Raw genomic sequence first — 143507 nt, 5'->3', positions numbered from 1 at the left:
ATTTATTTTACGTTATTATCCCATATTATGTGATGCCCTGCTGTACCTTTCCTTTCCCCAAAAGGGTCCTGTAGTGTGACTTAACACCATTTATTGGCTTAACAAGGAAAGTTATTCCCTCGGGAAAAGCAATATTATCTTCTATCCTCTGAGTGATGGATAATACTGTGCAGTAAATTACACCCAAATATTAACCAAGAGAAACACAGGATTTGTCTGCAGATCGGCCCCATTCGGCTCCCGTCTAGTTGCCCGTTTCTCCTGCTGTAAAGACTCAAACCTTAATCAGTGGTTGATCTCCTCTTGGATTCAGGAGCCGTGTGTCTATCCAAGATGGGAATTTCCCTTTCCAATCATACTTGTATATGTATAGAAAGCATGTGATTTGGGGGAGTTGTTGGTAATGCGGAGCACGTCTTAAGTCTGTGGCCCAATTTAGGCACTTGTTGGACTATGTTTGGGTTGTCCACTTAAGCCCCGTCTAGGATGTCCAACAATATGCCTTTCATACGACGGGAACACGAGAGAAGGGTCAGCGAGAGACAGAGGGGTGAGGGGAAAAGGGGTTAAAGAGAGAGAGATAGAAATAAAGCATGTAGTAATTTAGTTTCCTATAAAGGCATCCAAATTGCAAACAAATTCACTACTCAATAAATAAGAACATTATTTTCAATGTCCCTTGTTGATGACATCACCACGAGGCAAATTAACTACCATCGAGGAGTATTGTTAATCTGCATATGGTGCCAGGTGGTGATGTCACAACTAAGGGACAGATCGATCACGCATAATTACATTCTACACATTCTATTAAGTGTTTCATGTAAGATTACTGCGACAGACGTTCCATAGATGATACAATGTGTCGGCACTAAATAAAATGTCACGGCATCAACTTCAAATACATTCGCTTTGAGTTAACTCTTTCAGAATCTGACCGGTCACTCAGTAAAAGGGTATTTATCACAGCGAACAAAAACCGGTATTAGCAAGATCAGCTTAAACCTGGTTCTTATTCTTCGGTTTCATAGCTTGGAATAAGCAAACGTGGGACATCGGCAGCCAGATGCTCGCTTGCTTTGTGATGAGGTAGACTCTCTGATCCAAGATAATTTCACACCAGAAGAGTACGATGCAATATGTTAGACGAAGCAGTGGGATTTTTAGCTGTCAGAGCAAACCTTGTCGTAGCAGACCACCTGCTTGCGTCCAGATGCTGCATGAGCTAAGATCGTGTGGCTACTTTCCTGCGCCACGTGGTCCTTTTTGCGACTTTTTTTTAACCACTAGCTCACCAAGTCCTTGCCCCTCTATCCATCATCCAAGCGATTATCGTTATTCATTTTTGGACTGTTTAGCCCATCTAGGTCACAAGAGGTGCTTCAAGAGGTCATCAAGAGTCCATTCTTTGAACTTTGAGTTGGAACTACAACCCTACGGTAGATTAGAGCGCTTCGCTAGAACGCCAGCTAATTTTGGTAAATCCTAAGTAAATTAGAATGTTTTCCTTTAGGTGGAACGTAGTTATATTTGCCTTGAAAAAAAAAAAAAGCAATAAACAATATTTTTAGGCTATAAGTAACACGAAAAATCCCCAAAAAACTTTAACCAAAATAAAGGGACTGACTTGATGCCGGAAGAAGCCGACATTCCAAGGCAAGAAGCCAGCGACTGAGATTAGACGGTCAATTGTTTAGATGTAAGAAATGTGAGAGGGTGGGAGATACGCGGAACAACCTTCCAACAGACATGGTAGAGGTAGTTGGTCCAGTAAGAGAAGTAAAGGTGCATGAGATATTGTAGGCTATCCTGAATATAAGACAATGCCAAGGACCAAACAAAGTTAGAGGCTCTAGATGAATGAACCAACTCGATGGCCAATATCTGCCGATCTAAGATTTGTCTTTCCACCATGAACCAATGAACTCTCTCCTAGATAGAGGGGAAAAAATAGCTTTCTCAGTTGAGTGCATTAACCACCAACTGCCACAGTGGCCACTCGCTCATCTTCAGCTGCCGGAGTACAGTCAACCATCATCAGCCGGAAACTTCCCAACGCACCATGATGGGCCATTTGCTATCCATTTCCTTAACTTTTTGGGGGGGGGCAAACATTACCAAGAATCAGAACTATTGCCCCAGGCCCACCATTTAAATGTGTTCTCATATAGAAGTGGCGCTTAGTACTGGGGATGAATATATATATATATATATATATATATATATATATTGTGACAGAAAGCAGGGGATGATAATGGAGGGAGTGTATATATCCCCTTATATTTTGCAGGGTGGTTACCCACAATAGGTTTTCTAGCCCCAGGGAGATGCACTGTTAATATTGGAATTATTAACGTCTGTTGCTGTTATTTGTGTGTTTTGGGTCCCTGGGGTGGAGCATTTGGAGAGTAGGGTGGGCCAGTGCTCCACTCCACAGTTTATGAGCAGCCGAAGACCAGCAGGTGGGAATCCAGTCCGGAGATTATCGGATACTCTCCTAGTACTCACCTGGTTCCACTAATTAATGGGAGAGGCAGTTAAGTAGCCTCCTGGTCTCAGGGCAAAAGAGAGATCATTTGGCTCCCTGAGAGAGAGCGGCCAAAAACACTGACTGCTGCAATTATTGCATATATTGTGTTATTTTGTTTTGTTGGAACGGATAAGCCGTCCAACTGCAGTTAGGTTGGAGTACCTTGTATTAGTTGGTGCTCACAAGAGCGAGGCTTTTTGTTTTGATTTATTTATTTTCTGTTATGCCTGTGACGAAAAATAAAAACAGGCCCAGCCTTTTATTTTACCCTCCTCGTGTCTGAGCCGTCTCTGCAGCCTTGAAGACTGTGTGTAAGTAAAGATTCCCGGACAGAGTACCAAAGTGAAGGGGTATTCTGTCACAATATATATATATATATATATATATAATTAAACTTTTTTGACACTTTCTTTAAAAAAAAATTGGTAATAGCAAAAAAATATATATATATATATTTTATATACATTATTAAAAACAGCTGGTACTGGTATCCATAGGGTTAACACCCGCATTTCCAAAGCCGGCTGCGCGTCTTTCTCCGTAACATCTGAGAATAACAAAACGCAAGTCGCGTACACTCTATCAGAATGTCAGGGAGTGGATTTGGTGGCCAAAAAAACAATGGGCTCCTAATGGATGTTGGACGTTACCCACTTTTCCTGCTGTTCACTTAAAAGCTTAACAGGGGAACCCGGCGCTTGTACCTATCTGCGGGATAAAAAAACTCATTTATTTTACTGTATGTTTTAATTTCAGGTTTATTTAAAATAAAAAAAATACTTAAAAATTACTATTTTTTTACATTTTTTTTATTCTTTTGATGATTAAAGTTGGTAATAATAATAATAATAATAATAATAATAATAAATCAATAAATAATGGACTTTTTGAAATTGGGGAACAAACAGCATGTATTATTGCATTTACTTCAAGTAATTTGGTCTGTTCCATAATCACAAAGAAACAGTCTTCTGGCTGCTAAATAACTGTCATCAAAAATGAGCCCCTTTCTGTGATTTTTGCCATTTTTGGCAAATACTGAATACAAGAACTCCAGCTTAGTAATAAATCATTTTTGTCAGGTTTGCTTTATAATGTGCTTTGCGAAAAAACAAAGTGTAACGTTTTAAGTCGACAATTCAGAACACAAACCCAAAAAAGAACAACGTTGTTTTTTTTGTTTTAATTGCCTATGGACAAAAGTAGTTGTTTTTTGTAAAGATTAAGGAAAAGAATAATATCTTTGTTATTAAGAAAATAAAACTTTTTGTTATTTACATTTTATTTTTAATAACGCCTTTTTTTCCCTTCCTATTTTCTCAAACTGTAGTTTTTTTTTAAAGAGTTTATGAAATGTAACCAACAACAAAAGGAAAAACATTTAATATTCTTAGAATACACAATCGTATCCCGCTGTTCCGATTAATGTGCGTGTCGAATAGAACATAACAGTAAATGTTTCCATGAGAAGACGTAGGCGCTAAGATGTTGTATGTTATAAAAGGTATTTAAATGGTTTTTTTTTGTGTTATTTTTTTAACATTTGTTAACAAATACCCAAGCTTTGTTTAACAAGTAAATTATTTTTTTAGGAGTGTTTTTTTGTTGGCCACAAATTGTTCATTTTGAGACAAGAGTTGAATGAGTTTTACATTTCATGAAAAACTATTTTTCAGCATGTTTTATAATATATATATATATTATTTTTTTTATTTTTATTATTATTATTTTTTTATTTTTACTTTTTAAAAAAAAATAAGGTTTAGTATAAAGTTTTGTATATCTGATAATGTTATTGTTTCTATTCACATCAGGGATGTCAGAGCGGATCTTACAGCTTTTAATGTCCAGTCTGATGCACAGGTCATGGGGTGGCCCCAAGGAACTTGCAATGGCCATAAGTACAAGCAAAGAGGGAAAAGTTCCAAAAGAGAAAAAAATAATAATTCCTAGCAGTCCAAACAAATCATCGTAAGAGCAGACGTGCAATAGCAAGAAAAAAAAAACAATCCTTAATTTGGAAATAATAAAATGTCAGGACCCGGGCGAGCAGGTCTGGTAGGAGTCCATGTGCAGGGGATACGGGGAACTCTGTCTGTACCCCTTTATGCATGGTGACAGAGTAGCAGGACTGGAAAGGCAGAGAGACGGGAGCTGAGGCAGGTACAGGCTCGGGAGCTGAGGCAGAGAGATGGGAGCTGAGGCAGGTACAGGCTCGGGAGCTGAGGCAGAAAGACGGGAGCTGAGGCAGGTACAGGCTCGGGAGCAGGCACAGGTACAGGTTCAGGCACAGGTACAGGTTCAGGCACAGGCACAGACGAGGCCCACTGGCAGGGCGGACGAGCACGGAGGCCCACTACGGGAAAGGAGACCCACTGGCAGGACGGACAGGAACGGAGGCCCACTGGCAGGGCGGACGGGAACGGAGGCCCACTACGGGAAATGAGACCCACTGGCAGGACGGACAGGAACGGAGGCCCACCGGCAGGGCGGACGGGAACGGAGGCCCACTGGCAGGAACAGGCACAGGGCATGGGTTCAGGCACAGGGCATGGGTTCAGGCACAGGGCACGGGTTCAGGCACAGGGCACGGGTTCAGGCACAGGGCACGGGTTCAGGCACAGGCCACGGGGCACGGGTTCAGGCACAGGCAAGGGTTCAGGCACAGGCTCAGGTACAAGAAGCGGCTCAGAGCAAAGCAGTCCTTCAACGTCAATGCCAAGGCCCTGACTGAAGGGCAGGGCAGGTCTTATAAAGGCAGGGCTTTACTCAGTCAATGAGGCGCAGCTGTACCTGATAATGAGCTCCAGGGCACTCCAGAGGGAGGAGGGTGGCCACTAGCGGTAGCAGATGGAACAACCACCTGTATAATATAGCCAGGGTTCAGGCAGCAGAGAGTGGATCCTGACATAAAATAATATAGAGTGGTTCTAATATAACGTCAACGAGGGTCGTAGAGTTAGAATCCTTGGAAAACAAAACGTTCCATTCTTTAATTCTTATGGATACGAGATACAATGTCTCAAAACCATCTTGGGAGAAACATATAAACAGTTGTTTCTCAGATGCATTCTGTATCTACTCTTAAAAGCTTGAGATCTATAGCTTGGTGCGGAACATCAATCCTACTGATCTGACATCTCTGTCTTAAGGAAAGGAAGGGAGAAAGTAGATGATATGAAATCAGCGGTTCAGGGGCGATGGAGCCACAGGGAGCGGTGTTAATGCAATAGCTCATGTGAAGTAATAGATAACAGTACCCCAGAGAAATTACATTTTTTATTCCCTATTTTTAGTTAGAAAAGCAATAAAAGAGCATTCTTATAGTTTTTTTAGAGTTTTTTTTTTTCAATAGAACCTATTTGATGTTTTGCCATCTTGATGTATTCACTTTCAGCAAGAACATCATTTAAGCTTCGACACCGTGGGACAGGAAGAAACACAATTCAAAATTAAAATGAACACCGGGTTATTGCACAGTCGTGGTTATTCTTTATATCTTAAAGAAGAACACATTGTATTTTTTTACCCTAGTTTTTAAAAATGGCGTCACTTTCTGTTCCAAAATGTACATAATACAATGTATCTGAGGGCTGTGCATTTGCCACTTGTATGTGTTTTATGTGTACTTTAACTCATCTTGTTTGAGATTTGAAGAGTTAGAAAATGACCTTGACGTAGGACACAAACATCGGCCAAAACAGATATGTGAAGTAGAGTTTGTGAAATAACAAGCAAAGCGTTGGATCATATGAGCATTGGTTCTATTCACCAACTGCAAATTAATGAACTTGAATAGGGCCCATTGTCAAAAAAAATATTTTGTACATTTACTTACTGTTGCAGGGGTTTAATAAGTGAAATGCGTGCGAGGACATGCAAGTTCAAAATGAAATCGTATACCCTCGCCTGGAACTTGCAAATGTAAAAGTTGCAGACACTCCCAAGCCCTCATAATCAGCTCACAGATTAGGGAATTTATGAGTTGTTTTGCAAGTGTTAGAATGCGAGGGCATGCAACTGAAGTCTGGTCAGTCAAGGCCTGGGACGACAGGTCCCTGGGGGCCACAGCTCCTCTGCCATAAAACAGGGCATAAGTCATACAGTTCCTTGCAGCTCAATGAGCAGGCTGGGAATTGTACCTTTATCTGGTGTTGCACATCCTTCTGAGGAGTGTTGTGATATGACATCATATTCTGGTGCCCAGCAGAGAAGATTGTGGCCGTGAAGACAGTTGGCGAGGGGTTGCTAGGACATGAAGCACAAGCATTAAGTCCAGAAACGGTGGAGGGAAGCACCAATTTTCTACAGAAAGAATATAAATGTCATCCCAGAAAAGGTTGTGATGTAAACCATGTGTATTGCTTTGCATTTTTTTAGTAATTAGATTTGTCTTGTCCCAACGTAACATAATTATTAAGTTTCAACAGTTGGATATGTTCCTAGTTTTATTGCAATGCGTCATCCCAATCCTGGCAACTTAATTAGAGTCTCCCTTTGCTTTCCCTCTTTCATTTGATTTCATGTTGGAAGGTGTGAATCTCTTTGCCGCTAATAGTTTATACCATATGCTTAGTCTGCGATGGTAGCAGCATGGAACTGCTCATATTTCAAAGTGATGTGTGGGTTTGGAATGGAAGCTGAGAGTTGGGTAGATACCGACAAAGCTGTCTCCTCTGGAAGAAAAAAAACTTCTCTTCTGCTGCCGTCCCTTAAGGAATGGCCTCAAAACATGGCAACGTTTTCAAAACCTAGCCATTTTCACTATTTCTTGTTATACGGATGTCCTACCATCGACTACAGGAATATTTCTACCGTTCCCAAATGTTACCATTTTATATGAGCTTTAGAAGACTGTCCGGAGAGCCCAAAACCTCACTATAGATGAGTTAAAACTTTCTTAACAATTGCTAACATTGTATCAAATTTTTTTGGGTCCACTTAACTGCTTTTTGGAATATTTTTGGTTGATGTTGCATCCTCCTTGTCTCCTTTAATTGTTAATTAATCTCGTTGTGTTGCCCGGGACATTGATTTACGTTCTCTCCTTTGTGTCTATGTAACCCACATTCCAAGAGCACATTTTGACTCATTTTGGCTATTCTATTTGGACTTTGATTGTTTTGCTGTCTGTTCTGACCCTTTGGCCAGATTTTTGAGAGAAGACCTAGGGGTCAGGGTACCTTCTCTCCCAGGTTATCCCTGATTATCTCCGACCACGCGTCCAACCTTAGACGTGTTACTGTTACACTCCACACCTTCAAAACGTAATCCCCTTGAGTCCTTCCTTACTCCTTAATGAACGGCCCATGACATCTCAGGATGCGATAGAGGAGACATCCCATTGGACAGCGATTACTTCTCATTTTTTTTTTGATCTTGGATGAAAAAAGGGAAAATACATTCGTTTTAAGAAAAAAAAAACTGCAGAAATTAACCAAAATACATTGAGTTTTTTATGGTCAGTGTAGCAGCTTTCCTAGAACATTTTTCCTAGCTGGGTGCTCTATTTGATAAACGCAGTGTATAATTATTCTTGACTACTGCTATTTTAGAACCCGCAGATCTTCCAATCTAAAGGATCGCTACATACAATGTTCAAAATGCTTTTTTTTAACCCCTTAAGGACAATGAGCGGTCCCTAAACCCATTGAAAACAATGCTTTTTGAGCCCGTACATGTACGGGCTTTGTCATTAAGGGGTTAAAACTAAAGAAACTCTTTATTTTCAGCACTGATACGCGTCCAGATGGCACCATTTAAAACTCAGTGACAGCTGTAAGGAAAATTCTGCGCTCAGCACGGGGTAAGATTTGAGCTGACCGCTCAGACGAAAACTAGACGAAAACTTTAATGCTCTAGTTTTTTTTATTTATTTATTTTTTTGTATGTGAAACTGTCTAAAGTACTTTTTAGATATTTTTGGATTTATTGTAAAAAAAAAATAAATTGAGATTACTTCGGACAGAGCAATCCATAAAATTTCAGCGCATTATAGATTTTAAACCAGATTAAAAATTATAATTAAAAACATTTAAAATGATGTATTCAAGTATTTATTAAAGAAATAAAAAAACTATTAAGTGTGCAAGATTCAATAAATAAAAAAAAAAATATTGGAGATATATATATATGTATAATTATATATATATATATAACTATACTATATATATAACTATACTATATATATATATATATATATATATATACAGTATCTCTCTCTCTCTCTCTCTCTCTATATATATATATATATATATATATATATATACAGTATATATATATATATATAGCTATATATATCTCTCTATATATAGATATATATCTAGAGCTATATATAGATAGATATATAGATATATTCATATATATATATCTATATCTATATCTATCTGTATAGCTATATTAGTGCAAAAGTAAAACTCTTGTTTTGCCTCCAACGGGGTCCCTAAAAAAATAGTCACATGCCAACCAGAAATCCAAATCTACGTACATTACAACCAAAAATATAGACAATATTTACTTTGGGATTTTTTTATTCAAGAGCAACATTGTTGACTATTCAACAGATATATTTGATGTTTAAGTATAAAAAGAGGCTTTTTCTTTCTTAATTTTAGGAAGTCAAATTAGCTTCTCCAAGCAAAAGCCTATTCCTTTTCTCCTCCTTGACAGCAAAGAATGTTTTGAAGAAAAGAAAAGTATGAATTGTTTATTAGGAAAATGTTTCCATTTTTACAGCTTTTTTTTTTTTTTAGTTCATCAGATTCCCCGTCACTAACGAGCTTCCTTATTTCCACCTACGCAGAACAATGGCCTTTGTTCAGCCATAACACACGTTTCGCATTGATTGCGGTGACAGGGGGGAGAGAGAGACGGGATAGAATCAAAGAGTGCATATGGTAGTAGCGTGAGTGTGTGTGTGTGTGTGTGTGTGTGTGACAGCACTGGTTTATTTAGAACGCTTTGGGTGAAAATGACAGCAAAAAGCTTCCTTGTGAAGATAAAGAAGAGATTGTCTCTTTGGATTTAGCTCTTTTCTGGTTTTATATACTCTAAACATGACACCTGAGTCCATATAATGAAAAACGTTTACTCTGCGGAGAGGGAACATTTCACCGAATTCTCATAAGGGCGGTCCGAGAAGCTGGAAACATAGTTTGGCGTCTGAAGAACATGGAATTTGGGCTGACAGTGAAGGATAGGGTTGCATGTCCGCGCATTTGGCGTAAAACGGGCCCTTTTGTTGTTTTAAGCCAGGTTGGCGTCAAAGTCTCATTAATCTTTTTGCGCAGGTACCAATTCATTCCTAGAGTTCGTAAAACGCTATATAATACAATAAATAATACTATGATGGACAAAAGTGAATTTTTACCCTTATATGGCTTTTTTTGTGATTATCCGAAGCTTCTGCGGAAATCCAAATGAAATTATATTAAAAAGATAATATTATGAATGTAGGGTGTTGTTATGGAAGAGTTAGACACGGCTTTTCAAGAAGACCCTCATCTGCCGACATTTGTGAGGATGTTTCGTTGGCTTTGTATTTAGTTACCCATACGAACAAACGAATTAAACTCAGAATAACTTTAGGAAATGTATTAATGTCAAGGGTGGAGGGTGTCTTCAAAATGAAATCTCTGAGCTCCCGGGAGTTCCATAAGTACAAGAACGACTCAAGGGGCCCAACTCATCGAGAAATTCATGGCACTCAAGTTATTAGGATAAGGCAGAATAATTAATAACGGGACATGGAGGGCAAATCAGAATTCACACAATGGTTTTGTTAGGGAATAATTAAAATTCCGACTCTTTTCCACACGCCCTCGACATGGCCCACCGTAATGGACGGCCAGTACGAGATGCTGGACTAGGAGATAATAGACCCTATTGTTGGTGGCGATAGCACCGGCAGCTGCTTGGCGCTGGCGGTGATGGGCAGAGGATCCGCTCTTAGTCTTCTTGTCAGGATGTACCAGACGACAAAAAGGTCACCGCGGATTCGGATTCCAGACAGCTGCCAGGTCAACGGTGAAAGGAAATAAAAGATACACCTTATCCCAAATGTGTGCTATGGCATAAGGTCAAAAAATATCAAAATAACAGAACAGAAGTGAATAGATTTTTGAAAATGTCTTCTATTATAAAAATGCTAATACATAAGTCATGGGGTGGGGGTGGGGGTGGGGAATAAAAATTTTGTCGATACAAATGAAGAACATAAGGTAGGATATGGAGTGATTATTATACATCCAGAAATCTAAATATGTTTTTTTGTTTTGGGATTTAAAACGGGGAAGGTGAGGATAATCTGGGAAAAGTATGTTTGGGGGGGGGTGGTGAGAAGCAGAGAGAGGTTATATGGATGGATATTTGACTGGCTTGAGTGTTTCGTAAAAAAGGTTAAGCTGAGTGCCGGTTTGAAACCCTTACCATCTAAGGACATTTTTTTGGGGATTAGTGGTGTCTGAGTGCAGTATGTCTTCAGCCCCCCCTAACCATAACTAAAACACATGCAAACTCCCCCCTCAGTCACTTTAACACCATACAATTACATATACATACACTCACTATCTCACACCCTACTCTCTCTCATGCTTTCATACAGATGCACGCTAACACTCATGCTCACACCTTACACTAACATAAACACACACTCGAACACCATCGCTAACACACAATCACAAAAACACACGCTAACACCATAAACTCTCACACACACTAATACATGCATACACCAACAATGCACGCTCACACACACACTAACACAATACGCCAACACACACTCTACCGTCATAAGGTAATAAACTCACTCTAAGACCACACACTTATACACACATTCTCACTCTCTCCTATCATCGCAGGTATTCGCACAGCTCTCCCTCCCCATGACAGGGCTGTCAGAGAAGACATATGTGTGTGTAGTTAACCTCTTAGTGTTGGAGTACAAAACTTCTGTATGTGTAGTTAACCTGTTCAATGCTGGAGTCTTCAAGTGTTGTCCATGTGCAGGTAACAGAAAGAAAACCACCGTCATGAAAGACAATATACCAGCAGGTAAAACGACATTTATTTCAAGCAACACCTTTTAAAGTCAGACAGGCAAAGCCCTACATGCTAGCTTTCTGCTATTAATGGGTTTATCCTTCCTTTTCTTATTATTGGTTTTTTTTTTTCCGTTTTATTGTATAGAAACTACAAGATCTCCTATCTCTTCTTATTTTCTGTGGCTGGCTTTATCTTCCCTGACGCTGGTTCTACATATCAGTCTGTTTATTTCGGGAAACCTTGATCACCCCTGGCACCCTTAAGATCTTTCGACCCCCCCCACCATCAGTTTTGCCCCCAACCGAGCAACAGAGAAAATGCTCGCCTCATTATAAAAAATATAAAAACAACCAAAAAAATCTATTTTAACCTTACTGTCCAAGCCAGGCCGGGGATATATGTGTCAAAACTTGAATATTATATTATCCAAAGAGCCTTTAGCCACCTTTTCTTAACCGAATAGCCATTTTCATTTTAGCGAACAGGTGGGTCATGAATCTCTCCGCTAATGGTATAGATTTCCTGCCTAAAATAGCTTTAGTATCTCGCAAGCCGGGGGAATTAAATATATTTTATGTGCTTACTGCGTTAAAATCCATGATTGCCCTTTATGAAAACTTTTTCAAGATACTAAAACTTTCGGATAAATCGCAACTGTGTGATCCGACAGAGTAACTGTATCTGCGAATATCTCCTTAAATCTACACTGAATGTCACCAGAAGTCTCCTCGTACCTACAGGATCTTTAATACATCCTATTTATTTTCATTTCTATGCTATGGCAACGCTTCGCGGCTTTTTGACAGGTTACTTCTCATTAACAGAAAAGGCATGCGGTGTTTTTCGTCTTCACGACGTGGCAAGCTTCTATCCCCACCGGGACGCAGACACGATCATCGCTCTACTGTTAGAGCACCCATGTCGAATAATAAATCATTGTCTGACGTTCAGTCCCTTTGTTTAAGGTTCAAAGCACCGTCACTTAGACAGAATGTGTCTCGGGATGGCGCGTGAAGATCTTCTGGACCACATAGACTTTTCCATATTCATATTCCCGAAAATTGAAGTCCAAAGACAATCTACAGAATGTGGAAGATTTAGGATATGAAGAGAATGTTAGGTGGATAAAGGAGGATAAGTCCAGGAATTTTTTTACAGCATGATCATCAAAAGGAAAAACCTTTTTTCTGTAAGAGCAGTAAAGATGTGGAATCCGCTGCTAATACATTGGTGCTATGGATGTGTTTTTTTTTGTGAAGATACAAATCTATGAAAAATTGTATCCATACATGTAACAATGTGGAGCACCTGGTGCAAAGGAAGAGAAATATGGCAATATAGGCGTTAAAAACCTTTCTATCTCTGTATCTATCTATCTCTCTTTCTTTATCTATCTATCACTCTATCTATCTATTATCTATCTATCTATCTATCTATCTATCTATCCATCTATCTATCTATCTATCTATCTATCTATCCATCTATCTATCTATCTATCTATCTATCTATCTATCTCTATCTATCTCTGTATCTATCTATCTATCTATCTATCTATCTCTATCTATCTATCTATCTATCTATCTATCTCTATCTATCTATCTATCTCTGTATCTATCTATCTATCTCTATCTATCTATCTATCTATCTATCTATCTATCTATCTATCTATCTATCTCTCTCTCTCTCTCTCTCTCTCTCTCTCTCTCTCTATCTATCTATCTATCTCTGTATCTATCTATCTATCTATCTATCTCTATCTCTGTATCTATCTATCTATCTATCTATCTATCTATCTATCTATCTATCTCTGTATCTATCTATCTATTTATCTATCTATCTATCTATCTATCTATCTATCTATCTATCTATCTATCTATCTCCGTATCTATCTATCTATCTATCTATCTATCTATCTATCTATCTCTGTATCTATCTATCTATCTATCTATCTATCTATCTATCTATCTATCTATCTATCTATCGGTATAATTATTTATGAGAGTAAAAATGCTCCCTGTGAAAAATCCATTTTTAAAGAATGGTCTATTTTCTCATTACCGGAATTACACATTTCTGATATGAAAGAATGATCAATCCAACTGAAAAATGCATCTAGGAGGAGATAAGAATTCATAGCTTTTCTTAAAGCATTAAAGAAACTAGCGATATATTTACAGTAAAACAAAAGTTTTCAAGAGTTGATTGCCGCAGACGCGCTAAGAGCATCCCGTGGCAGGGAATAATGAGCTTGATATTGTGATTAATAACAGCAGCCGCTCTGTTCTCTGAGTTACAGTATATCATTTAATTTGTAGCGTGCCATAAACTTCCAAAATTTGTTGGAGAAGATCAGAGAGCGCGGATGTGCCGCTAAAATATTAAAACATAATAAAAGTGATAAGGAAGGAGGTGAGTGAGAAACTTTTTTTGCATCAATTTGGAGTTTTCAAGTATAAAGTTCTTTTGATTTGTAGGGCCGTTTGTATATAAAAGAATAATTTTTGTCTGAAATTCTTAATCTGGGGTGGTTACCATGGAAACCAATATAAGGTTGTTCCTGGAAAGGAGATGGAGATAAATCCAACCATCTCTTGAAAGCTTCATGACGTATGATGGATCAGTTTCCAATAATCTTTACCGATACTTTTAGGGGTGCACACATACCCCAAGTTTTTGCTTTATATTACAGCATTCATCAATGATACCAAAGGGTAAAATGCGTCGGGTTTTGGGGACCATTGTCTTTGTCTCCAGGGCGGAGACTTTCAAGAGATCTCTTCCACATCACTTATACATTATACAGGGTCTGCTCAGCCCTTCCAGCAGGGGTCTGCCATGGATCATGCAGCAGGATGGGGGGGGGGTAAAATTTTCTGCAAACTCCTTCTCTGGTGAATAAAAAACTTTGTTTTTGTTTTTTTGTAGATACAGTATCTATTGACCCCATTTCCCTCTAGATTGTAAGCTTGCGAGCAGGGCTCTCTCCACCAAATGTATCGGTTTGTCTTAGTCTGTCAATTCTTGTCTTGTCATATCCCTTGAATTTATGTATTGTATTAAGCGCTGCGTAAACTGTTGGCGCTATATAAATAAAGGATAATAATAATAATAATAATAATAATATTGAGGCTTCATTGTTTTATTTCTAAGATTATGTTTAATATTCCATGTTGATTTTTTTGACCAACTGAGATTTTTATGTTCACTTGAATTCCATCCACCTTCAGGACGACTATCTTAGTTTTTATTCAGCTAAATTTACATGCCGTTGAGTATTCATAGAATTCCCTTTTTTTATGTCACCAGGGAGTGTGGGGTTAAAGCATGGGTTAAACTTGCAAAAGCTAATATTAATCAGGACCAGAGGCTTTTCTTCTGGAGGTCACCCTCTAGATGTCTAAAGGTCTTGGATGTCACCCCGAAGAACAAAAGGGAGAGGCCAAGAGGTCATTATTTTTACTCTATGTGTCTCTTTCAAGCACTTTCATTAATTCTGGGAATTTTCCTTAGCAGTCATTGAGTTGGAAGAATAAAAAGACCAACTATTTTCTGATATATATCCGACACATGTAGTGAGAGTCTGAGAGATATGTGTAAATGTAGATATAGTGTTAGGGTGAGTGTATGAGTGTATAATGTTGGAATGTGTAAGCATTCAGTGTAAGAGTGAGTGGGTGATTTTGTATGGTATTAAGGAAAAGAGAGAAAGAGGGAGCTGTGTGATCTGCACTGATGATGGGGGAAGGGTGAGAGACTATGTGTTTGTATATGTATATGTATGTGTAAGTGGATAATGCTAGAGTGTATGCGTGCGTATGGTGTTACCATGTGTGTTACTATCGTACGTGATGCTAGAGTGTTCATGTGTTAGTGTATGGTGTTGGCGTGAGTTTATGTGTTAATATAAAGTAGTAGTATAGCATTAGCATGGGTGTATTGTTACAGTGTGAATGCTTGAGACATATGGTGTTAGTGTGTGTGTTTGTTACTGTATGGTGTTAGAATGTTTTTGATGTGAGTGTGTGTGTGCGGTGTCAGTGCACCTGCTAGCATATAAGGGTGATCCTAAAGTTAGTAGTGCCTGGGAGTAGAGAGGGGTGGGTAGCAGAAAGAGAGAAATAGAGTGTGTGTGTATATATGTGTAAGTGTATAGTTTTAGGCTGAATATAGTTCTTAGAGTAAGTTTACTTGTGAATATGTATGTGTGTTTTAGTTATGGACGGGAGAAACACTGCACCCAGGCACCAGTAACCCTAGGGTAACTCCTGATTGCATAATAAAATAATATCCCCACTGTTTAATTGAAAACTATGGCATCTACTGTTCTCCAGAGATGGTCTGCTGGTCCACAACATAGACCCCTATACCTCCCCTTTTATCTTATTATTAATCTATCCCTGGTGTAACTATCTGCCAGTAGAAAGATTAAAATGCTCCACACGACTGTATCTGCAGCTAAGTCGCTCTATTTCAATTTATAGCAACATTTGGTGCAATAAATCAATATCAATTATAGCCCAGACAAGCTTTAATCACTCTGTTTCAAGACAAAGGGTAATTGTCTTTTCTTTATAAGATAAAGTGCCGATTTCTGAGCGTGAGTAGGAGGTACGAGGAAACCCTCAAAAGATTCAGCGAGACCAATTAAAGGTTTGTATCTTTTGTATCTGGGAAGCACTCAAATTTCTGGATACAATTAAAATTATTCAATTTAACCTTCTGTCCCAAAATATAAAGATAACTTTGGTTACCATAGTAAGTAATTTCATACTATTAGTAAGGTATGGTCCAGTTGGGTGCGACGAGCTAAACCACCCCCCGACGATACTAAACATTTGTAAAATTCTTTGTGAATTTAAGGCTCAGAATTATGTTTTCCGAGAAAATATTTTGCCTTCACAAGATTAGGAAACCCCCTATATGTAAGTATTTGGTATAAATGGTACATTAAATGGTTTTAATGGCTGCTAAAATTGGTTTAGGCGCCATTATCAGCTGTAAAATTTTGTCCTGTATGGAATAATGGAAAATATTAATTAATATAAAAATATTAATGGGAATCACTGACATTCTTATGACCCCCCCCCAAAAAAAAATACTCCAATACTTCTGTTAAAGAAGAAGCAAGATTAAGAAAACTGTTTTTTGCTGATTTCCACCAACATTAGTTCGTTTTTCTGAGTTTCTTAACATATTTTTTCAACAAAGAACTAACAACTGACATTTTTTTTCATGTAAAGTCCCCAAAAATCTAAAAACTAAAAAAGTATAATTGAATCATGACTACCAAAAAGTCATCTTAAAAAAGGAAGCTGCAGTTACTTTATAATAAAATATATAAATAATGCGTTTAACATATTATGTTGAATATTAATTTCTTTAACAAAAAACAAAAATATAAGTGCAAAAAATGCCTAAACATATTCACAGTGTAAATATTTTCATGTTGAAATAGTATTTTATGTGTTTGTAACTGTTTCCATTTCCTGCCAGCTCTGAACATTTATTTTAGTTTTTTTTTTTATGTTGGCGCCTCTTTAGGAGAGCATTTAGATTTTGGCAATCATTACGCAAATACCCTTGACCTTAATATATTTATCGTATTACAAAGTAATTTGGAAAATTCACATGTTGGCAGGACTTCTTAGTCCATTGTGACAATCACATTATATTGCAGAGTCTCAAATTAGGATGTGTTGACATCAAGTAATGGTTTTCTAAAAACAACCCTGATTTGTTCTTGTCACGAAAAATGACATCAGAAAGTTCTGATACGATGTAAGCGGCACCTAAAAGATTTGCATCTATAGATGGGTGAAAACATGAATAAGTACATAAATAAGTGAATGAATGAATTAATAAATGCATGAATAGATAAGAGAATGAATCAATACATACATAAATAAATAAGTCAATGACTAAATAAATAAATAAATTAATTAATTAATAAATCCATGAATGAATAAATGAATGAATGAATGATTAAATAAATAAGCAAGTACCAGTAAGTAAACCTTTCTACCTGTTGAAGCTTGAACTGAAAAAATGTGCCAGGTGTTTTTTTGGTTTTTTTTTATCTCATACGGATTTAAGGGATCTCAATACTTAAAAGTTGGAGAGTGAGAGGATGGGAGTGAAACAGTTAAATACCTAAAGTGGTTTAACAAAGGACAGGAGGGAAGTTTTTTCAAAGGAGAAGAAATGTTAGAACAAGGGGCCATAAACACTAGAGTGTCAGAGGCTGAGATGGCATGGAAGGAAGTTTTACTTTTTTACTGAGGGGGTGGTAGATAAGTGGAATAGCCTCCCAGCAGAAGTGGTAGAGGTTAACATGGTGAGAGAATTTAAACTTGCGTGGGATAGACATATGGCTCTTAAATCTGAGTCAAGACTGATTAAGGTTTGGATCTGTACAGCAGATTAGTCACTATTCATTTTTATTACACACCACTTTTGTTATTAAAATACGACCCAACAATAGAGGATCGTTTTACTAAGTCCCTTGCAATACTATGGCACCGCATTTATAACAGCTACCGTTTGACTTCTCCGTTACATAAACGTTTTGCAATTATCCACTAGAAAATAAGTCGAGAAGCTTTTGACCTGGAAAAATCTAGAACATAAAAATGAGATATTTAAAAATGAACATGTGCAGGTACTTTTTCCGACAGCACCCTCAGGTTGACGTATTATGCTAATAAAGAATGCTCCACTTTTATTTTTGTTTTATTTTTTTCCTTTCTCGAAGTTCGGAAAGCTTAAAGAACAAAGGACATGTTGCTAGGCAACAAAAAAAAAAGAATACTTTTTAAAAGAAGCTGCGATAATGTATAATTTCGTATGGATGCGCTTGTAACCGAAACGAAGGACTGATAGTCAGCAGAAAATTATTCCAAAAATATATTTTTTTTTTGTTCAGAGATTATGTACAACGGCGAGAACTCTGTGTAAAATTAAGACCATATCGAAAACATCAATCATTTTTGGAAGGCAAAACAGAACAACGAGCACGATGATTTGTTTATGAGCCAGAACATGTTTATTGAAGATTTACTGTTTTATGTATTTATTTTGCCTAGAATTTTTGCTGTGTTCTGAAAGATGAATAATAATGTATAAAGAATAAAAAAAAGAAAAGAAAAACATAATATTCATAAAGTATAAAAATCACCCAGCATAAATGTTAAATGCATGAAGGTATGAACAAGAATTTTGGTGCAAAATGGTTAATGTGGCGCAGTCGCCATAGCAACCAATGGACTGTCCCTGCTGCACTTTTATTGTTTCCAACCACAATCCCAGGTCAGGCTACAAGAGGCTCCTCCTCTTGTGGGTAGTGGTTTCATGAAGGGGTGGCGGTTACCAGAGGTATAGGTAGGGCCTGGGCGTGGCTACCTCCTTATTTGGATGGAAGTGGGTGGAGAGTGACCTGGGGATCCGGGAAAGCAGTCCTTGCCCCGGAGACTCCAGATCCAACCCAGAGAGCTCCCAGGTTCCATTACGGAACTCAGCAAAAAGTAAAGATTTTTTTGTAGTTTATGTTTTATTGTGGACTTCGACCCGAATCAGGGCCATCTACCTTAGCAGCCAACGTGTTTTAGTTGACCCCACATTGATCGATGAATATTTTAACCCATTCTTGTCATTGCGACTTACATGCTAGGAATCAGAGGGCAGCTTGTACAACCAACCTCCCTCCAAAAAAAAATCAAAAAAAAATCAAATGAAGCAAGTCGAGATTTTCTTGTTTGCTTATTATTTTTTCTTCAAAAAACCCCAAACTAACTAAACCCATCTCTCCACCGCTGTAACCCCCCCAGGGGAGCGCCAAGCGCGTCTGCGAGTTAAACTACATCCATTACCAGGAGCCAAATAAAACAGGAGCCTATATTTAGCACCGATAGAGTTTTCAAGGAAAGCCAAAGTTTTTTTTTGTTTTGTTTTTTTTGTACAAGGTTGGGAAATCAATTAGTTTGCACAAAGGGATTCCGTTCGGCAGACTCGGTGCTCCGCGCCGCGCGCTTCTGTATTTATTTCACGTAAGAGCAATTTATTTGTCGCCGGGTGCCGTAGTTCACACAACGAGTTACTAAGTGTTTGTTTTATTCATTATGCATCTGCCGGCTTGGGTCCCGATAAAAAAAAAAACTTTCCTACCAACCTTGAAATGAAATGATACCACTTGATATTTCTCGAGCCTTAGTAGTGCTGATCTTGAGAAATATTGCGTTGAAACAAATTGCGTATTTGGTTGCCGGAGGCTATTTATCGTCTAGGCTTGTAATGACACAATTAGTTGTTGCTACAGGATTATCTTTTTGTTGTTGTTTTACGTTGAGATAAATCAAAAATTTCATCAATGTTTGACCCCTCTAGCACTTTTTTAGTGATATTTAAGAATTGATTAACCTCTGGGACTAAGTTTTCTTAGGTCATTGGCAAAGCAAAGGAGGAATATGACATCCTTGACCTGAAAAAAGCGAAATTCTACCAAATGGGATTATATTGTCGTTAAAATTCTGTTTCTAAGCTTCTCTGAAACAGAGGATTGGCTGAAAACCTGAAAACTTCTAGACCACAGACTTTACATTCTTGTCAATGTGCCGAGCGCCGGGATTCATGGAACTCAGCATCAGTAGCCAGCTAGCAAGGTGGTGGACACCCCAAATTGTGTATGTATTGGCATCTTGCCGGCCCCTGGGCCCAAGGGACAGCTTATTTGGGCCCACCAGGAATGCCCTTTTTTGCCTGGCGTTAAGACATAGCTTCATGTCAACTAAATCAATTCAGCTCTTTGAGAGGAGTCAAGTTAACCAAGAACTCGAGGAAACTCAACCGACGTCCATGCATAAAGACGGTCACGACAGAGTCACGCGACTGACTTCCATAATCAACTCTACAATCGACTTAATGGGAGTCAACGGCGGTTCGACAGAGACCAAGAAGGAAACTCTCGACGTCCAACAGCCAATGGCTTCTTAAGAATGGACGAGTTGCCTTTTGAGCAGGTGGCCACACGTATGTTAGTTAGTATCCTTTGGCCTTAAAGAACCAGGTTCTATTTCCTGGTATTTTACGGTATCTATAGTTTGAGAGACATACGTCCGAGTCATTAGTCACAATTTACAACTTTTTGACCCAATCGAAACATTTGTACAAAAGCCATTAAATATTTTCATTCGTTCGTAAATACCTTATTATGTGTAGTATTTCAGAATAGGTCATAATTCAGACTTTTTAAAAAATAATTTAATCCATTTTTATCTGATGGAAAATGTAAAATGTACCATGACTGCATTATGTCAATTTATTAAAAATGTACATTTTTATTAAATATTTACTATTATTTTTTTGTAACCAATATTGAATATTCTGATATCTACTTAAACTTGATGGTACAGATAATTAATCCTACTTTACATTTTCTTCATTTCATAAATTGGGTTTGCTAATGTTCCTGCTTTCACATTGATGTCTCAATTAAAATTCTTCATTCTTTTTATACTAAATTACATCAAAAACAGTTCAGTGGAGATAAGACCTGGGCTCCCGCCCAGAAAACAGAAATATCATAAATATAAAGCTTTTTAGAGTATAAAATACATAGGCAAGAGAATTGGTAACTTTTTCAAAATGATCTTTTTTTTTCTAGATTCAATCATTAAATTTGCATATTTTTTTTTTACTACCTCATTTTAGTTAATAGCTTTTCTGACTGTCTCATCTCTCCATTTAGCTATCATCTTCCTCTGTATTATAAGAATTTTTTTAACTTTAAATCCTGAAAAATCAAGATTATAAAATGAAAAAAAAGAATTACATATGGCAGCAAAATGAGTTTTCCCCTAAAAGTTTTTTTTTTTTTTCAAAATATTCCTTCCCTTACAAAAAGAAAACTTTAAGTGTTCACATAACCCTTCATTAATGTTAATTTATAATTAATGAATTGGTTTCTATGGTCTTGTGGGGTCGGACTGTCAGTTCTATGGCCCAACGTTGACCCAGCTATAACCTCCATCTGCTTGTATCTCTTGCACCAATGTCTCCTTTTCTCCTTTTCTCCCTTTATCCTTTTAACCACGAATCCACTGATACTTATTCACACCTATTGTTGTGACCTGTGTTACCAGAACTTAACTGAGATACTATAACGGTACCACGGCTGAGGTTGGATCTTCGCCTTATGTTCCCCTTGGATTGGGTCTCCGGTTACATCACAGCCAAGACTTAGGTGCTTCTCTCTCGAGCAAACAGAACACAAGAACAGGACGAAGAGCCAGGACGGACAGCAAACCGTCAAAGGCCAAAGGAACAGAGACACCAAACAAGTGAGAAGCCCAACTCCAAGATCCACAGCACGGCCAAGGATGTTCAGTTGGTGGCCAAGTTAAAAAAGACCCAAAGGCAGAAAATGATGGCAGCAACCGTGGTGTTGTGAATCTCTGAGCAATACAATGACGCCATAAGAGGGACAACCATGCGCATACATATTCCCGTGACATGCAGCGCGTCTACCAGCTTGACATTAATGTTTTGTCCAGACGTTGGCTCCGCGAATAAAGTAATGAGTGGAGGCTGTTGGATAAAGAGTGCAATCATCAATTAAACATACAAGTACAAGACAAGGGGACCTCTGGTTCTTGACCTTCTGTGAAATGAGTAAAGGGCTGGCAACATTCATCGGCCGTCAGACTCTGTTTCGATGTAGAAGCCAGTGGCCCAAGAAATACAATACTAAGTTACTACTTACCTCTGATAATGATTCCATCCTAAACAAAGAAACACAGAACCTGCTAGAAGATCGTCCCCATTCGGCCCCCGTCTAGTCGCCCGTTTCTCCTGCTGTAAAGGCTCAAACCTTAATCAGTCGTTGGTCTCGTCTTACATTCTATACCTAATGGATTTAAGTGGATTAAGACTTAAACAACACATGTGCTAAAAACATGTATTATGGTAAAAAAAACCTCAGCTATTCCAGATACAAACTGATACATAAAGTCTAATATAACCTCGCTGTGTTACTGCATATTGTGGGGAAATAAGATAATGCAAATTGACATCTATATGAACGCAATGTTGTTTAAGTTCATAAACATATATATAGTTATTTCAAATATTGAGGATACATTCATGTTAAAGTAGATCCTGACAGCTTTTAGTCTCCCGACCCCTAGATATGATATAAAGGCACATTGCACCCGGTGCTGGGATTACCCTGAGCTTTTGACACTTTAATATGCTGTTTAGCATTACAGACAATTAGCCCTGATCTGGAACACGTCATTTCTTTCCCTCTCTCGGCTGTTGTTAATTAAGAATAATCCGGTCCCGTAAAATGCATCTTCTCTGGATCGTAAAATAAATTATCCCCAGGGATGTCTTGGCTTGAAATGTGATGAATATAAAAAGAATTGTATTCAACTTTTCTGAAACCTTTCTGTTCACTTTTTTTACTGTATACAACGCTGGGGGGTTATATTACTGTATACAGCGCTGGGGGTTATATTACTGTATACAACGCTGGGGGGTTATATTACTGTATACAGCGCTGGGGGTTATATTACTGTATACAGCGCTGGGGGGTTATATTACTGTATACAGTGCTGGGGGTTATATTACTGTATACAGTGCTGGGGGTGATATTACTGTATACAGCGCTGGGGGTTATATTACTGTATACAGCGCTGGGGGTTATATTACTGTATACAGCACTGGGGGGCTTATATTACTGTATACAGTGCTGGGGGGTTATATTACTGTATACAGCGCTGGGGGGTTATATTACTGTATACAGCGCTGGGGGGTTATATTACTGTATACAGCGCTGGGGGGTTATATTACTGTATACAGCGCTGGGGGTTATATTACTGTATACAGCACTGGGGGGTTATATTACTGTATACAGTGCTGGGGGTTATATTACTGTATATAGTGCTGGGGTTATATTACTGTATACAGCGCTGGGGGATATATTACTGTATACAGCGCTGGGGTTATATTACTGTATACAGCGCTGGGGGATATATTACTGTATACAGCGCTGGGGGTTATATTACTGTATACAGTGCTGTTGGTTATATTACTGTATACAGTGCTGGGGGGTTATATTACTGTATACAGTGCTGGGGGGTTATATTACTGTATACAGAGCTGGGGGTTATATTACTGTATACAGAGCTGGGGGTTATATTACTGTATACAGCGCTGGGGGGTTATATTACTGTATACAGAGCTGGGGGTTATATTACTGTATACAGCGCTGGGGGGTTATATTACTGTATACAGTGCTGGGGGGTTATATTACTGTATACAGCGCGGGGGGTTATATTACTGTATACAGCGCTGGGGGGGTTATATTACTGTATACAGCGCTGGGGGTTATATTACTGTATACAGCGCTGGGGGTTATATTACTGTATACAGCGCTGGGGGTTATATTACTGTATACAGCGCTGTTGGTTATTACTGTATACAGCACTGGGGGTTATATTACTGTATACAGCACTGGAGGGGTTATATTACTGTATACAGCACTGGAGGGGTTATTACTGTCGACAGCGCTTTACATTTCTTCTCCTTTAAAGTTTCTGTGGATAGAATGAGTGGCGTTGGCTGAACTCGTCTTTCTGTAGGATCCTCTGAGTAAAAGAAAACCAATTAATTTATAGTTTAATTTCAATAATTTTTCAGTATTAAATTAAAGTGTACTCTTGTTACATTTTTAATTATGCTTCTGTATTAGGCAAATCAATCTCTCATTACTCTTCTCTATTAAACAAATTAATCTGGTAGTAACTTATCCTGACAGTTATATAAATAAATGTTAATTACATTTAATTACATGTGAGACGGATGATATGATAATATTATCTTATTTTAGAGAACTCTTTTGCTGGAAATACAGTTAAAGAACCAGCAGACTGTCATCCCACATGCAGAGGGCCCGGGAAACATCATGTCGGGAACACATCTGCAAGGAAATGAATAGAATAAAATCTGCAACATTTTTGAGAAAAAAAACATGAATTTTCATTCATTTAATTCATTTTATTTTATTCATTTTTTTTTATTTGCCTTTTTCGGCAATTAATTTATTAATTTCAAATGCCCCGAGAATTAAATAGAACGATACATTTTTATTTATTCCAAAAATAAAGACAAAATGCTACAAAACTCCCTAAATGTACGGATGCGAAGACAATTTATTATTGTAAATAATAATAATAAATAATAATAAGATTTTTTTTTTTTTTTCTGTCTTTTTATTTAATCGAAAATAGACCTATACATTCAGCCATTGACAGTAATTGATAACGTAATATATTGTTATATACGGTCGTTCATAAACCTCACAAAGGAGGCGTTGAGCGGCGCACGTACAGCTCTTTATAAGGTATTTATTTAGCGAGAACCTAATTTTTACGGTGTCTGAACCAATGACTGCGCAGAGTCAGCCAATGAAATTAGTGACTCCAGAAACATTATTATATCTTTTTGATTAATGTCGGGTGCCACATGTAGGGATATCCCATTCATCAAATTCTACGCGTGGGGGTCTGTCAGTAGATCTAAGCGGCAAATTCGGCAAAGGTTAATTTTTAATATTTGAACCTTTTTTACTGGTAGGAATTTTCAAGACCAGCTGTTTTATTTTTTTCTACGTTGCGTTTAGTTATAAATGTTGGTGTTTGGAATTTAAATTATTATTATATTATTATTATTATATATATTACTTATATATATATATAATAATAAGGAATATAATAATAATAATATATATAATAATATTATTATATATATATATTATTATATATATATATATAAAATAATAATATATATTATTATTATATATTATAATAATATATATTTTTTATTATTAATATATATAATTATCATTATCATAAAAATTATGTCATGAAATACGCCTTTGTAGTCATGACCGTGGAACTAGGGAAATGTAAGTTTGCTTAACAAAAAAAAAACTAAATATTTTGTACCCCAAAGCAAGGTACAGAGGTTGTTGGTGCAGTTGACAAGGTCAGGGGAAATGGTGATGCAAGGAGAGAAGAAAATAACCTGTGGAGAGAGGAGGAAAAAGAGAGAAGAAATAGAGAGAAGAAGAGAAAAGCGACTGCAAGGGACACAAATACTGTACATAAAGAGCCGAAGCATTGAAAAGGAGAAAATGACAGAGATATGGGGCGATATCTATGAAATCTACCAATTTTTAGTAAAAAAGTTTCTGATACTTTTAATGATAACACACTTCTTTGTACTATATTCTCTTGGACCGGTGGCATATTAAGCCCGGGCAACGCCACCAGCCGTCCCTTTCAGATCAAGATCTTTCTTCTGAACGTCGGGCTGTGGAGCGATAGCCACCTATGTGATCTATGAATGCTGGTTGGACAGATCAATGATCTTTCTTTTAACTGGCCCATTGAGTGGTGGCACCACAGGGAGCCCAGTCGACCAATAGGGTGCCCCCTAGACCTGCTGCCCTAGTCAGCCTCGGACACAATACGCCACTGGGACCAATACCAATAATAATTATGGAATCTTTTCTATATATAAAAAGTAACACAATGGCCTTCTGTATATAGAAATCTTCACTTATCCATTTAGTCTTGGTGGCTACATTGGGAGGACTTCAAAAATATTCACTTCCTTCTAAAGCAAATGAAAAGGATAAAAACATTAAAATACATAAACACTGGCTATAACCTATTAACATATAGATGTGCATTTTGAAGCGAGGAAGGTGGGCTGCGTGTGTTTCCATATGCTTTTAACATGAAACAATAGGACAAGATAGATTGCGTTCTCTCGGTTTAATATAATCTGGGCTCCTTTATTGTTTTCTTGTGAGAAGACGCGTTTCTGTTATTAAAAACATGTCCTCGTACGACTCCTTGTGTTTGAAGCCGTTCCCCTCCCCCCCGTAGGAATACATCGGCTCAGGACTTATTCCAGCTTTCCGGGGTAGAGAAGAGCTTTTTTGTTGGAGTAATTGTCTCCATAGGAAAGCAGACAAAGAGACGGGATTATGGCGGCCTACTGGATTTGGAGATAGGAGACCGTTCTGTATAGACCGGCCGCCGAGGTCCTCCGGGGCTTATTTTTAAATCTTTCAATACCTTTGGCTGACCCCTGTTTGTAGACAGACCTCATTTCGACCAAATCATTTTTTTTCTTGCACGTTTTTGTTATACGTATTTCTTGTTGAATAAATGCAAGAGGATCATATGCCTCAAGCGAATGAGCACATTTGTTAAAAAATCTTCTGTCTATTAAATAAACTCATGTAACTGCATTTACAGAGGAAAAAAATAAAAAAATAAAAAAATATGTATATATATATATATATATATATATATATATATATATATACTTAACTTCCTCTTCTATGGATCTACATGGTTATTCCACCCCACTAAATTATCTCTACACTGATTGGTTCAGGCATTTTTTTATGGGGGTGGGAGAACTTCAGGCAAATACATTTATTAATTAATCAAAGGGATTTCAGTGTAATTTCCTTAATCTTGTTGGGTAGAGAAAGTACGTCTAGTTGCTTGGATTTTTTTCCCCATATTTCTTTTTGCCCTATGCCCTCATTGACCTATTGGTCTGTTTTCATCTTTGACCATCAAAAGCCCTACTAGTGTTACCATATTATGGCGTATTCACATCTGACATGTCATTAGGTGTCCTTCTTGGTCCCTAGGTGGCCTTCTTGGTCTATGCATTATTCAATATTGGATATATGAGGTCTTTGGTTAAAATCTTGGATGTGAAACTATATAGCCTTTCATCAAGAATTCCACCTTGGAGTAACGTCCACCATGACTGATGAGAACTATTGCCTTCTTCTTGACACAAAAGGCTCTGGTTCTCCCAAGTCTTAAAAAAACTTTTTTTAAGAGTGATGAGAGCCCTAGAGAGGTAGGACTTTTTATTGGTTCCTCTAAATTTGAACCCCTTTAAATATCACATACTTTAGAAGCAAATGGATAATAACAACTTAAAATGTTGTGTGGAGTAAATAGAGAGTAATACAAACGCAGAATCTGTTTTGACTAAATCACATTTCCACTCCAAAAGAGAAGCGTGTGTGTGTGTCGGAGAAGTGTTTTCTTTCATGCTTTGAACGCGCTTTGATGTTCATGATCGTTAGCGTTGCCTTTGAACATTTCTTTGACTCCCTGTGATGACGGAAATATCCTGTGTTAAGTTTTGTATCTGTTTCAACTCATCAACATTCCAAAAAAAGTATCAATAAATAAAAATGAGCCCTTTTTTGTTTGGCAGCCCTTTTATAAAGCGGCACTGAACCCGTTGGTTCCACCGAGCTTTGGGTTGTTTCACATTTGGTGGAACCAAAGGGTGACCCACAAGATAAAGGTTTTTTTTATAATGTCCACAAATTAATCCAAGATTAGTTGGAATTAATAATTTCGGAGAAAAATATACAATCCAAATTACCACCAATGTCCCCGGTTAAGCAGCGGGACAGTCTGTGGTCCTCAATGCAAGAACTGGAACGTCTAATAATTGATTTATCGAGATCCTCAGCCAGGTAGTCCACATATAAAACATGTTTATTGAATTATTCTATTATTGTTTTTTATAAACACTATTTAATTTAGATTGTAAACCCGCGAACCCAGCCCTCTTTAGCTAATGCATCGGTTCGTCTTCTGACAGTTCTAGGTTTGTCGGACCCTTTGAATGTAGGGACTGTAAGAGCTGCATGAATTGTTGGCGCTATATAAATAAAAGATAATAATAATAATATTATTAATAATAATAATAATAATAATAATGAGCCACTAAACTTTAGAATAGTAAGTTTTTTCAATATTTGTAGAAACACAATTTTAATGCCAAATCATACAAATCCAAAAGTGGATACAAATGTAATAGCTTTAACTAGTAACAAATGCTATGGAGCTTAAATAACACCAAATATTACGAATGGAATATGTAAATTTTGGTAAATTTTAAACTATTTTCTGCCCCTTTACTTCTCCGATGAGAAAAAAAAGTTACGGAATAGATTTTTTATAAAAAGTGGAATTTAGGATTTTCTGTAACTTCCAAACTCTATAAATACTAGTTAAATATAATTTAGTAACATTGTTAAAAGGTCTCAAGGCTTTGTTGTTTTAACGTCTATTCATTCGGTTTCAAGGCACAAAAGTTCTGCAGGGCGTGATAATCACGCCACACGCACACGTATGTCCGACCGCCAGCTGGGCACGTGGGAGTCAGAGATGATAAAATGGACAAATATAGTGCATTGTTTAGATTAAATGTCAATGACAAACTATATATATATATATATATATATACAGGATATACATTTCTTAGAATAACTAAATCTACACAATGAATGTTTAAAATTGTGGCTATTCACAGGCAAAATCTTTTAATCTGTATGGAGTTTCCTTTTCATCACTTCTTAACATGATTCCTACTAAACACACATACGGTACAGTAACATTATAATCTCCACCTGTGTACAAGCCCCATGATCTGCGGATCGAGTGAGAATTTTCTGTTTTTCATGGTCAGGCTTGCACTCAGGGCAGGTCCGCTCCAATTGGATGATTTCGGTCCACTTATAGACCAAGGGTTAACCTCCAGCACTGCCATTAGGTGATAATTAATGAGATGTTAATTAATGCAGCACCTGACTCGGTTAGTGTGAGGCAGTGTCGGCCGGCGGCCCACTGGGTATTTGACAGATTTGCCTTATGACCAGTCTGGACCTATGTGGGACTTGAAAATTCCGTAGTCTTATTAAAACATTACAGAATAAAGAGGCCAAAACTGGTGTAACACCCCAGGGCTATGCCCAAAGGTAAAGCCCACAAGTACTATATTTAGAATAAAATGAATTCAGGAGGTGCACACATAGGTTAATATGCAAAAAGCATGAAATTTATTTAAAAAATGGACAAAAACAAAAGTGCCAATTTCAGCGAGAACACCCTTGAGAGCACCTTCATGAAACGTTGGGTTGATCTCCACCGTACAGCGCTCCTGACACTGTTAGCACCTTTTCTGTCTGATTTATTTTCCATATTTCCACTAAATTCCCATACATTTCATACTTTTCGCATACTAAACTTTGTCCTGAATTATTCTTTTTTCCAAAATGTATAATTTTAACCCTGGTTGGGCTCTAGAGAGCTGGGAAGCCGTAGACGCGGAGCCAACGTACATCAAAACAGGTCATCAATAACTCTTTTATACACCTATTTCATTAAAAAGAATAGTGTTGAAGATCCTTGGAACATTCTTTCATAAAGTAGAAGTCTCGATGTCTTAATAAGCTTTAGTCAATTACTTCCAGAATTACAAGCCTCGCTTTGCGCTAATTACATTTTTTACAGAATACGGACTTTTCCGTGCATTCATTACAACAATTATTAGCTCGAGTAAGAAACCTGGAGTTCTGAGAACGAATATTGACTGGTTTTATTAAATCATTGCAACGATTGAAATTATTCAATAGACTTAGAATGCTGGGAACAGTTTGATGGGTGACATTGTATTCGTTCGCAACCTGTATAAGAAATTAATTACTTAATTCCATATCTCATGGCAGGAAAGCAGCCTAAATCCACGTTCGTGATTTAAAAGATTTAGCTTTGAAATGCCCTTAAATCCCCAAATTTCCTGGGTAGTTATATTTTTTTAACTCTCTCATTGTGATAATTATATTCTATGTTATTACCATAACATTCTAGAAACATTTGAAGGCATACGGCTCCTGAAGACAAAACCAACGACTGATTAAGGTTTGAGTCTTTACAGCAGGAAAAACAGGCGACTCGATGGGCCAAATGGGGCCGATCTGTGTTTCAGTGTTATTCATAGAAAGAATGTGTTCTGCTTGACAGAAATAGAATGTCTAATAAGCCGTCCATGGAATTCTCAGGCATGGAAACAGCTAATCTTTTGCTTTCGGCTATAACATAATAACCAGTCGATGTATCAGCTCAATACGTAAGTCTCCTGGGACTTCATGAGACATTGTCGCAGTGACCACCAGGACCATGAACGAAAGAATGATGTTCGACAACAAGGATTTCAATAAGTAACACTGTCAGGGCTGATTACAGTGATTGCTTTAAAACCCCCAGCGTCACTTTACTGAACGCCGGCCGTGGCCGTCTCTTGCAATACAGAAAAAGTCCCGGCGTACCGGCTGGTTTGTATTCAGCAGCTTCGCAGTCACTTTTAGATGTGCTGACATGGCAGACAAAGAAAACCCGAGTCTAATGAGGCCACAGAATTGAACGCAGGTCACAGGCAGACGTGGAAATTTCCTAAGGCTATATGAACATGTTCGGGCTGAAATGTATCAGCTTGAGTTGCCGAAAAAAGCAAAACACAAAGAAAAAAGGAATGAAGCGTTGTTATTTTCAACCACTGTGGAGGCTTCAAGGCTTATTTTTTTTTAACACGTTGCGATTCTGGGACATATTTCTAAATATGGTACAATTATCATATCTGGGAAGTCTCCGGATTTCTCCCGGAGTCTCCGGATGTCTCACAGCTTCTCCAGGTCTCTGATTCAGAGAATCTCATCTGAAATGTGTGTGCCCACATTCTATCACACTCTCGTTCTCATTCACCCTCTCTCTCTCACATTCCCTAAATGTTTCCCTACCTTTTTTTTTGACTACTTTTGCTTCAGCCACCCTCAATCTGCCACCCTCTATCTTCGTCCGCATCTGCGCAGACATAACCACCAAAATGGCCGCACATCCTCTCCCTCGATTGGAGGATCAGAGGATCAGGGAGTGGACGTCACCAAAAGCACTGTAATTTTGCCCTAACTTGAACTCAGGGCAATATGGCAGCACTTGTAGTGCAGTCGTCTCCCTGATCTTCCAATGTGAATGAGAATACGAAAAGTGAGTGAATGTGTGAGAGAGTGAGTGAATGTGTGAAAGAGTGAGTGAATGTGGGCATGTTTTTGGCCCATTTGCACATGTCTAAAAAACACTTAGATTCACCAGTAAGAATTTTAATTTGCAGTTTATTTACTGAGCAATAATAGTACAATTAATAAAAAAAATTAAACTCAAAATACAAAATGAAAGTTTCTGATTCATTTTGTCCTGAAAATGTTTCTTAAAATTCTTCTCACACGCCTCGCTCAGTCACAAGTGACACCGCATTGAAATTTGGATGATCCGTGTTGGCAGGGTCAACTTCACAAATCCAGTTACTGAAATGTTCTAGAAAGATAGTTTAAGACATATGAATGCCAAAGGGACCCCTTGAAGACCCCTTGAAATATAAGAGGTGCCCCATGTCTTTATTTTAGAGTGACATATGATTAAATTATGATTTTTATATTCTGTGAAGACAAAAAATAATCTGCAAAATAAATGCATAGTTCAAAATATTATATATTTATATGTATATATATATATATATATATTCTAATAATCTTAAATAATATTATTACATTGCAATAATAAATTAAATTAAACCAAAATTAAAATTACTAGAATGAGTTTATAAAATAGGTTTACTTTTTTAAATGATGAGTTCTCTCTCTGTTATCTGATCCCCCCAGACTCCTTATCATACTGCCTGTGGGGAACAAAAGAATGGCTCAGTCTTAATCACCCAGTCAGACTTTCTGACTAATGAAACTCTATGGAGGAACGGACTTCATTAGCAAAAATGCATAGGTAAATATGACATCATACTAACTGATATACTTTGTTCTGTTTTTTGACAACACCAAAATTGTCATCAAACTAATTTCTAGATCAGATTAAAAAAAACTTTAGCTCAGCAAAATGTGAAGTGGATTAATATTACAATTATATTACCTTCCGACGATTACAAATTATAGGTTCCCTCAAACGTCCCACGAAGACTCGATAGAATTTATGCGCAATGCGTGTCTTCCCGCGAGCCATTACGGAATTACCGCTTTGATACACAGAGAAGAAGCTTACCCCATCGAGTTATTGCGGGGTAATTACCGATTGCTACAAATAAGGTTGTTACAAATAATCCATATCCTTTCCATATCCCGCAATACATCACTGTTTATATGAAACAATCCAAGGGTTTCTCAGAATTCTAATACGGAACTCTCATTAGCTATACATTACCATATGCTTTAATTTTCTGTCTGTACAATAACGGGCTTGCTAAGCATTCTTTGTAGTAATCCCGAGCCTTTTGTACGCGCGCCCCGGAGCTCTTTGCTACGATGCTTACTTTGATAAATGAACTGGCATCAAAGCGTATTAGCTCGTGTACGCGGTGCTTTCTGTTCTCTTCCATTCTTCATTTACATTATGTTACCTGAAGTCCCGTTATCTCGTGATCATCTATCCCTCGTCCCTTAAATTTATTATCAGTCGCATCATTTTTAATTAATTTTGTTCTGGAATAAGCATTGGTGAAGTCTTTATTCTGTGGTCTTTGAAGCTTGGTGTAGACAATGGCCAGGTTTTCAGGGTAGGAGGATTAATCCGTGTATAAAGCAACATCCAAAGAGAGTTTATTGGGACAAAATGAGATGTCAACACCGACCAACATTACTGTATGCAGCGGGGGGTTATATTACTGTATACAGCGCTGGGGGTTATATTACTGTATACAGCGCTGGGGGTTATATTACTGTATACAGCGCTGGGGGTTATATTACTGTATACAGCGCTGGGGGTTATATTACTGTATACAGCGCTGGGGGTTATATTACTGTATACAGCGCTGGGGGTTATATTACTGTATACAGCGCTGGGGGTTATATTACTGTATACAGTGCTGGGGGTTATATTACTGTATACAGCGGGGGGGTTATATTACTGTATACAGTGCTGGGGGTTATATTACTGTATACAGCGGGGGGTTATATTACTGTATATAGCGCTGGGGGGTTATATTACAGTATACAGTGCTGGGGGTTATATTACTGTATACAGCGGGGGGTTATATTACTGTATACAGCGCTGGGGGTTATATTACTGTATACAGCGCTGGGGGGTTATATTACTGTATACAGCGCTGGGGGTTATATTACTGTATACAGCGGGGGGTTATATTACTGTATACAGCGCTGGGGGGTTATATTACTGTATACAGCGCTGGGGGTTATATTACTGTATACAGCGCTGGGGGTTATATTACTGTATACAGCGGGGGGTAATATTACTGTATACAGCGCTGGGGGTTATTTTACTGTATACAGCGCTGGGGGTTATATTACTGTATACAGCACTGGGGGTTATATTACTGTATACAGCGCTGGGGGGTTATATTACTGTATACAGCGCTGGGGGTTATATTACAGTATACAGCGCTGGGGGTTATATTACTGTATACCGCGCTGGGGGGTTATTACTGTATACAGCGCTGGGGGGTTATTACTGTATACAGCTCTGGGGGGTTATTACTGTATACAGCGCTGGGGGTTATATTACTGTATACCGCGCTGGGGGGTTATTACTGTATACAGCGCTGGGGGGTTATTACTGTATACAGCTCTGGGGGGTTATTACTGTATACAGCGCTGGGGGTTGTTACTAAGTTTAATGTTCTCTTTTGGAAGATTTATTTGTTATTTAGATCACTGTGATGTGTTACTGTCTTTTTACTCTTAAATAAACCCATTGCTACAGACCTGCAATATTTAAGACTATCTTCCGGAATGTTATGAATAATCGTTGTTATCGCCAACATCTTCTTAAGGAACTAAGAGGAACATTCTTATCTGTTAGAATGTTAGAATATTTCACTTTCTTTGTCCTGGAACTCTATCTCATCAGACGCTAAAATTCGTCTATATATATAGATCTTCTTTATTTGAAACTTTCTTTATTGTAACCATTTATCTGCATGCCACTGAACAAGACTTAACTTTACGTTAAGAACTAAAATATTACCCTATATCATTCCGAATATCTTATTAGTTTATGTTCAGCTTCATATAGAATGTCACATGTGACATCGTTGACCCCCTTAGAGGGAAAAGGTTAATATTCGCTGTTTCTCGTGTTCTAAATGTAATTCCTATAACTAGTGTGTGTATCGAGCCTGCGTGATATTTGCACATTGTTCTCCTTTTATTACTTTGAAGGAAATACGAATACTGAGCGCAGCGTCCACGTCCTTCATAGCCCCGGCTCGCCCCGTTCCCGGGGTTAGTTAGAAAATGTAATAGACGCGGGTGGTAAGAATTACCCTGGGAATGAGAAATAGGATCTTGTGTCCTAGTAACTGGGGCAAAATACGAAGAGGGAACACTTAGCTTCTTAACCCTCTGGATAATCGACTCTGAATCAATGTATATGATAGATATATGTCATCAATGTATATGATATACATCATACCTGGAATTACCAAGCGGTTTTATGATATTATATTATTATATCTATGCATTATACGGGGTCAGATCAGCCTTTCTTCCATTAGAGTCGGCCCTTTGTGAGTCAGGAGAGACATTATTCAACTTACTGCAAGTCATGGTGGGTGTTTAGTAAATAAACCCCTGTATACGGGGGGGGGGCACAAAGAAACACAAAATTTGTTGGCAGATCGGCCCTAGGGGCTTTTTCCTTATCCAAGCAGGAGTTGCCCTCAAACACAACAGACAATGATGAAACAATGTTACTTTTATTGCAGCGTAAGTTTCATGATTACACGTAGGCTGCTATAGAGTATTCAGTTGTCCTCCTCTTTAATATAAGTTTGTAAATTATTACATTCTAAGAATTGCTTGATATTTAGTTTTTTAACCCCTTAAGGACAATGGGTGGTCCCTAAACCCATTGAAAACAATGCACTTGGAGGCCAGACTTGTACGGGCTTTGTCATTAAGGGGTTAATCATGGAAAATGTAGGTTTTGATGTATGGCTGACCTTTCAAGGGAAAGTTATTTACCGAATCATACAATCTCGGCTTGAGGTCTTTGAAGGTCCATCAAAGACGAAATGATATAATGACCCCAATAAATAGAATGGGAATAAAATAACCCAGAACAACACATATTAAGTCTAGTGATATAAAATTAAATGATGGTCGTTGGATCCCCACAAAGAATGCGGGAACGCGATCGTCAACCCATTATACCGGCAAATGAGAAATGGAAAGATGCCCTGGAAAAAGGTTATTTCTTTAAGTTAAGTAGAAAATATAATCATATTGGAAAAGCGGAGGTCGTTAAAATGTCTCAGAATAAGACGTTTAAACAAGATTGTTCGGAGAACGAGGGGGGAAAAAAGGAGAAGGGATAATGAGAATATTGTAAGCAAAGAAGAAGGGAGAACTTCACAGGGAAAAAATTGAGTTTTTATTTATATTATTTTGTCAAAATATATTTTTATAATAAAGGTTTGAATTGTTTCTTATTGTTACATTATTCTGACTTTAATAATAATAATAATAATAACAACAACAATAATAATAATAACAATAATAATATTAATACTAATATTCATAATAACAACAATAATAACAATCATAATAATAATAACAATCATAATAATAATAATAATTATTGTTATTATTATTATTATTACAACTTTATGATTTATGGAATATTGCTTGGTATATCTCTGCAATGATTTCCACTTAGAGAATATCTTGTGGATATGATAGAAGTGTCTCTGTAGAGACTCAAGAGGTTGTATGGAGAGATAAGAGAAAAGAGATACACATAGTATAACACTGTATAAGGTATAAGATATAAGAACAGTTACACTTTGTTGAAAATGCCCTGAGAACCAGATCAAGTTCTATCAAGCTCAAATAATCAGGGTTTCCAGAACACAGGAACTCAATCGAGACACTTTCTCATCCAATGTATGGAGGGTCCTGGACATGTAGCAAAGTAAAAGAAATCATACAACTATCCACCCGGACCCTACGCGTTTCGCTCCACAGGGCCCTACAAGTGTGGACAAGATATTGTCATTCTTACTCAAGTACAGGGTTGATTTCTCAACACACTTTTGGACTACTTTAAAAAACTCACCAGCAGAACGCTCATCATAGGGTTATTATAAGTTCCTACCTACATTTAATAGGGTAATTACGGCTGGTCCTATACATTCCCCTATACGTTAAGTGTCACTTAAGTAACCCGTGTAACAATTTGAACACTAAGACAAAAGGTTGGAATACCAAGTCACAGCGGGTGTCAGCCAAAGGTTGTCCACGGGAACCTCACCTGACTATATTTGATGCATTACTATAGAAACCAACAGAATTCCAATTTTTATACTCTCCAGAGACTAATTACCTGTCAGTGCCGCGTAGCAAATGCAGCATAACTGTCACACAGCTGATACCTAGCAAGAAAAGTGATGCAAATGACCCATTTCACACGAAGACATGGGTTAACACCGCAGTCCTCTGCTATTATTTGAAGGATGGGACACAGCTGTCAGATTTAACCCTTACTTCTCACTTGACGTGCGTTAAAGGCACATCTTTTTAAGATCCCATGAGCTTGTTGCATGCAGGAATTCACTTTGGGTGGTTGTCACTGTAGTGTTGTTTCTGTAGAGTGGTAGATAAGTAGAACAGCCTCCCAGCAGAAGTGGTAGAGGCTAATACAGTGAGGGATTTTAAACACACATGGGATCGGTAATGGCTACCGAAGAGCCGCTTCACGAAATATTCAGATATACAGAAATAAATCTACCAAAAAAGCCCTAGATGCTCAATAGTGATTTTGGGACGTATGAAATTATTCAAAACTTTCAAACTGGGAAATAAGCTAATGATTTAGGAAGAAATGGCAAGGACGATCAGATTACAGTGGTGAATGTCTCTCATTAAAAGTGAAATCACCCGTGACAGACACAAGGGCCCTTGAGTAGTGACATATTATGTTAACAAAAGTATCCTAGAGCCCTACAGGCATTAAGGAGCTGTAATTAACCAAAGCAGTTTCTGCCACCCTTGGGGATTGACTAAGACAGCTGGACTGATACAATGTCCTTCCCTGAAGCACCCTAAGTAGTATTTACAGGAATCAAGAAAGCACAATGGTCACTGTAAGTGTCTGATGACAATTTTTGCTGGATATTCGGCAATCAGCCAAACACAGGAGCCTACTCGCAAAGCTTCGAGTGCATGTCCAACATACACATTCACTAACGCCAACTCCAAAGAAAATTACTCTGAAATTGTATACATTCGATTGCAGAAGACTCAGGTTGATGTGAGTAGATGTGTGTATATTAAAGGGACCTGTGGTTTTATTTATATTTATTTATACTGAATTATATATGTTGGAGTGATGTTTAGAAAATAAACTTTTAAACTGTGAGATTCAGGCGAGGGCATGTAAGCTTCTGACCCATATGGCATGCCCTCGCCTAAAGCTTCCAAAATGTAAAGTTGCATTTAAGAGATTATACAAGTTGTTTTACCAGTCTTAGTATCCAGGTTTATACGACCTCAATTGAGACTGGCCAGTCAACTCTTAACTGGACTGACCATGTGACTAAACTTAATAAAGAGCAAGGCTGGGTAATGACTTCACTCACCTGCCTCACCTGGGAAATGCTCAGCATGAAAACGGAGTGTGTGGCCACAGATTTCAAGACGTCGGCCGCACTCATGTCATCAGGTGGCCTTAAAGTGCCAGCGCCACCTCTTCATCGACAATCTAGCCCCAGGATATAAGTTAGACAAGCTACCGCTGTAACTTTACTGGCATCTCCAGCTGTAGAAATACCGCAGTTACAAATAAGGCCATTTTCTCTTTGACAGCTCTGTAAATCAAACACCTACCTGCTGAGATTCTGAGAGTCTTTTAATTTCAAAGACGCTCAGGATCTCTTTACGAATATTTTGTTGCCAATATAGAGATAAAATATGTTTGTTATTTCAAAGTGAAAAAAGATGTGACTATATTTTGTTGTCAGTGTGAAATAATTTGTCTTAAGTGAAACGTGTTACATAATACTATGGATTTATCCCTAAATTATATATGCCAAAATTGCTTTTTCAAAAACATTCTCAAAATGAATACATTGTGTCATTGCTTCATTCGAAAATTCTTAGTTCCCCCATAATTAAATCTTCCATGTTCTAATTCCACCAAGTTTTTATACATGGAAATAAAAATACACCTTGTTGTCATGGTTACAACATTTTTCCTAGCAAGTTATTAAAGTGTGCTATTCCAGAGAGAAACGATTTTCCGTGGGAAGTGATCTCCACCATGCTTGGACCCTAATTTTAGCTCATTAGGAAGCTTCATTTTCATCATAGTCGTAAGTAAGAGGAACTTGCCGGTATCTTGGCGAAGAGCCAACAATGTATGGACTCTCCTTGAGTTTTTTCCTCAACAAGGGTCTTAAAACTAACGGACCTCCTTGTCTCATAGGTATACTCTTAACCTTATATTTTTGCTAGAAAATGTTGGGAGCTACCATATAAAGATGTAAGCCGTTAAATGACCACAAAATGTGTGTGCGGCCAGTGATAGCGGTAACGGAATTTTGTGCTTAAAACTTTTCGTGTATCCTTGGAGACCAATGGATTCAATCAACATAATTTATCATTTGCGTGACTAAAGGTCTTGAACAACATATAAAAAGCTATATCTAATTCAGTTTCGTTCTGATTTCTGCTTATTTAATTTTGTGTACCTGTTACATTGAATCTGTGTATTTATATAAGTGTTGCCATGACAACCTGAGCACCGGTAGATGTCTATAAATATTTAGTTATACATCCGTTCGTTGGGTGAATTATATCATGATTTCTGGCAGTACTTATATGGATGAAGTAATATATATATATAATGTTTAGTACTTTTGTTCTATTATACCCATCCATGACATCATAACATTGCAAAATGATGTCACACATCTTAAAATAATACAACCTGTACCCAGATTCTAGATTAGAAGCTTCCAATACTCTTCTTTATCTTACAGTATATTATCTTCAACGCTTACAAAGTTAAGGTTCCATCAAAGATTCTAGGTCTAATATAATTCTCTCTTCGCAGGCAAAGTGGATTATGCGTCCGACCTCTGGCAGAGAAATTACATTTTACGTAACTCTGTATAATGCCGAGAAGTCCTGTAGATGCAGTCAAATTGCAGAACAAAGCTAACATCTTGTGCATTTTATAATAAATCACCCAAGCCAAAGCTGAAAATGAAGATATAGTGCGCGACAGGTACGTGTAGTCTGCCAACACCTTCCGGAGCCAAGAAGACGTCACTCTCCGGGCAACTTCAAAAAGTGGGATTCGTTCCTGTCCAAAAATGTTAAAAAGCCGCACTTTATAGAGATCTTCCAACAGAGCTGATGTTTAAATTGGTTAAAATAAAGAAAAAAAGAATATAAAAAAAATCTCTCAGAAAACCCTTTCTCAGAATTCTTAAGTAGGCCTGGATTTACAGCCATCTGGTAGAGCAGAGACATGGACCTCACGCCCTACGGTCATGCTTAGAAAGACAAGGGCGCTAGAGGGGGCGTAAGAGTGTTATTTCTTTATTAATTTTGTTTTAAAGAGTAATGAGGGGAAGTCTGTCTATATGTAGACATTCTATATATCCAAGACATGGACCAAAAACCATCAGGACAAGTTCTTTTTTCGGAATACAAATTTTACATCTGGGGCTTTCGATTCAGACAAAATTTGGAAGGCTTTTATTATTTAGATAATCAAAATTTGTCATCACTCTCATTCACTCTCTCACACTCTCTCCCTCACACTCTATTACTCTCACTCACTTCTGCAACCACCACTACCGCGTCTCCGCCTCGCCGTCTCCTTCTCTGCAGCTCCTCTTTTTTATTCTTCTCTGCTTCTTCTCCTTCCGGCTCCACTGTTTCCGAGTCTCCTCTGCATTATCTTGGACTCTTCCATGTACTTTCGCAAACAGGGCAGGGCCTCAGCACACACCCCTTTCCCCCGATTGGGCGAGATGGGGAGAGGCTGTCCCCGTGGTGTTCGCCGGATCGGTGGAGAATTTATTATTATTATTATTATACTTTACTTATAAAGCGCCGACAGATTCCGCAGCACTGTACAAAGAAGAATGATGCCCACGGGGGGGCCAGCATGGGCTATAGTGGGCCCTGACTGTTGTGCGGAGGAGGGGTAGGCTTTTCGGGGGTGGTGTTGGGGGAAGATTATATAAGTGGCTGCTTTCCCGGGCTCAGGAACCATTTTTTGTGGTTAGCTTACCTGGTTGCGAGCCCCACCCTCCCTCCCTTTTTGTTTTGTTTGAAGGTTTGTGTCGTTTGTCACAGTCTGTGGGGCGGCAGCTTGCCAGGTATCCAGGGGGTTAATGTGGTGGTAAGTGAATGGTTGGTAACATCTGTTGGGAGGTTCTTGGCTGTCAGTGCTGGAACGTCAGGTCAGGGTGGGGGCATCCGGGTCCCTTCCTTAAGTGGTATTTGGTTCTGGTACCCGGATTACTTGGCAAGCTTGGGTGTTTATTGTGTTTATTGTATATATTTACATGTTGGTGTTTTGAGTTGTTGTCCTTGTTAACGCACCTATGTTTATTGTTTCAGGTTTTGGCGTGACAATGACTCTAATAAATAAAATTGGCTGTGGCCTTTTCTTATCCATATTCTATGGCGTGGTGTCATTATTGGGGGGTTTTTAATGGGGAGTTAAGCCTAGCCCGGAAAATCGAAGCTACAACAGTCAATGGTTACATGAGAAGTTTACAAATTTTTGATAAAATCTCTCGCCATGCATGTACCTTGTTTTGGATCTGAATATGATGGGGGAAATGCATGCAATTTCAATCAAAATACACCTTGGGGATGCGCAGTAATAAAATAACAACATTAACAGGAGTTCCGAGGATCCTTGAGACCCCTGGGGCTTAGTGCCCCCCTGCGCCGTAGGGGCTTCAGAAGCCTGTATGGACCCCCCAAAACTTTTGCAGCCAAAAAGTTTAACTAGCCGGTCTTAAGGGAAATCCACCTGTGTTCATGAGGACACGGATTGTAAAAAATGACATGTTGAGATTGGCCCACGCGTTTTTTTATATTTCATCCAATAAATGGTGTATGGAGTATCTATAGAATTCTAAACATTTCTATATTTATTTTTCTACCTTTCCCATGCCAATTAAAAAAATGCATGAATTTTCATACATTTTAGGGCAGATACAGGTCAAAATCACAGTTTGATCTACATCATCAATAAAATGATATTAATTAAAAAAACATGTTTAATAATAATAAAATACCTGAACAAAAATACATAAATTAATATTAATAAATATATATATATATATACACTCCTAATTAAAGAATTTTCACTTCACATTGTTCAACAAAATTCAGTTTTTATTTTGTATCATTGAAAAAAAAAATATCCACACAAAAATAAGATGGCGTGTGGGAAAAGAAGACACATTCCCTGATGAATTACAGTTAATTGTGCTGATACCCAGAATCCCTTTGTTTCCTGCTATATATATTAACAATATTGTTTTTCTCAAACATCTAATCACAAAGCCCATTAAGCATCTATATCATATCGATCCTCATCAATCAATATTTCCCATTCCAATGCGTATTGCGTACTGATCGTATTATGTCATTTTTAAAAGAAAAAGTAAAAAATATTACTCTGAATTAAGCTGGATTTGTGTTATATTTTTAGAAAAAACATACATATTATTATTTTTTAATATATGTCTATATATGCATATGTATAACGGAATTCATCTCTATATAAGCCAAAGTATTTTAATAACAAAGCTGTACATGGTTAGTTAAATACAATATATTACAGATTTTTAAATTGTAAATTCTTATATCCCAAGCATTAATTATTTAGGAAAATAATCCAATAACGCACATTTGGAACAAATTATTATGGTGATTTAATAACCTTCAGGAATGGAAATGGACGACAAATAAAAAAGAAAATGTTCATTGATCGGCAGCCTTGATTTGTTTTCATGCGCGATTATTGATCATCGGTTTTAAACGGCTGCTATTAATTTAACAACTAATAGGAAAAAAATGAAAAACAAAAAAATATATTTTATGTTTCTGAGCAATCAATGATATCCGCTAACCAATGGAAATGATGGTACATTTTCAAAGGCAAAGCATCACCTGAGTTCTCATGTATATCACACCTTGAACAAAGGTGAGTTACGAGCCGTAGTCACCAGTGCTAAAGCAGTAATATTCTTATAAAGGAAACAAATTCGATTTATTATGGATCAAAATAATTGGTTTTGTTACAGTTTTTATGTGACAATTAAAGTGACAGTCTAGTGTTTCTGACACCCCACCTCCAACAAAGAATACATATTAAAGTACTTTGTGAATAACCCTAACCCTCTAATATGCAGAAAAAAGAAATAAAAATCAAGCACTCACCTGATACAGAAGAGGCTGCTCTGCAGCAGCTGCACTCCTTCTCCATGACCTGACATTTCTTGCCCCTCGTTGGCTGCTGCAGAGCAGCCAATCAGTAACAAGAAAATGCTCCAATTTAAAACATTGGAAGCACTTTCAACACATGGACACGGGGGTCTTCATAGACTCCCCCCTCTGTCCACAGTGTTCATGGTGGCTGAATTGCCCCCTTTAAGGGAAAAGAAAAGACTGAAGAAAAAAAAAGATACATGGTTTGGAGAGGATTAACCTGCTTTATCTGTCTTCAGTGTGCTTTGCCTGTCCTTATCCTTTAGGCAACTAAATACTTTTTATTTATTTTTTATTCTATACTATCCTTTTATGGTACAGAATCCCAAGGATCAAATGGCTGATTATATAGACTAATCGTGCTACAATGTTACACTGTCATTATCGCGCAATACTTAACACTGTCTTTCCTTATGTTCGGAAGCAAAACCCAGGTGGAATATTGATGCACATTATTAGGAAATGCACAGATAATGTAAAAAGAAATGCTTTGCATAGTACATTTCATCTGACATTTCCGCTTTGAAAAGACCGGCCGTTTTGAAGGATGATAAAAAGCTTAAGAAAAAGTTTATTTGGTGAAAAGGGAACCTATTTCATATTTAGTGCAAGAGGAGTAATACAATGCAGCAGACGGGGCAAGCAGAATTACACAGAGCATTTCAATTATTACATTCACTATATAATGTCATATCTGCATATTGCCTGTTAATGGGTTCTAAAAATATATAATATTTCATGATTTTCCATAGATATTCCCATGCCCTCTGATCTAATCTGATAGATAACCTCATGCCCTCTCCATAAACTCATAAAAAGCGTACAAAGTGCCTTGTGCAAGTCAGGTTTACAATAAAAACACCTCGGTGGGATTCAAATATTAAATGTCCCGGGGGCACAAAATGTATTGACATCCAGCTCTTCGTGGTCTAGAGAATCAAATAAAAATAGCTGGAATCCATTTAAAATTGAGTGGAGCATGCTGGGAAATGTGATCCATTGTTATGTCCACAAGGATCACCAACATCTGCTTATTTTTCTCTCTCTTTTAAGACATTAATCTTTACTTGATCCTTAGACATATGCCTGTCCTATTCACGTTTGAATCCCCTCACTGATTTAACCCCTTAAGGATAATGGGCGGTGCCAAAACCCATTGAAAACAATGCATTTAAGACTTACCACTTCTAATTATTTTGGCGATCTAAGGTTTATTCTCTATAATCTTCACATTTTTTAAAAAAATCTTAATTAAGATTAATACCCTGAGCTTTGAAAAAAATCTCCCATATAAAAATAAAAATATTTTCTTCATTATTAACTTGATGAGCTCATATCAAATAAATAGGTTTGTTTATATTGTTGTTATTTTTTACTGACAAATTAATGAAAAACTATTTTTTTATGCGGGTGGGGAAAAAAATTTAGCCTTCCCCAATTTCTCATAATTTTCCATGAAACATTTATAATTGATTTTCAGGGGAAAAAATTATTTCCATCCCAATTAGAGCTTTCTAGATTAAAAAAAAAATCCAAAAAAATCACCTGTGAAAATTGAATTTTCCTCCAGTTTTATTGAATATGTTTCCAAAAAAATTAGAAGTTCCTGCAGATGTGTTTTTCTAAATATTTTCATCCATCTCATATCTTACAAATTCAAAAACTTGTATCAAATCTGTATCAGTTATAAAATAGCGATACCTTAATACATTTTGCATTCTTTTTTGGCAGCAGGTAAATTGTAGATGTAGCCCCCTTGGCTTAAGATATATATTATGACTTTAGGAATTGAATATTTAATTCTAATAATGATAGAATGTGGCTTTCCAAATAAATGATTGGACAATGCTGAACCAATAGAACTCTCCAGCATCACCTACCCACCGATAGGTCGACTGATCGCGGTCTCTCCATGAAGCTGGGGCTCAAGAAAAGGACTACATTATTTCCCTAGAATCCGTGGAATAGTTAAATACATATTTATATATGGTTCCAAAACTATACTTATATATAAATAGATATTTGGCCAATATTTTTATAAACTATTCACAATCAAATACGTATATTATAATTTGTTATATTTTCTATCTGCAGTAAGAAAAAAAATAAATATAAAATATTTAATTTCATCAAAGCCATTTTGCCTAAAGTTAACAAAAATTGGTTTGGTATGGGTTATTTTCTAGCTTTTTGGATCCCGGTAGTCAAATAAAATGGCCAACATATGGACTGATGAGTTACCCTGGTTTAATACATAATTTAAATAATCTAATCTGTAAGATCTTACTTAAAATTCAGAATATTCCAAAATATATTCTTCTCTTTAATTTTAATACTTTATCTACTGACTTGTCTTTAAGTTCCAAAATCGGGAGATGTCTTCTCCTAGTCAAACGCTGTATATGTGAATTTGTATGTGTAATTATACATATGATGTGTTAATATTTGAAGAATAGTTTAAAAACTGTCCTTTTATAATTAAATTAATTCTGAGATGGGGTACACCTAAATATAATATGTTTTGTTACTTAATAACTGTAAACGTCAAGCCAAGCCCAGCAGTCAAGTGTTTATTTCCTACAGAGAAGTTTAAAGCTTTCGGGAACGTGGTTCCTTGGCTCAGTACCAAGAAAAGAAGAGCCCCATTGTCATAGGGCCTCTTTTCGCCTCCCTTGCGTATCTCGTTAAGTAGCATGATAGTTAACCCCATAGCTCAGTCATCAAGAAGACATGAAGTCTATACCAATGGAGGGATAGACCTCCCAATATTTAGGCACAATGGGTACAGATAAACCAAGCCCCAAAAGCCCAGGTCAGTCCACCATCAACTCAAGTTTTTCCCAATTGTTGTCCTTAAATCGCAGCTTTTGCCCACTTATTCCTAAAAGCAAAGTGGTGTGACCATAGCCTGCTCTACCCTGTATGTTATGCTTGATATCCCTGCTTGAATGCAGGTGACTCAATTAAGTGTATCTCTAAATAATGACAAGTCAAGACAAGGCCCGGTATTAGAGCCATTTGGGTCACACACCTAGTCACTACCTAGAATCTTCACGAAGCACTAATAAAGGGTTAAAATTTCATGAGTCTCAGGGTCGGCTCATCTAGATCATAATTTAGGTGTTTGAAAAGTACAATTACAATATAAATATAAAAGATTCAGATCTTATCGCCCCGCTCCCTAAATATTGAGTCGACGGAACAATGGATGATGGCGGGCGATACAACGCAGCTAGCCTGAGATCTATGTTTTTTTGTTTTTTTTTCTAGAAATATTGGCAGGCTGGACCTTGATAAGTAAATATAACGTTACCTTTATTATACAAATTATCCGTTCTGAATATTTTAAATGAAACAAAAGAATGCGTGCAGTCAACTGCATATTTTACAAGCAATATCTATATTTAAGGTTATCTCTTTGGCAGGCCAGAATCCAGCTGGACATGCAATATTTACACACCAAAATAGATAAAATTAGTCATATTTGTAAATGTATGTACAACTGCATATATGTACACATATGTGTGCCAAGATATTATATATGCCCCCGTAGGTCCTCTCTCCCCCTCGCGCGTAGGCTGTCTATTATACGTGAATCTCTTCTTTTTCAGAGTCTGGGGTGACGGGTCTGGAAACGCTAAAAATGTCCTGACAGGGTATCTGGAGGGGGTTGGGTGGAACTTGGGAAGGGGAAGGGGGTACTTTCTTTTCTGACAGTAGTTTTAGGATTTCTGCCACCTGCTGCTCTAGAGCAGACATCCGGCAGCTTAGCGACTTAATGTCGTCCTTTAACTCGTGTTTGACCTCCTGGAGAGTGGTCTGTAAGGCTTGCTCGGGAATGGGGTAAAAAGGGTGCCTTGCGTCGGCCTGAATGGGGCTGTGTTCAAGGGGGCTGCGCGTTTCCCCAGCTTTGTCCAAACGAAGGTCACTTTTTGTTATCCCGCTGTCACACGAGTCTGTTTTTCTCAAGGGGTTTTTAGAAACGCCACCTTCAGGGTCAACGCATTTTGGGTCGTCCGAAAGCAAACCCATTGATTCCGCCTTTGTAACATTGTTCCAGTCTTCCTTCTTCTCCTCGTTGACCTGCACGTTGTTCCTCAGCCTCAGCCAGCTCTTCCCATTACCGTTCTTGATACGCATGGGGCTGGTGACTTTGAGGCACGTTGGGTCGCTACTGCCATTTGGCTTGAGCTCCATAGAGTCCCGGTTGTTTTGCTTCAGAGATTCGCTGGTTCTAACGTAAGAAAGAGACGTCTGAATGGGTGTTATCTGAGACACGGTCACCACACTGGTGCCGGTAATGACTGCTCCGTTGTGCATGCAACGGTTCTCTACTTGGAGATGGTTCCTTTCCAGGTCACAGTGTGAAGACCCTTGGTTCCTCAGCTCCTTCTGTTGCTTAAATTTTTGAAAGAGCTTTCGTACAGGATGGTCCACCGGAATGCTGAGGGTCACTTCGTTCTTCTGACGCTGCCGTTCCTCCTCTTCTTTCTTCACATCACTGATTTTACGGAAGATAATCTAATTTAAAAAAAAGTATAAACATATGAGAAAAATATAATTATTTTAAGGTACGACATTACATTTTCCTATTTTTATTCATAAATTCAGTCCTCTGATGCACAATAATATTTTTGGAAGAAGCATTTGAAAAAATTTATAAGTTTCTGTTTTATTACAATTTTAAATTCCAGACAGCATAAGGTCTATGTAGCAAGACTGATGAAATCAATGCTAAAAAGTACATTTTACTGAATTTCGACAAATGTAGCATTCCTTATTTCAGAAATGACTACTTTCCACTAGATATCAGAATGTGTTTCTAATGTGCACAGTATCGGAATCTTGTGAATGATATAGATTAGAATCATTCTATCTGCTCATTAGCAGTAGCGTACCCTATCATTACATCATCAAATTATTTTATTACTTCTAATTAGCTTTCCAAATGACAAGCTTTTTTTTTTTCTTAACCTCTTAAGTGTCAGGAAAAAATCTAAATGTCACGGTCCCATTTTCGGCAAGGTGATTTGAAATAGGAGAAGTTAATGGGAAAAATATAGTGAACTTTCTTTACAGGAATGTGGATAGGTGGCAGCGCTTACAGTAACCGTTCTTCCAAAATGATGTGTCATTAAAGGAAGTGCAGTCTGCTCTTGAGAATCTGATCAATATCTATGTCTATGCGTCTAAGTTTAATATTCCTAACTCTTTCAGCAAGTACTGAGCTAGACATCAATGAAACCTTGGGTTGTGAATGCATCCTTTTTACATTGCATACCTCACAAGTTTGGACAGCCCCTTTCTGGCAGCCCAAAACTCAGATTCTTCCCTGATGTCACTCTTTCTCCCTCAGATGCTCATCTCTCCTCCTCTGTTCCCTTCTTTTTTCCCCTGTTCCCCTCTTTCCTCACCTGTTCTCCTCTTTCCTCCCCTGTTCCCCTCTTTCCTCCGCTTATGCCCCTCTTTCCTCACCTGCTCCCCTCTTTCTTCCACTGATGCCCATCTTTCCTCACCTGTTCTCCTCTTTCCTCCCCTGTTCCCCTCTTTCCTCTGCTTATGCCCCTCTTTCCTCACCTGCTCCCCTCTTTCCTCTGCTGATGCCCTTCTTTCCTCTGCTGATGCCCCTCTTTCCTCTGCTGATGCCCCTCTTTCCTCTGCTGATGCCGCTCTTTCCTCCCCTGTTCTCTTCTCTCCTCCCCTGACACCCCTCTTTTCTAGGAGGTCAGAATGTTTGCTGGGTATGGGGGTATCGCAGGGTTCTCCAGCCCTAAACACCCCAATAATGTGTATAAAGACAGTAGGACACAGCTTTATAAATTAAACGGGATAAGAAAAAACCCATTATCATTCTTCTCTGACCTAAAACAAGACTGCAGCAAAACACCATTCTGGGGTTTTTTCTCTTTTATTCTTAAAAACAAAATAAGTGGAGAAAAGTTACATTGTTACTAGGTCAACGAGCCCAGCGCGTTTCGCCAGCGGTAAACAATCGTTGCTATTTTTGCCAACAGCTTCCTGTTGAGATACATTAAAGTTTCGCGCCTCTTGGGGAATCAGCGAAATCCCAAAAGTGTCACGCTCCAGTTTGATGCAATCGCATCCGGTTTCAGGTTTGTCTTAGATTGTAGTTGTATTTGTTTCAAACCAATTGCGCTATGAGTTTTGCAAAGGTTAGCACTATGAAGGGTATAACAAACAAATGGTTAATTAATTATGTTTCATTGTGCGCAAAGTTCTCAGATGTAACCACAATAAATAGGACCATAACAATACACAACGCTGGCCGATATGTTGGCAGCCGAGAGACTCCTCAGGGAGGAAAGTACGAGATGTGTAGTGGGAATGTTTAGGGCCGTAGAACCCTGCGATACCCCCAAACCCAGCAAGCATTCTCAGCTCCTAGAAAAGAGGGGGTATCAGGGGAGGAAAGAGGGGGGGCATCAGGGATTTATGGAGCAGTCAGGTCCAGATGTAAATGCAACACTGGCTGGTAAAGGGTTAAAGCATTTAATATGTGTTTTGTTCTTACGTTTGGAAGAAAAAACCAAAAAAACAAACATTATTTTTTTTTTAACAATTATTTAGGCGAGAGGAGGACTGTAGAAGAGCTTGTTTGGGGTAATTAGCCAGAGAGCTAATATCTTCCTTTATGAGTTCCTCTGTATCAATGCATAATAGATAACCCGATAAATAATGCATCGTAACTGTATCTGGCGACAGCATAATTAATATGACTTCAGCTCAACGCAATAGCGCAGTTATGTACGCAATGATACAGTCATTGATTTTATTCAACTCCCTAAATTGCATCCATTTAATATTTATCACCCGCAGCTGAAAAAGCGTTCTCCTTTCTGCTCTTTCATCTGAAGCCCTCGATGTTGGGCGTAGCTTTGCGGGGTTCGTTTTCGGTTTCCTCTCGGAAGTGAAGACGGACAAGGAGATATTCTTGTGTCGGAGCGGCTTAGATAACAATGAGAAATGGTTTGCCAACAAATTCTAGAATTCTTTTATAAAGGCTTCTTTCCCAAACCCTTGTTGTCCAGGGTTGGGTTCTGGATAAAGCCCTCGACGGGTAGGATCTTACAAGATAAAATTAGAACTTCTTCGCTTTGTTCGATTGTAACAAGTTGCCGTAACATTGTTCTAGAATATATATGTGATTATGCATCGCTTGCTGTTGTTTTGTAGGTAATCTAAAAAATTGCTATTTTTAAATAAATACCAGAAAACACAACTCTGCGTATGGGAAAATACACATATTTAAAAAAAATTAAATAAAATTTATTTAACAAAATAAAAATAAACATAATTTGCTATTTTGATATTCTGACATCTTTCAAGTCTACAAATGCATAGAATTGTTTTTAAAAAAACACATATAAATAAAACACATGTATAAATAAGTTAAAAGGTCATTTATTTATTAAAATAGTGTATCGAGCTAACTTGCCCCTGTCATTTCTGGATGCACCTTGGTTTTCTGAATCCGGTCCGGCCCTGAATCCCACAAACCCATTATTATTATTTATTGTTTTATATAGCGCCATCATAATCCATAGCGCTGTACAACTCGTTTCAATACATCCACATTTTTAGATTAGAAAGCTCTTATTCAACCAACTTTTTTTAACTATACGTATAGGCCCCTTTTTAGCGAGTTTATGAAAGTGTATAAAAACGTAATAATAATAATAAATATAATAGTAATAATAATACTAATTATAATAATAAATATAATAATAATACTAATAATAATAATGTGGGTTTGTTAAATGAAACTGCATCTGTTTTCCATGAAATAAAACCAGTATATTTCAAATTTAAAATGTGAATAACAAGGGACTAAAACAGCTGGCGGACAATCTGTTAGCTTATGCTACAAAGTTTCTGTTGGAAGGGGACTGGCGATTTGTAATTTACGTTTATGAGAATTTCTACTAAAAAGCTAAAAAATTATGAAACGCAGCATAAGCCAAGAAGTTCATTTTGTAGCTTAATTTAAAAGGAATTTACGCAGCCATCTATGGAAAATGATGTTTTTTAAAAGGTGACAAATACTGAAACTCTGTTCATAAAATAACAGGAGGTAAAAGAGGAGGCAGGCAAGGAGGGAGAAATGGGGTAAGGGGGTTCCTGAGGCAGGGAGAGAGTGAGGGAGAAAGTATGGGGGAGAGGGGAGAGAGGAAGGCAAGGAGGGAGAGCGTGAGAGTATAGACGATAAGGGAGTTAGGGAAGCAGTATTCATGAATGTATGTATGTTTGAGAGTATGTGTAAGTATGTGTGTTAGATGAAGTGTGTTATGTGTAAATGTGTAAGTGTGTTATGATGTGTGTTAGAACGAGTGTTTGTTAGCGTTAGTGTCTATGTGTACGTGTGTGTTAGCATGAGTGTATTAGTATGTGTTAGAGTGTGTGTTAGTGTAAGTGTGCGTAGCATGAGTGTGTATGGGCCAGTGTGTATGTTAATTTAAGGAGGTTAAGGAGCTGCTGGGGCTTTACCTACCCCCTGACCAGAAGATGCCACCCCAACCCTGCAGAGGGGCAAATGCATCTGGATGATTCTGCAAAATGCCGCAATATTTTATAAACTGGAGCAAATAAATATAAAAGCTACTACACACCTATCGTACGGCACATTCAAGTTCATATGATGGATGTAGTGTCCCTTTAAGGTTTACATCACTTATCTAAGTGTTGTCTCCCTTTATGTAAGATTTAGACATCGGCAAAATATACTAATAGACAAATATAGTTCGGTAATCGTATATGAGTCCATTTCTTGTCCTGCTCACATTTAATTGGTCAAGAACATTATTTCATGTTTGTATGAAATAAACATCTGTGTATCCATGAGAAGCTTTTTTTCACCATCTTTAACACAGTAAATGAAAAGTTTAGCGCATCCACACATTATAGTTATTGGTAGCAAACAATATTTTGGGGTGATTTGCGTAGAATTATTAAATACCTAGAAATACTAAAACACAATTATCGGCAGTAGAGAATGTACTCATATTTCCCGCACCGCCATAATTCTAAAACACTCCATCTTCAGCGTCATAAAAAAAAACATCATTTTAAAGCACAGGGGAAAAAAAAAATCATTTTTATTTAGCAACTGAAAATTAACCCCTTAATGACAAAGCCCGTACATGTACGGGCTCAGAATGCATTGTTTTCAATGGGTTTAGGGACCGCCCATGGTCCTTAAGGGGTTAATTAAACACACTTTCTGCTGCCCATTCCCCCTAAAGCGACTATAATGATGTGATTCCCAAGACAAAGCATATGCCGATTTTTTGTAAGATTTTAATCAGTCGAAACACCCTGAAACCCGGCCGGAGCGAGAGATTGATTTAATGGCGTATCGCGCACGTTCTCAGATTTAAGCTAAAACTGTCACATAGCCTCGGGAGTTAAAGTTAAATGAAATCGATGTCTCGCATCGCTACGTTTGGGCTGAAATCCAACCATAAGGCAAATGGAAAAGGAACTTAGACATTGATAGAGCTGTTCAAATTAACCCTTAACATTCAAACAGCCATTTGATTTTATTACTATTTTTTTTAACCCAGTTGTAGTTTTTGCCCGATAATATAGTGTTTTTTTACAGCCGCATATCAGCCATTTGTATGAATTCTCGCTCTGTTATCTGATCCCCGATCTACTAGACAAACAACCCGATGCCTGTGGCAAAACAATAGAATGACTCAGTCTTAATTTTACAGATGGACTCTCTGACTAATGAAAGTCTATGGAGGAACGGACTTCATTAGCATCGCCATAAAGCATCAGCTCAGTGTGGTGATAGGGAAAGTCACCCAAATCAGTTAGAATCCTAGGTCTTACATGTGTAGTGTCTATTTGTCTTTGTTTTAATGCATTTAGTGATCAGTTATTCTGATTCTGGTATAATGTTCAAAACTTTTACAAAAGGTATCAAACTTTTGGTAGTTAAAAGCTACACGTGTGGATTCCCAGCTGTAGTGAATATATTTAAAAATGGAGCATTTAAAATGATGGCTCTCACCCGTTTTCTTAGGTTACAAGTCAGCGTGAGGTTCCTTGAGAATGAATTAGCAAACGCCGTGTAGAAGTCCAACACTTTCAGCAAGGCTTCGCGTTTAATGATGTGTAAATCGCAATATGTCAGCGCCCGGACGTTGGCACAAGCGTGTGCGAGCGTGGTTTCCTTCCAAAACACGTCTCCAAATACATCTCCCTTCCCTAGAAAAACAGGGAAAATTACCATAAACAAATCACTCCAAATATATTCTATTAAAATGACGTTTTTCCAGACAAACAGGGATTTTGCCACCAGATCAGCCCAATTCGAACCAATCTAGCCTGCACATTTTCTTTCCTGCTGTCGTTGGTCTCGTCTTAGATTCAGGAGCCGTATGTCTATCCCATGCATGTTTAATACCCGCACTGGATTACCCTCTACCACCTCTGCTGGGAGGCTGTTCCACTTATCTAACACCCTCTCAGTAAAGTAAAACTTCCTTCCTCTGACCCTCTAGTGTTAGATTCCGGCCTCTTGTAACTTTTTTCCTCCTTTGAAATAAACTTTCCTCCTGCCCTTTGTTAACCCCTTAAGGACAACGGGCGGCCCCTAAACCCATTGAAAACAATGCATTAAGGGGTTAAATCCCCTTATCTCACACCCCCCCCCTCTCTCTCTCTTCTCCAAGCCTTAAATATTAAGATCCCTTAATATTTTTAACATAATGGGTTTGTTTATAAACAAATTTGGCAAAATAGAACCTTCTATTCTCTTTTCCCTCTTTCACAGCTCATGGAACTTAATAAATCAATGGTTAATAATAAGATTTTCTGATCTAATCATTGGGTAAAATTGAAAATTTTTTTTGGAATATCAAACCTTTTTTTTATTTTTTTGTAATATACCGACATATCGGCTACGCTGCTATTTCTCGCACATTACATTTCGCGATCTCCGCGCAGAAAAATAGGCACCGATCGGAGCAATGTGTTATCTGTCATAAAATCTAGTTACATTTCTAAACCTTCTCAACAACGTTAGAATCCATTACACCAGGCAGCGTTAAAAATAAAAAAATAAAAATGAAATATATGAAAGCGCTTGTAATAATATCAGCAGAGAAGTGTCGGCAGCTGGTGAGTATCGAAAGAAAAAAAAACAGAGCTCGGCTCTGAATATCTAATTAGTAAAGTAGTATTATTCCGAAGAATTAATATACACACGATCATAGAACTGCAGATTCTTTTCTTCGCGCGCACAATTATGTCATTTATTTCCGCCGTGGAAGAAGTATTTAGCGAAATCAGATTTTGACACTTCGGCAATTACGGCAGACAGACTAATATCGGAGCGTTTTCGTTTACAGCAGCAAAAAATAAAACCAGGGACTTATAAGTGACATCTTATTTCTCGTATTCACAAATCACCTTTGTGTTTATTATAGAGATCATATTTTGTTTGATTTACTCTTTTATTTGATTTTCTTATACATTTTTGTTAATATCATCCTGAAACAGAATGAACCCATTCATAAATAAGCACTTCGTTTTAACAGAGAAGTTATGGTCCAAAGCAATCGCCATGACCTCATAGTACAGTCAAGTGGTCAGTCAAATGAAGCGTTAACTCTATTGACCAGAATCAACTTAGGTCACCTGCCCTAAAATGGGAGTTGTTTGCGAGGGCAAGCGTCTTTACCATTTACAAGTTTTAGGCGAGGGCATGCAGAGCCCTCATTGGAAACTTGTGAAAAATGTTCACCACCCTATAATTCATATAATATGACATGAATAAAAAAAAAGAGAGAAAAAGGGAACTCCAGGAACTTAGAGTAACCAGAGGGACAGGCGTAGCTGTCCTTATCCCCCACATATACATAAAAACCTAGAATTTGCAGAAAATTCAGAACCATTTCTACAATTAATCTGCCCAATTGCTTGACTGTTTACTGATGTCATCACTGAACAAAGTCGTGTCTTGAGATGTTGCTTTTTTTCTGTTTTTCTTACATCTTTCCTCTACAATAACCTTAGTTCTGAATCTTTGAATTCCACCTAAATGCACTAGAACCCATAGCGCTGGATTTTTTTTTTCTCAGGCCCCTCGGAGGAAAATAACAGAGATATCTGGAGACTCATCGGCAGGAGGTAGATTGCAGTAAAAAGGACAGCGGGAAGTTGTGGTTAGTTAAGTGAAACATAAATAATCAAGAAAACCTTTCCCGCAATGTAACGGCAGAAGTGATTTTAAGGGAACAGCAGCGTCTCAAGTAGAAGGCAAACTTATATCTGATTATATGTAACAAATGCCACCCGCTAACTTCATTTTCAATGTCTTTGAAGACGTGGATGTCCCCATTCTGATGACGACCTATGGAGACATCAACACAGAGAGACAGCAGCATCCCGCGGTCTATACACCCATTTATATTTTTTAAAATAATCAAATTCTGTTTGCCACGTCTCTCTTAAAGGGTTAATCCACACCCTCCAGACTGTGCTGACCTCTAGGTCACCCTCATAAGCAGACCTGAAAAACTTTCATGCTCAAACACCACACTGAACTGAGTCTTTGCACCACGCTAATGAAGTCCTTTATTATGCTAATAAAGGTATGCTTATTTAATGAAGTCCCTTTTTCATGGACCTTATTTAGTCAGCAGGTCTCTCTGGGTGATTGAGATGGAGGCATTCTATTTTACACCGAGAAAGTAGTAGAATAAGGACTGAGCTACAGCTGGATATAACATTGTATTTTATGAAATCCATTTTTTTTGGATCATTTTTAACTCTATTTTAAGTGCCTAGCATGAAAAATAAAAAATCATGGAAGGAGCCAGTTAGTGATGCTTTGGAGAAGAGTTGAATGTTTGAATTTCATGGCTTTTCTATACATTATGAGAATCACAATAAATAATTATACTCCTTTATTACTAAAAATGTATTTTCTTTGATTTCGTGCTATACAATGTAACAAAGTATCAACAGCGTTGTTTTACTTTACTTCTTTATTAACTGCTACTTTTATCTTTTCTGGAGTGTTATGTTGTTACTGAAACCTTCCAGTAATCCATCTGCTTATTCCGTCTCACTAATTTCTCCTATGAATAATAAAGAAATGTTTGTCCGTTACGTAACCGGTCTATTCCGCAGTGTAGTTTCCGACTGGAACCGCTTTTTTAAATGACTTTAGAACGCGATCATTAATAACGGCACTCACTCAGGAGGGTAAACATTTTAATGTTAATGGGATCGAGGCTATTTTTTCAGTTCATTTGTTGCTGTGATTAGAAGTTACCAAAGTGATAATTTGCCTTCGCTGTGTTTAAGAAGTATTTTTAAATGGAAGCTCGGAGTACTGACAACTTAATCAATAATTAACAAAACGAGTTACTTTTAGCTTCGGATTTGTGGGTAGCGGTGTGATGTGCGTCTGCATTTTCAGAATTTCTTTATTTTTCAGCCTATACTGGGAGGTTATTCGAAAGAATCCAACGTCTTTATTTAAACATCGGCCCCATACCCCGGAAACCTTCCAAAATGACCCAACATGAGTTAAACTGAGTTCATTAAAAATTAATCTAAATTACCCTACTGGGACATGAAAATATTTGCGCTCTCTTTTCCAAATTCGTGTATTGCTTGTCTACTTTTTATGATTAAGTACAAGGTGCGTTTACTCTGACACCCACCATAAAGCAATTTATCTTCATGAAATATGTCCACTATTTTATCTCATAATGTATTGACTTCACCCAACCAGGTTTTTTTCTCTTCCTCTTATGAGTATTTATTAACAAACCAATTTAACATAAGTAACGTAGGTGCCCCAATAAATGTTCTTCAAAGCAGTGGCGTATTCTGGCCTAGCCTTAATCGGGGCAGGCCTAGGGCGACCTATTGGGTCCTCAGGCTCCTTGTAGCGCTACTGCTCAATGGGCCACCATGGCTTGGAGCGCTCCAGGTTTCTCCTGGTGACCCTGAGTGAAGTGTGACTTCTCCAGGACGCCATGGAGGAACTCTGGGTCGTGGGAGCAGCGTTGCGGCACTCCCCGCCCACTTCAGCTCCAGAGATGGCGTGTGTCCCGAGATGCCAGCGGGACCACCAGCAACGTCCCACCCATCGGCAGGATTGCCCACTGACATTGGTGGAAAATCATACCCAAAGGGGGCAGCAGGAGCCAGAGAGTTCCCAGGTATGGTGATCACTAACCTCCCCAACCAGACCATTGACACTATGGAGCGCTGTGCCAAGTCCATCTACCTGGACATAATTAGAAAGTGGAGTTCTGTGATATGATGTCATATGCTGATGCCCAGCAGTAAGGACGGCAGCACGAAAGAGGCAATTGGTGGTTCTACCCCAGATTAGGCCTTGGACGGCCCTCTATATGCCAATAAAAAGTAGTAACCATTCATATATATATTTATATTAATGTTTATTTTATAAAATGTATGACATCCATCCAATTCAAACCCAAAAATCAGGTATCTTTAGAAATTACCAAAATGATAATTTGGATCATGTTGACTACTTTTTGTGGTTTAAAATTGTTATCATGACATGCACTCTTTGAGGCTAAATTAGCATTTTACACATACCCTTGTAGATTACCAAATTCCTCCACGTTAACTCAAGTATGGCATTTCCCCCCGCTGTTTATGTCATTAGTAATAAATAGCACGGCAAAACATATTATTCACGTCCTAACATCTATACCAGCTGATGCGACAATACATCAAAGTAGACTTAATTACATAAAACACTTTATCTTGTTGTATAGAGACCTCGTAACTTAGAATGTGACGATTCTTAATTAGTTGATATAGTGGCGTGGAGAGGGGAAAAGCGAAGGCTGCGAGAATTCCCACCCATTCATCACTCATCCAGTCAAGCTTATCCTCCGCTGTGCAGTTTAGTAGAACGGCTTCGAGAATAATAGTCTATTCAGAATTTTAATTATACGCCCCTCTATTAAACGTTTAAGATGGCTTCCGTAAACCCTATAATTCATTGTCTCCTGCCCCTCAAAAAAATAAAAACAATACCACACGCTCTACATTTCTACCGAGAGGTGGTCTTAAGAAGGAAGCCATTTTGTTTAGAACCAATTTTATCACTTAATGATTATTTTAGATATTTTAGTTAAAAATATTTTTTTTCAGGGCGCTCATAACAGAGATGCTTATCCTATTGACCACTGAGATGCTCTATTTTTCCTCAACCTGAACAAATGATGTTTTCCATCTGGATAAACGGGGAACCTTGTTGGCCGTCAACATCCAGTTTTCTGCTCTCCTCCCCTTCTATGAAGTTATCTCAAGAAACTATTCATGTAGAACATATAATAATATTTGATTAGATAAAAATATTTTTGGCGGGGGCTGTGTCTTAGCACTAATTGAATGGGAAAAAAACCAATATGGCTGCCACATTTCATACAAGACGAGAGGCCCAAGTGACAAAAGCAAAATACGTAAAAGATGATTTTTTTATTTATAAAATTACCTAATATTGCTACCACCTCTTCATCTTGAATGACTTCCAGGGATCCGGATACCACAAAGCAGAGGGCATCAACGCTTTCACCCGAGTGGTAGATGAGGTCTCCCGGAGCACAGTGTATTGTCTGGAACTCAACAGCCAGCGCTCGCAGGCATCCATCGCTAGCCAGACGGAAAGCAGGGTGCTCGTTGAAAACCTTTCTGTTCAGATGTACGCAGATATCCGCTCTCATGTCTTTCGGACATATTGCTAGAACCTATTGGGGAAAAAAAACAACAAAAAATAGAGGTAGGACATCCATGTTCAGAAGCAACAAACACATATATAACATATATATATATATTGAATTTTGGACTGTGGTGGGAGGCCCATCATACCAGAACTTCCCCAACCCATGGGTTCTTTTGGCTATCATTTATGTCAGTAAATTACATGTAATATTGCGGTACGTTAAACCGTAGTTGGGCCGAGGAAACACAAAGGTGGCTTAGCAAGAAAAGATTCTATGACCTGCTACAACAACAGGACTTAAAGACATACAGTAGGAGTTAAAGAAAGAACTATTTTGTATATAGGGTTTTTTTAAAAGAGGAATTAATCTATATTTTTTATATTACAATATTTTTAAAAAAATGAAAAACAAAATTTTTTTACATTTTTTGAAATTAAAATACTTGAAAATATAAATACCGTATTGGCTCGGATATAGGCCGCCCCCGTATATAGGCCGCACCCTAAAAGTTTGGTGCTTTTTTAAAGAAAAAGTTTTTTTCTTTAAAAAAGCACCAAAAAAACATGCTGCCACTCTGTCCCCCCCCGAGATATGCTGCCACTGTCCTCCTCCCCCCCCGAGATATGCTACCACTGTCCTCCCCCCGAGATATGCTGCCACTGTCCTCCCTCCCCGAGATATGCTGCCACTGTCCCCCCCCCCCCGGAATATGCTGCCACTGTCCTCCTCTACCCCCCCGATTTACCGGAGCAGACTGCCGGGTGTCTTGCGGGGCCGGTGGGGGACATCTACGCAATACGCGTATACAACTTCCGGTGCCGGCACTTAGCGGATGTGCCGGCACCGGAAGCTGTATACGCATATTGCGTAGATGTCCCCCGCTGGCCCCGCAAGACACTCGGGAGTCTGCTCCGGTAAGTCGGGGGGGGCAGAGGTAAAACGCATCGTGCGGACGGTCCTAATGACCATAATGGGACCAATGATCATGTCCCAACGTCCAACTGTCCAAAGAGGCCACCATTGAAATGAACAATGAGAATGAGACACGGGTGTCAGATAATGTCATGATTCTGTCCACTAGTGATGCTACAGTAAGAGTATGACCGTTATGTATAAAAGCTGATTCTAGTCCAAATATTAAAAAGTGAATTTATCACCATAGCAACCAATACCATGAGCATTTTCAAATACCCTAACATTGGCAGGAATGTGTTGAAAAGGCAAGTTCTCCCTCTCTTTCCCTATCTCTGTCCTTTACTCTCTCTCTCTCTCTTCCTCCATCCTATGCTCCCTCTCTCTCTTCCTCCCTCCTATGCTCTCTCTCCCTCCCTCCCTCCGCACGATGCGCTCAGACAACCTCCCGTGCCGGCACCCCCCCCCGTGGGAAGTGCTGGCAGGGGAGGCTGTCTAAGCGTATCGGGGAGTAGGATACGGGTCCCCTGCACCGCTGCGGGGGATCTGTATCCTAACCCCGCTGCCTGCCCGGCGCCTGGGACTGCATGTCCCGGGCGTCGGGCGCTAGCCCCCTGAATATAGGCCGCACCCCCACTTTAAAGACTTAAAGTGGGGGGGAAAGTGCGGCCTATATTCGAGCCAATACGGTATTATTACACAAGCACAATTTTAGGACGGGAACATACAATAGGAGTTAAAGAAAGAACGATTCTGTATATAGGTATATATTTTTCTTTAAAAGAGGAATTAATCTATATTTTTTTAATATTACAACAGTTTTACAAAAATGAAACAAATGTCATTTTTTTTCAATTTTTGAAATTAAAATACTTGAAAATATAAATATTATTTTATAGATACTTTTTTTTTTTTTTTTTTACATAAGCTCAATTTTAGGACAAGATATGCAAAAAAAAATAAAAATTTATTTTTATATGCAAAAAAATAAAAAAAATAGAAACAAATTGTAACTTATGCACCCTTAACTACACTATCAATGGGAGCATACCTGTCCTTCTTGTGATGTTTGTTGAATTGTTGACGTGTTTCAACTTTATGTTGAATCTGGACCATAAAAGTATGACGGTCTTTATCACAAAACCCTCTTGAACTTGAATACTTTTTGAGATTAAAAGCAAAATGGAAGGGCCATGGAGACCAATGTTTTTTTATTATGTATTTCTGTTATAAAGTTATACTGTTTATTTATTCTTTGGAATTGTTGTTATCTTTTAATTGGACCGGCACAGACCTAGGCAAGTAAAGTTCTTCCAGAATATTGATCCAAGGCGATGTTACCACCGACGTTATCATTTTAAGTCTAGTAATGGTTTCGAGAGAGAGATAATTGATGACTTGAAAGACATGTTAGAACAGTCGTGGAGATTAGAGTTCCAGACAGATATATATATAGAACCTTTCGGTATCAGGCATTATATTCATTGCTTATTATTTCCAATATCAGGCAGAATGCTCCAATTACAATAATAATAATGACGGTGTGTAGGCGGCTCATCCGGTTAAATATAATATGATAGAAGACTTTCACATGGAATTCAGACTCTTTGTAAATTTTAGACAATTTGAGTCTTGGCTTTAATTCCTTTTTTTCATAAGGAAAATTCAATGGTTTTGATTTGCTTCGGCTTTGAAATATCTGAGATATAAATGCAACACAGACAAAAATATACTTTTGATGGAAATTATACCCCAGAAAAGGTGAGAAATAATAATTACATTTTTTTAAAAAAAGTGTCTGGTATGATCATCAGAGCTGGGTGAAAAGTCATACTTTGATACTCCTGGAGTTATCATGGAAACCTCACAATTTTACACACTCCTAATGACCATTACCAAGAGTCATGATGATCATGTCCCAACGTCCAACTGTCCAAAGAGGCCACCATTGAAATGAACAATGAGAATGAGACACGGGTGTCAGATAATGTCATGATTCTGTCCACTAGTGATGCTACAGTAAGAGTATGACCGTTATGTATAAAAGCTGATTCTAGTCCAAATATTAAAAAGTGAATTTATCACCATAGCAACCAATACCATGAGCATTTTCAAATACCCTAACATTGGCAGGAATGTGTTGAAAAGGCAAGTTCTCCCTCTCTTTCCCTATCTCTGTCCTTTACTCTCTCTCTCTCTCTCTCTCTCTCTTCCTCCATCCTATGCTCCCTCTCTCTCTTCCTCCCTCCTATGCTCTCTCTCCCTCCCTCCCTCCCTCTCTCTCTCTCTCTCTCTCTCCCTCCCTCCCTTTCTCTCTCTCTCTCCCCCTCCCTCCCTCCCTCTCTCTCTCTCTCTCTCTCTCTCTCTCCCTCCCTCCCTCCCTCCCTCTCCGTACCTCTCTATCTCTCCCTCGTTCTCTCTCTCCCTCGTTCTTTCTCTCTCTCTCTCTCTCTCTCTCTCTTGGATAAGTTGGATAACCGCGGGAACAGTCCCTTGCTTATATAACATATCCCAAGCAATGTTACCCAACATTTTGCCGTGAAGTAGAAATATTATTTCCTTCTTCATAAATTAAAATTTAAATTAAAATCCTATATTTTTAAATTTGTATGTGTTCTCTTTCTACGGAGCTGAATGATAACTCCCTAAGCTGTTCCCGTACGTCTCATAAATACATCAAGTGTCTTCATGGTGAGTGATTATGGACCAACATTTGAAATTGTCATCGCGTAACGCGAGTGTAGCTTACATTTGAATGATATTAGAGCACAAGGGGGAAAAGTGAAGTGGAAGTTGATATGAGGGTTAAATCACACAAGAAGCCTTTAAGTGATCATGAAAGAGATTCGAACGAAATGTAGCGGAGACAAAATAATAATAAAAAAAAAGAAATGAAATTGTTCATGCAAAAAAAACATGAATTGTAAAAGCTAACGGTAGCTGAGAACGGATTGTCAGAGCGGCGATATGTTACAAATTGTAAGCATATGGCAATAATGCTCCGTGTATGGAGTCAACCAAGGAGATAGATGATCTGTCAAGAGATGCTTCTACAGGATTGCTACTGAAAAAGAAACACGCGTAGATTTACAAGTGGAGCTATAACCATGTCGGAAGTTCTAATCCTTCGTGTTAAACTGGAACCAGCGGTCTAAATATTCTAGGTCATGCGCGGGCTAGCACTGGCCACACAGGAGAAGCTCAAGAAAGACTGAACCAAGCGTGGCTTGAGCCCAACATCTAGAACCCAATAGGAACCCAATAAAACGAAACATTCCGTGTGTTGGTGGTAACCGTTGGTCATCACAATATGTTTCCGTACAAACAGGTTGATAAAAGTTTATTCAATTGGAAACGGTGTTGAAAACCAGTTGGTTTTTTTTAAGAAATGCTTTGTTCTTGCGATCTGTAACCTTATAAATTAAAGGATTAACCAATAGTTACTGGTTTTGCAGCCCAGTATTTGTTAGAATGATGAGCGTCCAACAAAGCGTTCCATGCGTTGGCCATAATAGTTGACCATCACCATACGCTCGTGCATCAACATTTGGACAAAAGAGTTTATTAAAATAAGAAGGGGGCCGTAAACCAGTTTGTTAAAGGAATACTTTGTTCTTGGGTTAAAGTAAAGGACTAACCAGGACTTACTAGTTTCATAACCCAATACTTTCGCATATGTTTCAACAATGAGATAAAACAAAGCATTGGTGGTACCAAAGTTGAGCATCACAATTAATGATTTGTTCTTGTGCTATATAACCTAGTAAAGTAATGACTAGTTGAGCAGCCGTGTACAAGATGCAAAATAATTCTCGTAACTAGGTTTTTGCTGAAACATATTATAGTATTGGGTGATCTCCTATAGTGAAGCACCAACTGATTACCCCAGTACTGACCAGTTTGTACTGGGAATTGTAAAAATACACAGCAAAATTGTTTATTTCGCTGCAGTAGCTGCATTAGCTCTTGGGGATTTGACTGTAATAAGCACAGTGTAGACTACACAATACAAAAGAAGCCCTGTTTCCCACTGCATATTAAGTTAAACATCCCTGGATCCTTTCTTTAATGACTTTGAAATGCAAGCATATTAAAAGAACAAAAGCAAGCGTCAACTTCAAAAAAAGACGTGGGAATTATTTTATGTTATTCAAAGATATGGAGAAATTTACATCTCGCTATGCTAATGTAGCAATGCCTTTCTCTTATATGATTACATTGAACAAATAAAATGGTGTGATTTATATATTACACTCCGTGTTTGATATAGAATTATTAAAAAGAAACATCGGGATGGCGTCCTATTGCAAGTGGCTGTTTTTGTATTTCCCTGGAATCATTTTCATGGAACTCCCAGGGTTTAACCCTAAGTCTCAGGTTTTTGCCCCAGTTCTCAGAGTCACACAGTCTGGGACAGTTGGCTGGGACATTTAAGCTTCTGCAAATGGACCAAAAACAATCCGGACAAATCTTTTTATTTCGTTTTTAGTCCATTTGTTTTCGAACACATTTTGTTTCCGGTCCTTGGGAAAATGGTGGGCATTTCACATTTGGAAATGAAATCCGTTGTCACTCACATTTACTCTGGCATGCTCTTTCACGCTTTCACTCCACTCTCTCACACAATCATTCACTCTCTCACACTCTCATTTACTCTCTCACACAATCATTCACACTCTCACACTCTTATTTACTCACCTCCCACTTTCATTCACACTCTCATGCTCTCATTCACTCACTCAAACTCTCATTCTCACTCTCATTCATGTTCTCTTACACTCTCATTCATGCTCTCACATTCCCATTCACGTTCTCTTACACTCTCGTTCGCTCTCTCTCATGCTCTCTCTGACTGTCTTCCTACCTTCTGCCATGTACTTGTTGGGCAGCTTTCTTAGACTTTTTTTTAGTGTTTAAAAACCATTTCTGTTTTGCTTTACTTTTTGAGGTTTTTGTGCATTCTCTCTTTTTCTTCTTATACCATTTACGTGTAAAGAGCAGATGTTCATAGCTTTACGTTTAGTATGAAAATATAACATGATGGAGTGTTCACTCTGTACAACCCCCTCGGGTATATATTAACTCAAGTTAATTTGTTAAATTTCTTTCTCAAACATCATTAATTTGGTTCTAACCACGGAGAGCACTTCAGATCAAAAAGTCCTTTAGATTAATAATCTATGCTTTATATTCACCTTCCTCACAGACATTCTTATTAACATTTTTACTAATAAGCGGTAACTATGGAAATGATAAAGTCACATTGAATACTGAAATATATGAATTGTATCTAACGGTTTTATTATTTTTAAAGCAATTTAACTATATCTACAATCTATGAAATAAAACTGAACCAAAAATATACATTACTCAAATCCAATAGCATAAAAAACAAAAATAATTATTATAACTTGGTTAAAATTATTTGAAAGAAAAAAAATATATGGTATTTTTCTCTTGTTTAACGAAATCAAGGTCAACACCCATACACTTTAATTAATGATCATATTATTAAATCTATCATCTGATTCAGCCAATTCAGTAACCATCCAATATGTATCCAGAATTCATTCAGAGCCCAATGATCTAAATGATCGTGTTTATTCAGTAACCATCCAATCAGCACCCAATGCCTATACCGTTCCTAAAGTGTGATGGTCTTATACATATTGAGTTAAGATGTCTACCTTGGAACATCTGTTGGAGAAGGTGGCACAATGAGCCTCATCTAATCAATTTCCTTTCCTAAAGTTATCTCCCAACTTCTTCACCCAACCATAGAAAAGGCTACCTGAACCGATCAACAAAGATCATTTAGCTGTAAAGAGAATTTTATTGAAATTAGAAGAAGATCATAGAGTAGTCTGGAGGGTAGCCGGTTGCCCAGCTTAGATGTATTACCTAACATCTGCTCAAACTGCTATGGTCGATGAGGGCACCATGTGCTTTACAAGTATTTGGTGAGGGCATGATGTATTGATGTTTCGTTGCTCTTTTTTTATGTCGGAAACAGGATTCAGCAGAAATCTATCCCTTTAGAGATCAAGCCGAAAAGTATTTTATATTATTAAGTCCGTGTGGAGCGAGTGAATTGTACAAATCACTTTGATATAAATCAGTGCTTTCACCCTGTTTTATAGCCTGACCTACAGGATTTAGTGAGTCCCTAAAGTGAAAAGCAACTAAAATACATTATTATTTTTCGGCTCCACTTATTCCCAGAACAAGTAAAAGACCATAGCTTGGTGTGATGTTTTGGATTACTGGTGGAATTCATCCAGGCACCTCTGGAACACATGTTCTGATTATAACCACAACCCTGCTTTAATTAGTGATCCTTATAAAAAGAGTGATTAAGCAGTAATTTTATGGCAACATTGTAGTAAACATTTCCCATGAGTGTCCTTGGAAAGAGTGAATGTTGTCATATTTGTAACAGAGAAGAAAATTGGCAGAATGTTGCCAAGTGCAAAGTGGACCATCATGACCTTGGTACTAGGTCATCTTTTTGATGAATGGAAATTGATCCCAGTATTGTTTTTGGAGTACCCCGTTATAATATTCTTATACCTAAACACTAGACAAGAAGAACAGAGGGAAGGTAAACCTTTTCAAAACCATCTACCAACAGTACTGAAGGTACAGCGTCAAACACCAACAACTGTAAGCCACCCAACATGGTGGGTCTGGTCTACTTTCTTAGCCATCTTAAGCCCTAGCCCTCCAGCAAAGAGAACCATCACCCCACTATCCATAACATTCTAACTATTGTATCTCATGATGTCAGGACAACCTGTACTTCAGACAGGCGAACCCTCCAAATCTTCTGTGGGGTTAAGTAAAATGTAAATATCTTACCCCTTCAGAGTTGTAACACTTTCTGCATCAACATTTACTAAAGTATCTTTATGTTGAGGAAATAGAGCAACCAGGAGATCGGATTGGATGCTGGACCATCCTAAATCATTGACATCACACAATGGAACCTACGGAATTTTCAGGCACAGGGAGGGGGCACCAATCATAAGAGAGAGAGAAGATGAGTAAAAATAAATGGATTGATTGACAAACCGAGACAGGCAGCTAAATATATATAATGATGTGTCTGCTACTTTTAAGCTCCGCTCTGCATTATATAAGTTTTTTTTTTGCAGATTTCACATCAAAAGGTTTTAGAATCCCGCGTCTCACACCGTTCTGGATGTCAGCGAGACACTTGCTTACAGCCATCACACTGAATTATATCCACCAGTCACTACTCAGTCCTGTTCCTCCTAATTACGCAGCCGGCAGGGACACCAAGTATCTACTCTGTGATTGATTGATGATTCAAATACATGTTTGCTATGTGCGTTGTCTTGTGCTTCGGATGATATTACAGAACACTGAGGTCCTCTTCATTCTAAAGCAGATACAATATAAAAGTAACATGCAATATCTACTGGGAGAACCCCAGGAATTAATCGGCGATGGGGGATATGGGGTTTGTCCAATGGCTTATATTTTTGAGCCAATCATTCCACATTTGTCTTGTTTTTGGTCAATATAATTGTAGCGTTTCAGAATTTGTGTGACTTCTACAATAAAGTGTAAAAATCCCTATTGTTGCTGCTGTTTACTAAAGTTTAACCCAATTACATAGTTAGGAATACAAGTCATCTGTGATAATGTCTAATAAAATGACTTTCCCTGTCCATGGTGCTGATCTATAAGATATTACAATGTTGGTACCAAACTGCTAAACTAATCGTCAACGTAGAGTATGGAGGGGGGAAAGAAATTAGAAAGGGGTACCGACCGATACATCACATTATAAGGAGTCCAAAGAACTGTCTTTGGACTCCCTAGGAGTGAAGAAAGCCATACATTGTACTTTCAAAGTATTAGATCACCTAAATAAAATCATCGCTGCAGCATGTATTTATTGCATATAAGTCATTCCATTAATGAATGAATCACAAATATTTACCCAAAACCCCCCGACCTCCTTTTCCTTATTCACAATGACTTCCCACAGCAAGTTCAAAACCAGAATCCTTTGCTAGAGCTTCGACCTAACAAGCCTTTACTTCCAAGCAAAGCAAGAACTTTAAAGAGCGTGCCGTTCCGTCATGTTATTCATTTAAATTCAAAGCTCCGTAATCTCGTCTAAATCCAGAGACCTTCAATTTTTCAAAAACGGGAGCTTTGTAAAATTTTCACTAATCTTTCACACGCGGAAAGTGGTTCCAACAACTGCTTTATTTTCAACGGGAGGACAGAAGTGCTAAGTTATTAAAATTATGTTTTGTCTGGTGCTATTTTATTTAGAGAAATTGGCAGAAGGCTCCCCTATTTTGCTTTATTGCCAAATGGAATTTCACAGCCAAATAATCAAAATGATTGACGGGCAAGCGATCCCTCAATCTTTAGAACTATAAATAATGTCAAAGAAAAAAAGGCAATTATTTTGATTTGGTCTCTCTAGTGCCAAAGGTGATTTCATCATGGTCATATATATATAGATATATATATATTAGACATTTTTCGGTTTGTTTTTGGACCATTCTTTTTCAGGCAATGAATTTTGTTTCCTTGCCCATTCGGTTCAGCCAAATATTTGGGGGCATTCTTAATTAGGGAATAAAATTCATTCGTTCACTCTGTCTCACACTCTCTAAATATTTCCCTATCTTCCCTCTAACGATCACGTGGGCTTCTGACGACAACTTTTGCTTCTGCATCTTCTTCTTCTATCTTCTATCTTTTATCTTCTATCTTTAATCTGCTATCTTCAACCTTCTATTTTCATCTGCATCTCCGCAGACATAACCTGGCGGGAACATCCGCCAAAATGGTGACGCTTACGGTGACGTCCTCTCCCCCGTTCTCAGAAAATTAATTTCGTTTCCTGTTGTCTCGGTTTGGACAAAAATCAGAGAGCTTTTTTTTATTTGAAAGCAAAATTGGTTGTCACTCACCCTCACTCACTCTTTCTCACACTCTTCCTTTCAATGTCTCGTCAACCTTCTCCATATCTTCACATCTTTTTTCTGATGATCTCTGGTGATACACTTCTCCTGGTGATCCTCTATGCTATCCTGGCCTCCTGGAGCACTTCTGCGTCATGGTGGAGCCTTGGCGGACACCATGGGGACAACCTCTACCCTGAGTGCATATTGTCCTTGTGGTGCACGCCAAAGCTCTGCCATGACGTGGAAGTGCTCCAGGAGGCCAAGGTGATGCAGAAGATCACCGGGAGAAGTAGATCACTGGAGAACAAAGAATAATGAAAAAGAGGCAGGGAGAATGAGACAGAGCTTTGTTTTTGATTATTCCATTGGTGCCACTTCTCATTTTCAGACACCCGTACGTGTTAACGAGGTTGGCAAATTTTGTTAAAATTAAAATTTTGTGTGAATGCACCAGTCTAATACATAAAATGTAACATGTTACAGGAAAACTGTGCTTTTTTTTAAGTAAATTGTACAAAATCAGTATATTTCGAACAGCTCTCAAATTTGTGCAGCTTACTTAGAAAGATAAAAGGTACAGCTCAGTCCTCCACTCCGGTAATTATCCGGGGAAGTTATTTATTGCCGTTTTAACTGTATATACGTAAAGGCAGACTGCCAAGTCCTGCATTATAGGAACTTTGAATTGTATCTCCTTGGAATGCAGCCTAAGGTTAAGAATAGAACTGATACAATTTATAGCAGCTTTTCTGCACTTTTTAAAATGAATCGATTTAGTTGTCAGGACTGGTTTTGTTATTTATTTTTTATTTTTTTTATTTTTTTAACTATTATATGTAAAATATTAGGATTATTATTATGGGTAATGCATAAATATTTATCGGAAGCCATAATGAAATGTTTCACCATTTTTTGGAGCATCATTCTGTTACTCGGCATTTGTTTTTTTTTTCTTGTATTTATATTTGACACTTATTACTATTTTAGCCAAACTTGATTAGTGCAAGTCCTGGAAGAGGTCCCAATAAACCAATAACTTACCCAAGTAAACATTTTTTTAAATGTATTTTAAGATACATGTGACTTATGTCCTTCTTCTTGCAATGGGGGAAAAAAAAGTAATTGGGAACTTTTTGGGGTAGACTACCCGGAGCGCTCTTGCTTCTGGGGTAGTTATTTGGCAAGGTGGTGGGCTAGTGGCGTGCGGAGGTTGGCTAGCCCTAGATAGACTTAAAAAAGGTTAGAATAGGAGGAGATATGGGATGGAAATCGTTACGGCCAAAGAGCAAAGTGACTCTGAGACTCCACGCTTCACTTGGAGACTCCGGGTCAAACCTGGAAAGTATCTATGTTATGAGAGAGACGTATGAAAGAGAGATGTATGTTAAGTTTACTAACACGGGTAGGGAGGATTATTCAATAACATTGTAAAGTTTAAAGGCAGCGGCAATTTTTTGGGTGGAAACCAAAGGAAACTTGGTATGTATAATGTAGACGTTTACCTCATGCACTCGTACCTTTTCTGTGTCAATGCCCTTGGACATGGACCACGTCGATACTATGTAATCCATGACCCTCTCGCTAAGGCCTTTCGGGACCTGATACAGTTTGAGGAAGTCGCGCACGTTGTTCAGCACCTCATGGTATCGGTTGGTGTTGGCATACATTTGCTGGAAAATGGTGGTGACGTTTCCAAAAATAGTTGCATAAAGAAGAGCTGAAAGAGAGAGAGAAAGGTTCTATTAAAATCGATAAAAAAAATCTAAAATGTAACAGCATTTATTGGGTTAAGGATGTGCCAATTAACAGAGGGAAGGACAACAAGCTTAGGCTTCCATTGGGCATTTGTGTGGCATTATGACATTAATGTTTCAGGCATGTGTCTTTGCTCCCACAGGAGTTAATGTGAAAATGAGCTGAATTGAGAGGTTTCCATGGTAACTCCCACATGAGCCTTTTCACAGTTTTTGCCCAGTTCCAGACATGAAGATGCCGCACTATTCAACCCTACGCTAGCCTCAGTCCCAGGTGAAGTTATATCGGCTTTTGCACATCAACAACACCTTCCACCTCAACCATGGTCCTCCACACAGACTCGTCACCAACGAAGGTACTCTAGCACTGCTGAGCGTCTATGGAGGAAATCACATCTACCCCAAGGACTTGATCCTTTAACCTACAATCATTCAACCCATTTACTTTCCTGTAGCCCTCTGTTTGACTCTATACTGAGACACCCCTTCCTAAAATTAGTAATGATCGCCTCAACTTTAAAACATAACGTCTGAGATCTAATTCATAAATATTGGGGATTCTGTCTATGGCCATATATAGCTTCGGCCATCACTTCGTTAAAGTACCCCAATTTAACCCTAAATGAGACCCAATACACCACTTATCTACAACTCCTCTAAAATGGCGACACACTAATTAACCTTTCCTCTTCTGACTTTTCACCCTCATCTTGGGTGGCGTCCCCCTACCTAAAGCCTCAACATATCCAAGACTGACCTACTGGTTATTACCTTATCTTCTCATCTCTTCATCATCCTTGAGAATTCCATCAAGAGATTTAATTTCGCTGCCTTATGGCCCACTTGACTTTTACTGTCTCCCACCACCATCACGGAAAGGTCCGAGCAGCGAGGGCTAGGAACACTGCCACCGCCTTGTGTCATATGATATGGTACAAAGATCTACTCTCTCAGCAAAAAATCTGAATAAATTGGTCCTAATGACCTTAGAATTAAAGGTGGGAAACATCAGGACATCTAGAACGTATTACTCAAGTAGTACTGTAGGTTCTGCTAACGAAAGTAAGATGCAGCCTTTCCGCTTGAAGCATTTTTTTGTAGATTTGGATTGGGTGAGAAAGTTCATAAACTCGTTACTGTGGGTGAAGACGTGATAAACGACTTTGTTCACGAGGCTCAATTTATAGATAATTTCAGAGATTAATGTCCAACACCCTCCATCGCAGCTGTCCCCGAATGACCGATGGCAAACACCATCCGCACTTCTTAATTGACCCTCGCAGTACATTTGGCGCTGAAAACAGATGTGCCGGTTTCTTTCCTTGGTATCAAATATTCCTACCCTGCATGACCCCCCGTGCCAACATCTGTAATTTGTTTTGTATGTTAAAAAAAAGTGCAAAAAATTTCTATTTAAGCAAAGTTTTAGGTATCTTAGGGACAGTTGAGAAGCTCATGTTTCATGGTCTATGGAGAACCCACTCAATATTGTCCCACATGGTCTATGTTATAAACCTGAGAGTTCGTCACACCTTAAATCTGAATCATTTTAATGGAACTTTTTGGGATACCAAATTTGAAACACAAATTTGGGATATTTAGCCAGTTTCTTACATTTTGGAATAGACTTGGAAGATCCAACAGCAGAACTTATTCTGTGGTCCAATTTCTCTAATGTCTTTTTTTTTTTTTTAAATGGCCCAAAAATATTAAGTATTATGCTAAAGACTCATTAAAGAACAGCACCCAAATGTCTGCTCGGGCATTGAAATCCCTGTAGAATGTAACAGTGCTCAATTAGAGCACTGTCATGAAGTAGGGTATACGCCCTTGGTCCTCAAGGACCAGTTTTTTTGTGACATATGCCCTATGTCACCGGTCATTAAGGGCTTAAGAGATATAGGTAAAGAACTCCTTCTTTTTTTGATCTCAGTATAAAACTAAACAAATCATCCAATTATCGATGCACAGTCTGTCTTCATGAAACTTCAAGGACATTTTTCTAGAGAACGCCTTATTATATAAGCACTTTCCTACTTCCATCTTTGAAGGGCCTATTTTTTTCGGAGTCTTCCGTGATTCTGGTAAATCTTCCCAGGACCTCTGGCTTAAAATTATTTTCAAAAAGTCATGTTTCTATACAGCTTGATAAGCTGTACAAGAGTGCGTGGGAAGAGCAAAAATTTAAGTAATTTCGTTTAGGTGTAAAAAAAGAAAAGATCTCATATTTTAGTTTAATTAATTCTTCCTATGAACAGATTGGGTAAAAAAATGTAAGAAATGTCGGGTTCTACGTTATAAAGTTTTAACATCGTTTGGCTTCTGCATAGACTTCATCTACCAGCGAACAAAATGACTTCCAATTCCCTTGTCAGTTACGAACAAGCAATCATTCATGCACGTTATTAATTCATGTAAATGTGGATTTTTCGAGGATGTAGACTGATACTTAATTTGTCAACCACGCCAATGATTTCAGGGGAAAAACAGTAGCTATGATAGCAGAATCTTGTAAATAAAATAATCCAGAAAGGTAGAACTTCCCTTGGGATAGGCGAGGAAGCTAACGCATCCGTCAGGACAGATCAGGAAGCTAGAAGACCTTTAAGGATCTATCAGAAAACAAGAGCATTCTTCTGGATAACCAGAAAGCTACAGCGTACTTTAGGATACATCCGAGAGCTAGATCATCATCCTTAGGACAGATCAGAAAGCTAGAACATGCTTTAGGATACATCACAAAGCTAGAACATTCTTTAGGATACATCACAAAGCTAGAACATCCTTTAGGATAACTCATCATTTAGGATGTGTCAGAAAGCTAGAACATCCTATAGGATGAATCTGAAAGCTAGAACACCCTTAAGGTATATAACAGAAAGGTAGAACATTGTTTAGGACACATCAGAAAAGCAGAGCACTGTTTTGGACGCATGATAAAGCTAGAACACATGAGAAAGCTAGAACATGCTTTAAGATACATCAGAAAACTCAAACATCCTTTAGGATTAATCGGATAGTTAGAACCTCATTTAGGATAAATGAGAAACCTAGAACATCCTTTAAGATAAATCAGAACGCTAGAACATCATTTATGATAAATGAGAATGCTAGAACATCTTTTAGGATAAATAAGAACGTTAGAACATCCTTTATGATAAATCAGAAAGCTAGAACATCCTATAAGATACATCAGAAACCTAGAACATTCTTTAGGATGAATCAGAAAGCTAGAAAACCCTTTAGGATAAATGAGAGAGCTAGAACATCCTATAAGATACATCAGAAAGCCAGAACATCTTTTAGGATACATCAGAAAGCTAGAACAGCCTCTAGGATACATGAGGAGGCTAAGGAACCCCTGATCTGAAATCTAGCACACGGTTTATGGATTTATTAGAAAGCTTTTGCTTTCGTCTTTTTTTTCTGTTGTTTTTGAAATCCAGCTCCTCATTCTGTCCCCAGCTCACCTCTGCAATTATTAGTTTATTCCTCCCCCCCAACAATCACATAAAAGTTACCAAATTCCCCAATTAAAACAGTTGCTGTCAGGCGATCAGAGCGGTCCTGCACCTAACAGCGGGTCCACGTGCGGCTAATTGTCCTCTGCATGCTGTTATCTCTCCTAATTAAGGACAGACGTTGTGCTTTTTATATACATAAATAAGTTAACGTTCCCACCTCATTTATTCTACAAATTAGCCTTAAACCTGCCTTAAGAACGTTATTTAATTAAGTGCGCAAATAACACAGTTTCATCTTTTCATAAACGCCTGAGCGAGCGGACTCACAGCTTTCATTACAGCTCTCCGCGTTACCCCACTATTTGGAAACTTCTGGATACAAAAAAAAACTTTGCACGAATTTTATTATTATTATTATTATTATTATTATTATTATTATTTTGTATTGTTTTATATAGCACCATCATATTCCGTAGAGGTGTACAATAGCTTTAAGTGACCTACGACTTATTCCTTAATACACATAGTTAGAAATATTGTCTGGCATTGTGATGTTAAAACCCCAGATACTCCTAAAATGTTAACCCTTTAATAACCTGTCGTGATGATTCTATGTAGCGCCTCCCCAGATGTGTGACCCAAATGGCTCTAATACACGGAAACCTCGACTTGTCATTAACACATTTAATTGAGTCACCTGCATTCAAGCAGGAATATCAACCATAACATACTGGGATGAAAAGCACCGATTGGGAGTCTTATATATGATCGCAGCGGGGGGGAGAATAGGAAGGAGTCAGACTGTGTAACCTGGAGAATCTGCCCCTTCACTCTGAGATTGGGGCAAAAACCCTGAGAGGTATGATAATTATGCTTTTTTATGACTCCAAAAGGTGGCAAGTAAGTATCCTTGTGTAAGGTGTCTTCATTACCCAGAAAACTCTGATCGTTTTCCTATGCAAGACGTCTCTGCCCTCTAGGAGTGACAGAAGAAGCTCACTAGGAGTTACAGCGAGTTAACACGACACCAAATTAACAAGCTCACCAATTAGCGTAAAAACAGGTCGGTAGCCAACATCTTACAAGCCCCCCCCCAGGGGAGTACAAAGGAGAAACAAGGATAACGTACGGGAGAAAGACGCGCTCGGTGTAAAGGTGCAATCGCAACACTAAATCAATTAAACGTGTAAAACGCAGCTAGACGGAAACGTGACGAAGCGCGAGCTTCCCGGGTCGCAACTACAGCGACAAATTACTAGGAAAGTACGAAAACTACTGAAAATGAGTATAGGAAACACAAAATCATATACTAGACCCCAAAAAAACAATACATAATACTGAGTTATGATTATATATTGCTTTATATAGCGCCATCATATTCAGTAGCGCTGTACAAGGGGTTTAGGTTTTCAGGCAGCTGCTTATCAGCCATCGTTCTGTTATCGGAGCCCAATCTACTAGGCAACCCCCCCCCGACTCCTTATTATACTTCAAGCAGCCAATCAGAATTGCTGGACTACGGAGGAGGAAGGCAGCTGCAGAGCTGCAGCTTCTACCTAAGTAAAGTCCCTTGTTCCATTTCTTTTTCCCAATTTGACGAATGAATATTAAAGTACCTGTTTCATTTTAGATCTGTCTCGGTTTAAGACGAGAACAAGGACTGATTAAGGTTTGAGTCTTTAGAGCAGGAATAACTAGACGGGGGCCGAATGGGGCCGACCTGCCGGCAGCTTCTCTGCTTCTATTTCCTATGTTACAGCATTTGGGAATTTATGTATCTGTTCAGTATTTCGCTGCATATGACGGCACTCAAAAATAATGTCTCTATTGTACAAATGACCCTTATTGTATTCAACACAATGGATACAATTCAGCTATGTTGTAATACAACCTGGAGCAGGACGAAAGATGTGAAAATGTGGGATTTTATGTCTTTTTACAACACTGTAGAAAAAGCAGGCGCTTTCAGCGAGTTGGCATCGCTTAAAAGGTATTTAAAAAAAAAATGAGCATTTTCAGTACACCGTACTCGAAATATAACAAAAATGTATTGGCTCATTTGCTGTTATGTTTCTATAAATATTTAATAGCATTATTTGGATTTTAATCTTGGACAAATTATATGAGCAGATGGAGTCTAAGGGAATGGTTTTCTAGCTCGGAGTTAAGTGCTAGAGATACGGAGATGGTGGGTGAATGCGTCTCGCAAAACTTTATTACTTAAATCTCGCAATTAAATAGTAGAATAACTAGCAAAGTTTGGAAGGAAATGCATAAGGTGACCTAATTTGCCTTTTTTTTTTGGTTTGTTTAATTACAGAGCATATTGTGACATATTCTGTGCGAACACATGGTTTCTTGTGAATTGCTATAACATATTGTACCTCCACAATATGGGTATACAGTATATATATATATATATACTACAGTTCAAAAGTTTGGGTCACTTAGAAATGTCTTTTTGAAAGAAAAGTAAGTTGTGTCCATTAAAATAACCTGAAATGGATCAGAAATACAGCACAGACAGGGTTAATGCTGTAAATGACTATTGTAGCTGATTTATAATGGAATATCTTTATAGGCGTACAGAGGCCTTTATAACTCCCATCACTCCTGTGTTCCAGTGGCCCTTTATAACTCCCATCACTCCTGTGTTCCAATGGCCCTTTATCACTCCCATCACTCCTGTATTCCAATGGCCCTTTATCACTCCCATCACTCCTTTGTTCCAATGGCCCTTTATCACTCCCATCACTCCTGTGTTCTAATGGCCCTTTATCACTCCCATCACTCCTGTGTTCTAATGGCCCTTTATCACTCCCATCACTCCTGTGTTCCAATGGCCCTTTATCACTCCCATCACTCCTGTTTTCCAATGGCCCTTTATCACTCCCATCACTCCTGTGTTCTAATGGCCCTTTATCACTCCCATCACTCTGTGTTCCAGTGGCCCTTTATCACTCCCATCACTCCTGTGTTCCAATGGCCCTTTATCACTCCCATCACTCCTGTGTTCCAATGGCCCTTTATCACTCCCATCACTCCTGTGTTCCAATGGCCCTTTATCACTCCCATCACTCCTGTTTTCCAATGGCACGTTGTGTTCACAATTACTGTATACAGTGCTGGAGGTTATTACTGTACACAGCTCCGATGGTTATTACTGTATACAGTCCTGGGGTTTATTAATGTATACAATGCTGGGATTATATTATATATTACAGCGCTGAGGGGTTGTTCCTGTTTTCAGCGCTGGGGTTTACGCCCAAGGAGAAAAATATCTATTTCCATGGGACTTCCCTTTAACAACACAAGGCAAACAATAATTTTTGGTTAAAAACTATAAATAAATAAATAATCTAAAAAAAACAAACCCCAAGATATTTTTATATCCAAATAATATGTATGATATGATATCAATTAATTATGATAACAGAACAGTGAACTGGAAAAAAACATGTTTTTCATAACAAGGAGTCGAGAACATCCAGATAATTTAAAGTGTCTCTGAAATTATAGCCAATTTAATTCTGATAAGCACACGTCCCGTAGACACTCGTATTAATTAAGATTCATCCAGTAACCTCTTGGTAATTGGCAATGGTTCAAATAGAAATTATACTTGTGAAATTGTAACACTGCTGTCGGCTTCGCTTGCATGAAAGGTGACCGCAAGCATCTCTGGACCAAGGGGGTGCTGCCGGTCGCCCCGAAAATGCACCAGCTATTTCCGCAAGCAACTACATGGCTGCTGCCGCCATTCTAAAGGAAAAGTAACGACCACCAATCCCCATGGTGACCCCAAATTTTAAGCAAAAATACATGAATTATAAACCTCTATGTGTAGCAGAGTGAGTTCAAGATTAAAAGGACATCTATTTGTAGTCAAGGTAACAAAAACTACAATTATTAATAGTTTTCTTTTGGTGTCAGTAATGGGATTTCTACACCAAAAAAAGAATGTAAAATAAAACAGATAGGGGCATAATAAAAAATAAATAAATAAATAAATAATAATAATAATAATAACCACAGTAGTAATAATAATAATAATAATAATTGTATAGCTTAATTGAACTTAAGAATATATTATTATTATTATTATTATTATTATTATGTATTATTTCTTCCATTTATATCAAGTTTAAGATTGAATAATAATAATACGATTTTCTTTTGGTTTACTGGATATATTTTTCTTTCAGAATATTTTTCTGTTAAGCTGTTTCTAAATAAAAAAAATAAATAAAAAAAAAAAAAAAGATTAAAGCTTACAAGAAGTTCGGCTCAATGTATTCATTATCGTAATGATTTATGGATCATATTCTATTAAGTGATAAATATAGATCGGTATTCATCTTTAAATTGCACCAGAAGGCTGGATCCTATTACCTGTGATACATGTATCCTTATTATCTCAGAGTTGTACCAAAGGCTCTAAAAAGAAAATTTGGAGATAAAAACATTGATAAATGTATCACAGGTAATAGAATCCAAACTTGTCTCTCCAATTTCTCCCTGTGAGTATCTTCAGTAATCGCGTTACCTATCCACTGTCCCACAAAACTACACAGCCGTGTCCTTATTAAAGGGACACTCCAGCCATCATGGGCACTTTAACCCATAAAGAGGGGTCCTTTTAACTCTATTGTGGCCTCTCCTTACACGTGATATACTTTGTTACCACTGGTCAGCTCCAGCGCTGGCTCGTGCACGGCAAGCAGTATCTCAATGACAGCATTTCCCTGCCACTGATTGGTTGCGTCAAGCAGCCAATCATTGGTCAGAATGATAGGACCGTGGAGAAGGAGAGCAGCTGCAGTTCTGTCCCTTTAAATCATCATAGGTCAATAAATCCTTGATTCATCTGAATTTGTATAAAACATTAATTCATACAAAAAAACCTTTCCAATAATTAAATTTTTTGCATATTTTATTAAATATAACAGTCTAACGATGATGTGATATTTTTTATTTTTTGAGGACGGGGCTCGGATAATTAACTGTTGCTACCGACGCGTGTCATCGTGATGGGTCTGTGTGTATGTTCGGTTGTGACTTTCACGCGGGACGCCTAATTGCCGAAGGCCGACACTAATTGCCAGTTCTAAGAATGCTTTCGCAAATATGTATAAGTGAATAATTTACAGCTCTAGATATAACAAAGTTCCATTCCGGTTATAATTTCACTTATATCAGCAAATCTGCGGATAGAATAGTAGATATGGAGACCTTTTATTTTATCGCGACACCGCTGGCTACTGCAGAGTGAACGTTCAATAAAATTTAATGATAAGGGTTCCCGAAGGTTCTAACCCCGGGGAATGATTATCCAGATCACCAAACCCTTCCTAGATCGCATGTGACGTCTATCCCGGATGTAGCCTTGATACGTAGCTTCTCAATGTACTTTCATTTATTTCTTTAGAGGCTTTCCCCGCCGCGATTCGCACCGTCAGTTCCCCCCGGCGGTTAGGTTTCTAGCGGTGGGGACAACGTTATTTTAAACTAATAGATGATCCACGCTGTCCGCGGTGAAGATGATGAATGTCCTTTATTACCATAAAGCCTGAATAATATTATCATTAGTTCCGCGTATGATATTATATTTCCACCTTGGTGTGCCGGTAGGAATGTCACCTCTAACTATATGAAATTTCATAGGTATTTATGAAAATGGGTGGGAAAAGTAAGCGTTTTTTTTAGATTCCCACAAGCTTCGCATAATTGAGTTTAGTTCAATAAACAAAATGAAAAATTATACGCATAATAAGCGCAGCGGGAAATTGTACGTGGGAGATGAAGGCGACAGATCCTGAGACCTCATGTAGCCTTTATTATATTTCTATTATCTATTTTACCCTCAAGATTCTAACGTGAAACGTTCTGTAACTTTTATACTCTTCTTTTTTTTTGGGAGTAGAAAGAATTCCAGAAGAATGTTTGAGAGCCATGATTACTGTAACTAATGTATGTATCCGGCTGATTCGTTATTGGTTTCCTAATTTCTATTGGTCTCTGTGCCGTTACCATGGAGTTTATTTTTATTTGACATCGGACCCAATAGGTAAGGCCGTTCTCGAGTAAGTAGCGGTACAATGTAACAGAGGTTCCCATGTATCAACATTTTTGGCAACAAATCTAAACTTGTCGCAACAAAGTTTCTATTTTTGTTCTTACAAGAATGTGATATCTGGGACTGGGAGACATCGTTTCTGGTGGTCTTGTGCGCTAGGTGGGAAATCAATCCATCCATGGCCAAGATAAGATGCATGGGATAGGCATACGGCTCCTGAATCCAAGACGAGACCAGGCAGTCTAGATGGGCCGAATGGGGCCGATCTGCCACCAGGTTCAGACCCAAGCATCCTTTTGTAACCCCTTTGGCCACCGCATTGGTTTTCAGACTGGTGTCCTCTGTGAGTTTGGGATAATAAGTTAATAGAGACTCCTTTATACAATGTTCCGGAACGCTAGAAGATCCTGCATTTCCATCTCGCCTCAGACACAGAGTTTTCTAAATTTTAAGTGAAATTTGCTTCCGTTCTGGATATGGCTCTGGATGTGAGTTATCCCTCAATTATGCGTCTCTGTTTGTGTTCGTTTTTAAAGCCAGAGGAAAGCGAGGGAACATATGGCGAGAAGGAGTTATTCTTTTATAAGATAATTTTTTTCCCTGTGAACTCATAAATGATTCACTATCAGCAGAATAAAATGTATCTGCTGGTAACCGGCGCTCTTACACTTAAAGAACGCACCGTGCTGAGTGATGGATTTTAACCTGGCCCTGAATTCACTAAATTCCATTAAATCGGGGCAAACGTCTTTACAAAACAGCTCACCTGAGTTAAAGGAGCACAAATATACTTAGATTAATTAGCATATTCTCCTATGTATTGGTGCTGCATATCACAGCTAGAATCCCTGCTTGAATACAGGTGACCATTCAGATTATCTTCACCTCCTGACCAGTTATGGTTTCCATAAAGGCCATTATTAGAACCAACTTTAGTGAATGTTTGGGATGGGCCATTAAAGGTCTAATATTTGACAGCCAACCTTCTTCGGGACCCTTAATGCCCCGAGACAGACTGTTGGGAATTGTATTCCATGGTGGATTTTGGGTAACAGTAGAGGTCCAGGGTGTTTAGGACCTCTTTTAGAGACCGATCCTAGGAGCAATCAAAATATCATTAAGGAACTTCACATGCCCCCTGTGTGACACTAAATACTACCTTTAATACACACTTCCATCCATAAAAAAAGGCAAATAAGTGGCCATTTCCAGACATTTTTCCTTTTTTTTTTAATAAGAATGGGGCTATAATGTAGGACACTTATGAAAAATTCATTTTTGTGCCTGTGCCGCCTGCCCTATATATTTTTGTAAGCACGCTAATTGCTGTATTATTTCCCAATTCGTAAGCAGAGTAACAAGCTCTGTCAGCCCTGGGTCAAGCCCTAATTTGAATATTGTTTCTTTCTTTGCATTTTTTATTATTTATTTTTTTTATCTAATTTTTGCAACCTGGTAGGGAGGGAATAAATAAATAAAGAAAGAAAGAAAGAAAGAAAGAAAGAAAAAAGATTTGAAGTTTCATGAAGTTTCATAGATATTTATTTATTTTTTATTTAATTTTTTTTTTTTTTATATATAGTTTTAAAGGCAAAAAAAATCCCAGCGTGTTTGTTTTGGAAAAAGCTGTAATAGGAAATGCATGAAATTATTTTGAGAAAGGAGGGGGTTAATGTGACTTCATCCCACCCGTATACGTCATTATCTCTAGGAGTTCATACATGTATGCAGAGCCGTGAAACCCAAGAAGCGGAGTTAAGTTGGACTCGTGCACCGAGCAGAATGTTAACTGTATCGGGTTAAACTCTTAAGAAACGGCTCTGTGTTAAGTGAACTCTGACTGCCTTCTCTGTGTTCGTGTATGATGTCATCGTCCTGGAAAGAAGGGGCCAAAGTAAGGAGGATATGCCATCATTGTTTACAAATTTGTTTCCACACCAAGTTGACCTAAATTCCAAACTCTTTGTATAAAGCACTCAAAAATAGGTGCATACTTTTAAAAACATAAACTATGACTCAATAACTATTAAAAAATATGACTTAATAAATAAGTAACAAATTCTATTAATATTTTTTAAAATAATGTAACATTTTGTTTAGGTAACATCCAATAATATAATAATATAATATTATTTGTACATTTTTTGAAACTTTTTTTTTTTGTTTTTCAGATTCTCAGACCACACGGCTCTCTATTGTTACCCTGATGATGTCACAACGAGATCACAAGGAATTGCCATGACATTTTTATTCTTTTTTTTCTTTTTGAAGACTTGAAAACTCTTTCTCGCATTTTCAGATTTCGAACTAAAGTTAAACATTTCCATACGAATCATATAGAATTTAGAGTCTAAGGATCCCTATAATAAATAATAATAATAATATATATATATATATATACAGTATATATATATATATTATTTGTATGGTTACTATAGTTATGGTAGTTATGGTGCGTATTAGAACTTAATAAATAAATATGTACTCCACGGCAACTATTTTACCCTGAGTGAAAGTGACTTAGTGTTTATTTGCGAGACGGGCGTTCTCTTTATAATTAGCGGCAGGAGACAGCCGAGTCTTTAGAGGACGGTCCCCAGAGCCGTTAGATGCAAAATAACGATCGGACAAACATCGGCAACTCTGAGATAAATAATTCCATTGTAGATCAAATATACAATAAGGCACCAACGCCGCGTTGGAAAAAAATGTCTACGGCGCTTTAAAGGGACACGCCAGCCGTCAGGTGCACTTTAACGCATACGATAGAGTAGTCCCTTTACATTTTTCGTGTAGTCCACATTAAAAATACATGGGGAGGCAGAATCCCCGTATATGCATTTACCCTGCACATGTCGGTATGGATGGGGCGAGCAGAAGACTTTATATATATATATATGACAAGACCGAGGACTGAATAAGGTTTCCATTAGACCATTTGGGTTGAATTGTCGGGACTGTCTGTCAGTGGGTGGTCCCATCGTCAGTGGGCGTTCTCGCATGGGGAAATGGGCGGGGAGTGTGGCACGTCAAGAGCCCGCTCCCGCGACACCGGAGGGTTCGGGTATGGACCAATCCGGAGTCTTCCCAGGTAAGCAAATCATCCATAGGGAAACAGCTAGCCCCATGTAGGCCCCTAGAGAGCCTTCAGTGGGTGGGGATTGGGAGCGGAGTGGGCGGGGAGAAGGTGGGGAGTGGGCGGGAAGAAGGCGGGGAGTGGGCACAGCTAAAGTCGACTTCCCTGAACAAGTTGTTTTACTATCTGCTTTTATGAAGGATCCTTTTAAAGATGGAATTATTACTTTAGATGGAATCCCAATTCTTAATGTTTGACTTTTACTAAAATAAAACTATTAATTCCGCTGCTTTCCGTCCCATTTTTTATATCTAATTAATATCCTGCTATGCGTCTCTAGCTTTACAGTTCCAAACCTGGAATATCTTAAAGCGAGATCGAGAGAATACTAATTTTGTATAAGGGCTTCCTCTTACGCTCTTTTTTTCTTTTGTGCCGTTCAGGAGCGTTAATGGATTGTTAGAATTTGATATGCCGGCTCGTTCCCGTTACTATCGCTGATTTAAAGAGAAAAAAAAAGAAAATCCACATAATCCACCCTTTGCATGCCGAACTGCAGCCTATAAGACGTGATATGGGATCACGCAATACGTTTTAATACCGTTTCCCGTGATTGGTTTAAGCCTGTAGAAGAGGCTGCTGGGGTTAATCATTTATGGATGTAAGAAGATTCAAAAATCTGGATCTGAGCCAAATAGTGACATTTTAAACCAGGAATTGCAAGAATGTAGCTGCTAGAAGTCATTGTTGCAAATATCCAATTCCACCTTTTATTTACTATCCACCATCGTAAAATAATGTCAATGGGACCTGCTAGGGTGGTAGATAAATGGAACAGCCTCCCAGCAGAAGTGGTAGAGGCTAATCCAATGAGAGAACTTAAACATGCATGAGATCAGGCATACGGCCGAGACCAACGACTGATTAAGGTTTGAGTCTTTACAGCAAGAGAAACGGGCGACTAGACGGGGGCCGAATGGGGCCGATCTGCCAGCAGGTTCTATGATTCTACCCTACACGTTTCAAAGCATTCTCTCCTTAGGACCCAAGTGCCGTGGCCGTCGTCTTCAGACACATAACAGCAGAGACGGACTGGATTTCTCGTCTAGATATTTAACCCAACGGACTGTAAACGGGACCGAGCGGTTCTGTATTAAATGTGACACATTTGCTTACATATTCAGGAAAAAGTAAGAACATTTCCCAACGTTTCTTCTCCGGGAGACACGGCGCAGCATTTTTCTGCGATTTCGCCACTCAGCACTTTTTCTTACGAAGCGTTAAACCCGATCATTTATTTCCTCGTTCGGAAAAGGGAAAGGTTTATAATTGAATAAGATGGGGCGGATTTCTTGTGCAAAAGCCGAATGTCAGTGTGACTTATGGACTGGATTTAGATGAAAAAAACAATCATTGTGAAGGATTCTAGGTTTTTTTGATTGCTCAAATGTCCTAAACTATCATATTTTTAGATACGTTGTTTTTTTTTTTAAATACCGTATTAGCGTATTATATCTTCAGATCTCGCAAATAATTATATTACACATACTATAAGTTATGAATAAATACTATAAGTTTCAAGAATAAATTCCGGTGAATAAACCCTCGGAATGTCAGAGGACCAGAAGAATTACAAAGTATCGCAACATATAAAATGAATTGGGATTGCAGTCTTTTTTTGTTATGAATTAGTTAATTTTTCAGAACCTTAATAAAAAACTGCAATATATGTGTAGCATTTTCATCAGGATAAAAGCAAAACCTATTAAGCCTTTGGGTTCTGTGTTCTGGAGAACCGCCAAGTTAGCTGGCATGTAAACGCCATTCCCGTGATAAACATCCAGCCATGGTATCACTATATTATTTGGTAACAGAAAAAAATATATACATTCTTACTATGCCCCTTCCCCGATTATAACTATCATGTAAATTATACTGAGATATATATATATATATAAAACATTTACAATTATGTTTATGTTGTGTAATAACATAATGTTAACATAATATCAGGATCAGGAGCTGGTGTAATGGAGGGGATCAGGTGTGATGGAGAGGATAAGGTGTGATGGAGAGGATCAGGAGCTGGTGTGATGGAGGGGATCGGGATATGGAGAGGATAAGGTGTGATGGAGAGGATCAGGAGCTGGTGTGATGGAGGGGATCAGGATATGGAGAGGATAAGGTGTGATGGAGAGGATCAGGAGCTGGTGTGATGGCTAGGTTCAGGAGCTGGTGTGATGGAGAGGATCAGGAGCTGGTGTGATGGAGGGGATCAGGTGTTATGGAGAGGATAAGGTGTGGTGGAGAGGATCAGGTGTGATGGAGAGGATCGGGAGCTGGTGTGATGGAGAGGATCAGGAGCTGGTGTGATGGAGAGGATCAGGAGCTGGTATGATGGCTAGGATCAGGTGTGATGGAGAGGATCAGGTGTGATGGAGAGGATCACGAACTGGTGTTGAAGGATAGGCTCAGAGCCAGTGTGAGGGAGAAGATCAGTGACTGGTGAAGAGAGAGAATCAGAAACCAGTGCGAGACATAAGATCAGGGACAGGTGGAAGGAGAGAATTAGGCACCATTGTGAAGGAGACGACTAGATGGTCTAAACTGGGATTCAGTATACAGGAGAGGATCACTAACCAATCCAGACTATCCATTTTCCGTTGTCCTTATTTTACTTTCTTATTTGGGTATTTCCCCCCCTAAAGAAACCCCTTAAATGACAGAGAGATGAGCAGATAAAACGGTAATTGTGCTAATTGGCTTTTGTATGAAAAAAAACATCTGTTCTTCAAGAAGTGTTGAAGTCCTCAAAAAAATGGACGTCCTGTGTGCAGATCCCAGAAAGCCTCTGTCTGGTGGTATTTTGAAGTGAGATGTAGTTAATATTGAATTAGTCTCATAAAGCCATTGACAGATGGTTGTTAGCCTCCAAGCAGATGGATAATACAGGGGTTGGAAAGTTTTCAACAAATATATATCACAGCGCCGCGAGAAACTGCGGGCAGAATCTTACTGCACAGAGATCGTTAGAACACGATGTTTCCTTTTTTTCATTCCTTTTAAACATTCTAACCCATATTTCATTATTTGTGCTTTTCAACACTTAATTTATAAGTCAGCTAAATATTTGCTATAATTTAGGAAATTAATTAGAGAATGTGAAATTGTGTTTCGATAACAGATTTCAATCCAAGAAATAATGGCTTTCCTTTATTACTCGCTTTCCGTCCAGAACTAATATTTCATGGAGCGTCCTAAATGTAATTTTAACTTATAATGATGAAAAAAATAAAAAAAAGGAAAATATTTTTGCTTCTGTTTTCATCAAGGGTTTTAATTTTCACATTTTTCATAGCCGGACATAAAGTTTCTTTTTTATTAAGATGAATTGTGCGACAGGAACACTTCGGAATCTGTTAGTTAACCCCTTAAGGACAATGGGCAGTCCCTAAACCCATTGAAAACAATGCATTTTGAGCACGTACGTGTACGGGCTTTGTCATTAAGGGGTTAATAAGCTATTGGAGGGGGTGAAGAGGCGGAACACATGGCAAAATGTTCGGTTTTAAGTAAAATTGGAGAATCTGATTTTTACGTTATCAGCCTGGCCTCGTATGCAAATAAATGATCAGAGCTGGCTTCATATGCAAATAAGTTACTCTTGTTGGATTGGTGGATATGGAGGTGGTCTGAAGACATCTATGAGACCATTAGGTCCCGACTGGCCATCTGGCACAACAGGCAAATGCCCGGTGGGCTGCCGGGCCGTCAGCGTCAATATATCCAGCACGTCTCCCTTATGGAAGTTAAGGATGGGCTTGAGTGGCCTCTTGAAATATTCTATAGACCTCACCATGAGTAGGAAGCACAGCTTGGGCACCAGTTTAAAAACAACATTTCATGGGACTGGGAATGGTTCAGGGAAAAGGCAATGGAATTAATTAAAGGAATGTAAGAGTTTAGCTATCGGGTCGGCAGATCGGCCCCATTCGGGCCCCCCGTCTAGTTTGCCTGTTTCTTCACTTATACCTATACATTATACAGGGCCATCCATGGTATTCTTGCAGCAGAAGCTTAACGGGGCTGGCCCTCCATAACTCATAATGTAGTTGGCGAGCTGAAACCACAAGTCTCCAGTTTCAGCTTTAGTGAATAAACTCAAAAAAAAACATTATTACATTTCTATCATGAATTGACATCCTGGGCTATAACAGCCAAGCTAAATATGAATCAGCCAGATATGCTTTTTTTTTAGATTAATACCTTTTAGGAAAATATTTGGGAACATTAGTCTTTTTTTAGTTGCGATTTAATTGCTACCATCGTAAAAACAACTCGGTTTAGGAGAACCTATTTTTTTATGGAATAGACTCTTTTTTTTTTATTCCTGTGTCATTTTTTGTTATTTTGACATTTTTACTCCAAAAAAAAGAAAACCCTTCAAACTTCAGACATTTGACATCTAGTTATACCAACACTCCAACGCCTCTTGAAAGAGAAAGCGAGAGCCTCTGACTCTCAAACGGAAAAGGAAGCCAAATAATAGGAAGACATATTTCAATCTTCTTTAACGTTAATAAAATATCCGGCTCTATAGATATTTCTGCACGGAAAGCTCCGCTTTCGGATATCTCCGATAGAACAATAATTTGCGGCTCTCTCCGAGCTGCGGCGGGGATTTCTGGCAGACATTGTGCTGACGCGCTTCTGCTCGCTTTACAAAATGAAATACGGGGCTCGTTAACGAGCCCCCGGTCGAAGGCTTGCCGAGTCCTCCTATACGCTGTCAGCGGCTTTATAATGTTATATTAAGCCTAGAATGTTTTATTTGATAAAACCATCTCTCTTTCTTTCGGAACGGTAGGCTTGGAATTTCGAGGCTTTTCCTCGTGGAAAGGAATAAAAGAAAATAATAATAAAATTAATAATAATAATGAATATTAATAAATAATAATAATAGAAAAAATTATAAAAATTATAAAAATACATGTTAATAAATAATAATAATAAATAATAATAATAATAATAATAATAGAAAAAATAATAATAATGCATGTTAATAAATAATAATAATAATAATAATAATAAATAATAATAGAAAATAATAATGGCTTTGGACCCTAAGGTGTGTTCGTTTGACTCGAGGGCTCGAAGCGCTCCAGATTTTACGCGCTCAGCAGGAACGGTGGGTCAATGTTCCAATAATAGACATGGCTGTCAGCCTGCTAGGGATCTAACGACTGACTTCTATCGGTGCCTTCAGGGTTTGGGGAGGAAAAATATAATGACAGCTCTATCTGAATTTGGAATCCGCATCCTGGAAACAAAAGGCTTTATATAAACGAACATGGAAACCTGTATGAGATCGATCGATTAATGAACTGAACGACCAGAGGGGCCAGAACTTCTTTACAATGAGTCTCGTTCTGCGTAAGGCTCTAACAATAGACGATACATCAATAATTAATGCGATAATGGAGCGGCCGTTACTGCATTTAGGCTCCAGGTTAATGCATCACAGAAGTCCTACAATAAGACTGATATCAATAATGGGTTCCTTTAGCTAAGTACAGATGGAAACTCTGATACATGGCTCATGACAAGCCCACACTGACCATCTGGCAAAATAGGCAAATGCCCACTGGCCCATTGGCCGACGGCACTGCATACGCCAGCTTGGGTACGGCAGTGCGTGGCCACCGCCTGCACGCTGCGTGAGCATAAAAACATATAAATGCACATATACAAATGTTGGCCGCTCTTACGTCATCAGGCGGCCACTGGCCTTAAAGCGCCAGGGCCACCTCTACATCGCCAGTCCAGTCCTGGCTCATATTACAGCCTTAAATCAATACAATGTAACCCCAAAACACCCAGTTAATCCAGAAGTACTAAAATATGGGGTGTCCAGCTACGTCCCCATGGCATAAATAAGCAACAGTGTCCTTTCCCAACGGGACAGAAACTTTCAGGACACAACCTTGAAACACTACAGAACCCCTGCTTTGCCCAGAAGCCATTTTTTCAGGCTTACATGTATGATCACACTTCATACATGACGTCAACTGCATGATAACCAAACTACTAAAGAGTAGAAGACATCCGAACCCGATTCATACGCCTCTCCTTTTGAAAAGCTATATTTCCAATGGAATCTTCTAAGGAAAAATACAAACAGATACAATAATGATAATAAATAATAATCGGCGGCTTCATCTCTCTCCAGTATTCATTCGCGTAAATCGGATCCTTAAGGCGGAAGTTATTATCTTCCGGGAACGCGGTAAAACAATCTCCTTGGATTCCAATCTTTAAGGCCGATTGTGAATTGAGTCAACTTCAATTAAAATAAGACAATTAATCGTTAACAATGTTCATGAGAAATCAAGCTATTCGCATGAAATTGTTTGTTTTTTCCTTTCCTTCTTCTTACTTTAATAAAGAATTAGTAACACGTCGTATCTGATCAAATGGTTTATTGTACTTACTGGATGATTTAGGACTTAAGCGTATTCATCAGCGGCTAAATTAGGACGAGCGCGAAGCTCTGCGGAATTAGTCCGTGATTCAAGAATACAGACAAGCACTTAGAACAGTTGAAAAATGTTCATTTTTACAGAATCTAACACTAGGGGGTGGTAGATCAATGGAACAGCCCCCCAGCAAAGGTGGTAGAGTCTAATCCAAATTTAAAGATGCAGGAGATAGGCATTTGGCTCCTGAACTTAAAAAAAAATGGTTTCATTATCAGGGATGCTTTATATTCCAAAACTTTTATTTCTTCCACGTTCTTTTAAAATTGATCTGTCACATTTTGATTTATTGCATCATAATATGTGCTTTCAGAAGCTGTCGTTTTTTTTTTTTTAGTTTTTTTTTCTAAGAATTTTTATTCATTTTAGCTAAATTACAGATCTTAGGAAGTTCCACAAAGAGTTTCCTTGTTGTGTGATGGCAAATTCTGAAAAAAAAAACTATTCCTTCCACCGTCCTGAGCTCATTTTCTGAATTCTGCTTCGGAAGCTGCCAAGACACATCAATTTGCACAAAAAGTGGGGAATAGATTAATGGGGTGGAATAATTATGTAAATCAGGTCAAAATGGTTGCTGCCGCCGAGGTGCTGAACAGTGTAGGCTTTAAAGGAAACATAATTTTTCCTCTGAAATGGAAATTAATTTCCCGTGCTACACTTGGGATTTGTTTCAAATCGGCGGCGCAATATTATTCAATTCAAAAATAAAAAAAATCCCTGTTACCTGGAAAATTCACTTATTAAAAAAAAAAGCAAGAATTTATATTCCAAAAAAGCTGCATTTTTACAAAAATACATGCTATACATCAATTATTAATGTACAGATTAAATCCGTTCAAAGAAAATCTAATTTAAAAAAATTCTATGAAAGAAAAAAAAATAACACAAGAAAATTAAAGCAAATTTCCCCAGTAGAATTTAATGAGACAAGAAAAAAAGAAGGTTGCCATGGCAACTTCTCATTTCACCTACATCACACTATCTATGTATATAAATTACCCGACAATTAAGATACCAATATATTTTTGGAAACATAAAACACAAGTTCTTCTTACGTATTAATTTGATTTAAAAAATATTATTATGAGTATTAGATAAAAAAAAGTCTACTTACAGCCAACCATCATCATGGCAACTGAGAAAATCTTCTCTCCGTCGGTTGTTGGTGCTATATTCCCAAATCCAATTGTTGTAAGGCTTGTCATGGTAAAGTAAAGGGATGATATGTACAAGGAGTCTTTACTGGGTCCACCTTCCCATTGCCCTGAGCCGCTGGCGTTGTATTGATAAGGAGTGCCAATGCTTAATCCCAATTGGTACAGCCAGCTGTCCGTCTTGATGGTGTTAGTGGCCTCATCGATGACTTCGTAGTCTCCGATGCTGTACCATATGCAGGCTAGCCAATGGGCCACGAGACCGAAGACGCAGACCAGAAGGACTAAAACCGCTGCTCCGTACTCCAGGTAATGATCCAGCTTTCTGGCCACGCGACCCAACCTCAAGAGACGCACCACCTTCAGCGAACTGAAGAGGCTGCTGATACCCTGAAAAGCAACAGATCCCCATTACACCAAGTTCACATTATGCTCCATGCCAAGGGAGGGCTCGATAAATCAATTGTTCCTACACGCAATATGAATTTTTTATAAAAAAATATTAAAAAATTGAATTAATATGATAGCTCAGTGGTCCCTTTGAATTTCCATTTGTCCCTTTCCGCCCCCCCACACCTTTTCGTCAAAACGCATCTCCTGCCGTCTGCGCTCACTTAGTAAACTCACCGCCATTAAATCCCAGTTTGGTGGCGTGAAAACAGAACCCAAGAGGGGTATTGAAGCTCTAAAGCTGCAGCTTCCCCTAAAGATTAGTCATTTTATTGTTCTTTTTATAGGTAAAATAATGCATTAAAGTGCATATAATACAACATTCTTTGTTGGCTATGAATTCAGATTCGTACACACTTCATTTCTAACTAATTTTGCCTAATTTGTGCATTCATACATATCGCCTCCAGAAATCAACGCTGCGGAATATCATGGTGCTATATAATACAATAAATAATAATAATAACAAAAAAGAGGACACATACAAAAAAAGTAAGTCTTAAAACTCCAAATATTCAGTTTTTACACTGGTTTGTCCGTGCAAGAGCCAACTATACGCAAACAAAAACAAAGCTCAATCATGATGCAGTAACCGTTTTGAGTGATTTGAATAGTAGATCCTCAATCATTGTAAATGATGTTTCGTTGGTTGAGATCTCGGAATACTGCAAAAAGCCCATTGAAAATATTGCATCAAACCGCATTTTAAAATGAAAAATCTTTCAAATTTCATCCCAACTTAAAGGGCGAGAAGCCTAATTCATTATTCGAGAACGAATGCGCCAAAAAACAAAACGAAAAATCGGTCCACATTGATTTTGCTCGCCACACAAGCAACGAGTGTTACAATGTTTCCCACACAGAAATGTTGTGTGCCCAGTGATAACCTTATCTTCCAAAGCTCACTTTTTTAAGAAAAGGCCTTGAACTGCCGAAATGTTTTAGTTTTTTTAATATTTGACAATTATTTATGATTATTTATGAAAGCAGAATATATCATATGCTTAATAATCACATTGAATTGGGATAAATCATGATAAATATGCTAATACACTGATCTCTCGGCCCCTTTTTGGGATAATGTCGCATTTTAGAGCTAAGGAGGATTGAAGGATTTGAGAAGAAAGCTGTGTCAGCACGAGACACTTACCACGGGAAGAAAATGTCCCTGAAAACAAGCAACTGGTTCATAATAAGCATTGTTTTTATTCATGTTAGAACTCACTATTTGTAAGAACTAAATAATTGGCTTGGAACAAACGTGTTGCTTGCGGTTTGGTTGTTTGTTGTTGGGCAGTGATAGGGTCACAGGTAACAATTAACATTTAACAAGTCCAACAATTGGAAAACCGTGACCTCCTGATTAAACGTCCATCAGAATGTTCAAAATAGACGGGAAATGCTGCCTAATGTAAACACCAGATTGCTCCTTTTTATTGTGTTTTTTGGTTTTCTCTTTTATTTTTTTTTCCTGCTTCCTTTTGCTTTCGGGCAATTACCATGAGCTAGAAATCCCCGTGCAGAAGAAAAGAAGATTGTGCATTCTATAAATAAATGCCTCATTCAAATGTTATTACACCTAAAAGTGTGTTTCAGAGATGTCTGGAAAGTTTTTTTTTATATAACATTGTCTGTGCTGCACGTAGTGATCTAGGCAATAAGGCGTGCGACGCACACGCAGACGGCCGTCTGTTGTTGACTTTTAATTGCTGATACAGTAATCAGCGATGGCCCTAGAGTCACTCCATGTCCAAGACAGACTTGACGTTCCAGAAATATGTAGAGTCCTAGACTAGCCAGGCGAGGAGAAAGCAGAAGGTGGCCCAGTGACCCGGGGAAGCGTGGTTTCACCCGGAGACTCCAGGTCAAACCCTGAGACTTCATTTGACCTTTTTTTCTGAAGCCCCAAAGAATATTGACATAATGTATAAAAAAAATTGCAAGAATACTATCAAGAGGAAAGAAGAATGGAGTAAAAGAAGCGAAGATGGGCAGAGGAGAAGTAAATGAGGAGAAGTGGGTGAGGAAAAGCAGAGAAGGAGGATCGGAGAAGCAAAGTAAGAAGAGTAGAGAAAGAGGAGTGGAGATGGGGAAGCGAGGGACGTAGAAGAGGTTGTTGTAGAAGGTAGTGAATTAGAGTGAGGATGAAATTATGAAAATTCTGAGCTTTCTCCTTTTTTCATTTGTTTCATTGGGGAATCCTCCTCCTTTTTCGTCATTCGTACGAATTCGTGAAATTAACAGAATTTGTTAAAATTCCCAAAATGGCACAACTCTAATATATATATAAATACCCACAGTTACATCCTTTTTGTATATTATTATGTCTCTTGGTTTCTTGGCTCACGTTGTGGCCCTAGATACCTACACCGGTTTCTTTTTCTGTGTCATATGCCTGTAAAATCTGAAAGAGCTTTACACCCTTGAAAAAAAATGACAAGGTGACACGGAGAAGAGGCTTATGCACAAAAAAAACCACCCACTTAATAGCAAATCAAAAACTGCGGGTTCAACAGACAAAAACAGTAGGTGGAAAACAGAGGTAAATATAGGGATAGAGGGAAAGTAAATATGAAAAGAAATTATATTGGAAAGCATGGGGTATAACCCACCAGGCAGCATGGAGAACGGAGATCTTGTTTAAAAAGTACCAAAAAAAGTTTCACAATTCCAAAAAAACCTAAGAACGGGAATGTCTGAATTTGATCTTTTTTTTAATTATTAAAGATGAAATAACGATGACATAGTTATATGACTAGAAGACTAGGCAACAGCCTATCAGTGCCTGCTTTTTGTGTCACCTGAGAAATAAGTGATCCCATAAAAAAAAAAGATTAGGAAGGCAACATTTTGGACAAATAGAAGAATTATTTCCGAATTAAATTACTATTAGGAATTATATTTTTTAATGGAAGAGAATCTATAGGAGGCTGAACTATATTTGTGATAATTACAAGTATATCGCTAATTTGAACAGGATACCCTTCACGTTAAAAACAGAGTATAAGTGATATATGAACATAGTTGTTAAAATTAACGGCTGAAAGTTACAAACAAATTTAAAGTTCAGGACGTTGGATAATTATTTAGCTTTATGGTCGTTGGAGTAGCGCGTATTTTGTTGTTATTGTAATTGTATCGCTGTAATAAGACAAGCCGACTCTTTTAGCTCAATACCCTGGATACCAATAAAACCTTTAATCTTCTGCCAGTGTCACCGTGAAGTGGGTCATCGGATGACAGGGAGACGCTGCCGGCCGGCTGCACAGATGGCAAATCTTTATTCTGTTACTCTATCATCTTTTTACTCAAGAGCATTTCCATCTCAAACTGGCTCTAATTAACATTTGTTTATCTCCTGCAGGGATTTGGACGTGAGTGACCGGTATCTAACGCTATCGAGGAACGAGTAATTGCTGGAAAGAGCAGAAATGAAATGCTGTGCGGTATTTTGCGTGGGAAATAAAGGGAATTTAACCTAAGCGGGAAACACTGTAACAGTTATTCTGTTCTCTCGACATAAGCGGAACAACAAACATTCCATTTTCAAATGTCTTTCTCTGCTTTGTAAATGCTTCTATGACTTATGCCTCTCATCCATTCCTTGGTCAGCGTTCCCTTTATTCCCCCCCCCCACGCACTCTTAAAACTCTTATTACCCCCGTTTTATTGTCCTCCTCTTTACCCACCAACCAGTAGAATCAATGTCGTTCTCTCGTCTACCTCTTGTGTGTGTACGAACATTTGTCTACTTCTTGGTCACCATCGTTTAGAGATGGGTTGGTCGATGCCAACTCTTGATGGAGAGTTGGCTTAGTGGCTTGCTCCGATCTTGCCACTTCCTTATGGTCCTCTGTTTGTGGTGGGCAAGTTAACTTGGCTACACAAACCAACACTAGCTGGCCCTGCAAAGTGCTTTGATAGGCCCTGGTCCATTGTTCAGTCATCTTTATAACCCAATTTACCCTTCGTGGCCTGTATCTTGGGCTTCCATCAGAAATCTTGGAGCTCAGTACAGACCTAAAGCAATGGGCTTGTGGTCCTTCACCAATGACAAAGCAGGAGCAGATGTTAGATGAGCTTTTCAGCCAATGAATGGCCTATGAGAGAGTAGGGAGGTCGGGACCCTTTGCTTTGACAAACCCAGTGGTACCCCCTGATGGCGGCAATGCCAGTATCTCTTGCTCCAACCCATCTGACCCTGCCGCTCACCAGTTTTCGCTATATTTCTATTTAAATCAATTTAAATTAATGCTTTCTCCTCTAGACCAGTGAAATAATTTTAAAACATCATTATAATTAAAGTTAAACTTACCTCGTCCACATTTTCAAAAGCATTGATGATGTCATATGGTAAACAAGACAGCAGGTCTATAACAAACCAGGTTTTCAAGTAGTTCATTCGTATTAATTTAGGGTCTGAAATGACTTCGCCTCCGGGTCCCACAAACGTTGTATGAAAATTTAATACAATGTCGACTAAGAATATAACATCCACCACGCTGTCCAACACCAGCCAGGAGATATTGTTCTGTTTGGTCTTGAAAGAGACATTGTAAGGAACCATAATTGCTGTGTAGAAAGTCAGGATTAGGATGACCCAGTCCCAGGTGGTCTTAAACGCACAGTAGTGTAGGATAATGTGAGGTGGGGTTTTGGGGGCTTCTTGCTTGTATTGGGGAAGAATATCTGATCCTAGCTGTAAAACCTAAAAATACAAGGAAATACAACAAAAAAGGTAAAATAATGTAATTAAAAAAAAAATTATAAATTAATTTTACCCTACAAGCAAACAATATAGAAAGCACAACTTCCAAATGCATAAAAAAAAAAAAAGATATTTTATTATAATATAATAATAATGATTAATATTATTTGATATAATAAAATATTTGATTAGATTTTTTTATTTCTTCAACATAATTTAATTTAAAATTATTTTCATAGTTTAGAGTTTTTAAATCCTTGTTAAGTCTTACAATACAAATACAAAAGAGTTCTGATTCCTTTTTCAAATAATTATAAGATAATAGTAATAAGTAATTTATTTGGAAAAATACATCTTTAGTGGAATATTAGAATCCAACAAGCTCATCCTTAATGGAATTTTTGAAAATAACTTTTTGTATTTTTTTTTTACTATTTTTCCTTACATTATGTTGGTCTAAAATAAGATTTAAAAATTATGCTTTTATATATATATATATATATATATATATATATATATACACATACAGTATATATATATATATATATATATATATATATATATATATATATATATATATATATATATATATATATATATATATATATAAATGTATCCAAAAGGGGAAAAAAGCGTACTCCTCCTCATTATGGTTGTTATCTCTAAAGGGATACTTTGCATCCTCTTCACCTGAGATGGTGTCCTTAAGGCAGTCACTGAATCGTTCCCTTGTGTGAATACTCAAGGGAAAGTTGGATTGTAGCATCAACATCAAATAAAATACTATTTTAGGATTTTTTTTTAAAGGAAAATCTATGCATTTAGGTTGCTTTTATTAACTCTTACAGATAGCTTTATCTACTTTCACTATCTGTGTAGCAAACTCCTTTGCATTAAAGAAAAAAAGTAACAGTAGAATTCCTTATATCTTACATTTTGATTAAGTTCCAAGGGCTAACAGCACTCGTTGAATTTTTAACTGGGGTAATCTAAAGATCTCATCAATACATGAATCATGCAAGAAAGGACAGTCCACAGTCTAGCATACACTGCGTGGAAGGGAGAACGGGAGAGTAACCTGACCTCGAGGGGGATTAATTACAGATGTGCAGAGAAAGAGAAGCCTCATATCTTTCTACCTGAAGTGTTGAATTTTTAGAAAGTGCTACATAATCAGATGCACTCTCCAATTCGGACAAGTGCAGCCAAACGGTACAAAAAGGCTGTCAGCAAAATTAAGGTGAACCATTGAAACATTTTACAAAGACAGAATATAAGATGAGATGTATATACTATATAGACCCATTATATCTGTAGATGGGACTTATGATGGCTCTATGCTGTTGCTAGGTTCCCCAAAATTAGATGCAAAACCAGAGACTTTTTTCTTGTGCCTTTGTAGGCCCTGTGATCCCCAATCATGATATTTAAGCTAGACTTACATTTTTTAATCAATGCTTTTAATAGTTCAGCCACATTATACTGTATTTCTTGACCTATATCTCTTAAGCCCTTAACGACCGGTGACATAGAGGATACGTCACAAAAACTGGTCCTTGAGGACCAAGGACATATACCCTACTTCATGACAGTGCTCTAATTGAGCACTGTTACATTCTACAGGGATTTAAATGCCCGAGCAGAAGTTCGGGTCCTGTTCTTTAATGAATCTTTAGCATAATACTTAATATTTTTGGGCCATTTTAAAAAAAAATCATTTGTGGAAATTTGAATTGCGCATTAGAGAAATTGGACCACAGAATAAGTTCTGCTGTTGGATTTTGGTTCCAAAATTTAAGAAACTGGCTAAATATCCCAATGTCTTAATTCTTAATTTAACAATTTGGCATTGTTTCCTTAGATATCTGGAATTAATTCTCTCTAGAATCACCACCAACACCAATACATCCGAGAATTGACGTCATCTTACTTCCGCTAATCTGGAATGCTTGTGGACCACTTCTGTTTTGTTCATCGGCGTCAACTGCTGCAAAACGCTGCGGCTGTTCGTCAACGCTCGGGTTAACCTGGCGAATTTTGTCCATCCTTCAAAATCAGGGAATGAGGAAAAAAATAAATAACAGTTAAACAGTGAAACAGAAAACAATCTAGTTATCGTTTTTACATAAAGCCTCAATTCATTGTTTGGCTTATTGAAGCAACAGCCACGCTTGAGTATCCCAAATGCTTGGACATTTGCTTGGACCCCATCATTTGCTATCATGTAGCCTCCAAGAAAAGGGAGAAAGATTGAAGTCTCCCCCCAAACTTTCTACCAAAACGTCTTAAATAAGTTTCAAATTTCAGTTTTAAATAACATTAAATATTATTTATATTAGTCAAAAGTATTATTAAAATCCCTACCAGCGAATGTATTTATGGCATTTTACTCTTAATAATAATAACATTAATGTTACTTAATGAGATAATAATTATCTTTTTTTGTTTACATCTCATAATGAGTTATCATTTCTAATGACACTGATTTTATTAGGGAAATATTTCTTTTTTTATCCCTAAAATACAGTGTAGACTTCTAGCTTCTCTGCCTGGTACTGAAAAATACTGGAATCTTAAAAAATAAAGCAGTACAATTATAAATGTCATTTAAAAAAAAAGAAAAAGAAAAGAAATCTGGACAATAACCAAAAAAAATAAAATTAAGGGTCAATGGAAGATGTGGGCATTTTTCAAACACAAAACAATTATTTTAAAATTGTAATTATTTTAAATTGTCTTTGCGTTAATGGGAAGTATAATATCTAGTCATTCTGACTCATAAACTGTCCAGACATTTCAGCAGAGGATGTTGCTTCACCTTGTAAAAAAAATATATATTTGTTATTCTGAAAGTTAAGTAAAGACATGTAGGACTATTCGCCAAAAAAAAAAAGAAAAAAAAATACTACGAGTCTATGATATCATTTTATAATTGCCAGGAAGTTAGAGCAATTGTGACATCACTGGAATAAAATGCCCCAAATGACCTTTAATAATAACGGTAGAGCATTTAGAACTAACATCTGGTTGAGGCTTGCAGCTTATGTAAGCTTATTTCCGACAGAGGTTATAAAATTCCGCTTATATTCTATAGCAGGGCAGTGACACAAAAGACAATCCATCTAAAAGAGTGTAATTAAAACTGGAGTCCATTAGATGTTGGCATAACACCAAGGGTGACCAGTCCTTGTTCTAAGTGTCTTCTGGAAATAAAACCTGGCATGACTCACTTTTCATCATTTTTGTTTCCTAGTTAAATAATAAAAAAATTAAAAAAAAAAGTAAAAAATATAAAATGAATTATAAAAAAAATATATTAAAATGGGTATGTCTGGAATTCCAAATTTTTCTATTTTACTCATAATATAATAATTTTAATACTAAGAAAATAACATTTGAATGATAAAGAAACTTATTATCTAACCTTTTTTTTTACATTATAATAATTTCTATATTATTATATTATTATATTAATTATTATAATTACATTGTTTCCTAACAAATAAAAATATGAACTCTCTAGCGGTAAATATTTAATAATGTTATAACAAAAGTCTGTTTAACCATTGTTTTTTGTTTTTTTTTACTTTATAATAATATACAGTGTGCTTTTCTAATTCACATTCTAAGAGCTCAACAAACAGAAAAAGTGAATTCTCTAGCTATAAATATTTAATGATATTAAAAAAAAGTTTCATATAGAAAAAAGTTAAATGTTTGATATTGAACACCGCACTGCTACAGCTAAAATTAGATTTAGTTTTTTGTGATTGAATTTAGAAGTTCTACCAAAAACAAGTATTTCGATAGCGGCTGTATTTTAAACATCCCTAAACTTGTTTCTGAGCGCTACAAAATTTGATTAGTTTGACAAATTATTCCAGTTTAGATTCTAAATTTGAAATTGCTCTCTTTGCGATACAATGTATCTACTGGTTTACAAACAATGGGGGTTTTTTTAGGGCACAAAAAAATGAAACGTACGTCATGTGACAAAAGGGAGCACACACGCATGTAAATGAGGAATGGAAACGCACAATAATTCGCTATCTCGTAAGAAGATCGGGAAAAGGAAGGGTCGTTATAAACACAATGAATTTTGAGTTACAATATGAAGGAAAAAACGTTTTCTGATTCTAGAACTACACGGAAATAGACGTAGGGAGGGGAGGATTAGTACAATACTAAGGAACACTGTCTTTCAAATATTTTCTCTGGTGCGGAGATATTTATCCCTCTTTTTTTGGGGAAAAAAAAAGAGAAAATGTTGAAGGAAAAGTACATTTTTTTAAAAGGTAAACCATCTCATAAAAAGTAAAACTTTGCTTAATTTAAGAATATCTTTGAGGATTCAAACATAACTTACTGTAAGCCCTCTTCCCCTTCAGTTCATCTATCAAAGCATTTTAATCTTTAATGATTGGTTTAATAGATTAGCCAATCGGTACAAAGGATACTTGTCATTAGAGTTGACTATTACCCATGGACATTGGATATTTTCACCAAAGATGAATCCAATTAAATCACATTGCACCAGAGAGCTGAAAAACAGTGTCCCTCGATTGATTGTAACCAATTTATAAACATTAAATAATTTATTTATATAATTTAAACCACCATATATGGTAAATTAACCTTTTGGATTTATTACTCTGTAATCCTGTTTGCCTAGGGTTTTGGTTAATTATTTTTCTGGAAATCTAGACGTCTATACAAAAATTTTTAAAAACACCAATATACCATGCTACAGTGTTTTGGTGAAAAAACAGGACAGGGGGTATTGGAGATGTCTCATTGCTTATTCAAGAAAAGGCATCTCAAATTGTTTCAGATCTGGTTGTCCAGCTGAAGGACCAGGAGAAGGATGGGTTATTTGGGGGGGGGGGTTGTTTGCACATTTTCCATCCTACTTTAAAAAAAAAATAATAAGTTTTGCCCTATAAAATGACTTATTAGGGCCAAAATTGCAGCCCATATTTCCCCAGAAAGTTGAGCATTTTTGTGGTGGCTTCTCTCCTGGTTTTCACCATTGACGTTTCAACGAACAAACCCCAGCGTATCTCGGGAATTAAGATACACTGCACACCTAGTAAAAAAAAAACATCTACATCTACCCAAAAGAAAGAGAAAACAAGATCAATATCTATAAAAATCCATAATAACGACTGAAACTTACTTTGAGTGTTTTTTACTTGAGTTGTTCCAAGGTTAGCTGTATGAAAAAGAAGTCCCGTTTTGTTTTTTACATAAACATAAAACATTAAAAAAAAAAATTCAAGCACCTCCAATGAACAAAGTAAACAATGAGTAAGTAATGGTAGAAATGAAGCACTAAGTGGATCCATGGAGATGGAGATTCTAGTTATGTGGTTATTTCTTAAATACCAGGTGTTTCAAATATCCTTTCAGAGGAGAAAAAAAGGTTGGCTATGAAGGACATCCGGGAGGCAAGCAGTGGATGGGGTAAGTACCTCGCAGGAAGCAAAGGGGTTCTTTCTTGTCTAATTGTTCCAGGGCCCCAAGTGTCTTAGTGAATTGACATAGAGAAAAGAGAGAGAAGAGGGTAGGGCAGACACAGGCACCACTTTGCTCTGCCATCATTATATTTAGATCCTCATCTTTCAGGTTAACGAGAAACGGACCCATTTCCCAACTGGGAACCTTTCTGCATCTCATTCAAGTAGAGCAGAGGATACCAAGAACACACAACATGGTAAAAGAAACCGCAATCTCCGACTCGACAACTATTCAGCTCATGGGCTCATCAGATCACAGGTCTATAGGACTTGGGGGCACTAAATGCTCATCGCCTTGGCGACAATACATTTCTACTATTCTATTATTACTACTGGTTATTGTGTTACATTGTATTCTTTATACATTTCTACTATTCTATTATTACTACTGGTTATTGTGTTACATTGTATTCTTTATACATTTCTACTATTCTATTATTACTACTGGTTATTGTGTTACATTGTATTCTTAATACATTTCTACTATTCTATTATTACTACTGGTTATTGTGTTACATTGTATTCTTTATACATTTCTACTATTCTATTATTACTACTGGTTATTGTGTTACATTGTATTCTTTATACATTTCTACTATTCTATTATTACTACTGGTTATTGTGTTACACTGTATTCTTTATACATTTCTACTATTCTATTATTACTACTGGTTATTGTGTTACATTGTATTCTTTATACATTTCTACTATTCTATTATTACTACTGGTTATTGTGTTACATTGTATTGTTAATACATTTATACTATTCTATTATTACTACTGGTTATTGTGTTACATTGTATTGTTAATACATTTCTACTATTCTATTATTACTACTGGTTATTGTGTTACATTGTATTCTTTATACATTTCTACTATTCTGTTATTACTACTGGTTATTGTGTTATATTGTATTCTTAATACATTTCTACTATTCTATTATTACTACTGGTTATTGTGTTACATTGTATTCTTTATACATTTCTACTATTCTATTATTACTACTGGTTATTGTGTTACATTGTATTGTTAATACATTTCTACTATTCTATTATTACTACTGGTTATTATTGTGTTACATTGTATTGTTAATACATTTCTACTATTCTATTATTACTACTGGTTATTGTGTTACATTGTATTGTTAATACATTTCTACTATTCTATTATTACTACTGGTTATTGTGTTACATTGTATTCTTAATACATTTTTACTATTCTATTATTACTACTGGTTATTGTGTTACATTGTATTCTTTATACATTTCTACTATTCTATTATTACTACTGGTTATTGTGTTACATTGTATTCTTTATACATTTCTACTATTCTATTATTACTACTGGTTATTGTGTTACATTGTATTCTTAAGTTACGTTCGTGTAACTCAGATAACTCTCCAACTAACATCTTCCTGCGTCGCTTCTTCTTAGTCTTTCTCAAAGATACATATCACTACCGTGCCACGCGAACGACAAGTGGTTTTCTGCTTATATATTAAAGATGTTAAGGTGAAGAAAAGGGGAAAAACAGATCACATTACCGAGGACATTTAGAAGCGAAGGTAATTGTGGGAGGAACAATGTATGAAAACTTGTAGGAGCCCACCAGGGACCCCCACACTCAATCCTCCAGTTATGTCTTCGGTGTAAACGTCTCATCTTGCGTATTGACATTTAATGTCATAACAATGATAAGCAACGAAGAAATGTGTTTCCTTTGGCACTTTAAATATTTTATGGTATTGTGATTCTTATCTTGTGCTAGGCACAGAATTAGAAGGTAGGCACAGGGACAAAAATTCCCAAAACAAAACACAAATTTAATTTCTAATTTCAAAACAACGTCTAACTACTTTGCCTTAAAACTCCATATTATGAAAAAAAAAATGTTTACGAAATAAATTATATTAAAATTATTGCATGTAGGAAATAATATTTATAATAATGATACTTATTTGATGGGTTTTTTTATTCTGTTTTTAGAGAAAACTCTTTTTTAGTTACAGTCCTGTCGTAGAAATCCCTCCTTTTCTCTCTCTAAGGCTGCCTCAACCAAAGGTAAAGAGCTACCTAATGGGATTGGGCAGGAGTATTATTATTTTATTCATTTATTTATTATTATTATTATTATCATTATTTTATACGTACCAAATATTAATATTAATAATAATAATGATAATTTAATAATAAATAATAATGTTGTCTTTCTTTTTGTTTAATGCATTATTTATTTCAAATCCATATATAATGTTCTTTTTAATTTGTGACCATGGCTAGAAGCATTGTATAAGTAAGCTAGCCTGTGGGATGGTTAAATTGACATTATTTTACATGCAGGTTATTTAAAGCTGGATTTACTCCTTCTTATAGCTCCCTGCTATGTTTTCAGCTTTTTTTATTGTGTTTTAGAATTTTACAAATTAATGTTGCTCATTTTACAAATGAAAGTATGTTTTTTTTTCTGCAGGGTTATTGTGACTTCAGTTTGAGTAAAAGTGTACTTTGCATGCGCTGCAAACAACAATCGTTCACAGGGAAGCGTTATGAGATCGAAACACGAGGCCCAAATGTTTTTTTTGTTTTGTTATTGAACAAGAAATGAAATCCACGCAAAAAAACTTTAAAATGTTTGTGCACTGCATTCAAAACCATAGTCTTGCTCTACTTAAAAAAGGCATGCTTTAGGTTTGAAGGGGAATGCCCACTGACAAATGAAACTCTACGTAGGAACGGACTTCATTAGCATCGCCATAAAGCATCAGCTCAGTGTGGTGTGTATTAAGGGAGCGCCATCCAAAATATCACATGACTGACATCCAAGTCTCCAGATAAAATGAGTTTATTGGGAGAAAATTAGATAAAACCATTTTTTGTCAACACGACTGACATTACTGTATACAGCGCTGGGGATTATTACTGTATACAGCACTGGGGGTTATTACTGTATACAGCGCTGGGGAGTTATATTACTGTATACAGCGCTGGGGGTTATATTACTGTATACAGCGCTGGGGGTTATAGTACTGTATACAGCACTGGGGGGTTATATTACTGTATACAGCGCTGGGGGGTTATATTACTGTATACAGCGCTGGGGGTTATATTACTGTATACAGTGCTGGGGGTTATATTACTGTATACAGCGCTGGGGGTTATATTACTGTATACAGCGCTGGGGGGTTATTACTGTATACAGCGCTGGGGGGTTATATTACTGCATACAGCGCTGGGGGTTATAGTACTGTATACAGCGCTGGGGGGTTATATTACTGTATACAGCGCTGGGGGTTATATTACTGTATACAGTGCTGGGGGTTATTACTGTATACAGCGCTGGGGGGTTATTACTGTTTACAGCGCTGGGGGTTATATTACTGTATACAGCACTGGGGTTATTACTGTATACAGTGCTGGGGGTTATATTACTGTATACAGTGCTGGGGGTTATATTACTGTATACAGCGCTGGGGGTTATATTACTGTATACAGTGCTGGGGAGTTATATTACTGTATACAGCGCTGGGGGTTATATATTACTGTATACAGTGCTGGGGGGTTATATTACTGTATACAGCGCTGGGGGGTTATATTACTGTATACAGTGCTGGGGGTTATATTACAGTATACAGCGCTGGGGGGTTATATTACTGTATACAGCGCTGGGGGGTTATTACTGTATACAGCGCTGGGGGTTATATTACTGTATACAGCGCCGGGGGGGGTTATATTACTGTATACAGCGCTGGGGGTTATTACTGTATACAGCACTGGGGGTTATTACTGTATACAGCACTGGGGGGTTATATTACTGTATACAGCGCTGGGGGTTATATTACTGTATACAGCGCTGGGGGTTATATTACTGTATACAGTGCTGGGGAGTTATATTACTGTATACAGCACTGGGGGTTATATATTACTGTATACAGTGCTGGGGGGTTATATTACTGTATACAGTGCTGGGGGTTATATTACAGTATACAGTGCTGGGGAGTTATATTACTGTATACAGCGCTGGGGGGTTATTACTGTATACAGCGCCGGGGGGGGTTATATTACTGTATACAGCGCTGGGGGGTTATTACTGTACACATCACTCGAGGTATAAATGTATATATATATATTAGATTAAAACATAACCTCAGTGAGATAATTCTGTTTCTCTGGGCGTGGAAGAAACCACGAGCAGCACAGCAAAGTAGGAAGAAATCTGGACGGATAGAATTTAAAGCACCGCAATAGAATTCACCACATGCCAAAGTCACGGCAATGAACATACCTGAGAAATTCCCAGGGATTGCCCCATCACTCACCCTCTCCTGCTCCAAATGGGAGGCTGTGGGGGAAAGACCCGGGTTAGGAGGCTGGGACTGGCCCACAGTAGGTGGGAATAGCGGCAGGTGCAGGCAAATCTGGGAGAAGATTGGTTGGATCCAAATGCCACTTCCTCCCACTCAGCGCCATCTTTAATGAGGGCCAAAAATGGCAACCACCCTGGGCCAAGTTTTACTTTAAGGGCCACAGCAATTATTCCTAAAGCCCTCTGCTATTGCTCACTGTGGGCCAAAGAGCCAAAGGGCCCTCTAATGGAGGCTTCCCAAAGCCTCATTTCCCAGTCTACCACCACCCGAAGAGCAGCCTCACGACCAATATTAAATACTTTGCCAAACAATGTTGTAAAGAACATCTTCTTAAAATTTGGGGATTTTTTAAATTATTTTCACCAGGGTATGTAAAAATAACCTTTATGGAACATAAATGCAATGGCTGACGTTACTAAAAGCACTGCATGCCACACACACGAGGCGCCTGAATTACAATAAAAAACACAGTTACCTCTCGTTGAGTCATCTTCAATGGGTTGTTTGAACAAAGTAATGTCTTTAAAAGTACACAGAAACAAAACAACTTTGTCGTGCTCGTTTCTGATGGGGGCAATCTGCATATAGAACCACACGGGAGTTCCTGTAAAGAAAATATTTTATGGTTTTAATCATTCTACATGAAAAACAAATGAGTTGAATTTCAATATTTGCATTCGAGGATGAGGGCCCCCAACTGAAGAAGACTTAATGGGGGCTTTCTATAATGATCCCGTTTTTTAATGCGTTCTACACATTCTGGGCCACCCTGGTGTTCCCTAACCCAAATACACAATGATAACACCCATGGTGGCCCTGTCAACCTAATAAATAATATCTTCTGGGGTAGCAGTCATTATTTGTGAAGCCATTGTGCTACGCTTGACCCAGGACACTTCCCCGCGGATCAACCATGGCTAGAGTTCCTTCTACCATATGCTGCAGTTTTAATTGTCTTAGGATCTCACACTCTGTCCTAATGTCTCCCTTTCTCTGCCAACCTCTTCCGTGTCCCCGTCTCCTTTTTCTTTTCTTCATCAGCTTCTCCCCAATGTTAGCTCCATTAACTAGGACTCCAAGAGCACAGATTTGCGGAGAAAGAGAGGTGCAGAAACGCTCTCCTTTCTCCACGGATCTGTCTGCATTATTCTGGCCTCATGGAGTACTTCTGCAAAAGGACGGAGCCACGGAGACCGCCTCTCATCTGCTTCTCCAATCGGGGAGATGGTATGGCTTCTACAAAAGGGCGGAGCCACAGAGCACACCACAGGGACAGCCTCTACCCCATTCCTCCAATCGGGCGAGAGGGTGTGCATGGGAGTTCCGCCCCTTTTGCAGAAGCTCTCCAGGAGGCCAAAGTCATGGTGTGAAGGTAAATGGAGCCAATATAGAGGAGAAGCGGACCAAGAAAGAAGACAGAAGAACAAGAGGAGGCAAGAAAAAGGAGCAGAGCCGTAGAAAAGGAGACGGGAACACAGAACAAAAGAAAAATTAGTCCAAAACGTTTTTGGTCCGTTTGCACAAGTCTACCCATCACTGTGCTCGTATCTGTAATCTTTACAGTCGCTTATAAATGCCATGGAAATTAGATAATTATGTGCATTTTTAATGCGAGAAAATCCAGACAGCTTCAAAAGGCCCCAAAACACACGGTGAAGAAGTCAATAAAAACCAATGAGCTCTTTAAAGACTTTATCGACACAAGTAAAAACAATCTTTATTTAGTGCTCTAATCCACTTACAGATAATCAATAAGGGGAAGACTTTAAGCGACCCCAGCACAGAAGAAAATGCTGTAAGAGTTTAACTTCTAGATTGTTTTCGTCAAACATGGAGCCATATTTAGGGTAGTTACCATGGAGACTGACGGAATATTCCTTTCCGATTGCAGCAGAATTCTAAATATGACTCAAGAATAGAACATCCGAATATATCTGTACGTTGAGTCTATCAGACATATAATGACGGAAGATATCTGGAGGCCAGAAGACATCTCAGCCAGCATTAAAATACGATCAAGGCTTTTTTTTTCCCCCCAAGAAGCAGCCTTGCCTCGGTCAGCAAAGAAAAGATGCCCTTGGCTTAATCAGTGCTGGGGCAAATCGGAATGCAAACGATTATTAGTAGAACAATATCTACGAATGCTTTCCTGTCTACTTTAATTATGTTCTAAAGGAACCTTCGTTTAGAATTCATTAAAACTAAAAAGGGCAAAACATTGAGGTTACCTTTGGGGGAAAATGTTTTCAACGAATTCTGTTCAAGATACAAAATAACCAAAGCAAAGCATTTTTAGATACCTACTGCTTTTTTTGTAGAGAAGAACTTCAAAGCAATTGGACTCGTAATTCTCGAACGTCTGCCTGACCTTTTCAATGGTTTTCTTGTCCGTAAGCTCTCCGTACATAAAGCTAGAAAGGAACACACAATCACTGGTAACTCAACACAATTTTTACGTTTATTTAACCCCTTAAGGACAATGGGCGGTCCCTAAACCCATTGAAAACAATGCATTTTGAGCCGGTACATGTACGGGCTTTGTCATTAAGGGGTTACATTTTATTTTACCAGGAAAATACAGTAACAATAAAAGCGGTTGGCGCACACTGTTTAGAACTCAAATACGGCTCTTGTAATTTCAATAAGTTATCCGATTCTTGCCGCTTCCTATGGGAATTTATTACATTCCGAACATCAAAAAAAACCTTATTTGTTAAAAAAAAAATCAAATTCCAAAGGTTTTGATCGATGTAAATGAGATTAACGTACATGTAAACACCTGGATTCAAATAACTTGGAGAGAGAGAGGAAAGCACCAGCTTTGAGTTGAAATACAATTAGCTCACAGAACAGAATGATATATTACACTTCGCCGCAACGTTCACGGGTTACGCGCGATTTTTAATGTTTTCACGTTCAGGCTCTGTTTTTTTTCCCGTTTCATGTGTTTTTAAAGTCAGCACGAATTAGTCTGTAACATTGTTTCTATTACCTTTACTGGGATTCCTACACGTCTAATACATTTCCGTTTAATTTGTTAATTTGTACCAATGTCCAAAAAACGAGACGAAAAAATAAAAAAGGGGAAAGCTCAGAATTTTCATTTGAAATTCATTGGGTTTTTTTCTCACTCTCTCTCTCTAATTTTTTTTTTTTTTTTTTTTTTTTTTTTAGATAATTTATTGGAATTTTTCAAATATATAAAACACATATCAAAAAGATACAGAGCATATGAAGAATATACACAACAATTCTTTGGTAAACCAGAGTTACAACTCTTACTGATACAAAACCATTAAGGAAAAAATAAACTACTCTGGTCCACTTCACATAAACTACAATAATATCCTTAAACAGTACTAAGACGTATATAAATCTTAATATTACCCAACATTCATACACATACACGCAAGACGCAAACAAGCGAGATTGGCGGTGGGAGGGGTAGAGGTTGAGTTATCGGTAACTATAATGTACTCCGAAGACACTATACCCATTGGGGTCTTTCAAGGGAATTAAGGTTAGTACCCAAAAGAGTATATCTATGTGATAGAGACAGAATCGTTTGAATGAATATCCATAATATAATTAAACCACAGGGACCATATCTGGTTATATCTCAACAGATTTTGATTCATCAGATAGAAATATTTCTCCATCTTAGCTTGGTGGGTAGTTTGATCCATTACTTCTTTCCAAGTAGGGGATTCAGCTTTCCTCCAAGCTCTAGCAATGCATATTTTAATAGCTAATAAGATGTTAACTGCCAATAATTTAAATGCGCTAGTTGAAGGAGGAAGAGCTAAATGAAAAAGCCAGGTATAAGAGTGGATAGCAAAGTTGCATTTAAAGATAAATGAAAGAAGCTTAGTAACTTCTAACTTAATACTATCCAGTTTACAACATGCCCACCAAATATGGAATTGAGTCCCCTCCTCATAGCCACATCTCCAACATAGGCTAGAGGTTACATTAGAGAATTTACTTAGCCGGGAGGGAACTAAATACCAGCGATGTAGCAACTTAAAAAACATCTCTTGTATATTAATTGCATGCACCGCATTCCTGACTTGTGTCCAGGAATCAGCCCAACTCTCAATAGGTAGTATGATCTCGCAATCAGTTTGCCATTTTTCCACAGAAGCAGGTATTATGTCGTTCTTTTGCGTATCCAGATACGCTGACATCAAAGAAATTAATTTTTTTTTCTGATGCTTATTAATTAATAGATCTAATTCTGAAGGAGGATGGACCATCTTAGAACTCAAAAAATACTTCAATCTAATATATGAAAATAATTCTTTGTCAGGAAGCTTAAATTTAGTTTGTAAATCGGAAAAACTAAGGAATGAATCATTCACTTGTAAATCTCCAAGAATATTAATATTATTTGAGATCCAATTTAGTAACTCAATATCCTGAATATAATATTTAAGAACCTTCAAAGGAGTTAGAATTGTAAATTCCACATCTATACTTTCAAGTGATCTAAACTTATAGCTTGTTTTTATTGCGTCCGTTATAATCGGATTCATAAAGTTTAGTTTTTTCGAAATAGAGGGGCTAAGCCAAAAAAGATTAAATAGATCATACTCATTTGCCTGACTACGTTCACAATAGAGCCATCCCAAATTTGTATCCTTTTTAATGTCCCAAAATAGGACATGTGTAAACATTACAGCTTCATGCAGCATTCTAATATCTGGGAATCCCAAGCCCAGATATCTATAACTTCTTTTTATTATTTTCTGACTTATTCTGGATTTACCCGATTTCCAAACAAAGGAAAGAGCCATTTTAGAAAATTTATCCAAGATATAACCCGGGACTCGAAGAGGTATTGTCCTAAATAGATATATAATTTTAGGGATTAGATAAGATTTTACCATATTAATTCTGCCGAGCCATGATAGCTCTATTGATTTCAGTTTTTCTATAGATGAGGCAAGATTATTCAATACAATTTCATAGTTCAGGAATACTAATTTTTTTAGATCAAACATTAATTTAATTCCAAGATAGTCCACCAACTCCTTTGAGCAATCTAAATGATATTGGTCCACAAAAAAAGTCTTTTGAGCAGAAGAGATATATGCTGAGATCGCCTGGGTTTTAATAAAGTTCAATTTATAATTCGAATATGAGCTGAATTCTCGGATAACTGACAGGGCCGCAGGGACTGATACTTCTGGATTTGTCAAAGTAAGTATAACATCATCAGCGTATAATGTTATTTTAAAGGATTGTTCTTTAATTCTTATCCCTTCAATATCTTGTAATGACCTAATTTGAATCGCCAGAGGTTCAATTGATAACGCATAGAGCAGAGGTGCCAGCGGACACCCCTGTCTAGTACCGTTAGCAATATCGAAAAATGTAGAATTTAAAGCAGGGCCTGTAACTTTAGCGGTAGGATTGCTATATAAAGCCATTGTACTTGACTTAAAAAAACCATTAATCCCTACCGCATCCAGAGTCGCACTCAAAAAATTCCAGCTTACTCTATCAAACGCCTTCTCGGCATCTAGAGCGAGAAACACTAATTGTCGGAAAACAAATGGACCAAAAACAAAACTCTTTACTTCATGTATCCGTTTGTCACTTTAGGTCTCGTCAGACCCTTTGAATATACGGACTGTTAGAAGCCCTGCGGAGATTGTTGGCGCTATATAAATGCATAGTATGAGAGTTTGGGCTATTAGATGATTTCCTTTTTCTTTTTCTCCCGTGTGTAATGTAAAGGAGTAAGAACCATACCGCGTAACTATAAAATCAATATTAACTCTGCGTGTTATCGCTCTCTATAAAAGCATAAACATTTTCATGTAAACACCGCGTCCCAGAGCACAAATCCAGTGCCCTAATTACCTTGCGTTGCTGCGTATCTGTTTCCCTTGCATCTAATAATTAGTGTGCGAATAATAAATATATGTAAATAGGGATGGCATGGGATTAATTAGCCGAAAAACCTCACAAACAGAGACCGTAGTTGTAAACAGCCATCGACAACATCAAAGGAATGCGACTGATTATTTAAGGGAAGAAACATTTTTATACTGGGCTCATAAAAATAGTAGTAGGATGCTTGGCACCAGGAGTGCTTTTTTTTCTGGGGGGAGTGGCTCCAGAAATGGGTGGGGCTAGTTACATGAAGGGGCGGGGCTGGTCCAAGAGAGCCTTTAGGGGGTGGGAACTGGGCGAGGAGCAGGAGATTTAGGTGGGTAGTGGGCGTGGCCAAACTCCGCTACTCTACCCAGAGAAAACAGAAACTGACTCGGAGATCTAGGGAAGTAAGACTTCACCCGGAGACTCCTGGTAAAGCCCAGAGAGTGCCTGGTTGACATAAGCTGATGAACCGAGTTTTTAGATGGATTGCTAGTAACTTTTTACATCTCCATGATGGCTGGAAACTCAGGGGCGATGTGAAATCTTGGTTTGCCTGCCACTTGAAATAGGAATCAAAGTAAAAACTCAATAAAAAGAACTCATAAAGTGTTCCTTATCATCATGCCTGTGGCGGACAATCGAATGGCTCAGTCTCAACCACCAAGTTGGACTCTCTGGCACATGAAAGTCTATGGAGGAACAGACTTCATTAGAATTGCCAGCTCAGTGTAGTATTTGAGAAGGGAAAGTCACCCGAAATATCACATTACACCCAAAGAGACCATTCTGAAGTGTAGGAAATGTCAGATGTGGAAAAAAATGGAAAATGTCAAAATATAAAATATTTGACTTAAATCTTTAAACAAATGTACATTTATAATTATTAGAACGTTTATTTAAATGCAGTAGCTAAATGTGTTTAATTTTTTTTGCAGCCCTTGGTTTTCTTGAATTGAGCCAGAATTGAGCGAGATATAATATTTCTTAGGCTTGGATATAAAATTCTGCATTATTTACGGTCATCAGAATTTTTTTTTTCTAAGCCGCTAAAAAGAGGTCACAAGTGACAAATCACACGTGATGGGCAGAAATTTCTTACTATTATTTCAAGCCTAACCCGAGGCAAACTGTTTCAGCCGCTTCCATCGCTGGAAATCTTTCTCCTTCCACTGAACACGCTTAAACGGTAAAAAAAGCCCCAGCTCGTTGGATACCCCGCTCTGTTTTACCGCAGAGCAAGTAGGAGAAAGCATTAAACTGCTCGCTATTGATGGCTATGCTCCGTTGTAAGCAAGTTATCCTTGTTTGTGGAAAAATAAATACTTAAAAAAAAAAAAAAAACCACGGTAGACGCTTTCCTTTAAAAATAATTACGATTGTTGAAATTCTCAGCAGAAAAAAAAAAACATAAAAAGCAATTTTGAGTTGAAGATCAAATTTGAAGAAAGGAACAGTTGGAATTGTTTTGGGGTTTTTTTATGCCTCGGCTTGTAAAATGAACATCAGAACCATGACAGTGTTATCAACCAGCGTCGCTGCACAGACGGCGCGCGAGACAAGGTCCTTCGGCTTTTTAACCTTCTTGTCAAAAAGGAACTTAAGGCGTTTGTTAACGGTGCGGCATGGCTGCCAATTTGGCTCTTCTGCGGAGGAACTCAAATCGATTTGCGGCTTCCTTAGGGTACTTCCAAATTGATACTAACAAAGTTTGCAGGATGATCTATTTTGCTACTTATCTTTGTTGCTAAATTGGATATGAAGCAGCGGTTATGGAACATATCTGATCATATAACAGCATTTTAACAGCAAGCATGGGTTTGATGTTCCTAGTTAGTAGAAATATGTAGCACACGACAAGCTCATTCAATATAGTCGAAGAGTTATGTGTGGTCATTAAAATGTAAGATCCTTCTTGTGAACTTGTTTGATAGTTATACGTTATCTATGGTGATTGAAAGATAAAGTCCACCTTGAGATGTTTTTATAGTTCAAAAATTATATATGTTCATTAAAAGATGAGGTTCATCTTGAGAACTTTTTTATAGTTCAGTTGGAGGATGGGGGAGAGGACGTCACCGGAAGCACTGGTCATATTGTTCACGTGAGAGCAAAATGGCAGCGCTTTCGGTGACGTCCTCTACCCTGATTAGAGGAACTTGCCGCGCTATGTACATGGAGATGCAGATGAAGATAGAAGATTGAAGAGAGAAGAGAAGGAAGAAGAGAAGGGAGAAGAGAAGGGAGAAGATGGAGAGATGTCAGGGAACATTTAGAGAGTGTAAGAGAGACATTGTGAACGAGAATGAGAGTGTGAGAGAGCGAATGAGAATGACCTTGGGCCGACATATTTCGGACTGAAATTCTGGACTTTTTGCTTTCTTTTATCCGATTCCTGGGGGGCGGGTCTGGCCTCATTTTTGTGGCTTTGTAGGAATCAACGAATTCTAAAAATGTTCAATTCGCACGAATCCGAATGCACAAGTCTCATAAATACAGTATTACATATACATTTATACATTTCAAATACATATATGCAAACACATTTATTAACAGAATTTTATAGTAAAACATACCTGCAAGTACTGCTTTTCTGCATGATGTCAGCTCTATGATACCCAGAAAGCTTGCAAAATCCGTCATTACTATAAACTACAGGCCAGTCCACAATCTGTGCATTTCCCAGCAAGAAACTTGATTCTGGAGAGAAAAAAGTAATTGTCAGAGGAAAATAAAACAGAACAATAACGATTTAATTTCAATATTGCTTCTAGCAGGCATAAATAGAAAGCAATAAAAAGTATGACAAGCAAAATAATAGAAATGAAAAGTAATTAAAATAGCACACAATACAATAATTAAAAACTTTAAAAAAATAAAAAAATGAAATAAAGTGAGCAAATCATAATTTAGTTTAAAAAAAAAACATATTTAATCAAACTTCTTGGGAAAATATGGTATAATATATTATAAATCCGCTCATGAGCTTCAGACAAATGATTAATATTCCAAATATTCAGAAAATGTTTTAGGATGTACGAACTGACCAACAGAGAATAGCTTAATTAATGAAGCAATACGTTATTTTGTAACCTTTAAATAACATTATTATTTTCAAATAATTACTCATTTTCAAATTCTCAATAAGCTAATCTGAAATGAATGCAATTTGTATTCACAGGAATGAGTAAGCATGAATATTATGTAACAGAACTTGTTTCAGCTGATTATAATTTTTTTATTCATTTATTAAATTTTTTATTTGTTTTTTTTTTATTATATTATTGACCTTTAAATTAATTACTGTACTGTACTGCTGAAAATTCTGAATCAGCATCTTGTTTGAGTTCTAGTTCGTAACATCCTCGTGGATTTAAAATAAATAAATAAAAATAATATAATAGAGAAGAATTAGGTTAAAGGATTCTTATTTGCAGGAGAGACAATTGTATAATAAGGTTATACAGGGCCGTGGAGGGGTAAGCTGCAAATATATCAGTTGGTCTCAATAGATCTTCCCTATTTTTTTAAAGAAAATATATAATTGATTAACAACTTTTTAAGGATAAATATATAATCACATCCAGCTCATAGTTTACTAAAACATTTTAACGCTTGTTCGATGACACAGAACCATTAAGTTACATAGCATTGAATTATAAGAGTAATTTATAAATTATGTATCAATTTATACATTATCAGAATGTAGAGAGGAGAATAGGAAGGAGTCAGCTGCAGACTGTGTGACCCTGAGAATCTGCCCCATTCACCCTGAGACCGGGGCAAAAACTCTCAGAATCAGGGTCAAACCTTGAGAGTTCAATGGTATGTATATAATGTGGGTATTTTATTTGTTGTTTGACCCCTATGGACACTCACATTGTACCATCACATTGAAAATCCTAATATTATAGTTTCTCATTAAATACCATTTATTAGACGTGCAGCATGGAGTTATTATTTTTTGGGATGCAAGGCCACCATAACTATGAAACTTCATAGAACTTGAAAGAATTGTGGCCCTCATAAGAAGTGATTAGATATTTAACCATATCTTAAGTAGAATACATTTAACAGGCAAATTAAAGTGATTTATGGGAACATTCCTGAGCTGGCCAAAAATTGCATTTCTGCAATTAAATTGAAGTGGATGCTGATTATTTTATTAAATATATTGTTCTTAGTATCATTTGCCATAGAGACTCTGTCTACTAGATATGATGAAATTCTGTTTTCATTAATGCGTTCCCCATCTGACATGTAAATATGTGTAATTAGTATTTTGTTTTCATCCCCTGACAATTAGTCATAGATATGTCACCATGTTTGATGTCATAATATTTTTACAAAATAATTTATGAAAAGTTCATTCATTGGATGCCAGAGAACTACCAACTTTACTATCAGTGAATCATGGAACATGGTGATAATCACTTCTATCTAATCCATTGAACCACCAAAAGCAAGGTAGCTCACCTAGTTTTAAATAGAAATTCCACCTTGAATCTAGATGGCAGTCAACTTGAAAAAGGTGTCTAACTTGACAAAATCAAGTTGGCTTCTGAAGAAGCGGTGAGTTGAGCCATAACATTGTTAAACTCATTTGGGTTGCAACATTTCATGGACAGCAACGGCATACAAGCTGAACTCAACATCCTTCGATGGTAAATACATGGTATGCGCTTGGCCATCCATTCAACATCACTCAATGGGACGGTCATGGTATTCACTACGACAGCCACTCAACAACACAAAGTTATACTTTGCTGTACATGTCAACTATAACTCAACAGATGAGTTTCTGTCCATGTTCTCATAGTTGAGTGCTGTTGACCAGTCTCAAGTCATTCATGTTATTCTGTTGTTCTACTGGTGCCTCATATAATAATACATTAATCTGTGCCTACCTGACACCTACTTAGACAAAAAGTATATATATATTTACAAATGCTTTAATAATGTATGGGTTGCTTACTATACGTTAAAGAGCTCTCTGAGACAAGGCAAGAACTGAATTTAAAATTATTCAATATATTTTTGTAATGAATAAACACAAAAGCCTCCTACATCCGATGCTTTGAAGCTTGCCCTTCTATTGTGAATCTACAAAGTATCACACTGATCAGCAAACAGATCAGTTCGCTTTGTTTCTAATAGAACTACCCCATAGGAAAACATTTCTGGAGGTTAAAAATAACCATAGAGAGAAGCGCAAAAGATATTGAATGATATGATAGCCACTGTTTTAGAACAGCTAAGATCTACACTCACTGGCCACTTTATTAGGCACACCTGTTCAATTGCTTGTTAACACAAATAGCTAATAAGCCAATCACATGGCATCAATTCAATTCATTTAGGCATCTAGACATAGTCAAGACGACTTGCTGAAGTGTCGGCTCTCCAGCAAAGAGATTCATAGCGTGTCAGGCTCCCGGCAGAGATCTGAAGATTGTAACCTGCAGATTGACATTTATGATCATATATTTACATTACATTTTTCATTTGTACCAAACAGCAGCCTTTAGATTGCATTGTATTTTTGCCTTCCCCCGCCCCTCATTGCCACAAAAAAATTAACCTCTTAATGCCCAGAGGGCCATTCTGCCAGCCATGGTTCCCTCAGAGATTTCCTCCAAAATTGGTTTTTTTCTCTCTTGAGTGCTGGATAATTAATATTTGTGAGTCCAGAGGTAGCCCTCTCCTCGACCTGCTTTAAGGTTGATTAAATAGAAAAAAATTATTATATAATAAAGTTTTATTATTCTCAAAAAAAAAATTAAGAAAGAAGAAAGGGGACTAAGTGACTTTGAACGTGAGTTGGTTGTTGGTGCTAGATGGGCTGGTCTGAATATTTCAGAAACTGCTGATTTACTGGGGTTTTCATGCACAACCATCACTAGGGTTTACAGAGAATGGTCTGAAAAAGAGAAAATATCCAGTGAACGGCAGTTGCGTGGACGAAAATGCCTTGTTGATGGCAGAGGAGAATGGGTGGACTGGTTCGAGATGACAAAAAGGCAACAGTAACTCAAATAACCACTCGTTACAACCAAGGTATGCAGAATACCATCTCTGAACACTTCGAATCTTGAAGCAGATGGTCTACAGCAGCAGAAGACCATGCCGGGTGCTACTCCTGTCAGCTAACAACAGAAAACTGAGGCTACAATTCACACAGAATCACCAAAATTGGACAATGGAAGACTGGAAGAACGTTGCCTGGTCTGATGGGTCTGGAACCAGCTGCGGCATTCAGATGGCAAGGTCAGAATTTGGCGTAAACAACATGAAAACATAGATCCATCCTGCTTTGTATCAATGGTTCAGGCTGGTGGTGTAATGGTGTGGGGGACATTTTCTTAACACACTTTGGGCCCCCTAGTACAAATTGAGCATTGTTTAAATGCGACAGCCTACCTTGTATTAGTTGCTGACCATGTCCATCCCATTATGACCACAGTATACCCATCTTCTGATGGCTACCTCCATCAGGATAACGCACCATGTCACAAAGCTCACAACATCTCAAACTCCAATGGCCTCCACGGTCACTAGATCTCTATCCAATAGAGCACCATTAGGATGTGGTGGAATGGGAGATTCACATGATGGATATACAGCCGACAAATCTGCAGCAACTGCATGATGCCATCATGTCCATATGGACCAAAATGAGTATGCCATGAAGAATGAAGGCAGTTCTGAAGGCAAAAGGGGGTCCAACCCGATAGTAGCAAGGTGTACCTAATAAAGTGGCCAGTAAGTGTGTATTATTTGGTCAGTTGTACAACTCATTGATAAACAATCACAAGAGCCTAGAAACTTTTTTAATATAAAATATTAAAAAGAATGGAGCAACAATTACAACTTTAATGGCTATTTTTCACGCAGAACTAAGCCTTATGAGCAATTACAAAACCAGAATATACCCACGGAAAAAAACAGCTAAAACAAATTACAAAATAATAAAACATACCTTTTAATTCCAACAATACTTATTCAGCAAGGAAATCAATGAGATTATTATCTATCTTAAAATAAATAAATTAATAGAAAAAGCCCAAAAAAACTATAAAACAATATTTTTGAAGATTTATTATGTGTTTAAAATTAATTTTTAAAACATCTCTGGAAGATTTAGATGTATAAAAAATTAACTCTACAACTGATAATGTCAAGTGAGGAACAACTACTTAATCAGTTTCCAAGGCAATCGTGGAATAAAAGATAATGGTACATTATATCAAGATATTAAGAGTATTCTGAAAAAAAGGCTTGCAGGGAAGAGGGTTGCGGTAATTCATTAATGGTCTTTTTTTTATATAGGTTTAAGAGGAAATTCCTAAATGAGTGACTTTGCTTTTCTTTTTTAAAACTGAAATCTAGAAGCATGAAGACTTAAGATTTTTTGATGGCTCTTGCGATAGGTAAAAATGAAAAATTAATCCTGCCTTTATGATGTAACAGATCTACTGTATTACAGTCGCAAAAAAATGCTAATTTGATATGAAAGTATGCATTTTTGTTCTAAAAAGGAAAACATGCTGTGAATGATTCTGGACTCCTGGCTGTGGAGATGTTTAAAACCCATAGTTGATGTCTTTTTCTATAAATTATATATCATTTAATGGAGGTTTAAAGGTCACTGGGCCGCTAACACTCGTTGAAAGTGAGTTTTTCTAAAAGTTCTTAGTCATATCCAATAATTTGCCATACTTTGCCTCTCTAAATGACGTGAATTAGTCTAGAAAGATGTATAATCATTTAATGAGAGGCTGACTTGCTAGCGGATCCCACAATATTTGTAGCCCCTCAGACACCTCTGTCCGTGATGATTCTTCCAGATGGAAACCACCAACAAACAATTATCCCGCAGATGCAATCCTACCTGACCAATGACTAATAGTAATAACTAAAGTATCCAATTACATCTTTAGTTTATGTAAAGTCTTTGAAGAGATAAAAAAAATTTAAATCTGAGTAGGTTTTCAACTAGAAAATTATATTAAGTAAGAAAAATAATTGAAGCGGAGTTTGAGTTTGGTTCTAACTTCATCTATCAAATAAAATAAGTAAAAATGTATACAATATATCAAAAAGAACAATCACATTCTATGAGATCACATACTGAATATATAGGGACATGAGATGTTTTCTGTGTCCCTCCAAAAAAGATTGCACTTATTTAACACCCCAATGGGCAGGGGGCAAAGATTAAAGCAGGGGTGTCCAACCTGCGGCCCTCCAGCTGCTGCAGGACTACATCTCCCATACTCCTCAGCCAGCCCCTTAGCTGAAAGAGTATTATGGGAGATGTAGTCCTGCAGCAGCTGGAGGGCCGGAGGTTGGACACCCCTGGATTAAAGTATCATTTATAGGTAAGCATCTTTTATATGTAAACCCCCAATCAAACTGGGAACAATGTAGGGGTCTTAAGGTTTATTAAATATATTTTTAATCCCTCCATGTCAGTTAGCAGTGCATAGGGGAAGGTTATACAGGGCATTTAATTTCTCAGGTTTATTTAATTGCCACCACCGCGCGAGTGGAGAGCAATTGTCAGCCCCTTTGGTTAATAAGTGTGTACTTTCTTTATATATTTTAATGTTACAGGGGGTAAATGTTGTGAGTTAAAGACGAGGACAAGCAAGTTTACATCGAACTCGCATGGCCTTATCTGAAACTCACAAAATGTAAAGTTGGAAGCACTCACAACTAATAGATTGGTGAATTTGGGAGTTGTTATGTAAGTGTTAGAAAACAAGGATATGTAACGGGAGACGAGTCTGGTCAGCTGAGTTACTTAACTGACTGCTTGACTTCTTAGTGGATAGGCAGAACATTATTCAAATGTTCAACAACATTTTCTTTCATCATTTCTAATGAGTAATTGAGTTTAATTTAAACATACATGGGATAGGCATATTGGACAAGATTAAGAACTGAATAACATCTGAGAAAACGGGCAGACTAGATGGGCTGAAATGGGTCTGATCTGCCGGCAAATTCTAGTTTTCTTTAGATTTTTCTATATTCTAAAATCTTTTTGCATTGCTAATTGCTCATTCATCATTCAATACATTGATCTGCATTTAACAAATTACACTAAAGTTGATCTATAAGCCCCATTAGAACGGAAACTTATTGGGTTTCTGCAACACCTAAGTTAGTATAAGTAATTTTCTTCTTACAGGGTACATGAACGGAATGGATGGATATACATATTCATGAGTCTCCTGGTGACATTGTTACCACACATTGTATGTCGATTAGATGGGAGACATGCTGTCAAACTCTGTTACACCCACTCAAGACTTTATCGCGGTTTGCCCAGCAACTGCAGTGCAAGCACTAAATTTAGATTATTATATATTTCCATGAACCTCGCAGAAACGTATGAATGGAGAATATGAATTCTGTATTTTCCACCCCTTAGGACATTTGAAAAGACACTGGCCGAGATCTGAGCTGGTGGGGAATCTGGGAGAGGTTTCCCCATCTGGACATTCAACGCTTATGCTTTGTGGTTTTAGAGGAAGTCCCATGCTCTCATTGAAAGTAAACCCCAGCACTGTATACAGTAATATAACCCCCCAGCGCTGTATACAGTAATATAACCCCCAGTGCTGTATACAGTAATATAACCCCCAGTGCTGTATACAGTAATATAACCCCCCAGCGCTGTATACAGTAATATAACCCCCCAGCGCTGTATACAGTAATATAACCCCCAGCGCTGTATACAGTAATATAACCCCCCAGCGCTGTATACAGTAATATAACCCCCAGCACTGTATGCAGTAATATAACCCCCCAGCACTGTATGCAGTAATATAACCCCCCAGCGCTGTATACAGTAATATAACCCCCCAGCGCTGTATACAGTAATATAACCCCCCGCTGTATACAGTAATATAACCCCCAGCACTGTATACAGTAATATAACCCCCCGCTGTATACAGTAATATAACCCCCCCGCTGTATACAGTAATATAACCCCCAGCACTGTATACAGTAATATAACCCCCCAGCACTGTATACAGTAATAACCCCCAGCGCTGTATACAGTAATATAACCCCCCCAGCACTGTATACAGTAATATAACCCCCAGCGGTGTATACAGTAATATAACCCCCAGCGCTGTATACAGTAATATAACCCCCAGCGCTGTATACAGTAATATAACCCCCCGCTGTATACAGTAATATAACCCCCAGCACTGTATGCAGTACATTAATGTCGGTCGGCATTGACAAAAAAATTTGTTTTATCTCATTTTGCCCCAATGAACTCCCTTTATCTGCAGACCTGTCCTGTCTTGTCAATCATGTGATATTTTGGGTGACTTTCCCGGCTCAAACACCACACTGAGCTGATGCTTTATGGCAATGCTAATGAAGTCTGTTCCTCCATAGACAGTGTCTGCCTGGGTGATTAAGACTGAGACATTCATGCATTCCCCACAGAATAAAAACTCAACCAAACGACTAATATGCAGCTACCCGGAAACATTATATTTTGGAGAAAAAACTACTAGTTTAAAAAAAAGAAAACAGCGCCATATTTTTTTAAATTTATTTTTAATTTGGTTCGGGAAATAACAAAAATGGTGGGAGATCCCCTTTCTTGGATTACTGGTTATTCAAATTTTAATGGCAAAAAAATTGTGTAGCGGCTCTGTGAATTTTTCCTCGTCTCTCTATCTACCCTAAATCTCGCTCGGGATAACTCACAAAATTGTTCTTTAGCATTTCAGGAAACCACAAGAATATTGGTCCAACTACAGAGAGACTAACGCCAGAAGGTGATAAACATCACCGGAGCATGTAGCTAAAAGTTAAATAAATGGCAAATAGGAAGCATCCTGGATGTAAATAATGGGAACAATTACCTTATCGGGACCTTTGGTGAACGATAAAACACTGCGTTATTGTCTTTACTCTGTATCTGTCTGTCCTCCCGGGCCGGCCTGCGGTCTTATCGTACGTAACAGTGATGTTTTATTAAAGAATCTATAGAATTAAACTGAAAAGAAAAGTTTAGCCATCGGATCAGACCCATTCAGCCCGTCTAGTCTGTTCAATTAAAGGGGTCCTGGAGCAATTGCTCTGTATATTCTATATAATTCTGTATAAAACACAGTTCAACACTATACAAACTACACAAACATGCAGACACACTCTAACATCATACACATACACACACACAGTCACTCTAACACTATACACTTACACATACATGCAGACACACTCTAACATCATACACATACACACACACAGTCACTCTAACACTATACACTTACACATACATGCAGACACACTCTAACATCATACACATACACACAGTCACTCTAACACTATACACTTACACAAACATGCAGACACACTCTAACATCATCACACATACACACAGTCACTCTAACACTATACACTTACACATCCAAGCAGACACACTCTAACATCATACACATACACACACACACACACACAGTCACTCTAACACTATACACTTCCACAAACATGCAGACACACTCTAACATCATACACATACACACACACAGTCAATCTAACACTATACACTTACACATCCATGCAGGCACACTCTAACATCATAAACATACATACATACATACACACACAGTCACTCTAACACTATACACTTACACAAACATGCAGACACACTCTAACATCATACACATACACACACACAGTCACTCTAACACTATACACTTACACAAACATGCAGACACACTCTAACATCATACACATACACACACACAGTCACTCTAACACTATACACTTACACATACATGCAGACACACTCTAACATCATACACATACACACACACAGTCACTCTAACACTATACACTTACACATACATGCAGACACACTCTAACATCATACACATACACACACAGTCACTCTAACACTATACACTTACACAAACATGCAGACACACTCTAACATCATACACATACACACACACAGTCACTCTAACACTATACACTTACACAAACATGCAGACACACTCTAACATCATACACATACACACACACAGTCACTCTAACACTATACACTTACACATACATGCAGACACACTCTAACATCATACACATACACACACACAGTCACTCTAACACTATACACTTACACATACATGCAGACACACTCTAACATCATACACATACACACACAGTCACTCTAACACTATACACTTACACAAACATGCAGACACACTCTAACATCATAAACATACACACACACAGTCACTCTAACACTATACACTTACACAAACATGCAGACACACTCTAACATCATATACATACACACGCACAGTCACTCTAACACTATACACTTACACAAACATGCAGACACACTCTAACATCATACACATACACACACAGTCACTCTAACACTATAACTTACACAAACATGCAGACACACTCTAACATCATACACATACACACACAGTCACTCTGACACTATACACTGACAGGTACAGTATAGAAATACACACATAATATCGGGGTCAGAACCTGACTTATGTACAATGTGCCCAAAAATGGCCCCATGAAATACGGGGATGGCATTCTATTTTTTTCCAGAGCTGGTTTTAAGTCCCAGTCCGGCCCTGGATAAACTTATGACTACATTATTAATTACCCCTGTAAAAGACACGTTTACATGGCCAACCAAACAGCGAGCATAGTATCTAAGCCAGCATCTTAACTTTACGTGACTCCAAGCAACGTAGAAGTAGAGTTCAGCTTAATTAAACACCGTAGGGTTTATGATATATTAGGCGATCCCTCGTTATGCATCTGAATCGTGAACATATAATTGGGATCGAGATGTTTTCCACTGCAAGGGCTGCAAACGTCAAGATGTAGAAGATACTATTAAAGAAGACCTGTTATCGACAAATAAGAGAAGGACGGGGCCATGTTGGGTCTGGGATTAGAGGCCTCTATTCTATTACCGTACACGTCCTACTAAAAAAACCTTTTTATCTATTTCTTAACCAATTTGCTGATCCAGCGTATAGAGGAAACGTATTACATTAAATCAATGGCTGCCGACAGGTAGCTCTATGGCCATTCTTGAACAACAAAGACGGATGACGTCTGGCCGATGAGTTTCATGGGAGCTTTAGATGTTCAAAACACGGAAGCAGTTTAAACATACATTTTATGACCGGAGGAAAAAACCTCAACATATTTGTTTAATCAGAAAAAATACAGTAATACTGTAAAGATCTTTCTATGGCAACAACCTATCAGCATCAGCTTTTGTGTCACATGCAAGTTAAGCATTATACCTCTGCACGTGGATCAAAAATGATTACAATTTTTCGTTATGTTTTGGGTCCGTTCGTTTTCCGGCGATTAATTTCAGTTCCTGCCCTTTTCGATTTGGGGTTACTCGGAAACAAAATTACAAAAAATTTTAGCTTTCTCTTTTTTGTTTGTTTGTTTCATTAGGGATTCCTCCTCGTTTTCAGACCTTCATACAAATTAGCAATTTAACACAATTCGCCGTTAAATTTTGTACAAATGCACAAGCTTAATAAGCGTAAAAATGAAAGAGGCAAAATTTCACATGGTTAAAAAACTAGTTATGAATTTGGGTATCCATCGGTAATGGGAATAATGTCTCTACTGCTGTACTTGGTAACAAAAGCATTAAATGCAACAGATTACGTGGAAAAGCATCTTTAAAAAAACTCCTACAAACTATTTTTACAGATATTAACATAATATACGGGCATTTTGTGCTCCAACAATTTTTTTGAACGGATTTTCTCTCCTATCCAAATATTTATATAATTTAACAAAATCCAAATATTATGCAGAATTGCCTATCATTCCATAAACGCGCCTTCGGAATATTGGAAGCAGGGTGAGATTGAGTACATTATAAATATGCATGGCGCAAAACTATTCCCGATGGGGTAAATTACTGAATTATAGAACATAGAAAACATGTTCAAAATCCGTCTCATCCTAACTCCTGTTTAGACTGAAACATTTAAGTGAATTTCCCTTGGTTCCGCATTCCCTGGTCTAATAAGCCCCATTCGGAGAGGGTGGTAATCAAGTGGAACAGCCTCCCAGCAGAAGTGGTAATACAGTGAGGGTATTAAACATGCATGGGATAGACATACGGCTCCTGGATCTAAGACGAGACCAACGACTGATTAAGGTTTGAGTCTTTACAGCAGGAGAAACGGCGACTAGACGGGGGCCGAATGGGGCCGATCTGCCAGCAATATATATATTATTTTTATTTTATTTTTATTTATTTTTTCGGACAGGACACCCCATGCATAGAATTCTGATGCAATAATTAAAGTGCGTCTTTTAAGAATTATCTCCCTGCCAAGTCGAGCTGCCTTAATAAAGAAGATTCCGGATGCCAGTTGGCTTCAGTTTCTGTTTCACGATAACACGCAGAACGTTTGCAAACTCTGCTGTTTTCCCGGAGCCGCCGAATCTTCCCTTGTTCTATATTAAAATTGGGACGGATATCCCCGGCTGAATTAAAATGTTAAGTAAGCTGAGCACCTACCTGCTTTCAGTAAATGAACTTAACGAAAAGGGGAGAGGAAAGGAAAAAAAAAACCATAAATCTCCGGCGGATATAAACAGCCGGCCACGAAAATTTATGTTCTAGAGCTTAAAAGAAAAAAAAAAAAAAAGGAATCGATACAGATGCTGCCAGGGGCCACGTGGCCCCCGATCTCCTATTTTCCGCCCAGGTCAGGGAAACGCTAATCTGTTCTATTTCTTAGCATTTGTCATAAAAAACAACTAAGAGGTTTAAATCTAATTTATTTCTAGAATTCAGCTGATTTCCAAAAATCTATAATAATAAATTCGAGGAAACTCACTGGATACAATATAATCGTCTAAGAACAGCTTGAAAGTGTATCTCGTGTCACTTGGTTACTTTTCAACCGGGAGCCAAACTGAATTTTAATTTTATACTTTACAAGGCGGATTCATAACAACAAACTCCACCAGGAACCTGCCGGCAGATCGGCCCCCAGCGGCCCCCGTCTAGTCTGCCCATTTCACCTGCTGTAAAGACTCAAACCTTAATCAGTCGTTGGTCTCGTCTTAGATTCAGGAGCCGTATGCCTATCCCATGCATGTTTAATACCCTCACTGTATTAGTTTCTACCGCTTAATAATAATAATAATAATAATAATAATAATGGATATATTGGAATCACAATACTTCTACTACACACTGATCCCCACCAACTATCTTGCAATTCCATGTCAGTCCCTACGCTGGCCCAAAGGGTTTGGACCAAAACACCCGCGTGAGCCACCGAGACAGCCCGGAATTTCATATAAAAGCCGATTACTCATTTATTGTATAGACAGCTTAATGTGACAAAACTGTCACATTTTTACTGATGCAATATATATGATGCCATATGGCAACACGTCCGCTCCAGATGACGGATAATCAGGGGACAAATGGATCTGCCACATCACAGGCAAGCCGGGGGATTTCTTTTAACTCTTTATCTGCCAACTGCAGGCTAAATGCACCTCTACGCACTGCAGGAACCGATCGATTCATCAGTAACATTGTGGCAAATAAATAAATAGAAATAATTCAAAATACATTTGTACAATTGTTTTATGTGTTTTATGACCTGAAATCTAGGAGAAAAGTAAGAAACTTCACAATGAAGACACAGGGGGAATTATGAGATATATTAACCCTTGCAGTACATGCCGGCGTTCATAGGGTGGGAATAAGGCTACGTGCGAAATCTTAATGCTCAAACAACATTAAGTTAATTGACTTATCCTATAGATACTTATATCATACCGACGGAAAAAAATACATTTATATATAATTTATATATATATATATACATATATATATATATATACATGTTTGGAGGGGCCACAAAAAAGCAATTCTGCCATTATTCCACGCAAAGCAATAGCATGTAATACATTTTAATGCAAGACAGACTCTTATAAATGAACCCATTCTCCAGGACAATAAAGAACTGTTTAAAAAGAATGTTTTGGACGATTCAACAACAAAATTTTACGTACTTCGTCAGTGTTATGAGATTTATAATAATGCTAATGCATATATATATATACGTATACAGTATATATAAATTTTTATCTTAAACACTTATCTTATAGATAAATATATAAATGTATATAAATATTGTTATTAATAATCTATATAAATATATATATATATATATATATATAGATGTATATATATCTATATATATATATTTACACACACACACACACACACACACACATATCTATAAATATGCGTAAAAAATATGACATGTGTAATATATGAATGTTAGCTACTGGTCTATCACACATACTATTCTCTAGGATATGATTATACAGCGAATGCTGTATAGATTATATAACACTGCAGTGCCCCCAGTCTGTAGGTGGGGTAGGGGGTTTAAAGGGACCCAGATCTGGGGGGTCTCGTCCTCCTGCCCTCGCTCTGTGCTGGGAGTGAATCCAGCAGCTCAGCCAAAACTTTCCGTAGGAAGCAGCAGCTTCCCCAGACAGAGGCATCTAACCCCAGCAGACCCAGGACACCGGGGCATTCCGGGCTAGCATGGAGAGCACAGGCAGGGGCAGTAAGGCAGTTGTTTATAGGGTAATTCTGGTCTTTTATGGGGTGGCTGGAGGTGACTTGGGGGGTAGTGGTGATGTGAGATAGTTTGGGTGATCTGGGATAGTTTGGGGGGTGGGGTTGTTTGGAGGGTGATGTGGGGTAGTTTGGGGAGTGATCTGGGGTAGTTCGGGGTGATTTAGGGGTAGTTTGTGGGGATGTGGGGCAGTTTAAGAGGACGTGGGGAAGTTTGGATGGTGACGTGGGGTAGTTTGCAAGGATGTGGGGTAGTTTGGGGGTATTTGGTCGTTTGGGGAGATGTGGGGTAGTTTAGGGCGATGTGGGGTAGTTTGGAGGGTGATGTGGGGTAGTTTAGGGTGATGTGGGGTAGTTTGGGGTGATGTGGGATAGTTTGGGGAGATGTGGGGTAGTTTGGAGGGTGATGTGGGGTAGTTTGGGGGAGATGTGGGGTAGTTTGGAGGGTGACGTGAGGTAGTTTGGAGGGAGATGTGGGGTAGTTTGGGGGTGATGTGGGGTAGTTTGGGGAGATGTGGGGTAGTTTAGGGTGATGTGGGGTAGTTTGGGGTGATGTTGGGTAGTTTGGGGAGATGTGGGGTAGTTTAGGGTGATGTGGGGTAGTTTGGGGTGATGTTGGGTAGTTTGGGGAGATGTGGGGTAGTTTAGGGTGATGTGGGGTAGTTTGGGGAGATGTGGGGTAGTTTGGGGGTGACTTACCGCTCGAGCGCCTGACGATGTTCTCCAGGAAGGTGTTCTGCGGAGCCACCAGCCCTCGCTTTCCCCCCGGCATCCTGCGCTCGGGCGGCGGGTGGGCTGAAGGCGGAGAGGCTGCGGAGGCTGGCGGTGTGCGGCTCAGTGTCCGGGCTCAGGCAGCGCATGGTACCGCTGGGCTGAACACGGCGCTCCGGAGAGTCAGCTGGCTGCCGGCAGCACCATGGACAGCGACCCGGGCAGGCAGCGCGGAGGGGGAAGCTCCGGCCCCGGGGACCCTCACTCTGGGGCTTTCCAGGATAACCCCTCCAGGGGCTTGTTCCGTGTGGGGTGTTAATCCGTGGGTTCTGCCAGCCGAACTTCAGCGGGTTCGGTTCGTTCTGTTGGCTTTTTCAGTGTAATTCCTGAGTGGGACCCCTGGGAAGGCTCTCTCCTTAAAATGTCTCAATGGGCTGTCTCCGTGCCCCCCCTTTGGGTCAGCGAGTTTTGGAATTCCTCAGTGGGCTCTCCGTGAGCTGTCTCCGTGGGCTGTCTCCGTGGGCTGTCTCCGTGGGCTCCCCGTGCCTCTCTGCTGCAGAGCTTTCTTGTCACATTGTGTCTCTCCCGCAGTCCACTCCTCGGTTGCCCTGCACTCCCCCTCTGGGGGTTCTTCTCCCTGCTGGTCACACTGTTATTTGCCCCTGATACCCTTACCCGCCCCTGTTCCTCGCCCCTGCTGATTCACTGCACCAGTCTAAGCTCCTGGCTGCTACCTACTCTGGTTCTTATCTGCCTCAATCACCTTAAGAGCTCTTCTTTGCCTTATTACCCCCTCTCCACCCCCTTAACAAACTATCCCCTCTGCCCCTGTTTAGCTCTCATCCTCTCCAGATTTTCTCTCCCTTCCCAGCCCTCCATCTCTACCTGCCTGCTTCCCTCTCCACTTTTCCTCCTTCACTAGTTCTTCCCCTCCCCACTCTCCTATCTACCTGGCTGCTCACAGGCTAACAACCCTACTTGTTTTTATGGATTTTCTGCCCCTTCTCCCCTGCGCTCCGCACAGATCCTGGGGTATTTTTCAGGAGACTTTCGGATTAACAGCTCTTATCCCCGGGGTTTGTAAAATGCCCCCTCCTCCTTTACTGCATCCTCCAGATGAGGCAGATCCTCCCATACAAACCACTCCTCTGGCTCCACAGGATCACCAGCACTCCTCATCCTCACACTTCTTCCTTTAAATTGATACATTGTGTAAATATTTTCCTTAATAATCTCATAACATTCCACCCTGATTCTTTGTCTTTTGTAAACAAATTCCATGCCTCATTAACCTGTTAGGAGCCAGGTAAAAAAAAAAAATCAACTCATTCTAAAACAGTTGAGAAGACTTGGAGTTCAAACCATGGGTGGGAAATTTTAGCCAGGGCACCTAGGAAGGGGCTTTTACCGTAAAGCTATGCCATTGCCTGCCAGCCATTGGGCACTTACACATAAACTATGTCTAAAAGGTGAATTTTTATGTCTATTTTGGAATTAAAATCAAATAAACAAATAAAATCCAGGGCATCAGGAAGCAAAATTCATTTTTGACTGGGACTCACATCATCCTCAGCCTCAACAATACACTATGCTAAGCCATCTTCCAGTCCATGGATATTACTGGGTCACTTCTAAGAATCTAGGAAGTCATAGAATTTAGGGAATCACTGTTAATACATTTGGCTTTTAAAGGGTTAAGGGTTAGAAACAAGGAGTCGCTGGAGGGGTGTCATGACACGAGTCTTTTTTTAAAGTCCCTTTAAAAAGAGTAAGACTGTGGCAGATTTTAGGGATCTTATCATTAATGACCCACTTGATTAAATATTCATTTAGATAAGAAACATTTAAATAAAATATGATGCATAATAGTTAATTTTCTTTATTCTTCTGATTTATTTATGTGTAATCACAGAAATTTGTGAATTCCTGTTGAATATCAACATTTATTGTATGTAATTATTTCTGCTATAAATCTGCATATTAAGAATTTGTTTTGAATTAAATGATTAAATTAGGACAGACTTTGAGAAATCTGCAAGTTTGGAAATAAGTAGCAAGTCTTATTAGTGTCATCCGCACGGCATATTTTAAGATTTGATGCGCTATGAGTAATTTTGTGGAGCCAATACAGCTATGTTTTAAGTATTACTGCTTCACTGCAGAACAGAATCCTAAACAGTCACATTCCAAAAATAATTTTACGTTATATTTATTTATATATAGCGCCAGCAGATTCCATAGCGCTGTTACAATAGGAGAGGGTTACATTTAAAGAGTCATCGTATGCACTTTATGCATATGATAGCTGCAGGGTCCCTCGGTGATCTAATCTGCAGGATCCCCCCAAAATGTATTTGTGCCAACCCCTCTCCTCCTCAGCTTAATGCACTGCAGGAGATGCATTCGCCCGAATGCATCTCCCTGCACATGATGTTCTCACCTCCAATCAGCGCTGGCTCTGCTGAACGTTGCGCGCAGGGATCTGTTTAGACCCCGGTGCGCATATGTTAAGTCTTGACGTTAATTTCAATGGCAACACTTTTCTGGTTGGCCGTTAGAGGGTAGGGAGGGAGCGAGGCAAACCTTTGACGAAGGCATTTTGCCGAAATGTCGAGGGATCTCACATAGTAAAACTCAGACTAAGTCCACTTCACCATCTCGAAATGGGATCACACTCTGACCTGTAGACCGTGGTATAGCCATCAGAGAGAAGGCGATCCAGTCCACCTTCATAATAAGAGACAGCTATCAAGCTGATACATTGTTGCCCCAAAATATTACCCTATTTTATTAATGTACAAGTTGTGTTTAAGAGGGCCCTGATGGTTTAGTAGTATTGCAAAGAAGCCAGAGTACCCTCATAGATTAGAAAAGGGGCAACATAAGTAAATTACAGGATTCGAAGGAACAAAAATACATCCTAGCAGCCTCCGCACAAAAATATCAACTTTCTATGGCCGAGGAAGACCATGAATGAAGCTACCATAGAAATTACTGTGTGAGACCCATTGATGGAAGGAAGACTTATGGATGCGAGCCTAAACGTTTATTAATTGGGCCAGACTGGGCTCCCCTAAATGTTTTTCGTTAGGGTCCCATAGCTTTATGACTCGTCTTGAAAGGCTTGGATGGCACAGCATATGAAGAACCATTCTAGTTTCTGTCGGTCTTAACATTTCCAGATTTGAGGCTAATATTACCAAAATGTAGTACTTTTCTCAAAAATCTTTCTGGTGCCAACTCATATTTCTTATGCAGAAGGGTAGATTTTTACAGTGATTGATCTGCGTAATGCAGTGTTCACTCTCCTTCAATCTTGATGTCTGAAACGGATCCAAACGCTCACGAAGCCAGGAGCCAAACTCATTTTTTTCCTCCCTCGCCACACTTCATTTAGTCATCAGGATGATTTGGCTGCAGGCGGGAGAGGTAATGCGGTCCCAGCCCCATCTATTCAAATACAGCCCCCCCCCAGAGTTCCTCTGTCTCACATGCACTCCACTGACCATGAAAAGTTTGATAATTGAATCATTTCATTTATTGGCATTTGTTTTTTTTGGTTTTTTTAATAATCTTCAAAAATATACAATATAATTAGCCTACTTTTTTTAGGAGTTCAACTGAATATTTATTGTAGTTGTGTTTTAGCCAAGGATAAAAAGGAAATCTAAGCCTTGTACCATAATAATAATAATAATAATAATAATAATAATAACAACAACAATAATAATAATAATAATAATAATAATAATAACAACAACAATAATAATAATAATAATAATAACAACAACAATAATAATAATAATAATAATAATAACAACAATAATAATAATAATAATAACAACAACAATAATAATAATAATAATAATAATAATAATAATAATAATATGCGATCATTTGGTAATTACAAAGCAGTAGCTAATTAAGATGATATAGTAGTGTCTTTACAGCCAATAATTCTGGCCCATGAATGTTAACCCCTAAAAGACCAGGGCTTTTTTATGCCACACGACCATAGCAACTCATGTGTTCAATCATTATTGCCCTCTTTTACACCCCCCCCCCAAAAAATACATATATATGTATATATTCTTTTGGGGGTTAAACCATATTCTTTATGTAAGACATTTTCTTAATAATAATTGGATTTTTTTTAAAAAATAAATACACATTTACCCTTTGTTCTAGCTACACAGCTAGTAAAAACACCAAAAATATATTTGTTAACCTGCCCTGATTTGGAAACCACCCTATATTCCAATATCATTTTCATTTCTTTTACTTTTCTAATGTTTTTAACATTCTGATTTTTTTTTTAACCCCTACCTAACCGCACTTCTAGCCCTAACTAGTTCCCCACCACACTCACTGCACCATATACATAAAAAAAATGAACCCCTTTCCAAGAGGTGAGCCGAAGGTGCTATAGAGTGAACCCAAAATGGACTCGAAATATAATTTTAGGAATTAAAATGTTTATTTAGCAGGTACAAACAAATGAGTCAAAACTGAAAGCGTCTTTTTTTTCCATTGGAATGAATTTGCCCAATCCAACGACCCTCCGCTACAATATTACTCCTTGAAGCGTTACATTTTGCAACAAAAATATCTTGGCGGCCAGCGGTTACCGTCTAGTGTTTTGGGGGTTTTTTGGACGGTGAAATTTTGTTAAGGTAGCCACAAGGAAAGCTAAAGCGAAAGCTTTCTTGTACGGCACGGATAATGGATAATATATTCCAGCTTTGCTGCGCATGCATAATTCAAGAGCTCTTACGACATGTTGACTCTTTTCAGAGAGTCGAACCCTCTATACATTGGCAATACAAATGTACCTTTCTAAGGACATCCATGTCTCTGTAATGTGCCTCTCGTATTCCCGGGATAGAACTTTACATTTAATGAAACATAATAACTTTTTTCTTTTTCCTTCCTTTTCCTTTTTTTTTTACGAATTCTGTTTGAAATTTGCATATTCCACCCACGTGCGCACATTGAAGAGGACAAAAAAAAAAAAAAACTTCATTAGCAACTATTTATGTTGTTAGAATGGGGGGGGGAAGAAGAAAGGCTTTATAATTTACCAATTGCAACTGTTTCTCAAATTATCCGATTTCTTTCATGAGCAGCGAGAGACTCCCGCGACTCCGCGGAGGAAATGTCAGCGTCGCATCAGGAGTTTGTTTTTGTTTTTTAAATGGTTTTTAAACAAAAATAAAATAAAATAACGAGACGTACAAGTCGCTACTTGACAGTTTTTTGTTAATGTTTTTGCCTGTGAACAATAACGTTTTCCATGGATTGCAGTGATGAGAGTAGGTGTGATGGTCATCATTCAAGCTCATCGATATGTTTTTCTACTGGGAATACACTTTTATCATTTTTGCTTGTTTGTTTCAGGCTGTTAGCTTTATTTGGTAGGCTTTGGTGTTTGTATTAACCCCTTTAAGGACAATGGGCGGTCTCAAAACCCATTGAAACCAATGCAATTTGAGCCCGTATATGTACGGGCTTTGTCATTAAGGGGTTAAATGAGCAGAAATGTTAGAACAAGAGGCCATAATCTAAAACTAGAGGGGTCAGAGGCTTAGGAGGAACGGAGGGAAGTTTTACTTTACGGAGAGGGTGGTAGATAAGTGGAAGAGCCTCCCAGCAGAGGTGGTAGAGGGCAATACAGTGAGGGTATTAAACATGCATGGGATAGACATACGGCTCCTGAATCTAAGACGAGACCAACGACTGATTAGGGTTTGAGACATAATTATTGCACAATTAAGACAGTTTGGGTTTCTGGAAGCAAACATGTTTGACAATAAGCCAAGCGCCGGTGTAGTGTTTGTTGAGATAAATACATTGTTTCCAAAGTGTTGCCAATGATTATTTTTTTTGGATAAACAGCCAGAGGTGCCAGTTATTGATTGCGCCAACAAATGCCAGGTTACAAGCAGGAGGCTGTGAGAGACGCTCAGGGAGAGCCTGGAGACGAAAATGTTTTCATTTCTTATTGATTGATAGAAGTTCAATCCCCATTATATTTAGATAAAAGTAACCGAGGAATCCCTATCAGCGCAGGTGTTAGAGAGCGTTGGCGGGATACTATGGGGGTCGTGTGTGCAAAGTTTGAAAGGTGGTCTGATCGCCATAGCAACTCATAGAACGATACAATCACCAGGGACATTCCATATGTGGCCATGGTGACAAGGTGACTTTTGCAAACTTGGCACCGGAATTGATCTTTATTTATAAATAAATTCTATTTAGTTTCCAAAGAATTTAGAGGAAATCTCTTTTTTTATCTGTACTCTCCCCTCCCCTGATGCCCCTCTCCCCTCCCCTGATGCCTCTGATCTCCTCCCCTGATGCCCCTCTCCCCTCCCCTGATGCCTCTGATCTCCTCCCCTGATGCCTCCTCTCTCCCCCCCTGATGCCCCCCTCTTTTCTAGGAGGTGAGAATGTTTGCTGGGTATGAGGGGATCGCAGGGTTCTACGGCCCTAAAAGCCCCGATAATGTGTATAGAAACAGCAGGGAACGGCTTTATAAATTAAACGGGGTAAATAACCCCATTATTCTTCTAAATACCCCACTCAGTTACACAAATACCCCGCAATAGGGCACAAAGTCACGTAAAAAATGTTGCAGAAATATATGGGCAGTGAAATGAAGATGAGTTTTACTTATTTTTCTGCACTACATTAGCCAGGAACAAGACTTACAAAAATGTGTACTATTTTCAAGTTATAATAAGCTATTATGATGAGAAAAGCAAATCAAATAAAAAAAAAACCTCAAATGAGTTCCAGAACTCCCTCCCAATCTCTAATTGCCGTAGAATAAAACACGTTTTACCAGGTTATGGGGCTAAATTGCATCTTATTGATTAATTTTCACCGAACTCTACTATACCCAGTCATTACGGATTAATATCTGCGTCCACCCAAAGTATCCATCAAAAATGACACTTTACGGAATGACCGCCATTAACGCCTCAAACATTCGTTTCTCACACGTCGCTCTCATGAATGTTAAACATCCTTTCTCCAGGGTTACAGCTTGCTCCTGTGCAGAATAAAGCAATATTAAAGAACTATAGAAAAGGTCACTTCTTAAGTGGAACTGCCTCCCAGCAGAAGTGGTAGAGGGTAATACAGTGAGGGTATTAAACATGCGTGGGATAGACATACGGCTCCTGAATCTAAGACGAGACCAACGAGTGATTAAGGTTTGAGTCTTTACAGCAGGAGAAACGGGCGACTAGACGGGGGCCGAATGGGGGCCGAATGGGGGCCGATGTGCCGGCAGGCTCTGTTTATCCATTTGATGACCAGGTGGCTCCTATTAATATCAGCAGTTAAGAGGTTAACTTGTTTTATGGAAAGAAGATCTTGTTTTGCAGCAGACGATGTTTGTGGCCAAATAAAAGCCAAGAATATTCCGGAGACCCCGCGCCGTTGAGCGTTGAAACGTTCGGTGTTATTCTGGTTTGCTGCCCGGAGATGATTTTGTAAGTGATATTGATTTGTTGTTAAATGTAGGGGCCGATACTGCAGCTTTAATAAAGTAAAAAGCATTCGGTGATATAACAAGTACCCCAATTATATCCATCGTAAATTAACCCTTGCAGTGAAAACCGTCTGGGGATGAGCCGTGTGACAGATCGGTAAGGAGGTTCAGAAAACGGATTCACATAGAAGATCGGCCCTTCTGGACTGCCCGGTTTTCCTGCTGTAAAGACTCAAACCTTAATCGGCCGTTACTGTTGTCCCTAGACATGATTCCGACATGAGCACCATCACTCCTGATTTTACCCAATAACTAAGAAAAGCATATTTTTCCATGTTTTACCCCCAGAATTTCACTTAAGGTTATTTGGATAATGTAATATTATGTTGCAAGATTTTTATGCGTTTCCCCAAATCCCTCTCCTTCCTACCGGCAGCTCAAATAAAAGAAGTTTGGTAACATATTGGGTTTTATTGCTGGCTTTGGAAAGAAATAGGATATCGCCGAAGCATCGATTTACCCCGGATACCTTGGAGCAAAGAAGCCATTTTTTTTGTCTGTTGTTTTGGATATAAATTGTGCAATAAAAGAAAAAAGAAAACGTACAAAAGGTACAGAAAATGGTAATTGGCGAATCAGTCATTTTTTTTTAAATCTAATTAAATAAAGTAAAAGCTAAAAAAAAAAAGTGGCGTATAATGGATAGTTTTACCGGCTCAAAACTAGAACTGACCGGCTAAGACGAACCAATACATTAGGGTACAAGGGCTCGTCTCGCAGGCTTACAATCTAGTCATATGTACTCAAGTACTATTTTGAGTTTCGTAATTTATATTCCATTTTCTCTTTTATGGCGCCGGCAGATTCTGTAGCGTTTTTATTACAAAAAAATGGATACAAAATTGCCACGGACATTAAAATTGACAACATAGAAAATGAACCATAATATAAACACCAAGAATTTTTGTAACAATGCAGGTTTAAAAAAAGTACTATTTTTTTTTCTTGCATAAGTTGGTACAATATGTTATTTCTTGACTAGTGCTCCTATGTTGTGTTATGACATCAGAGATTTTCGGACGTATGATGGCACAGCTTAGGAAAGGTGGCCTGTCGGTAGCTGTATGATTCTAAAGCACAAAGGAAATGCATCTCTGATGGGCTACGTTAACCGTGAAACGATCAGCGCTCCGCATCTGTGCGGGGAACCCGGTGATGAGCGATGAGTTGTCTTTTGCTCGATTTATCTCATAAATACCATTATAGAATTATTCCCGTGTGATTACTGCAGCTCTGCAAACAAAGGAGAGCAAACCCATATCTGGCATCTATTTACTAACAGGTATCGTGCCGGTGGAAACACTCTCACCCCTTTAAAGACATTAATCAGTCGTTGGTCTCGTCTTAGATTCAGGAGCCGTATGTCTATCCCATGCATGTTTAATCCCCTCGCTGTATTAGCCACTACCACCTCTACTAGAAGGCTTGTCTACCACCCTGTCAGTTAAGTTTCTTGGGCCAACACAACTTGGCTGAAGCTGAGCAACTTATCTATTCACTAAAGACAACTAGACTGCTATCCCAACGCCACTTCGAGTCTACTTGGATCATGCCAGCTCTTCTTTAGGCTCTGAAGCAGATGCTATGAAAAGTTTGGCAAAGTTTTTACTGACAACTGGAAAGTCAAGTTGGTGTCCAAGTGGCTCCAATCCAAGAACCAGGAGACCTGATGACCGACCTGACCATTTACTCAACTTACAATGAAATCCTACGGCTCTACCGTTCCAAAGGAGGACGTTTCACGTGCTGGAGCTCTAAGGGTCCCTTTAAACCACGCTTGAGTTCATGGAATAACCCAGCCACGTCTGTCATTGGAGGTGGAAAGACTGAGCAGCGCCGGGCATCTCTCTCTCTTTATTTCCCATCCGCTTCATATCAATCAGGATCAAGCGGAAGACAGCTTTGTTCTATAATATATTCCATTAACGACGTTTTACGTAGAACGAGGTTGAGTTGAAAGCTGCCTCTATTTAACGCCATCTGAAGGTGACTTCCATTATAGAAGGCTCCTCCGCTAATGTGTCAGAACCCAATCAGGAAAACACTTTGACTATTTAGCAGCTAGCTGCGCAGGTGAAGTGTTCTCTGCCAATTCAAAGAATTATTTATGTTAAACCCGAGTGTTCTTGCATGTGGAGGAGGTTAATGATTTTTTTTTTTCTAACCATTAAGTGCTGGAAACCATTTGAGTGTCAGAAGGATACGCGGTGCGTCGAGCCGTTGCGGAACAGAAATACTTTTTCTTCTCAAGTTTCCTTCTTACATGCAAAAAAAACAGGTTTTTTTAGGATGCTCTGTTTACACTAAAGTTACTTTTTTTTAAAAGGGAAGCTCCTGCCACTCTTTAAGCCTGCAGATATTTAATGCATATACAGAAGCCATATACAGATACATAATGCATATACATAAAGGCACATACTGATACATAAGGCATAGCAATAAGGTGTATACACAAACATAGGGCGTATACAGATATAAAGGACATATACAGATACATAAAGCATATGCACAAAACATGTACAGATACCTAAGGCATATACATAAGGCATATATAGATACAAAATATATATTAAACTTTTTTTCATTAATCATTGGTGAAGCTGTATACTATACTATACACTATACTATATACTATATATATACTAAATATATATATACACTATATACTATAGTGTATACTATACTGTTCCTTAATGGACAAATTATCTGATTTTTAGACCCAATTTAGTATTATAAAACAGTTATTATTTAATAGAAAGTAAGGGGAGGGCCAGGTGCATTGTGGGAATTATGTTTTATGCGTAGCTTTTAAGAAGTACATGAATTTTATAGTCTTCAGTAGGGTTGAACTCTTTTTTTTTTGTCTTTTTTCCGTCTCAGTTGCAATGTTACTCTGTGTCCACTAGATGGCGCATAAGACTAAACTGGGAGCTTCCAGTGAAAATATACTGAGAGAGCTGGGATGAACTGGTGTATGAAAATGTTAGAGAATTAGGGGTTAGGGTTATAACTTTAGTATAGTCCGTGTCATATTCTGGCTTAGGCTGGGGCGGCTGGGGCAATCTTCCCGCTGCAAAACCAGGGGGCAGATCGCCCCCCAAGTGTGTTACCCCTCAATGGGCCGGTTACAGCGAAAATCTCTGATTTAGCTCCACGTGTGCCTAGAACCTTCTGACATATATATATATATATATATATATATATATATATATATTACACAATAGTTCCCAAATTTCAACCAACATCTGTCTGGAGGGCCGTTTAGGTGTCTGACTCATCTCTCTATTAGAACAGATGTGTGATGCTGATATAATGACGTGTCTCAGTTTTCATCACCCCCTTCCCCCGACTTCCCTGTTATGAAATAGGAGACTTTAGATGACTTTGTAAAGTTGCATCAACTTTCAGGACCTCGGCAGTCTCTTCTTCAGATAGATTTCTGAGCTTATAAATCAAAGAGTAAATATAGGGTGCCATGCGACCAGGACTCACAGCGACAGCGAGACTGACAGTAATAACAGAGCAATAATTAGAAAAATCGCACAATTCTTACGGGATTATGACCTTAATGAATTAAGTTACACACATGTGATCGATGAGCATGTAGGTGATGTCATATGAGGTCATAACTGTACAAAGGTTTTAAGAATTACTTTTATTTCCTTCTAGAAACCCAGAACCTGCCGGCAGATCGGCCCCATCCGGCCCCCGTCTAGTCGCCCGTTTCTCCTGCTGTAAAGACTCAAACCTTAATCAGTCGTTGGTCTCGTCTTAGGTTCAGGAGCCGTATGTCTATCCCATGCGTGTTTAATCCCCTCGCTGTATTACCCTCTACCACTTCTGCTGGGAGGCTGTTCCACTTATCTACCAGCCTTTCATTAAAGGGAAAAAAATGTAGAAAATGTAGTCTTTAATTCAAGTGCAAACCTCTGCATCTGCAAAGTGGTTAAGAAAAAAAAAAAACATTTCTTCTTCCAGACTCTCTCTTTCTCCATGCCGGAGAGTGAGTTTAATTGCAGCGCTCCGGTGACATCATCTGTCTTTCTTCAGCCAGAAGTGAGCGCAGGGTAAGCGAGAGGAAGTTTAGCCGTACAGCCGGCAGTAGGATCTCTCGTGTTTTTCTAACTCTGTGTCCTAGGAAAGTTCCTCTATAACACGCACAGAGCGTCCATTGTTCCCGCAGATCACCGGCCCCCTTATTCTAATACGGAATTCAGCAGGAAACCCATGATTTCCTGACGCAGGGCAAACCGACAAATAAGAGCGGAACCCCCTTTAAACCTCCCGCTCTCCTCCTCGTTAGACTCTACGTCTCGAGCAAAGCATGGAAAGGATTAACATCAGCCTCTGATTTTTCTCCCTTATCCTACGGGGAGAGAGGGGGGGGGCGAAACGTTCGTTCCGGGAGCTTTTTTTAAATACAAAATTCCAAGTCGGAATTCTGGAAACTGTAGCAATGAAGCGTCGAGTCGCTTGCGGCCGAACCCGTCAAAAATCATAGCCGCTCGTGAAAAAAAAACCACAAAAAAAAACCCACATTATGGTCGTTAGAGGATATTTAGAGGATATTGCAACAGTAACAGGCGGCTGATTATGACTTCCTGATCTTTCGGGTCTCTCGGGAGAAAAGGATCGGAGATTTTTCAGAGTTTGTATCTGGAGGAGCGGAAAGCGGGCAGACATGGATACCGGAGAAAACGGTGCCGGCAGCGCATGCGGCAGCAACGCCAACAGCATGAAGAGGACGCTGAAGTGCGTGGTGGTCGGAGACGGCGCCGTCGGGAAGACCTGTTTGCTGATGAGTTACGCAAACGACGCCTTCCCCGAGCAGTACGTCCCGACCGTATTCGATCATTATGCCGGTAAGGGCCAGCTTTATGACTTATTTTTATTAATTTATTCATTTTTTTAATTATTAGTCATTAATTATTTATTATTCGTTCATTTCTATCGTACGTTAAGAAAATAAATCTGTCATTTTACTCTTTCCTCCGAAGGGTTAATCACGTAGCGAAACATTTAAGACATTTTTTTTTTCAGTTTCTATGGCAACAACCTATCAGTGCCTGCTTTTCTATGTCAGGTGACATTTAAGTGTTCCCGGGTAAAAATGATGGTCCAGGCAAAATGTTCAGATGATTAAAGAATAATTTCTGGGAAGGGTTTGGGTTTTTAGCATTTGTAGGAATGCTGTTTGCTACATTTAATTACAAAAGTGATTTAAACGTTTAATGTTTGCTACAGAAACGTAGAATTGAATATATAAATCAATAAATAGTAATAATATATAAATTAAAAATATTAATAATAATAATAATAATAATAATAATAAACAGTGATAGTTACATTGTAACTTTTTTTTTGGTTGTAATTCCCACTATTCTTGAATCACAAAGTCTGATTTAGGATGATGGGAGTTGTAGTCCACCTTTTGCTGAAACTCAGCATAAGTTTTTTGTACTTTTTAGAATTTTTTACATTTTGTGATCTTTTATTACATCGTTTTTCTTTCCCTTTTAAAATGAGAATAATAACCAAAATATTGTATTCTTAATAAAAAAAACATATATATATCTTTCCTGGCCGTACGATTCATTTACACCAAATCTAGTAAAATTAGTGTAATTACCTGTTAACCCCGCGCAGTCTAAAGCTTGTGGCATACCACCCAACTATCCTGTTCTTCATGGGGCAGTCCTGTTATTTTCCAACTGTTCCGCCTTAACACCCCCATTGTCCCACTTTTAGGGACTTTCTGATCTCCCCCGACCAGCCCAGGTCCCACAGAGCGCATTTAAAGATATCTATTCCTCTTTGGTAAATATTACTAATAAAATATTGGTGTGTAGATCCAGAAGTTCTCTCGTCTCCATGCTCACGGGATAGCAGCGCTCCAGAGAAGGGAGTCCATACTCATCTTTGGCCCCCGCTTGAATAACCGGTAACCCTCGCCGGCTATTTTTAAACTTTTTACCCAACTTTACCCGTATATTGCCAACAGACAGAGGAGGTGTGGTGTAAACATGCGCGGCTCACGTCAAGAAGAAAGAATCAAAAAAAGTTTTTAAATCCTAATATTTTTGTGCCCCCTTTGCCTAGAACATGAAATATTGGCTTTATTGTCACGTAAGGAATTCTCGGACAGGTAAAGCATCACCTGGCGGCTCTTTGGGTGAATTGAAGCAAATATTAACTCTGAGCCTTTCCAGTCCTTTCCTAATAATCCCCTCTATTTGGTGAACAGGCAATGAACCCGAATAAATTAACAATTAAAGTTCAGATCAAGGAGCGCAGACGGAGTGGGAGTCCAGCATGACTGGTAGACCGTTGCTCCGGGACACTTGGTAGTATTTGTTTGGTTTAATGCTAATTGGGGAAATTCTATAAACGCATTCAGGACTAAACCAGGGACCTATTATATTTATCAGGAAAGACAATGTATACGTTATCCCAGATTATTACATAATTCAACGGAAACATCAAAGGAAAGGCAGGACGAGCTTCACCGGCTGCGAGAAAAAGAGAAAATAAAAATAGTAATTAATATGAAGAATTCGCTATTTCTGCCAAAGCAGCTAGACGTGCGGTGTCTGAAACGTGGAGTGGAATGAGATGGATCCCCGGGAGGGGGGTTTAAAAAGACAATGGGGATTATTCATGAGAGGGAAAGTCCCACGAAATAATAAATACATTTATATATTTCCCAGCGCTGTATACAGTAATATAACCCCCCGCGCTGTATACAGTAATATAACCCCCAGCGCTGTATACAGTAATATAACCCCCCAGCGCTGTATACAGTAATATAACCCCCAGCGCTGTATACAGTAATATAACCCCCCAGCGCTGTATACAGTAATATAACCCCCCAGCGCTGTATACAGTAATATAACGCCCAGCGCCGTATACAGTAATATAACCCCCCCAGCGCTGTATACAGTAATATAACCCCCCAGCGCTGTATACAGTAAT

The 143507-nt window shown here is 38.2% G+C and overlaps 2 protein-coding genes across 2 annotated transcripts in view; one reads left to right on the top strand and one right to left on the bottom strand.

The window, feature by feature from the left end:
• Positions 1-46589: 46589 nt before the first annotated feature.
• LOC149273576 (voltage-gated delayed rectifier potassium channel KCNH5-like) lies at positions 46590-129038 on the bottom strand. The gene is made up of 11 exons (XM_089506151.1): positions 128966-129038; positions 114177-114300; positions 108022-108128; positions 106193-106321; positions 97768-97883; positions 95445-95837; positions 90640-91069; positions 70137-70336; positions 58525-58777; positions 53041-53237; positions 46590-47525 (listed from the first exon to the last, which is right to left on the bottom strand). Exons 1-11 carry the CDS (start codon positions 129036-129038, stop codon positions 46590-46592), a joined length of 2958 nt encoding a protein of 985 aa, XP_089362277.1.
• Positions 129039-141270: 12232 nt separating this feature from the next.
• LOC149273575 (rho-related GTP-binding protein RhoJ-like) overlaps positions 141271-143507 on the top strand; it is a 19717-nt gene continuing 17480 nt past the window's right edge. Inside the window, exon 1 of the mRNA XM_089506148.1 lies at positions 141271-141397. Within this exon, the coding sequence (XP_089362274.1) occupies positions 141271-141397 (127 nt within the window). The remainder of the gene's footprint in view (positions 141398-143507) is intronic.

Source organism: Sceloporus occidentalis, unplaced genomic scaffold (assembly GCF_023333645.1).
Source record: "Sceloporus occidentalis isolate IW3139 unplaced genomic scaffold, rSceOcc1.0.p SCAF_366, whole genome shotgun sequence".
Lineage (NCBI taxonomy): Eukaryota > Metazoa > Chordata > Lepidosauria > Squamata > Phrynosomatidae > Sceloporus > Sceloporus occidentalis.
The sequence above is the reverse complement of the archived record's forward strand: the minus strand, read 5'-3'. Positions and strand labels throughout refer to the sequence as shown.

Excerpts from the sequence above, each read along its gene's own strand:
- LOC149273576 (XM_089506151.1), bottom strand. The coding sequence starts at position 129,038 with ATGCCGGGGGGAAAGCGAGGGCTGGTGGCTCCGCAGAACACCTTCCTG. Across the intron at positions 58,778-70,136 it reads AGGGCATTGACACAGAAAAG|GTTCTAGCAATATGTCCGAA; the intron begins GTACGAGTGCAT and ends TTTCCCCAATAG. Across the intron at positions 53,238-58,524 it reads AGAGGTGGTAGCAATATTAG|GGAAGGGAGATGTATTTGGA; the intron begins GTAATTTTATAA and ends CTGTTTTTCTAG.